General features: G+C 52.8%; 1 protein-coding gene across 4 annotated transcripts; it reads left to right on the top strand.

Annotated features, from left to right (window-relative positions):
* The first annotated feature begins 17720 nt into the window (after positions 1-17720).
* On the top strand, positions 17721-99843 carry BANP (BTG3 associated nuclear protein). Of its 4 annotated transcripts, none has more exons than XM_079907812.1 (13): positions 17721-17878; positions 24590-24728; positions 28132-28223; positions 31812-31987; positions 49556-49672; positions 51064-51239; positions 60137-60376; positions 66851-67018; positions 71431-71561; positions 73081-73143; positions 74880-74918; positions 95718-95861; positions 98640-99843. In XM_079907812.1, the coding sequence occupies exons 2-13, from the start codon at positions 24659-24661 to the stop codon at positions 98709-98711; spliced, it is 1488 nt and encodes a 495-aa protein (XP_079763938.1). In that variant the 5' UTR covers positions 17721-17878; positions 24590-24658; the 3' UTR covers positions 98712-99843. The 4 variants fall into 4 exon arrangements, with proteins under 4 accessions (XP_079763938.1, XP_079763935.1, XP_079763937.1 ...); XM_079907809.1 differs by having other exon boundaries at positions 31788-31987; XM_079907811.1 differs by having other exon boundaries at positions 31788-31987; positions 95718-95942.
* The last annotated feature ends 17279 nt before the right edge of the window (positions 99844-117122 follow it).

The raw sequence follows: 117122 nt of genomic DNA, 5'->3' as shown, positions 1-117122 counted from the left end.
ATGGCCTTTCTTTTTCTTTGCACTTTCTGTTCCCATTGATTCTTTATCTCGTTTTAAATTCTCAAGGATGGTGTTGGATCTCTCCAACCTTTTTCTCGTGTGGACTGATTACTCTTTAGACCAGCCCAGGTATCATCCCGATGTTTTCTTTTACTATACATCTGCGTTTGTTCAGGTCTCACGTTTTAATCTTGGCTTGCTTTATTTCAATGAAAACTTTCTGCCAAGGAGCCTTATTCCTTTTAGGTAACTCGTGAGGATCCTCATTGGTGTTCAGCCATTTCTAGAAGGCCCCGAAAGTGTCGAGTCCCACCATGAGTGCTCTTTGACTTTGGGGACGTGTCCTTCGGCTCTGGAATTGGAAATGCTCTTGTATCATTTGAGAATTTCGTCTGGTCTGCTTTTACTCTTCTGTGTTAGGAGTTGCTGTTAGTTTGATGATGGACATCTTGGATTAACTCTCTGAATCTCCCGTCTTTATCCTCTTCCTGTGTCGTTTTATTCTTGTTTCTGGGATAGGGCTTCCATTTATCTTCCAGTCCTATTTAAAATTTTTTTATTTCTACAGAGTTTTAATTTCTGAGGACTGACTTGTTCTTTTTTCGTAATAATGTATTGTCCGGTGAATGCATTATGTCCTTGGCTTTGAGGATATACTATTAAGGATTTGTTCAGTTCTCTTGTTCTCTGATTTCTTGTTTCGTCTAGTGTCACTTGTTGTTTTCTTCTTTTTAAAAAGATTGGCTTCTTACTTTGTTTGGCAAGTACTCTTCAAGTATTGGTAATTATTCTTGTCTAAGGCAGGAGGAAGCAGGCAAAGAAATCTGAGTCTGTGGGGCTGAATTTTTTTCTTTTTTTTTTGGCCGCATTTGCGTGGCCTGAGGGATCTTAGCTCCCCAACCAGGAACTGAACCCCGGGCCCACTGTAGTAAAAGCGTGGGGTCCTAAGCACTGGAACGCCAGGGAAGTCCCCTGTGGGGCTGATTTTGAAAATGTGCGGGTTTCCCTTCAGGTGTTTGGGAACTTTTTATTGTGCTGGGACCTCAAATGCCAGAAGACAGGTGTTCTATGGGCCTTTCAGCGTAAGGAAGACCCCTTTGATTTGGGGCTGCTCCATGTGGTGTAGGGAGGGCCGTGGTGCAGCTCTTCTGTATAGGGATCTGACTTCTGTGGGCAGCCACAGCCCTCGCCCTCGACCGAGGATCCTGGGTATGGGGTCCTCGCCATCCACAGGCTTAGAGCCCTCCTTTGGTTGTATCCACTCCTGTGTGCTCCAGATTGCTATTTCCTTTTCCCCCCATTAAATCCTCTTGGTCTGCCAGAAATTTGCCAAATCTCTTGCCTGTTGTCTTATATTCGTTCTTGTGGGCTTATTATACGATATTAAAAGTCATTTTAATGGGATGAGCAGAGCTCACCTGTGGGGCCAGTCGCTTTCTGTGAGTAGGTAGTCCAGGGTCTGTTCTCATTGCTCTGCTCTCCTGCCTCCCAGTGGCCTTGGTGATGGTTGCCCACCAGCAGTGGGATGGATGGCCGGATCACGGTCCCCATGGCCGCCGCTGCATTGCAGTTGTGGGCGGGTGGTGTGCGTTCCTGCTGGCCGTTCTGGCTCCGCAGCCTTGCAGGGTGCCAGGCTCGTCTGGGGAAGGCCAAGCACAGACAGCGTTAGAGGAAAGATTGTGATTTTAGACTCTGCAGTGAACTTCTCTCTGTGTCACTGGGCCGAAGTTTAAGGATTGCCTCTAGGTAAGCAGTGATTACAGTGCTCAAAGTGTAATCTTGATGCATTTACTTGATTGTCCTCTGAAAGTTGTGAGTAGTGAAATACATCAGTTGTGTTTTCCAGGGCCTTGCTAGTGGAGTGCTCCACAGCAAGGACCACAGCATAACCATCACTGGGCTTTTGAGAGAAAAGCAGACTCTCAGGCCCTGTCCAACATACGGAATCAGAATCTGGAGCTTTGTAAACTTTTCCTTTTTAAAAAAATTTTTTTATTTTTTATTTGTTTATTTTTGGCTGCGTTGGGTCTTCGTTGCTGCGTGGGCTTTCTCTAGTTGCGGTTAGCGGGGGCTGCTCTTCGTTGCAGTGCGCGGGCTTCTTATTGTGGTGGCTTCTCTTGTGGCAGATCACGGGCTCTAAGCGCACGGGCTTCAGTAGTTGTGGTGTGCAGGCTCAGTAGTTGTGGCGCACGGGCTCAGTAGTTGTGGCGCATGGGCTTAGTTGCTCTGTGGCATGTGGGATTTTCCCGTACCAGGGATCGAACCTGTGTCGCCTGCATTGGCAGGTGGATTCTTAACCACTGCTCCACCAGGGAGGTCCCAGTAATCTTTTCCTTTTGAAGGAACTTTAGACTTACAGAAAAAATTGCAAAAATAGTTTAGAGAGCTTCCCTATGCCCGTCACCCACTTCCTTTAATGCTGACATCTTAGATTATCAAATATTCTTATAAAAATCAGAAAATTAACATCGTCACAGTACTGTTAATTGAACTGCAGACTTTGCTGAACTTCATCAGCTTTCCACTAATGTCTTTTTTCTGTTTCAGGAGCTAATCCGGGATCCCTCTCTGCATTTAGTTGTCACGTCTCCTTAAGTCTCTTCCAATCTGTGATATTTACACAGCCCCAAAGTATCTCTCCCAAGATGTTTATAAATTACAAGCGAAAAGTAGTAACTTCACAGTGGAAAAACCTGGCAGATAGCATCTCAGCATCACCAGTAATAAGACATAATGATATCATGTTTCTTGATATGCACTGAGACAGAAATGCATACCCAAAGCCTAACCATGACGAAACCCAAGTTGAGGCACATGTGCCAAAATCTGGACTAGTGCACCGCAGAAGTACCCCAGGTGTTGAAAGATAGGGAAAGGTTCAGAATTTGCACTTTAAAGGACTTCCAGGTGTAGCATATGCACTTTGCTGAAGAAATACTTCCTGTGTTAGATGGTTGTCAAGGGGAAAAGATAAAGAACCACAAGCCTTGTTTGGTGGATTGGTAAATGGGTGTCCCTGGCACAGGGTCTAGTGAGCTTGCCTAAATGGCTTATTGGTAACACCACTTACAGCTTACGAGCCTTAGTTTTTCCTTATGACCTTCATCTACGCTATAAATTCTGAAAACTTTAGCTGTACAGTTAAGTATACATATTACATGACAATGGCGACTGACTTTAAAATGTCCATTTAACTTTACCACTTTAGCTATTTAAATCTGGAAAAAATAAGCATTTTCTCATTTTGAAGAAAAGACTTCTGGGGGAAAATACGTATTAAAGTTCTCAACGAGAATGTCTTAGAAAAAGCTGTAAAAAGTTCTCCCTTTAGGAGAGGGAAATAAAGGTCGTTACTGTGTTCTCTGACTTCACATATATGATGGTCATAAAAACAATTGCATAATGAATTGTTCACTGGAATTGCCCTGAACTATTCTGAAATGTTTATTTTTGGCAAATTTGAGAGCCGCTGGGGGGGTTGGGGGGCGGCATCACATGGTTGAAATTTGCTCTTAAAAAGTTACACTGGTTTTGTTGTTCCAGGATCGTACCTGGAGCTCATCTAAGTCCACAGAAGAGTAGAATCCTAGCATCATCCCTCCCTTTCAGAGTAGTTTTAAAAATACTTAACCCTTAGGTTTCTCACTTTTGTGTAGGTTGTGAAACCAGTTAAAAGCGAGAGCTTTAGCTAATGATCTCATTTTATGCCATCTGCCTTGCCTTTGACTCTGTCTGTCCACTATCCGGGGCTGTGCCCGGCCTGCCTCCTGGGAAGAGAGGGGGCCCTCTTCAGTTCTAGAGGGCAGGGAGCAGGGGGATCGCTCTTGACGCCTTGTCACCCCTCCCCCCCCAGTGCACGCCCTCATCATAATGCTGCAGACTAAGTCTGAGAGGAAGCTGAGCTTGGGATGACCACCCAGAGCCTGCCATTGCTTGAAACCTGTGGGTATTCTTGAATGAAAACACGATGGAAACCTTAACTTCCTAAGCCACTAGCTGAGAGTACACCCGAAGCATTGTGGAAGTCACGTGAAATTGATTCCTATTTTGAATTAAATTCTCTGCATCTTTCACATCGACCCATAGCCAAGAACTGTCTGATTTGATTAAATGTTTTGGATCATCTGCCTCTGTGGGGGGGGGTGGCCAGTAAGATTTGCTTTGTCTTTATAAGGACCCTCGTGCTGGGGAGGGGGGATGGTGGTGGTGATGACTGGTGACCCATAGGGTCGGATTGCTGACAATGCATAAGTGATGGAAGAATAAAATCCACCAGAAAAGGCCAGAGAAGGTGAAGAGATGAGAATGGGTTTTATTACATCACTGAAAAGGTAGATAGGTGGGATGGAGGGTCTGTGGAAGCTGACTACCCTTTCCTTGCCCTCAGTCCTCCTGTGTTAGCATTTAGAGTACATGAGTGCAGGTAACGCTCTGAAGGAGAAAGTGAGTTGGCAGGAAGGGCCCAGGTAGGGATGGGGCGGGCGGAGTGGTGTCAGGAAGCCGGCACTGCGCTGAGCGGCTTTGGGCAGAGCCCTGTACTGACAAACCTTTTGTAATAAAGATTTACGTTCTGTGCTGCAAAGAATGCTGCTTCTGGTCTCTAGTGATTTTTCCTTTTTCTTCAAGGTGGAAAGTCATCAAATGACTTGAAGCAAAGTTAAACCTTTCTAAAGTAGCAATGGGTTTGGATAAAGCTGGCAGTGAAAACTTGGTGCGTGTGCTGCTGGCATTTCCTTCTTGGTGTGAACTGTGTCCCTTGAGTGTGGTGACAGCCCCCGGGCACCTGGATCTTCCTGGGTGGGGTGGGATGACTCAGGCTGCGGTTCCAGCTGTCACCACCAAGAGTGGCCCTGCACTTGCGTTGGCAGGTGGATGGCAGGACGGGACCTGTCCTGTGAACTGGTGGGCTGGAGCCAGGGGTGGGTCTCAGGAGCAGAGTGCTGCGTTAAGCTGCCTTTTATGCTGGGAGCTTCCCTGGAGACGCCAAGTCGTTCACTCCACCCACGATTTTGACTGAATCTGACAAAGAATGCTGGGCATCCTGTTTACCAGTGAAGAATTGCTGCAGCTGTCAGTGGGCAAACAATAGTTTGCAGTCAACTGCCTTTCTAGTTTTGAAATTAAACATTTTGTGGATTTTTCAGATTTGCAGGATTCAACTAATTTCACGTTTTTTGTGAAGCGATGGTTTAATATTTATTACGTTATTTTACATTTGTATAACAAATTTGCATAATTCAGCTTTGTATAAAATGCAGTCCTACTGTGTTGGGAGAAAGAAAGCTGAAGGGGCGCAGTAAGACGAAAGCAAACGTGTACTGCCTGGGGTTCCCTCTGTGCGTAGCTGTTAATAAAACACTCAGGGCTTCCCTGGTCAGAATCTGCCTGCCAATGCAGGGGACACGGGTTCGAGCCCTGGTCTGGGAGGATCCCACATGCCGCGGAGCAGCTAAGCCCGTGCACCACAACTACTGAGCCTGCGTGCCACAACTATTGAAGCCCACGCACCTAGAGCCTGTGCTCCACGACAAGAGAAGCCACCGCAATGAGAAGCCCGCGCACCGCAACGACGAGTAGCCCCCGCTCCCCGCAACTAGAGAAAGCCCGCGCGCAGCAACAAGACCCAACACAGCCGAAACAAACAAAAAACACTCAATTCAACTTGCTTCCCGAGTTCTCCAGGGATCATTCAAGAGCTCAGGAAGCCTGCTCTGCCTCTTTGGGATTTCTGTGGATCCACTACAATCTGAAGCAGAAATCGCTCTTTCCGGCCAACAGGAGGTGGAGCCGGCAGAGCCAGCCCATCCTGGAGCGCCTCTCAGGAGGCCACGATCGCTGCTCTTCAACAAAAGTTCCTGTCTCTTTTTCCCCGTCTTAGTCTCCAGGCAGTTTCTAGAGTCTGGAGATGCCACTGATGTGGTTAAACGCTCGGCTGCAGGGCAGAAGTGAACAAACTTTGTGTCAAGGGCTGTATGAGTAGACATTTTTGGCTTTGGGGGTCTGTCCCAACCACTCAGCTCTGCCCTTGGAGAGGCCGGAATAGACGTGGCTGTTTCCCAATAAAACTTATCTACAAAAACTAACCGCTGGCTGGACCTGCCCCTCAGACCGTAGTGTGTGACTCGAGGCTGCAAGTGCTCATGCAAGCTGGGGAAAGAAGTCAAGCAGGGGAATTGGGCGAGAGTGAGGCGGTGGTGAGGCGCCCCCGCTGGGCCCCTTTCCTGCAGGCCGCTCCACCGCCAGCGGCTGCGCTCCTCTGCTGACTCAGGGAGCCTGGGGTCGTCAGCAGGGTGTATTTTGGGGAAATCTGCACGAAGTATAATTGGCATCAGCGAAGCACCTTCAGATGAGAACGCGTCTGTCCGTCCTCACTGCCGTTCTTTGGAAGAATAGCCTCAGCATCTCTTCATAGGAATTGGATTTGGGTTTTTTCAGTCTTCGAAGTTAGAATAGTACAAAGAATTATGGTGTAGGCTTGTCCTAGAGTCTCAGATGCTAATATTTTATATTTGCTTTATCCTTTCTCTTTGCAACTCTCTGTGTTTGTGTGTGTGTATATTTTTCTATTGTTTTTCCTGAACAGTTTAAACTATGAAGTAAGTCCCTTTAACCTTAAACACTTAAATGGCTGTTTCCTATTAACAAGGACCTTCTCTTATATAACCACAGTACAATTTTCAAAATTAGGAATCTATCATCGATGCAGCTGTGTTATCTAAGCATCAGATCTAGTTCAGATTTTATTAATTATCCCAATAACGTCCATTTTTAGCAAAAGAAAAAGGGACTCCTTTATTAACTTTGGATGTATTTTTCCCTAAGAACATTTGCCCTTACCGACATTATCATAAATTGGCACCATACTCCTTACAAATTACAAGTTTAGTGACATCAAAAGTCTGCGTATTTATTGTTGACAGCAATCACTTTGCATAATCATTTCCTTCTGCTCTTGTGTTTGGGAGAGGGATGGGAGAGACTGACAGTAGAGGTAAGAGGCAGAATGCTGGGCTGCGTTTAAAGTCTGCCCAGATCATTGGTTGCACGTGTGGACGCGGTGGGCTTATGATGTGCTAGCTGTGGATGCGAAATGAGTATGACCTTACATGGTGTCATTTGCTAAGTTTATAAAAGTTCTTTAAGGTCACTCTCCAGTCTACATAGTCCTGTTGGGCTGGGGAAGGGTTATTTTCTAAGGGCTTCTGCTGTTCAGTGCTGGACCCATCTATTTACAAAAGTACAGGTGACCCTTAAACAGTGTGGGGGGCAGGGGCAGCAACCCTGCACGTAGTGGCAGATCTGAATAGAACTTGTAGTCAGCCCTCCGTATCCATGGTTCTGCATCTTCGGTTCAACCAGCTGCAGCTTGTGCAGTACCGAAATGTTTACTGTTGAAAAACATCTGCATATCGGTGGACCTGTGCAACTCAAAGCAGTGTTGTGGCTGCTTGGCTTTGGGGCAGACTTGGCAGTGTCTGCTCTGCGTGCAGGGTAGCCACGCACGGCGTCCCTCCCGCGGTGGTGTGGGGCGCACATCTGAGCATGTGTGAGGCCCTTGGCACACGGCGTTCGTGGTACTTGGGCCTCCTCGCCCATTTGCAGCCTGAAGTTCAGAGTCCTCATCACGTTTCAGACCGGCTTCCTGGGGTTCTGGAGCAGTAAGGGGGAGGCATTCTGGTCTGATTAAGGCATTTGACTACGCATGTGGCTTTGAAAAGATTAAAGTATCTTTATAAATACATGCTTTACATGGACATTTTAATCGCATGAACTTTTCATCAGTCTTAGATCAGGCCCAGTAATTTTGGGGTTCTAAGTGCAGTTTCTAATCTTTAGGATGTTGTTTTTCGTGACTAAGTTTTTTTGTTTTTTTAAAATTAGTTAATTTCTTTATTTTTGGCTGTGTTGGGTCTTCGTTGCTGCGCGCTGGCTTTCTCTAGCTGTGGCAAGCGGCGGCTACTCCTCGTTGTGGTGCGCGGGCCTCTCACTGCGGTGGCTTCTCTTGTTGCAGAGCATGGGCTCTAGGAGCGCAGGCTTCAGTAGTTGTGGCACGCAGGCTAGTAGTTGTGGCTCGTGGGCTCTGGAGCGCAGGCTCAGTAGTTGTGGTGCACGTGCTTAGTTGCTCCGCGGCATGTGGGATCTTCCCGGACCAGGGCTTGAACCTGTGTCCCCTGCATTGGCAGGCGGTTTCTTAACCACTGCACCACACGGAAGTCCCCATGACTAAGTTTTAATTACACATTGAGAATTATGATCTTGAGTAAAATGGAGACTGTGAACTTGGTTCCTCGGCCCCCGAGGTGACAGTGGCGTGGGCTGTGTCTGCCACCACCGAGCTATGCCAGCGCCGTGCATGGGTCAGCCAGCATCTGCGACTCGTCCTTGGCGGGCTCCTTACACTTTTGTCCATTTTCTGTTGTAGATCAGATTACTTTGTTCTCCTTGGTTATGGGCCCTGCCTCTGAGCGGCTGTGTTTGCCTGATGTCAGTTGTGCGTCAGAAACCTCTGGAGTGGTCCCTGCATCTGTCACCTGTCCTCATTACTTGTTTTAATGACTGCTCGAGCTGGGTGTTCATCGTCTTTTTTTATGTTCCTGGCTAGGAGTACAGCTTTCCTTGACATCTTGGCACATGTTGTTAGTATTATTTGGTTTCTGTGAAATTTCCAGGTGGAAAATGATTAGGACACTGGCATCCTTACCCTGGACGGCTGACCACCCTCCTCTCCAAGCTTTGCAGTTCCTGGGAATAAACAGGAAGGGCAGATGAGTGCTAAACGGATTGCAGTTTCTGGAGGGAGCTGAAGGATGGATGGATGCACAGCCCTGCTCTCAGGGGAGGCAAAGGGAACATGTGGTGATGGATGGCAGTGGGGTTAGTTAGTCCAACGCAACGCAAAGTGCGTTACCGAGTGACCAGGCCCTGCCCCCCATGCCTACCCCTACCGCCACCCCACCTGCTCTCCGGTCTCATGTTGCCTTAATAAATATTTATGGTGAGGGGATGGGCCTATCTCTGTAAAACGGGGATGCACCTACATCCAAGGTTGTGAAGACTCAGTGAAATAATGCAAAGATGTGTTTAGGATCCAATGAATGGTAGCGCCTATAATTACTGTTATTATCATCAGCTTCACCCACCAGGCCCTGTATCTTTTTATGCTTACCAGTTTATATGGGGCAGATTTAATTGATAGACATTTGCATGTAGTCAGAGTTTTGTCTGTGATAAACTTACATCACAGAATCTTAGAATTTGAGAACTGGACAGGAGCTTAGAGGTGATTTAAATAGTACAACTTGCTAGTTAAAAGCTTGGGCATGGTTGTAAAGTATACACTTGTTAGAAACGCAAGGACCCTTGATAAATGTGTGTTTCTACTGTGAGGAATCCTCCAGTGTGAACTCCACACAGCTGGCCCAGCAGCCGCCCTTGACAGTCATCAGGCTTAAGATAGCCTCTTGTTCTCTCCAGGGAGGTGACTTTTCTCCTGCACTTCTCAGAAAGTAAATTGTGGTAGATTCTGTTGCTATATAGTGTTGTAAGTTTGGCAGATTATTTGTTATTCAGTGATATTTTATTGACAATTTTAAATTCTATCAGATGGTTTTAGACAGTTTGCAATGTTGAGTTTGAATTCTTATAATTTTAGGGCCAATATTTCTTATATGGGCACATGTAAGTGGGAAAATGACTAAAAATTTTAAATTTCACCCTGAATTCAGCGTGATGTGTTGTGGCTCTTTGCGACGTAACTTTCTTCTGTAGAGGTAAAAAAAATTGACCTGTCATCTAATTTGTCCTCACGTCTCTGAATGTTTTCCACGTTAACTGTAAAAAACACAGCAACAAGTGAAGTGAAGTGTAGGAGAGAGCATTGCCTGTAGTCTCCAAATGTTTCATGTTTTACCTTTTTATTTTTATAACGGGAAGATGATTACAACCAAGATCTCTTCTGTCCCTGTAGCTGAAGGACTGAAGGAGCTGCCAGGCCAGTGACTAGTTCAGGAGAATCTGTGCTTACGGAGCACGTGAACCTCAAGGTCGTTTCTTTATTCACTTGCCCAGGATTTACGGGTCGCTCCCATGTGCCCAGCAGGGTGTTTGTGACGTGATGATCCAGCGAACAGAGCAGAGGTTTTTACATTAGAGTGAGGCTGTCAGTCACTGGACAAGCTGTGACAGCCCCCGAGCAGCCCCAGCCAGTGTGCAGACAGCTGGTTGCGGCTGTGTTCCAATAAAACTTTATTTGTGAACACTGATGTTTGAGTTTAATGTAATTTCATGTCAGGACATACTGTTCTTCTTTTGATTTGGTTCATGGGCTGTACAGGTGGAGGGTTGGAATTGGTCCACGGGGCCAACCCTTGGTCTAGTGAGTGAGTGAATAAAATGAGGTCATATCTAGGTAGGCAGGAGCCGGATTGGGAGAAGCCTGAAATGCGGGTAGAGTTTAGATGTGATGCCAAGCCGGGCGCTGTGACGACAGCCCTTTGGGAGGGATGAGCCTGGAACTCATCTGCAGGATGGCTGGGAGGGGATTGGCTTCCCGCCTCACCGTGTGTGGCTTTGGGAGGGACCAAGGGACAGATCCGTGGATTCCACCTTAGGGTGGGTTACAGAGAGATGACACCTAATCGCCAGGGACCAGAGGCAGGGACAGGGAAGCCGGTTCACGGGTTCAAGGAAGCGGAGCCCAGCGGCGCAGGTGTAGTGGGAGAGGAGTTGGGTGGGAAGGAGCAGGTGGGCAGGGCCCCCGGGCCTGGTGATGGTCAGATGCTGGGGGTGACAGCAGAGAGAGTTAAAAGAGGAGTTGCAGGGTTCTTTCTGGGGGGGTTGGTGGGATCTCCTTGGGCGGTGCTCTCGGGAAAGAGTAGGGATGGGGGCAGAGTTCAGCTTTGGAAGTGCGGGAGCGGATTTTATTGTCAAATGGCCATAGTGTGGTTTGACGTACTGGACCAGGGAAATCACTGGTGAGGGGTCCGGGCGGCAGTGGAGATTTGGGCGCATGGGTGTCACTCCCTGTAAGGGCCTGCCGTGTGCCCCCAGGACACGTGCTTCTGGGCTCTGGTTCCCAGAAGGGGCTCCGGGGGCCGCGGCGTGAGGCTCAGACCTAGTGCCGCTGGAGGGCCCAGCGTAGGTGGGGCCAGGGGTGAACCCCGGGGAGGAGGAGGACCCCAGGGTGCTCTGAGCGAGGAGAAGTGCTGAGCGGGGAGGCCGGTGGGAATTGTTCACAGGGCTCTTGTCCAGTCCGACGGTGAGTTTGGAAACCAGTGTTTTGTTTGGGGGCCTGAAGGGTGTGGGGAGGGATCGTGTTTGCGGACGGGCGTGGGCGAGAGTTCCAGAATGTGCTATAGGAGTTTGGCTCTGGAGGGACGTGATGGCAGCTGGCGGGCGGCAGAGTGGATTGGAGGGTTTTATTATTTTTGTTTTTTCTAAAACAGTTATTTTGCAGTCGCCTGAGATTTGCAGGTACGTAGCAGAGGTGGTACAGGCTGTTTTTCCACCATTACGTCATGCATGGCCGTGGCCGGGACGGTGTCCGCCTCCAGGGCGCTGGTTCCCCGAGCTCACCTGAGCTTGTTGACTGAATCTGTGATCCTGGCTGCCTCCTCGCTGGAATCTAGGGGGCACTTCCTAGAGGGGCCTGGTGGACACACAGGTATACACCCTGCATCTAGGTGCACGACGGGGCGATGTTTTGGCACGTTGCGTTGTTTCTGTTTTTTCCTGCGTTTGATAGTAAGTTGCAGAGGTCACCTCATTTCACCCCTCAGTGCTTGAGCACTCGTGTCCTGGGAGCAAGGACATTGTTTTACATAACTGCACCTACAAACAGGAGCAGTGATTCCGAGTCACTGAAGATACGGTCCATACTCAAGTTTCCCCTGAGATTCTTTGTGGCTGCCTCTCCCTGTCCCGCCCCTGGACCTCCCTACACTGGCAGGTCTCCGCAGCCTCTGCCAGTTTGTTTCATGCCGTGGACTTTTCAAGAGTCTGGCCAGTAGACCGGCATCTCTGACCCCTTCGTTCGTCCTCCGATTGCTCAGCTCTCCGCCGGTTCTGGGCAGCGTGCCCTGATCCTCCCAGCCAGGCAGCTGCTGCAGCCCCCCACCCGTGTCTGCCCTCAGCCCTGGCGGGCAGTCGATCCCCAGGATACCCCCAGTGTCACTGCTCCGACTTACTGCCTTAGTAAGTGTCTTGTGGGCAGGGCTAGCTCTGCTCCCTTCGGCGTGTGTCTAGCACAGAGCCCGGGGGTTGTTTTTTGAAGAATGTATGAATAAATGCAGTAAGGTCGTTGATATTAATTGTATACGTAGTCCATAGACACTCAGTAAGGCTCGTCACAGAACTAAGAAGTAAGGTTAAGGTGTTTAAGCCTACAGTCCCCGTACATTATTACAGTCCTGCATCTTTGGCAGATTTAGTACTTTATGTTATCAGAATAATACTTCACAGTGTAAGCCATTTAGGAGCTACCAGAGAAGAATTAAAATACGGGCATTATCTACGTAGAAACTGAAACTTTTATTGCGAGATCTATGCAGGCCTCTGCACTGTATTTACATTTATCATTGGCAGTTGGTAAATCAAGTAAAAGTTGCTTTTAATTGCTTTTATGGTTTCCATTTTATAGCAGACATTATCTGAAATTCATTTTAATGTGTATGTGGTTCTTATGCTTTCTTTCTAGAGATATAATTCCTGAAGGCAGTGGTTGTCATTGTGGTCCACAGACCCCAGGGATGTCCTTGAGACATTCCCAGTGGGTATTTGAGGTCAAAATAGTTTTCATGACTGTCAAGAGGTCATTTGCCTCTTTTTGCCTGTTAACATTTGGACCGAGTCCCCGAGCTACCATTGTTGCTGGATTCCTTACTGCCGTGCAGTTCAGAAAAGCCATTCTCCTCTAAGAATGTCCTTGGGGCAGCAGTAGAAATCATTCATTTTGTTAAATCTCAGCCCTGAGTGCACCCCTTTTTAACACTCTGTAACAAAACAGGAAGTGTGTGGAAAGCACTTCTGCGTTTTGGAGTTGGGAGGTTGCCTGGAAGATGGGCCTTTCTGCAGTTACTTGGGTTGCTAGCTGAACTGGCCGCTTTTTTTCATGGACCACCATAACGGAAGAATTGACACATTACCAGTATTTCTTACTAAACGGACAGAGTTAGCCTGTCACTGCAAGGAAAGCAGCTAACACTATTGCCAGTGGTAAAATTTGTACTTCCAAGTAGAATTGGAATTTCAGAAAGCTTGTATCTGCCACTGTGAACCTGGCAGCTTCCTAAGACTTCAAGACTTTTCTTTTTCTTTCTTTCTTTTTTTTTTTTTTTTTTTTGCGGTACGCAGGCCTCTCACTGTTGTGGCCTCTTCCGTTGCGGAGCGCAGGCTCCGGACCACGGGCCCAGCCACTCCGGGGCACAAACCCGTGTCCCCCGCATCGGCAGGCAGACCCCCAACCACTGCGCCACCAGGGAAGCCCCTCTTTTTCTTTTTAAAAATTAATTAATTAATTTACTTTTTTGGCTGCACCGCACGGCATGCGGAATCCTAGTTCCCTGAGCGCGGGTCGAACTCGTGCCCCCGCAGTGGAAGCGCTGAGTCTTAACTACTGTACTGCCAGGGAAGTCCCCAGGACTTTTCTGATGAGATCAGTGCTGATGTTAAGGAATGTGTTGCTTTAGATAGTCTGTAATTAACAACATTCGGAAGGTCTGCATAACTCACTGAACCAGTATTTTTCCAAATGACCAAATCAGACCCAGGTAAATGTCCATTTAAAGACAGATTTTAAAGTGATAAAGTAACAAAAAGTTCAGCAGTACAGTTTTAGATTCCACATTGCAGCTCACGTTTGGGGAGAAATGAAGCCTTGTTGAGGTTTGGTGTTGTATTACAGAGGAATATCCGCAGTTATCTTGAACGGGCTGTTCAGACGCACTGCCCTCTTTTTCATGCAGTAATAGATATGAGAACCCAGTTGTTTTCCAGTAAGTCTGACATTAAAGAGACTTGTCAAAATGCAAAACTGTGTCTCTTCTTGCTAAGATTTTACTGCTGTTGTTTTGGAAACTCTAGTAGTTATTTTTAAAAAATTAATTAACTAATTTGTTTTTATTTTTGGCTGTGTTGGGTCTTCGTTGCTGCAGGCGGGCTTTCTCTAGTTGTGGCGAGCTGGGGCTACTCTTCCTTGCAGTGTGCGGACTTCTCATTGTCGTGGCTTCTCTTGTTGTGGAGCACGTGGCACGGGCTTTAGTAGTTGCGGCACGCGGGCTCAGTAGCTGTGGCTAGCGGGCTGTAGAGCAGAGGCTCCATAGTTGTGGCTTGTGGGCTATAGGTGCGCGGGCTTCAGTAGTTGTGGCTCACGGGCTCTAGAGCGCAGGTTCAGTAGTTGTGGTGCATGGGCTTAGTTACTCCACGGCACGTGGGATCTTCCCGGGCCAGGGATCGAACCTGTGTCCCCTCCACTGGCAGGCAGATTCTTAACCACTGTGCCACCAGGGAAGCCCCTCTAGTAGTTATTTTTGGTAAAAAAAAGTTTTGTATGTTAATATGTAATGTATGGATTTTTGTAATTTTTAAATGAATAAAGTATTCACACATTTTCTGTTCTAATATCAGAGATGGTGATATTGATAGATACACGTCCACGAGTACAAGCTCACTAACTTTCAGATGGGGAAGGGGGTCCTGAGACCAGTGTGTCTTGAAGTAGGACAGTGGTGCTGTGGGATCAATTTAAATCCGGCCAGTTCCGTTTCCTGCGTTGGTGGTTTGTATTTGAGGAGGTTTATATATTTTGGAAAAGGTGAATAGAAGTGGCCAGTTTAATCAAACATGTTAACTTTAGAGGGGAAGGACCTGCCATCTGAGGGTAGTTTGACCTTCTTCTCCTAATTTCAAACTTAAACATTTTTAGGGGGGCTGTTTTGAAGAAGAAACAGTGTGGCCTGGATTTTCTTAAGAATCAGTGCTTTCCGATGATCTAGTACCTGGCTGGTCATTTATAGTCATGTTTTCTCTTTCTTCCCTATTTGTCCTTTGAGTATCCCCCTGCCACGCCACACTGACTTGGGGAAAATCAGTAAGCTGAGTCTTGTTCACATGTCTCAGTTTAATAAAAGTTGATTTCTTTGCTTACTTCCTACTGGCTTTTAATTAATTTTATTGCTCCATCTATATCCAGATGGATCTGATTGAATGGAATGATCTTTATTTTCTTGGAGGTGCCCTGTTTCTGGAAGTTGAGCTTTTTAACTGGGCACCACTGGGCCACTTCCTGCTGGGGGTGGAGGTTACTACTCTGGTCTTTATGGTGTGTGGACTCGGCCTTGCTGCTCAGGTGGACGTGAAGCTGGTGCCAGAGGCGGGGCGGTGGCTGGGGCCCCGTCCCATCCCCATCTGGTGGGACGGGGATGCTGTTGGGCCTGGGTGCTGGCGGTTCCCACTGTCTCGTGTGCGATTGCTCTCCGAGACTTGTCTTCAGGGTCTTCTGTCCCTTGTACTCATCGGGGCCGCTCCTGGGCCTCCGAGGACTGTCTTAGTCCGTGTATTTGGCATCTGTAAAGGGAGGTCAGCCTGGCATGGCCTACTCCCGAGGCCCCTCCACGGTGAGCTAGGCGTGCCCCCGCTTCCACCCATGACGTCACGGCACCTGGGCCGCGTCTCTTCACACGGCTCGCCTGCAGGGATCTGACGGCTGGGAAGTAGTTCTGGTAGAGCAGAGTCGGAGGTCACACAGTGGCTGTAGAGTGCGCCTCCCAGGGACAGCCTCCTGCAGACAGGCTCAGTGGGGCGCTTGTTCAAGGGCTGATGGGAGAAAGAGCTCTGTGCAGAGTGTCTGCCCTAAAAGCCCCGTATGTTGTGACATCCCTAATGAGATGACCCGTGTGATGTCGTTCGGTGGTGACTGAGAAGATCCCAGGGTGGGCACACGGGGCTTTGCCTGGTTGCGTCTGCTGAAGTTCAGTCGTGTGCTCGATTACAGTGGCTTTTCTTTTTTTCCTGTTTCAGTGGCCTTGTGGTTTTATTTTACAGGTGTCCGAAATATTTAAAAATGAGCAAAATTAAAACTAACTGTGCAGTTCTGTGTTTTTTATCTCAATGCTTCTTTTTAATAGAGAAAAATAACATATTTACATCGTTCTGTGTTTCTGCTGATGAACAGCTGCTCGTGTCTGTTGCTGACAACCCCTGAGCAGCTTGTATTTTCACTGTTAAACCTAACATGTCATTTGCATGAAGTTCACAGTTGTAAGCTAAACAGATCTGTGACTTAATTGTGGTACAGTCCTTACTGAAATCAAAACACAGATGTAGAGAACTCTGCCGCCCTTCCTGCACGCTTTGTCAGCAGATGTGCGGCCCTTCATAGTTCTGCCCTGGGGGGTGACTCTCCCTTGGGCTCTCCCACTAGACCCACGGCATGGACGTGCATGGTGTGCCAGGCCCCAAGCCGGGCAGCGAGCAAGATGGTGAGAGTTCCGGCCCAGTGGAGCTCGTCTTCCAGCAGGGGAGACAGATGCTAAACAAGATGGGTGTTTAGCCTGTGTCGTAGGTTAGATATAAGGGCTTTGTGATAAAGCAGGAAAGGGCAGCAGGGACGTGGGTGCTGGTGCTGGGTGTGACGGGTGAGGAGTGGCTGGCCGAGGGGCAGGTGGACTTCGGAGGGTGAGGGCTGAGCTGGTGTGTGCCTGCCCAGCTGGGGCGGCCTCCTTAGACGGCGGACTGAGGAGCCACACAGGGAGCCTGAGGGGCGCGGAGAGAGGCTGGCTGGTGCTGGGCGCCAGGCACGCACCTTGAATGATTGGGGAACCTTCAACGGGCTTTGAGCAGACAGTGATGCTGAGATGGGCTTTAACGTGATCCCGTAGCTTTTAAACATTGGCAGTAATTCTGGGGCAAAGACAGAGCAGGGAGACCCAGGTGGGGGCCAGTGCGTGGGTCCAGATGTGCAATGATAAGGCCAGAGTGAGGACAGCGGGAGATTCTGCCTATAGGTCGGATGAGAGAGGAGAACCAAGGCCCAAAGGTTCTGGCCTGAGCACCTGGGGTGGGAAGTCTGGAGGTGTCGGCTGGTTGTGGAGAGGTACGAGTTCAGTTTGGATTCCTTCACGTTGAGACTAGACACTCAGGGGAAGTGGCCTGGAGGCCGGTTGTCACGTAGATCTGGAGTTCCTGGGAGAGGTCGGAGGTGAAGTGGATCGTGAGCCGTCAGCAGATAGATGGTATTTCAGTGTGGATGAGAAGAGGTCCAGCGCTGAGCCGCAGGGAGAGGGGTAGTCTGACCCATGGTCCAGGAGAAGGGGCATTGCAGGGCAGGGCATGGCAGGGCATACCTGCGCGAGTGGTCATGGCTGTGGACGCTCACACGCTGTAGGCTGGGAGGTGGATTGAAGTCAGGATTGAAGAAGGCTCCCTAATTTTTATCCAGATTTGATGTGCTTGGCCTCATCCGTGTACTTATTGCTCTGTTTTAGAAAAACAAAATCAATAATAATAAGCACAATAAGTAATATGTACTTATAGGAAGTTCAACAGTCCAGGGGCTTCCCTGGTGGCACAGTGGTTAAGAATCCACCTGCCAATGCAGGGGACACGGGTTCAAGCCCTGGTCCGGGAAGATCCCACGTGCCGCGGGGCAACTAAGCCCATGCACCACAACTACTGAGCCTGCGCTCTAGAGCCTGCGAGCCCCAACTACTGAAGCCCGTGTGCCTAGAGCCTGTGCTGCACAACAAGAGAAGTCATTGCAGTGAGAAGCCCACACACCCCAATGAAGAGTAGCTCTGCTCGCCGCAACTAGAGGAAGCCTGCACACAGCAACGAAGACCCAGCGCAGCCAAAGCTCAGCAGTCCAGAAGGATAAAGGATGAAGGTCAGGTGGTTTTATCTGTACCTTTTCCCTCCTGTGTCACCTTGGTTCAGTGTGTATCGTTCCAGAGCATCTCGTGTGCATTTGCACACACGGACACGTGACTACACATACATGCAATTTTCCTCTTACACTCCTTTCTGTTAGTATTGTGTTCTGGAGACCTTTCCATTCACATGAGTGACTGCGGTGTCTCAGATCATTTACTTTACCAGTCCCCTGAGGCTGAGCCCTTGGGTGATTGGTCTGGGTCGGTGGGCTCTTTTTCCGCCGGCACCCTGGAAGACGCTCTCTTCACAGGCTTGTAGTCGTTGCTGTTTAGAGACATTATTGAACAGTAATCGCAGTCCAGCTGCTTTACGATATTAAGACTGGACTGTCTCCAGGATTTCTGAGAAATGGCGAATTTCATTTGCCAAACTGGCATCCACATGCATCGTTCTGTTCTAGTTTTCTTGGGCTTGTTGCCCTAATTTTTTCTGTTCAAACGTTCACTGTTAGCAGAATTTTAAATGACTCTTTATCCTGGCAGTAGAGTCATTTCGAGTAAACAGCTTAGATAATTGTGTGGTGTCCTCATTTGGAAGAGGGTAGGATTCAGGATTTTATGGTGAGCTCGGAGTATTTTCTTAAGTCACTCACGGAGCTTCTAGAAATCAGGAAAAGCTTAAGCTGGGCACCTGAGAACGTTCCACCAGCCATTTGTGAGAGACAGGTATTTAACCTGGGACGTGTGGCCCATGGCTCATGGGGTGAGTCACGGAGGTTAAGCCTGGCTGCATGCTGCAGATTCCAAAATGTGTTGTTTTTAGAGCAGGTGGTTGGTGATTTTCCTTTGGTGTAAAGGAAGTCCGAGGCAGGCAGTCCAGGAGGCCAGCAGCAGGAGGGCGAGAAGGAGGAAGGGTCCAGGAGCTGCCCCGCACTGCGTCTGCGCTCACACCCCATTGGCCAGAGTGGGTCACGTGGCCACGGGGTGCTGCAGCAGCGGCTGTGCTGTCTGGTGGCCCCGTGCCCTGTGAATTCGGACTCTTGTAACACTGAGCATCAGGGAGAGCAGGTACTGGGGTAGGCAGCCAGCAGTCTCTGGTAATTATGAGGCGCTGAAACTTGGCAGGACTGTGTCTGTGCTTTTTTCCTGGAAAAGGATCTGTAATTTTTTAAAAAGTAGATCCTGAAAGCAGTGTGTGACCCTAAAACGTTTTAAATCCATCAATTCAAAGGTGGGTAGGGTGGTATTATCTAACTGAGGGCCACTGCCTTCATGAAGGAGTCCACTGTACCCCTTTAATAATCCTTGCTTTGGTTCTTAGTTTGGAAAAAAGACCGAGTTATGGCCCTAGTGGCTTTGGTCTTTGTACCAACCACAGTTAATCTGCTCAGAGGTCACCTTCAGAGGACCCAGGTTTAGAATAACCCTGGTAAGGCCTGCTGGGCCCTCCCAGCTGTAGGTCCTGCCTGCCTCTGAGTCCTGGGGCTGCGGGTGAGGCTGAACGGGTGCCAGGGCTGAGAGTCGTACTGCATATGAGGGAGGTCGGAGGTGAGGATTTCCTCACGGTGGACGCCTCAATATTTAGTTGTCTGACCATTTTTAAAAAGTATTTTTACTTTTGAAAAGCTGATAAATGTACATGATAAAAAAAAGGCAAATAGAATTTCCTTTCATCTTTGTGCCCCAGGGATAGTGTGTGCATGTCTAGCTTTTTTTTTTTTTTTTTTAAAGTGTGTTGTACACATTCTGCCCCATTTTTGTTCACGTAATACTGCATCTCGGGAGTCGTTCCTTAGAGAGCTCTGACTGGTCCTTCTAGACCAGCAGTCCCCAACCTTTTTGGCACCAGGGACCGGTTTCATGGAAGACAAAGTTTTGCACAGATGGTGGGGGGAGTGGCTCAGGCGGTAATGTGCGTGATGGGGGGCCATGGGGAGCGGCAGGTGAAGGTTCACTCGCTCGCCCGCCACTTACCTCCTGCTGTGCAGCCCGGTTCCTGACAGGCCACAGACTGGTATCAGTCCGTGGCCTGGGGGTTGGGGACCCCTGTTCTAGACTGTTGCCTAGTCTCTCATTGTTCAGCTGTGCCAGACTTGTGTTTTTAAAACAGCATTCAGGTTGCATCATCCATTCTTTTGCTGCTAAAAGCAATGCCTTGGTTGTTTTGTTTCTCTGGTGGGTAGATATTTGCACAAACGTGTGACTCTCTGTGCTGGGAGGATTCCTTGGTGGGAAGGTCAGGGCCGGGCAGCAGCACTTTGATGCCTGTTGCCTATTGGTCTTCAGAGCTAAGCTCCCATCAAACACGCACAAGAGCGCCCACGTCCTGACAGGTCTCTAGCACGCCTGTCACACTGAGCTGCTAGTTGAAATTTGCATTGAGAGGTCGTGTCTTCTCGTGCTTAAAAGCTTTGCGACTTTTTTCCCTGTGAATTTACTCTCATTCTTATCCTCCTTTTGATTAGCTTTATTGGTCTTTTTTCTGTTGCTGTGAAAGAAGGAAATTAGCTCTTTGGTGCATGTGTAACAAGTGTTTTCCACTTTGTTTGAATTTTGCCTTAAGAAAAACCTTTTTATTAAATACAATACAAATAGAGAAAATCATAGTTTTGCCTGTTTGTTGTTGTCATTGAAGTCTCCTTTAATTTATAGGGGCCTTTTTGACGCCGCCCCTCACCACCCCCCCCCCCCCCCCCCCGTTTAATGATTTTAAAAATATTTCTCTTTCAGCCCATGGACGTGGTTACCCTTGTTGAGGGTCATTTTTTCCCACCTTTTGCCAGGAGGAGCATCTTTGAGTTGGTTTCTGAGTCCTTTTGGTACAGCCCTGATGTCTTTGATCGCTTCCCTACATCTGGGATGACAAGGTGTTATTTTGCATATTCCTTGCCTCAGATGTGGAATTGGCCATTTCTCCAGGAAGCCCTCATCTCTTGGTGAGAGGCGGTATTTCACAGTGTAGGCTGTAGGGAGGCACGCTGCTACTGGATTCAGCTCCTGGATTCTGCACACACGCCTGACTTCATATGTCCAATTCCAATACATGCCTGGAGTCAGATCCGCAGCCCCGAGACCTCTTCTGCCCGACCTCTGGATCTGCTTGTCAGGACATCGGGAGTGACAGAATTGGAATATCCTGTAGATCCTCATTTGCGCGTGGAAAATTCTCGGAGGGAGTTCCCACACCACCACCCAGTGTGATTGTTAAAATTGTTAAAATTTGTTTTGTGTGTACTCTCCCAATTTTTCTCCCCGTTTCTAAGCAGGTAAATTGTATCTCTGTTGTCAGAGCATAGAGCCGTTGCAGACTGCTTTCTCCTTTAGTCTCGGTTCTCCATGTAAACGTAGGCTGCTCACCACTGACCAGCTCATGTGTTGTCTCTCCAAGTGACCTTGGTTTTCTGAATCTTGTTTTCCAGCAGTTTCTTCAGGAAGGGTTTCTGGGAGCGCTGTTCTCTGAGTGCTGTATGTTGGCACGAGTTGCTGCCTGTGTACCTGAAGCTCACTTTGTCTGGGTGTAAAGGCTCCCGTTACTTTCCTCGAGTGTCTTTTGTGTGTGAGTCTCCCTTCTTCTGCTGTAGTTGGATAACCTGCCCTGCCCCCCACCATTTTAAGGTGTCCAGTATTTTTGTCTAGATGTCTAAAATAACTTTTCTTTTTTTCTTTAAATAATTTTACTAGAATGTGTCTTGGTATTGGTTGTTCTGCCTGCCCTGCCCCAGGTTTATGGTGTGTCTTTTTCATAAGTAGTTTCAAATGTTTTCTCCTCATTTCTGAAGAGTTTTTTCAGATTTGCTTGTAGTATTCCATTTCATCGCTTTCCTTTGGTTTTCTTTGTAGAGTCCCCTATTAAACATATGTTGCATCCTCTTTGCTTGTCAGCTACTTTTTCTTCAACTTTTTCCTTTCATTTCTTTTTTTTAAAATAAATTTATTTATTTTATTTTATTTATTTTTGGCTGCATTGGGTCTTCATTGCTGCACGCGGCCTTTCTCTAGTTGCGGCGAGCAGGGGCTGCTCTTCGTTGCGGTGCGCAGGCTTCTCATTGCGGTGGCTTCTCTTGTTGCGGAGCACGGGCTCTAGGCACGTGGGCTTCAGTAGTTGTGGCTTGCAGGCTCAGTAGTTGTGGCTCACAGGCTCTAGAGCGCAAGCTCAGTAGTTGTGGTGCATGGGCTTAGTTGCTCCGCGGCATGTGGAATCTTCCCGGACCAGAGCTCGAACCTGCGTCCCCTGAATTGGCAGGCGGATTCTTAACCGCTGTGCCACCAGGGAAGCCCCCATTTTGTTTTTCTTACGGTATAATTTATTGTATTTACTTGCTCTTGGATTCCTTCTAGTTTAGCCTTCATTTCCAAAATTATTCTCCTTTTATTTCTAATCTTTTCTGAGTTTTCCCCCCTCATTTCTGAGTTTTTCTAATGCTGGTTTATGGTTAGTGATACCTTATATAATTTCTTTCATGAGTATTAGTTTGTTTTGAAATATTAAGATAGAGTTTTCATCTCTTAGGGACATGTCTTTCTAGCATACTTTAACTGTCTGTAGTGATGCTACTTTGCTCCTATTCACTTTTAAAATATATCACCTTGGCATGAGATTTGACCTCAATATTTTCTTTTGTTAATTTTCTGTGGAATTGATTTTCCTGGATATATGGAAGGAAGGCTAGATTTAGAATAGTTTTTCTAATTTCCGTGTCCTAGAGCTCTATTTTCTGTTGTTTTTAGAAAGTTGTAAAACATGTGGTAGCTGTTTTCTTGCGCTCTCCTGGCTGTTCTCCTCTCCCCCCCGTAATTAGACTCTCATTCTCCCTGTCCTGTATGCTTCGTATTCTATTCTAGTCATTTCTTTCCAGTGTATTTAGCGCAGGAGGGAGCTTTGGATGAGTAGTCTTTGAGCGTCCGTGGCCCAGAATGTTGGCCTGTGGCCGTTCCGCAGCTGCCCTGGCGTTTGTCTGCCCCCAGTGGTGCTCACCTCCTGGGTTCAGCCACTGTTCCCAAGCAGACCCGTTTTTTCCTTCTCGCTGACCCCTGCTTCCTCCTTGCTGCACCCTTGAGGACCTCGTGCTGTCAGTGGTTTGTCCACTGGCTCATGCTCTGGGGCTCTTCCGGAAACACCCGATCTCTCAGCTTGTTACAGACCCTGACCTGGGTTCGCTCTCCTCATTTGAGAGATTAAAAATCTCTGTCACTGCCATCCCTCCCCAGCTGGACTTCTAAAGGGCTCACGGCAGTGCCTCTGCGGCCCCCCCGCCAGTTGTTTGTCTGTCACTGCCACCCCTCCCCAGCTGGACTTCTGAAGGGCTCGGCAGTGTCTCTGCGGCCCCCCCGCCAGTTGTTTGTCTGTCACTGCCACCCCTCCCCAGCTGGACTTCTGAAGGGCTCACCCAGTTGTTTGTCATGGGCGTCTGCTCTGGAAGGGACGTTTGGTGCTTTCGTGCTTTCCTCAGTCTCGCGTGAGGTGCCTAAATGGTGGTGACACACCTTGGCCATTTGATGGGCTGCACCTACATGAAGGTGTTGCGTTCGTTTTGTGAAGGGAAATTGAAGGGAGGAGCTCGGCTCCTTCTGCAAATGGCTGTCCCTAAGAAATCCTGGCGCTGCTACCGTGTAAGCTGTAGAATTTAAGTCTGGCTTTATAGGATTTACGAACACGTGTGGAACCTGCGAATTTGATTTTATGCCTTTGGAACTTAGCCATTTAAAGGAGCTGTCAGTAGACTCCTGATTGAGGCTAGGTGATCTGAAACTCTTAATTCAGCTGCCCTGCGTGGGCATGGTGGGGGTGGGCACGTGCGGGGCAGGCGCTGTGCTGTAGAGTTGGGTGCCCGCTGTCCGCCCTCAGGGAACGTGCAGTCCAGTTGGGGAAGATACATTACTTCTTTCATAAATACTTGTTTATAGGTAATTAAAATATAAAGTGTAGAATGATAAAAGTGTTATGGTGGCATTGATTCCTGATCTCCAGGCATCCTGTCTGCAAGTACTGCATTTAGACTGCTGTGTTGATGGGTCCTATTTGGAGTGACGTGGCCTCATTTCTGTCTTGGAGAAGGTGTGTCTAGGCCTAATCAGAGCGTTTGAGGATCAGGAAGAAAGGAACGCACTGTGTTGCAGATGTGGTACCATCTCGGCGGTGGCAGGGTGGTGGCGGACAGGCCCCGGGCTGGGGCAGGGGGCCGGTGCTGGGCTCAGTCCTCCCAGGAGCTGCCGCTCTCTGCCTGCCTGAGGGGAGGGCGCCGCGAGGAGTGGAAATGGGGCGAGGGGACAGCCTTGGCGGAAGGGTCCTTTTGGGTAAAATTCGGGAGGTATGTTTTCAGTGCTCTCCGGGGTGTGGTGTGTCTAGTGGATCTGAGAGCCGGCAGGGGCAGGCGAGGGACAGGACGTGTTCCGTGGGCAAGAAGGGGACCCGGGGACGTCTGGCTTGGGGTGACGCGTTCTAGCTGTCTTAGGAAGGTGACTTAGGAGGCGGTGTGGGAATGGACTGGCGAGGTGGGGACTAGTCTGGTGCTGAAGGACAGAGGCAGCGAGAAATGTTTGGGGGCCATTTCTCAGTTCTCAAAGGACACTAACCTTTTGGTGGTTTGGGGCAAGAAGAACCCTATATTTAAAAAACCCACAGGCTTCTGGTGTCCTCTTGGATACAGAACGTGGCTAGCAGTTTCCAGCATTTCAAGGTCAGGATCGTTCATCTCCCTCTCCGCTATCCTGGCTTTTGTTTTTAGGTGACAGAAACCCCGTGCCTGGTGAGTCTGATTCCTGCCCATTGACTGGCCACTCTCCTCTCGTCCTGGATGATGTCAGAACAGGACCTGGCGGATGTGGTGCAGATCGCCGTGGAGGAGCTGAGTCCCGACCACCCAGGTACACAGCGCGGGCAGTAGGGAGCCGGCGCTCCCCCGAGTCTGTAAAAGCCCAAAGCGCTTCCACAAGTTTCCTCTCCCTTCAGTAAAGCAAGAGAAAAAGCGGTGCGCGCCCCGTATGAAAAACCCGGACCAGAGCGCGTGAGCTCTCTCAGCCCCATGCCCACCCTGGTGGTCCCTCCGCCTCCCCTCGGCCCACCTGTGCACCACACGTGGCTGTCCAGCCTCGGCCCCTCTTCCTGCCCTGCCCCCAGCTCCCCTGACTCCCCTTTAAAGCCCCCTGTGGTCACATCTGGGCCTCTTCCGCTGCTGTGGACAGTCTGCCCTGCACGTGGACACCTGCGAGGTGTTCCATGCACGCTGCTCCCTCCTTCATCCACCTCTTCCCTGGGGACGCTGTTAACATCGTTAACACTGTTTTTCTTTTAAGTACACCCTGCTACAAAGGTCCTTGCTGCGTACTGCAGCAAATACTTTCGTAGGGTAAGTTCCCAGAAGCTGAACTGCTGTGTATGTTCAGAGTTTTGGTAAGACACACTTTATCCGATTATTCTGTGAGGTGACTTTCCTGCCCTTTTGCCAGGGCTGGTGATTTTCCTTAGTCACGTTAAAGGCACCCATCTACTTTGGAACCTTAACTAGATATTAGACACGTTATAAGGGAAACCCTAAATTTCAAGAACTTCATCTTGAACTACTTCACCTATGAAATACTTTGTTAGCACTTTATTTTATAAAAAGATTTCTTAGTAAGGGTTCTCCTTTTTTTTTTTTCGTAAAGTTTTATATTTCTGTTAAGTTTGAAATAACAAGCATATACAATTAAATCACATAGTGTTTTGGTTGTCTGGTTATTCTTTCTGGAATAGTAGAGTTGAAATGCTAACTTTTTTCCCCACAGAAAAGAGAATTTTCAGAAATCTCATAAGAAAGTATGACGATGTCTATCTTGTGTGATCTCTTTGCTGTGTTAGTTGAGAAAGCTTCACTGGGAAATTAGTTATATATGGAAGGGTGGGTAGCATGTGATTTGGGGATTGAACAAGCAGCCACAAAGAGATTGGGGCACCCTTTCACGAACGCTATTCTTTAGTCAGTTTTTGTCATTTTGCCTCTGAGTTGTTTATGAGAAGCACTGTCACCTGGTAACTGGCAAGATCAAGACCTGCCAGATCCTTGAGCCAAGTCAGGGTGTCTGAATGTAGCTGTTTAACTCCAGTTTTCTCTGTGAAAGTGAACCAGTTTGTTTAGAGCGAGAATGTGAAGACTTGACCTCATTTAGCACCACACCTCAGAAACCAGTGAACTAGAAAACACGCAGCGCTGTCACTGTACATCACAATTTTAAAAACAGCTGTTCATATTTTGGTGGGTGGATGACGGTTTCTTTAGAAAACACTCACACTGCAATGCTGTAGAAGAAAAATATTCCAGTTATATAGATTTTAAGCATTTTTAGAACTATTAACATTCTGACAGTTTACTTCCCAATTAAATTCTCTCTCTGTAGATTACAGTCCAAGGAAGGGTTAGAGAAGTCACTTCTGATCCTGGTGGTGTTCCATGTGGGTTCCTTAACTAACTGGGAAGTATAGCTGTGGCTGTGTAGTGAACACCTACTGTGTGCAGGGCTCCCTGAGGCCTCCGTAGACAGGAGGCCTGCCATCTCTGGCCCCAGAGGGCTCCCCCAACACCGGCAAGCACTGTGCTGCATCCCACACGATTGTCCTGAGTGGATTTAAGATTGAGATGATTTTTTTCCTCATTTCTGAAATGTGAACTTTGTAAAACTTAAACCGTATAGTCAAGCAAGTAGAAGAAATAAAAGTTTCCCATAATCCTAGTGATAGAACTGCTTTTAAATTATTGGCATGTACGTCCTTCCGTTTTTTTCTGATTTCCATTTAAAATCAAAATGCTTAGGTTCTTGTGACTTTGCACTCTCTCACCACATGGCTGCAGTCTCTTTGCCCATCTGCACACACGTACGATTGTAAATTTCATCGGGCCTGTCATTGCAGGTGATCGTGATGGCTTTAAAATGAACACTGAGTTCTTTTGTCTAATTTTAAAAGTAATGCATGCAGAATGATAAAAAACAAAGTAAGAAAGGACCAAGAAGAAAGTAAACTAGCAGCCCCGCGGCCCGTAGAAAGTGAGCGCCGGAACCCAGGTGTGTGCCCCTGTCCCCGCCACGGGCTGTGTCTCCTTTCCCTCATCTGCTCTGCTGCCCTTTGCTTACAGCCTGAGGTGCTTCGCTCTGCCAAGGGCTCGGAGTCTCCTTCCTGTAGTTACAGGAAACCAGCTGTGTGACCCTGGTCAAGTCGCTTAACCTCTCTGGACTGGATTTCAGCAAGTTAAAAGGATCAGACTAGCGGTTGCCGGAGTCTCCCCGTCCTCCCAGTCCTTTCTTAATTACCAGCGTCCAGTGGGAGTAGGTAGGCTTCGATGAAGGTTCTGAGAACCTGTGTTTTGCACTTGTAGCCACGGATTTTTCCTTTTTTACCTTAATGACAATTCATTCCCACACATTGCCTGGAGGTGTTTGAGGTGTGGAGACACAGTGTACTATGCAGGGCCCTCTGGTAAGCAGGATGCTTCTGGCATCTTTGGCCCGTGGCTGGTTTCTGTGAGGTAGAGCTTTGGGTGACAACTTAGCTCTGGAAACCAGCTTACTGGTCTCGCCTGGGACCCCTGAACGGTTCACGTTAGAGTCGCAGGTCTGTTCAGCGTCTTTACATTTTAGAGTTTTGCGACGAATCACCTGGCACATACAGGTGTAAAGGCACCGGGTTTGGGACCATGTGGTGCTGGCCTTGAACTTGGGCCAAGTTGCTCATCCGTGGAGAAGCCCTGAAGACCCCTTGGAAGGTGCTGGTGGGAGGCCTTGATTTCAGCCACACTGGCCGGGGAAGCAGCTTTCCCTGTAACTTAGCGTGTTACGTTGGAGACAAGTTTGATGATTAGCACCTCAGAAAATGTAGTATTCAGAGAGTGGCTTTGATTTTGGAATGAGGTGGCCGGCTGACAAGACTTTATTTTAAAGTCGGGAAGAAATCGTTATTAGCGATTGGATTCTATCAGAAAAGGGAAGCCGGATAGAGCGTTGAGTGAAAAGCCTGCTGTCTCGGTGTGGGGGTCAACTCAGTGGCGCATTAGTGAACAAATTTATCCGGTATCTCAGTTTTTCTTGAGATTAGGGAGAGATCCTGTTTTCTGCCTGACTGAGAATTTTAAGTTAAACCTGTAAAAAGTGAAATATGAAGCAGGCTGTGCCATTTCTCATGTCGCCTCAAGGTGACCCTCTACACCTGAGGTGTCAGAACTGTTTCCTGCCTTAATATTAAACAGCTCTGTAAAACTTTTTGAATTAAAGTGTTTTTGTCTCTGCCTTTAATTTTCAGTTGTACTGGAGAATCATGTAGTGACAGACGAAGATGAACCAGCTTTGAAACGTCAGCGACTAGAGATCAATTGCCAGGATCCTTCTATAAAGGTAAAAATATTAACGTATGTTTTTGTTTGTATCTTATGTGGGGCTGCCATAACGAATTATCGCAATGCGGGGCAGAGCGGGGAGCACCTAAAACAATAGAAATTTACTCTCTCACAGTCCTGGAGGCCAGAAGTTTGAAATCAGTTTGTCACCAGGGCTGAGTTCCCTGTAGAGGCTCTGGGGGAGTGTCCCTCTTGCCTCTTTCAGCTCCTGGGGGCCCCAGGCGTCCCTTGCCTCGTGGCCGCTTCCCTCTAGTATCTGCCTCCGTCTTCACGTGGCCTCTCCTCCCTGTCTGTGTCTCTCCTTTTCTGTCTCTTATAAGGGCGGTCTCATTGGATTTAGGGCCACCCTAACCTAGGATGACCTCATCTTAATTTGATTACGTTTGGAAAGATACTGTTTCCAAGAAAGGCCACGTTTGTAGGTTCTGGGGGTGAGGATGTAGACGTATCATTTCTGGGAGTCACTGTTCAACCCCCCACGAATGCATAAAGGCATGACGTTTTCCCTTGAAGAATCACATGGTTTAACTGGGATCGCTGCCACATGAGGCCTCGTCCTCCGTAGACCCGTGGACCTATCGTGCACGGAGGGAAAGTGCACAATTCCTGTGGCGAATATTTTCTACTAGTGATGAAGCACTTTTGTGCCTATCGTTCAAGTCACCTGAATTTTAAAGTTTGCTGGATGGGGTCTGGGAAACCACAGAGTCAGTCGTGGGTGATGGCTGGTTCTTGGGTTTGCTTGTTTGGTCTGCAGTTTGCAGAGCCACGGAGATAAACACCAGCACCTGTGAGAAGTTAGGACAGCAGTGCAGAGAACCAAAGCGACTTCTCCTGTGCCCTCTGCTTCTGTAGGGCTGTGTTTAGAAACATCTGGCTCATCTTTTTAACAAGGAGAAGCAGCGTGAGCTTAAAGATACGTGGCGTGGTTTAAAGACACATTCAGTTAAATTTCTATTTCATACTAATGGATAGAGGGCCGCTGCTTCAGTAACCCCACATTATGTCTTAAAATAAAGTGCAGTTATAATTTTATCACAAAAGAGGCGTGTGTGGTAAACAGCACAGCAGTCAGATGTGGATAAGGTGCAGTGAAAGTGCCCCCGCCTCAGCCCCGTCCCCTGGCCGGCGAGCAGGGCCTCGGGCCCCGGCTTGAACCCGGCACCCGTGTGCTAGGAAAAGTGTGCTCACCAGATTGCCAGAGCTCTTTATTTTTTTTTTCACTTTAAATTGGTTAATTTAATTTTTTAATATATCTTTATTGGAGTATAATTGCTGCACAATGCTGTGTTAGTTTCTGCTGTACAACAAAGTGAGTCAGCTGTACATATACATATGTCCCCATATCCCCTCCCTCTTGAGCCTCCCTCCCACCCTCCCTATCCCACCCCTCCAGGCGGTCACAAAGCACCGAGCTGATCTCCCTGTGCTATGCGGCTGCTTCCCACTAGCTATCTGTTTTACGTTTGGTCATGTATATATGTCCATGCCACTCCCGGACTTTGCCCCAGCTTCCCCCTCCCTGTGTCCTCAAGTCCATTCTCTATGTCTGTGTCTTTATTCCCGTCCTGCCCCTAGGTTCTTCATGACCTTTTTTTTTTTAGATTCCATATATATGTGTTAGCATACGGTATTTGTTTTTCTCTTTCTGACTGACTTCACTCTGTATGACAGACTCTAGGTCCATTCACCTCACTACAGATAACTCAGTTTCGTTTCCTTTTATGGCTGAGTAATATTCCATTGTATATATGTGCCACATCTTCTTTATCCATTCATCTGTCGCTGGACACTTAGGTTGCTCAGAGCTCTTTAAAAGGAATAGATTTGGATGATTTTTGGTTAATATCCCTTGTATATAGAAGACTTGCTTAAAAGTACTATTCTCTGCCTTTCTTTGTTTTATTAATTTGTGAAGTTGTGTTATTAGTGTATTAACAGTGATGTTTGTCCAAACTCCAGGCAGAATCACTTCTAATTCAGAATTAAGACGATGAGGTTTCACTGTGTTTAGGGAATTTGGGAGCCGCATGGTTGATGTCTTCAAATTATAAAAAATAGTGGGGTCATCGGTGATTTGATCTCAAGACTTCAGCCAGCGGCTAGTGGTTGTCGCGACGTCTTAGGTCAGGGTGGGCCTCGGGCGCTGCCTCGATGTCACTCTCGGGATGGGCCGCCCGCGCTGTGTCTCCACATGACCCTGGCGCAGCCTGCCGTGCCTCCACGGCCCGTGCTCCTGCGGGGGAGTCAGCGGAGGGTGTGGGATTTAGCCCTCTCCCGTATGTGTCAGCTCTCCCGCGATGGGACTTGTCAGGGGGGTGATTGCTTGAGACACAGCAGGTTGTTGGGACAGTGTGTGGGTTTTATTTACCCCACTGCTGCCCTTACTGCCGTACAGACCGGGCAGTTAGACAGATGTGTTTAATTTCTTCAGAAGATCAGCTCAGTCTGTTCAAAGCACTGAATAAGGGTATCCATTTTCCCCGCCTCCTGGGCCTTGACTCCAGCCGCACGGTGTGATGGACCACGTGGCTCTAGCTGTGGGGTCACCTCCCGTGAGGAAGGGGAGCGGCCGCCGGAGTGGGTCAGCCGCGGCCAGTGGGCAGAGGGGCCGGCCTCCGTGCCGCCCCCTCCGTGCGCTGGGGTCCCGGTCTGCTCCGAATGGCCCCTGTGCCCGTCTGCTCTCCGCGGTCTGTCCCCTTCCTGCTGATGTGACTGGCACTCTGGGCATTTTTCCCTTTGAAGTCAAGGGCAGAAAAGGAGAGAGACAAGGTAAAATACGAGCTCTTCACTATTTCAGCTGCTGCCCCCCCTGCCCCCCTCACTGCTGAGCTGGGCGGTTGGATGCCCCAGGGGCTTGCTCCGGGCTGACGCCCGTTTCCCAGTATCAGCTGGTGAGGCCAGCGGGGGCAGCAGCCTGCTTCCCTCTGTGCCCCTGCCGACTCAGGGCAGGAGCAGCCGCCGTGGGAGGGGGCGAGCTTCCTGTCCGGTGTTTGTCTGAGCCATTCCTTGCCTTTGGAGCCACACACGTCCCTGTGGTCGGCGGGACTTGGGTGGCAGCAGTGGAAGGCGAGGCTGCTCTTTCTGTGGCCACTAGGTGGCAGGCGTGCTGCTCCCACGCGCGGGAGAGTCATTGCCACATTTCACCTTGGGGGTGGGGCTCGGGCGAGTGTAACGCGAGCAGGCGGTTTCCGGGCCGTTTTGATGTTGGATGTCATCTGTTTTCATTGTAGAATTTGACCAGTTTTATGTGTAAGTTTACTGATTAATAGAAACTTGCGTTGTAACGTCCACTTACATCTTGTGTTATACGGACTTAAGTGTAACTAAGAATCGCAACTACACAGAGAAGAGCCCGATTAAGTAGTCACATTGTGAGTGCACAAGGTCGAGCTTGTTTAGTGAAATGCTTCTGGCTTATAACTAAAGAGCTGAAGTGCGAGGATCGTTCTGTGGGAATAGATACAGCTGAGTCTGGGAAATAACTGTTTGATGTTCCTTGGAATTATCTCCTTGGAGTTCAGGATGCCCTTCCTGAAGCTTTCCTTTTTTTCACTTGCAGTCATTCCTGTATTCCATTAACCAGACAATCTGCTTGCGATTGGATAGCATTGAAGCCAAGCTGCAGGCTCTGGAGGCCACATGTAAATCACTGGAAGAGAAACTGGATCTGGTCACCAACAAGCAGCACAGCCCCATCCAGGTGCCCATGGTGGCGGGCTCTCCTCTCGGCGCCACCCAGACCTGCAACAAAGTGCGATGGTAAGAACCTCCTCCCCGGGCCCATGCCCCCCGGTGCTCTCAGGGCAGGATCCTAGTCAGACTGGAAGGAAACACGGGGCCTCTGCGGGGCGGCTGGGGTCGTCCTCACAGTTTTATTTTGACATAAGCCAGGCTGGTGCATCTCTCCTTTGGAACTGGCCCACCGGAGCTTTGAAGCTGTACGTTCGTTTCTTCTCTTTTTTTTCTGTTCCATTTGGCTAGTCTTGAGAGAATTTTTTCTTCATAGGTAGCTTTTTTTTTTTTTGCGGTACGCGGGCCTCTCACTGTTGTGGCCTGTCCCGTTGCGGAGCACAGGCTCCGGACGCACAGGCTCAGCGGCCATGGCTCACGGGCCCAGCCGCTCCGCGGCATGTGGGATCCTCCCGGACCGGGGCACAAACCCATGTCCCCTGCATCGGCAGGCGGACTCTCAACCACTGCGCCACCAGGGAAGCCCCATAGGTAGCTTTTTATACATTTCACTTGAGTATATCAAACTTTCCATTCGTGTCTATAGTTTTTATTGTGCCTGTATTTTGTTTTTCTATCTAGAGCCTAACGGTAGTGACGTGTAGTAGTTCAGGTGCCGTTTGAATCAAAGCTTCTGGAGAGTGTGGGCCGATGGGAAGGGTGTCTCTGTCTCTGACCTGTTTGCCTGTCCTTGGTCCAGGGCACCGTTATGGGCTCTGCTGAGATGAGCGGAAGCTCAGGTCGTGGGCGGCTCCTTCCATCAGTTCCACTGGTGTTTTTTTTTTTTTTTTGCGGTACGTGGGCCTCTCACTGTTGTGGCCTCTCCCGTTGCGGAGCACAGGCTCCGGACGCGCAGGCTCAGCAGCCATGGCTCACGGGCCCAGCCGCTCTGCGGCATGTGGGATCTTCCCGGACCGGGGCACGAACCCGTGTCCCCTGCATCGGCAGGCAGACTCTCAACCACTGTGCCACCAGGGAAGCCCTCCACTGGTGTTTTTATCCTTGCCCACGGTGGGCTACGAGGAAATCTCAGTGTGACGATGGCAACACTTGTCTTTGCGCTTGACCAGAGCTCGGGGCTTTTACTGAGGGTCTTGTCGTGGCTCTCTGGGCCAACTGCTGCCTCTCTCCCGTGTGTCTGCGGAGGAGGGTGGTGGGGCTCAGAGGAGGGGGAGCCACGGCCAGGCTGCTGCCGCATCTGCAGGTCCACGCACGTGTGCCCTGGGGCACGTGGGATTGAGGAGGGTGCTCAAGTATGTGCCTCGTGTCAAGGTGGCTGCCTGTCCTGGTCTGCCTGGGACAGCCGTGGATGACGCCTGCAGTGTGGGCCTCCTTTAACTCTCAGAAGTGTCCTGGGGTGTTGGAGACCCTGTGTGGCCCCGAAAGCTGCTCTCCAGCCGGGGTGGGGGACCCCAGGGGTCTCTGTCCCCAAAGGGAAGGCCTGTTGGTCCGTGGTGATTCACCCTGTGTTTATACCTTGTCCTGATGGGTCAGCCGTATCTTTTCTCCCAGTGAACATTTGTGGAGTGTGTCCTCTCTGCAGGCAGTGAGGCTCAGACCTACCAGGACCAGTACCTTTTTTTTTTTTTGAAGAAGCTGGTTGTCCATTTACTTATTTATTTATTTATTTGGTTGTGCTGGATCTTAGTTGCAGCAGGCGGGCTCCTTAGTTGTGGCATGCGAGCTCTTAGTTGTGGCATGCATGTGGGATCTAGTTCCCTGACCAGGGATCGAACCCGGGCCCCCTGCATTGGGAGCGCGGAGTATTAACCACTGCGCCACCAGGGAAGTCCCAGCCAGTGCCTTTTTTAAAGAATAATTTTTTTGTAATGCCCTCATATCCTAAAATGCAATGTTTAGAAAATGTAATTTAAAAACTAATGTAATGTCTTAATAATAATGTAAGGAGAAATAAAAGGATGGTCATGTATAATAAAATAACATATATTTTGATATGGAAAAGGCTGGGGGAACTACATAAGGAGTTAGTGAATAGGACCAAACCTCCCATGTCAGAGCTGGCAGCTGGGAGGGCTGTCACCCTGGGACTCAGATACCAGTTGGTGGTGGAATATTTCAAAATGAGCAGTTCTTGATGAAGTTTCACATAAAGCAAAGTGTAGTTTTTTCTAGACTCAAACAATAGTGAAATTCCGGGAAAATTCACCTTACGTTGAAACTATCCAAAAATACTTTGTGTATGAGTGTAGAATGGAGTAAGATTCTGGGCTCAGAGAGTTAGAAGCGTGTTGTTCACGCCCATGAATGGGACCTGTGGGATCTGTGTGGGAAAGGTTTCTGTCGGGGAGGCTGTCTCATGCCGTGAAGGCTGGCAGCCTCCTTGGCTCTGCCTGCCAAACCCGTGGGGTCTCAGGTATAACCAAGTGCGCCCCCGGGCCCCGCCCTCGAGGACTGTTGCTCTGAGAGGTGAGGCGAGAGTGAGACAGGCTTCCTGCCCTGAGTAAGGATGGCTCTCGTGGTGGCGTGTCACTTTGTCACCTGTGTCGGGAAGAGGTCGTCTTCAGGACCCAGGGATGTGCCGCTTATACTGCACCGTCGGTGGTTTGTGGCCGTTCCATGAGGTTGGGCGGACGAGGACGGGTCCTCGGGGCTGCAGGTGGCGCTGCAGCTGTGCTTGGACCCTGAGGCCGCTCGTTTGGGGCTTCCCTGGGTGTCAGGTCCAGGGGGGAGGACGGACCTCGGCGGGCAGGTTGTCCTCGTTTGACACCATGGGGTGACCGGGCTGAGTCACAGAGTTGTGCTGTTTCCAGTCTGCCCGTTTTCAGAAGGAGGATGGGGGAGAAGGGCAGGTCTGCAGGGACCACCAGCCCTGTCCTCTCCTGCAGGCCAGTGATGGACCCGCCATGGCCACGCCCGGCCTGCTGCTGAGTGCGGCCTGACTCGTGGGCCACGTCCCGTCTGACGATGGCGCTGATGGCTGTTTGGGGGAAGCCACTTCCAGACTGCAGGGAGGCCCCTTCTCTCTCCAGCATTCCAGTGATGGCGGGGCTCGTGGGGCGTGTTAGCGACTCTCCCGTTCAGGAAACCCAGAGCGCTTCCCTCCGCTGGGGAGAAGCTGTCATCGTGGAGAGACCTCCGTGTGCATTGACAAGTGGTGAAATCAGAGTAAAGTTTTCTAATACAGACTCAGGTGTGTAATCTAGTTAATCCAGCTCAGTTAGCTCTTCTGGTTTTAAAGGATCGTATCGTGACATAAAGTCAACCCATTATAGAATACACTTATTGTATGTTGGCAGAAGATTTATTACTATCGTTAATAAAACCATTACTTATACAAGTTAATGTTAGATTAATAGAAGGAAAGGTCACTCCTTTGTTTTCTTAGACATAGTTTAGAATAGGTTGTTTATGAATGATTTTCAAAGAAGATACTAAGTCTGGCATTTCCCTCCATGAATGTTCTAAAAATGAGAAATAAAAATTACCAGTAATCGAAAGCTGTTAACAAGAAAATTTGGGCAGAAGTAAAGGTCAAGAATTCAACCCTAGTATATCAATGAAAAAAGTGTATATTTAAGTTAGAAAATGACTAATTTATAAGCACATAAGTAAATGAGAAACGTGTGTCTTAAGTGTGGGTAGTAGAACACAGAAAAGGAAGTCTCCAAAAAACAATGAGAAATCGGTTAACGTTCCGAGTAATAAAGTACTTCTACAAGTACTTTGTACCTCAGATACTTAAAATAACAGTTAGAAGCATATAAATCCCACATTATTTTATATCCGGATCATGTGCTTTAAAAAATAACTTAAGATTCCTTAGGCCACTTGGCACTGGCGTGAGTGTTGTTGGGAAGTCTGTCATCTCCCAGGACAAACGAGGACGACCCTGAGGGGCTTGTCGGCTGTGACGAGGCCTCTGGATGGTGGGTGACGAGTTGTCCACTGCAGCGTCACTGGCCCCTCCACTCGGAGAGGCCGCACCTGGCCCAGAGCAGTCCAGCAGCTGTGGGACGCACCGAAATCCACTCGCCTGTGGGGTATTTCTAATTAAAACTGGCCTGGACTAGACTTTGCTCTCAGCTCTGAGAATTATTTATTTATTCTCTTGAATTCCCAGAGCACAGAGGGCAGTGGACTGCTGCCAACCCTATTTGGCATTTTGGATCCAGATTTTTCAGATTCTACGCCTGAATGAGATCCTTTAAATAAATTCAAGAAAAAAGAAGAGAAAGAAAGAGAGAAAACCTTTTTCTTTGATGCTAAAGCTTAATCATTGTAATAAACATGTTTGTAAGTTTACTTGGATGGGCTTTCATTCAGCAGTGGTGTTCTACTTGGGAAAAAGAAAAATGGACTTGGCTTCTTTGGGGTGACTGCTTCCTTTCCTCCTTGTACGTGTGCCGTAAATTGGGATTTTGCCTCATTGTGATCCTAGGTGTAGCCATGTGAGGTTTCAACCCTAAAGCTGTGTCGTGCTGGCATTGGAAGGGGCAGGCGCCGAAGCTTTCTGTGACGAGCTGCACAACTCAGTACGTGGCAGCTCACCCTTCACGTGCCCCCGTGAGCATTTCAGGAGCAGCCTCCATTGAATTGCGTGGCGTGATAGGATCAAGTGTGTGGATGGGGACGTTTATCTGGATTAATGTAAAACCCCATTTTCTGAGCTTTGAGGCCAGGCACAGCCACTTGAAGGACAGGCAGTAGGTAGGACCGAGCTGAGCCTGGGGTGCAGGCCCACCTGGGTTGCTGTCCTGGTAGATGCCCTCTGGGAGGCCAGTGCAGGTGCCCATGTGCAGTGTGGGGACCCAGGGACCTGTCCCTGCTGCCCAGCGGGGTCCTGTGGAGCCAGACTTACCGAGAGTGACTCCAAGCCAGCTGGTTCACGTTTGTTTGTTTTCATGAACTGAACATACTGATTAACTAGAAAAATGCTTGTGTTTCTTTTAAAACAATTGATTTTTATTCTTTTTTTGTTTTATATATACATACATATATATATATAAATATTTATTTTTCTGGTCTTAGTTGTGGCGTGCGGGCTCTTCATTGTGGCGTGCGGGCGTCTCTCTAGTTTTGGCACACGGGCTCCAGAGCGCGTGGGCTCAGTAGTTGTGGTGCATGGGCTCCAGAGCATGCCGGCTTAGCAGTTGCCCTGCAGCATGTGGGATCTTAGTTCCCCAACCAGGGATCAAACCCACGTCCCCTACCTTGGAAGGCAGATTCTTAACCACTGCACCACCAGGGAGGTCCCTCTTTTCTTTATTTTTTAATGTACAAATGGTTTATTTATTGAGATATTATTGACATATAACAAATTTTTAGCTTTAAAAGCTTAAACATTTCTTTTAAAGCTTTAGTGTGTTCCTATAATTTTAAAACAATTGTAATGAATCAGAGGCTTCTTTTCCCCCCCCTTAATATTTATTTATTTATTTCAGCTGCGCCGGGTCTTAGTTGCAGCACACGGGTCCTCGTTGAGGCATGTGGGATCTTTTAGTTGCGGCACGAGGGCTCTTAGTTGCAGCCTGTGGGCTTCTTAGTTGTGGCATGCGGGCTTCTTCGTTGCGGCATGTGGATTCTTAGTTGCGGCATGCGGACTCTTAGTTGTGGCATGCATGTGGGATCTAGTTCCCTGACCAGGGATCGAACCCAGGCCCCCTCCATTGGGAGCGCGGGGTCTTACCCAATGGACCACCAGGGCAGTCCCGAGAGTCTTCTTTTAATACTCAAAACTGAAAAAAAGAAAAAAAAGTGATTTCTTTTAAAGTTTTTCTTTCAGAGAAATGTGTCATGTAAGATGAAAGTTTACGTGTAAGGGGAAAGTTTTCTTCTTTCTTTTCCTCTAAGCTGGTTATTCACCCACAGAGAATTGAACTATTTGATCAAAAAGTTATTTAAATTATTAAATTATTTAAATTCCCTCTAATATGCTGGTTGCTGATTCTTTGTTTTATTTCCCAGAGGGTCTTTTTAAAGAAGTAAAAATGTTGATGGATGTTTATGGAAAGGCTGTTCTGGTTTTTTGAGCCCTCATGGCTCCTGGGTAGAGAGGGGCCTCCTTCTGGGCGTCTCGGTTCCGGCAGTGCCGCCCCAGCGTCTCTGGGTAGTCATATTGTTCAGAGTTTAAGGTCGAAAGTACAGCATTTCATAGGCTTTGGACTGTGACAAGATAGGGTTGTTTGAATTGTGAAGAGATGGTTTGGTTTTAGCCATGAGGGATTTGCTTCATCCTTTCCTTATCGAATTTTGCATTTTGCGATTTCCATTTAATTTTGTGTACGTATGACTTCTTTTCCTGACTGGTGTGGGTTACCTTTCACAGCTGCGTACTTCTGGTGGCCTAATCCTGATACCCTGTACATGTCAGGGCTACTGATCAAAGAAAACATACAGTTTACATACATACAATTTAGGGGATTGTTAACCTCATGACTACAGATTAGAGATACAGTCTAATAACCAAAGCAGGTATAGTCAGAAGTTTTAATAGATGATGTACATTCTCATAGTTTGGAGCACTTCTCTAGTTTTAGGATAGCTCATGCCTCATGACTGGGGTTGTGTTGAATCTGAAGACCATTTGGAGAGAACTGCCGTCCTTACACCATTGAGTCTTCTGATCCACGCACAAGGTACACCTTTCCATGTTCGCAGGTCTTTAATCCCTCTCAGCAGTGTCGTATAGTTTTCATTGTAAAGCTCTTACATGCATTTGTTAAATTTATCTCTAAGTACTTCATACTTTTAGATGCTCTAATACATGGTATTGTGTTTTAAATTTTAACTTCTGTGTGTTCATTGGCAGTATATAGAAATACAGTAGACTTTTCTCTGCTGACCTTTATCCTGAATTATTTCTAAATTCACTTGTTTTAGTAGCTTTTCAGTAGGATTTTTAAAAAGTTTTACTTCCTATCAAAGTTCTGTACCTTTTCTTACTTTGCCGCACTGACTGTGATCTCCATTTCAGTGTATACTTTTTAAAAAATATTTTTACCTTATTTCTGGTCCTTGAGTGAAAGCAACCAGCCTTCACCATTAAGTGTGATGTTAGCTGCACATTTTTCATAGCTGCTCTTTGTCCGGCTGAAGAAGTTCCCTTAGATCCCTTATTTTGTGAGTTTTTGTCCTGAGCAGGCGTTGAATGTTTACCTGCTTTTTATGTACCTACTTGAGATGACATTTGCTTTTCCTCCTTGATTCTGTTGCTACGGTGAATTACACTGCTTGATTTTGGATACTAAAGCAGCCTTGCATTTCTGTCGTAATACGCCTGACTTGATCGTAGGGTAGAACCCTTTTTATGTGTTTGGAGTGACGGCTAATATCTGGTTATGGATTTTTGCATCTCTGTTTGTGGATTGTATTAGTCTGTAGTTTTCTTTCTTGACGTGTCTTTATCTGTCTTGTTATCAGGATAATGCTTGCCTCAGAAGGTGAGCTCATTGTCCGTTTTTTTAAAAGAAGTAATTAATTAATTTATTTATTTATTTTTGGTTGCGTTGGGTCTTTGTTACTGCACGCAGGCTTTCTCTAGTTGCGGCGAGCGGGGGCTACTCTTCATTGTGGTGCACGGGCTTCTCATTGCGGTGGCTTCTCTTGTTGCGGAGCACGGGCTCTAGGCGCACGGGCTTCAGTAGTTGTGGCACATGGGCTCAGTAGTTGTGGCACACAGGCTTAGTTGCTCTGAGGCATGTGGGATCTTCCCGGACCAGGGCTCGAACCCGTGTCCCCTGCATTGGCAGGCGGATTCTCAACCACTGCACCACCAGGGAAGCCCCATCGTCTGTTTTCTGAAAGTGTTTCTATAGGATTAGTTTCATTTCCTCCTTAACTATCTGGTAGAGTTTGCCAGTGAAGACATCTGGCCTAGGTTTTAATTTTGAATTCAATCTCTTTAATAAATGCAGAACTTTAATAAACGTGGAACTTCTTGAGACCGTATTGTTTGATTTGTGTCCCTCAGGAGGTTTCCTGTTTTTTGAAACTCTGGAGTTTATTTGTATAATATTCTCTCTTCACTGTAGGTCCACGTGACATTCAGTTGCTGAGTCTCCTCGGGCTCCTGGCCTGCGGCACTTACTCAGCCCCTTGTCTGTATGGCTTTTGGGGGTGCTGGTCAGGTGTCTCGTGGGGTGCCCCTGGTGGCTTGGGGAGGACGGTCGCAGAGGTGAAGGCCTCCCACCGCCTCTGCTGGGGTGCAGCACGGCGTGGCCTGTCTGTGTGGCCTGGAGGCGGGTCACGGGGCTGAGCGGCGGCAGGCCTGGCCTCTGCGCAGGCGCTGTCCTCCCCGGCCCCTGTGCCAGCCCCGCTCAGGGAGCAGAAGTCGCGCGCTATGTCCCAGGGAGCGTCTGCCCCTTCAGGCACTGGCCTCACGCTGTCCCAGCTTTGGCCGTCGGGAGTGCTCGTAGGTGGCTCTGGTGACCTTTGACACCCCCCTCCCCCTTGTGGGTCTTTTGTTTGGTTTGAGCGCTTCCTTCCGGGCTGTGCAAGACGTCCCTTGCCTAGTCCTAGAGGTGTCCTGTCTCCTTTCGTTGGGGATGGAGCTGTGGGTGCCAGGGTCTGGCTGCCTGGGGTGTCCCCCACTCCCAGGCCTGCCTTTCTGTGAGCAGGCGTCTCTGCAGCTCCTCTGGAAGGAGAAGAAGGGACGCACAGCTCTTCTGCTGCCTCGGGGCTGTGACTTTGCACTTGCAGCGTCCTGTCCTGGGCGCTGTGGCTTCTGTGGGGTGGGGGCGGGGTGGATCCCACGCCTTCTGGGTCCTGTTGGCTCCAGGCAGCTGGGGGTTGACGTTCGTGGCAGCAGGTTGCCCCATTTCTCTGGTGCAGTTGGTTATTTTGGGGGAGTTGGTTTTACACTGTATTTTGCTCATCCCCTTCGGTATTGGAAACAAAGTTTCAGTGCTAATTTATTCTTATCCCTAAGAGTGTTTTTGTGGAACCTGGTTTTTATGACCTTTTCATCTTTAACCTGCAAGCTAGAGAAATAAACCCTTTAAGACACATGTTAGTGACTGTTCAGATGCCTGGCTGTTGGCTGGTTTACGGGAACTGCCACAGCCCAGGACCCCTGGGACTTGTGCCTCCTGCTCATGTTCTTGGCGCCAAGTGGCATTTCTGGTCCCCCCACTGCTCTCCCCGCAGGGACCTGAGACCCCATGCCCTCCATCCTACTCCCTAAGGCGTCTGGGATGCGTGAGCACTTGTCCCGGGGCTACGTTTGCATGGAAGGCACCTGGAAATGGAGCCTGGCTGTGCGGCATCTCCCAGAACAGGTGCACCTATGAAAGGGGGCAGGGGGTCATGGTGGACCCCAGCCTACCTGCCTCTCAGGTGTGAGGACCTCGGGGCATCTGGTTTTATTGTTTAACTGAGTGTTAAACAGTAACAAAATTGTTTTAATTTAATTTATTTATTGTTTTAATTTATTTTATTAATTTAATAAAAAATCTGGTTTTATTGTTTAACTGAGTGTCCCCCCGACCCCTCTTTTTTTGCTCTTACTGAAACTGTAGGACCCCGGTAAAAAAAGTAAACAATTTTCTTTTTGTAAGTACAATACGTGGGACACAATTTCGTATTTTATCAGGACCCCGGTTCTTGTATGTGAGACAGGACTATAACTGGAAAGCCAAGGATATGTGCCTTCCCCTCCTGCTGGCATATTCTCATAGCAGAAAAGAGGATTACTCGAGATTCTTGTGAGCTCGCTTCTGTCAATAGAGGGCTACACAAAACTCAGCATTTCCAAAACTGAGCTGGATGGGTGACAATTTTGAATTGCAGAAAGATCAGTGTCAGCAGATACACTGTAGTGAGGCTCAATGGTAGGAGAGAGGGAGGCAAACAATTTTTTGCACACTTTTTATTCTCATTTTTGTATTTATTGTTTAAGATTTATTTTATTTATTTATTTTTGGCTGCGTCATGTCTTCATTGCTGCACACGGACTTTCTCTAGTTGTGGCGAGCGGGGTCTCCTCTTCATTGCTGTGCACAGGCTTCTCATTGTGGTGGCTTTTTTCGTTGCGGAACACGGGCTCTAGGCGTGCGGGCTTCAGTAGTTGTGGCACGTGGGCTCAGTAGTTGTGGCTCGCAGGCTCAGTAGTTCGGGCACGTGGGCTCAGTAGTTGTGGTGTGCGGGCTTCAGTAGTTGTGGCACATGGGCTTAGTTGCTCCGCGGCATGTGGGATCTTCCCGGACCAGGGCTCGAACCCATGTCCCCTGCATTGGCAGGTGGATTCTTAACCACTGCGCCACCAGGGAAGCCCCACACACTTTTTAATATTCGGCTGGAACTCCTCCCCCACCACAGAAAACAAAATTGGGCATCATTGTGTGAGCAGAAATAATGCCCAACTTGACTGCCTCACTCATGTGCTGACGAAAATAATCAATAAACAATCTATAATATGAACAGAGAAGAGTTTTACGTGAGTGAAACTAAGGACTGTAGCACAGAAGACTGCTCCAGAGAAGCAGGGTTTTCAGCACAGTTTTACATCTCGTCAGAACAGGGAACATCAGGCAGGTCAGGGACACACACACTCCTTCAGGGTTCCCACGGGACAGACCGGCATGCGCACAGAGTCGGCGTGGCCTTGGCACCTGGGAAGGGAGGCTTATCGTGGAAGGAGGAGCAGCCCTGGCCTCCCGGGGAGGGAGGCATTTCATGTTATTTTCGCGTGGACACTCTCTGCTTCTGATCACTGTGGCCTTTTCTTTAACGGTTAAAGCAGATGTACAGTGAGTGTCCGCTAGGCCACAAAGTCAAGCTGACTCAGGTGTGAGCCAGGGTGGCGCCCACACCTCAGTGTGCGAGCGTCCCTTTCACCACAGGCTGCAGGCGGCAGCCCCGTGTGAGCCGCGCTGCTGTGCGCCGTTGCGGTCGCAGGTCACTCTGGAGGCCGGCTTTGCCGGCTGGGAGTTGGTGCAGGCACCGTGACCCGGCCCCCCCGCCGCGCAGCCTCGCCTCTGGGCATTTTAAGTCGCCTAGCCTTGTCTTGGGAAGGTTAGAAGCTTCTCCTAGGACGGCAGTGCCCCCAGCCTGTGTGGACGCCCACTTGTGGATGCTCGGGGTGCGCCAGCCCGGCCCCAGCCCTAGAGCATCTGGTGTCCACGGCGCGCTGCTGCGGGTGGCGGCTGCTCTCCGCTCCCGGATGAGCTTTTGCTCAGAGAACTCACAGTCAGCGCTTGTGGACGTTCTTCTTGCTCCTTGGAAACTGGAAATAAGGGGTGACCATGCTGCTTGGACAGACCTGATTTTTCCCGAGGGACCCCGTTCCTCCAGGGAGCCTAAGGAGTGCTGGTGGGGTTTAACCCCATGCCCAACCTGCCCCCGCCTGCCCTGAGCCACGTCCGTGGCCGCTTGTTCACTGATGGCAGCCTCGGTGTCCATTCAAACCATGGTCACGTGGTGGGACTGACGAGCAAGGGGCAGAGGAGCCGGTGCTTTAGGGCAGCAGCACAGGGCGTTCTGACCTGCTCACCAAGCAGTGTTCTGAAACTCAGGGGAGGCTGAAGGCCGCTTTGTAAGAGAACTTGGAAATGTTTCCCAGGACAGCTCTGAAAGCTGAAGATATTTGGTTTTAAATCCATCAAAATAAAACCATTAAAATCCCCAACACTGAAAGGGTAAGTGGTAGCAGTAGTTGAAATAGGATTATTCCTGTTGTTCACCAACAAGTGGCAAAGGGCACGAGAGATTCTTGGCTTTGAATCCAGGCTCCGTCACCTGAACGTGATGAGACCTTGGGCAGATTCTACCCTTTCTAAGCATCAGTTTCTTCATCAGTAGAAGGCGAGTAAAAGTCGTGAGCGAGGGTTGCTGTGAGGGGATGACGCGTGTGAGCGCTTAGTGCTCCTTGATCCCCGGGAGGCCGAGAAATCATTCACCGAGTGTCCGACGCCGTCAGCCAGCCTCGTGCCTGCTGGGCGCACACGGTCAGCCCTCAGGACGCAGGTTGCCCTGAGTGAGGACGGCATCCTGGGCTGTGCTCTGGGCCTCGCGTCTGTGGGCGCCTGCTCTGTTCTTTTTTTTCGCAGTATGGACCAGCCGAGCGAGCCCGAGGTTGCCCCTCAGATCTGAGGCTGCTCCTTGAACACACAGGCTTGCCGGTGTCCTGGGCGTTCATCTAGGCAGCCGGGATGCGTCACTGAACAAAGCAGACGGAAGGTCACATGCACAGTGGGCTGGACCGGGTGGGCTCTGGGGGAGGCTGGTGCTACTGGGAGCAGTGGGCGGGGATTTTGTGCTTGGTGTTGTTTTAAACCAGGGGCACCCATCAGAATCACCTGGGGGAATTGTTAAAAAAAGAGAAGTCCAGGCTCTCCAGGGCGGGCCCTCGCTTCCCCAGGAGATTCTGATGCTCAGGGAGTCGTGGGGTGCAGGTCCGGCTTCACTGACTTTGGTAAAGGACGTTGGCTCTGCTGCTTGAGGACTTTGGGCTCAAACCTGCCATTGCCACTGAGTGGCTGTGTGATCTTGGACGGGCTGTTGGCTATCTGCGGGGAAGGTACCACAGTGCCCGCTCCAGGTTTGAGGCTTTGTTTCACGCGGGGCCCTGGGGCAGTCCTGCCTGAGGGGGGCGGCCCCTGCGTGACTGCCCCGCGGAGGTGGTGGGGGCCCTGCGCTCACAGTCACTGTCTGCCAGGGCGGGCAGCCCTCGGCACGTGGTCACAGGTCACAAGCTGTAGGGCGTGCTTTACTTCTGGATGGTAATGTCCTTAGGCCAGAGTATTCAGCTTGTGTGTAACTAGCATAATCTTAGAATTAGGCAAGAGTGTTCAGCTTGCGCGTTAGCCTCATCTTAGAATTAAAACAATCAGGATGGTCTGTGGGTCTAGGCATTTCCCTTTTCCCTTTTGGCTAAGTTTTTATTTAACAGGAACTTTGAAAACTGACATACAGTTCTAAGTAAAGGTATAAATAATGGTTTAAGACTGTGAAAGAATGAACCGAGCACATAAAGTTTTAAAAACCAGAATGACCGAGGAATAGATAAATTGATCAGTGGAACTGAATAGAGAGCCCAGAAATAGACCCACACAAATATGCCGGCTAGATTTTGACAAAGGTGCAAAAGCAATTTGATGGAGGAAGGACAGCTTTTTGAACACATGGTGCGGGAGTAGTTTCCGCAGGCAAAATGAAAGAAATGAACCTCGGTGGAAACCTCACACCTTGAGCAGCAATTGATTTAAAATGGATCACAGATTGCAACATAAAATGTAAGACTGTAAAACTTTGGGATGAAAACACAGGAGAAAACCTGTGGGACCTGGGGCTAGGCAGAGGCTTCTGAGACGTCACACCAACAGCATTATCCATGAAAAATAAAAGAGAGAGTGGACTCAATCGAGATTAAAAACTTACGCTCCTTGAAAGACCTGTTAGGAGCTGAAAAGAAGCGACCGACCAGGAGAAACTGCAAACCACATATCTGATAAAGGACTAGTGGAATGTCTAGAAGAAAGACCTCTCAAAACTCAACAGTGGAAAGTCAAACAATCCAAGTGGAAAGTCGGCAGAAAGCAGAAACAGCTCTTTTACCGGAGAGGAGAGGCGGCTGGTGAGTGAGCGCGTGAAAAGGAGCTCAGCAGCGCTAGCCAGCAGGGAGACGAGGACAGGAGACAGCTGGACACAGCAGGGACCCTCCAGATGCCGGCGGGACACGGAGACCCCGGGCCTCGCGCCGCTGCTGGTAGGCGTGTAAGACGGGGCAGCGGCTCTGGAAACAGATCGGAAGCATTTCTCGCCGTTAAAATGTCCTCACCGTGTGGCCCAGCAAGCACGTTCTTGGGCACTTATCCCAGAGAAATGGAAACTCATGTTCACACAGAACCTCCACATGAATGGCCATGGCCGCTTTGTTTGTAATAACCAAACCTGCAAACACCCCGAAGGCCCCTGTCTGGGTGAAAGGTTAAACATGCGGGTGTGCCCCTAGGCACATGCTTGGGCCTGGCCGCCTGGGAGGTGTCAGCAGAGGTGGCTCAGAGGTCCCACGCCCCATGCTCCCACCTCTGTGACATCCTCCGCGTCCGTCGGGGAGGGAGGGTGGGCGTGTCCGGGAGGCAGCACGACAGGCGCACGTGGAGACTGGTGCGATCTGAACGAGGCCCGGGGTTGGTGCCAGCGGGGTCCCAGTGTCGCTTTCCCGCCCTCGGTGTCACGCTGCCGCTTACACAGGATTCCCAGAGAAGCAGAAGCAGTGGGAGGGGTGTGTGTGGGGACAGCCAGCACCCAGTCTAAGGGGCTTCCCACTCGGAATTGGCTCACACGGCTGTGGAGGCAGCCAAGCATGTGCACAGTCTGTGTGGCAGGTGGACAGGCAGGGGGCATCGTCACCAGGTGGCACCCCATGGGCAGGAGCTGTTTGGAGTCTCCAAGATGGGGGACAGCCTAAACTGCCTTTTCTTATTATTTTTTTAAATATTTAATTTATTTATTTAGTTTGTCCATGTCACGCAACCTTTTCTTATTATTTTTTTAAATATTTAATTTATTTATTTAGTTTGTCCATGTCATGCAACCTTTTATTATTATTTTTTAAATATTTAATTTATTTATTTAGTTTGTCCATGTCATGCAACCTTTTATTATTATTTTTTTAAATATTTATTTATTTAGTTTGTCCATGTCATGCAACCTTTTATTATTATTTTTTTAAATATTTATTTATTTAGTTTGTCCATGTCACGCAGCATGTGAGATCTTAGTTCCCCAACCGGGGTCGATCCTGTACCCCCTGCAGTGGAAGCGCAGAGTCCTAACCACTGGACCGCCAGGGAAGCCCTTAAACTGCCTTTTAAAGCTCTCACCCGATCAGGCCAGGCCCACCCAGGGTGATCTGTCTCTCGAGTAATTTACCATCAACCAACTGGGACTTTCTATCACATCTGCAAAGCCCCTCCCCAGCAGCACCCAGAATCGTGTCTGACTGGGTACCTGGGGCTGTGATTCGGCCTTGGCAGGACACTGACGTGCTGTGACAGTTGCCCCATACGGACCCTCAGGATAACTACTGCTGTCTTCTTTTTTTTTTTTTTTTTTTGCGGTATGCGGGCCTCTCACTGTTGTGGCCTCTCCCGTTGTGGAGCACAGGCTCCGGACGCGCAGGCTCAGCGGCCATGGCTCACGGGCCCAGCCGCTCCGCGGCATGTGGGATCTTCCCGGACCAGGACACGAACCCGTGTCTCCTGCATCGGCAGGCGGACTCTCAACCACTGCGCCACCAGGGAAGCCCTGCTGTCTTCATGTGATGTGGATGTTCCATAATTTTTGAAACACAAAATATTAAGTTGTACAACTTGAGGTTGACGTAATTGCATTAGTGGAAAGGTGTATTTTCTGGAATATTAATATTGGTATTTAAAAACAGATTCATTGCTCACTTAAATGTTTCTGTTATAATCTAAATACCATCATCCATTAAAAACAAGTCCCCTGATGAATCAGCTTTGGACCGTCAAATTTTACATCGTCCCTTTTGCTTTTGAACTTTCTTTCCCACTTCATTTCCTTCACAAGATTTTATCCTGTCAGCCAGGCTGGTGCATTCCTGTGCAACAGAAATACGGATAGAAATTGAAGCTGAAAAATGTATCTACTGTAACCGTGAGGCCTGGAGGGTTAAAAAAAAAAGCTCTTCTGGATTGAGGTCTCATTACAGTTCTTAGTACACAGTTGAACAAAACAGGGTAAATTATTACCAGTTTATAGTTAACAATGCAGTGTTGTGAATTTACCCTTGAGATGGATGGGGTTTAGTGTTAGTTAATTCCTGAATCTCTGCATGGTTATGAGTAATCTATCACTTAAAATGACGCAGGGTTCAATGTTGGTTCCATTTCTGTTTTCAGTTTTTATAGTTTGAAGTTCTGAGAAGCTGTGTTTACATAAATAAATCTGTGGAAGATGGAGGAGGTCCTCATTTCTTGCAGGTGTGTGCCAGCAGTCCTAGTGGTCTGTCATCACAGATTACTTTGATTATCTGTGAGCTGAAACCCTAAGTAGGTCCTGCGTGCGCTTTGTCAGAGGCGAGTGGTAAGGAGTGACCCCCGCAGAGCGCCTGCTGTCTTCCGTCTGGATGGACGGGGTGCCTGAATGTGATTGCGGGGAGGCTTTGTGAAAGGGAACAACCACACTGGCCAGAGGTGCTCTCCTGGGGCATCATCTTTAGGACATAGAACGTTCTGGAAGGAGGGCGTCTGGGAATTGAGGCCCTGCGGGATCTGCACACCGAGGGGCCCCCGACGGTCAGGTGCCCCGGGGCTCCCTGTGCTCCAGCTTGAAGCTGGTTGTCTCAGACCAGCATTTCCTTGGTCTTAAGGTCCTTTAGGAAACAGAGGTGTGTTCAGTCTAACGACTTTGCCGGATGTTGGCGTGAATCCATTTTAACCTGTTTATTTCCGGCAGACATCTCAGACCTTGAATGTGCTCGTGTCCATCGTGATGTCCTATCGGGGTGAGAGGGAACACCTTTGTGTGGGTACCCTGTGTGTGACCTCGGTACCTGGCCACTTGTGGTGCCTGACCTGTGGGTAGGTGGTCAGGATCTGGTGGGTTAGTTCAGGTGTCACTGATGATTAAGTAGCACGGCTGAGAAAATGCTGACGCCTTTGAGTGGAATGCAGGCGATTATGCTTCTTTTTTAGGAAAATATCCTGTGGTCCTGCCATTCACTTCCGCATGACACGGTGCCATTTGTGCCTCTGCTTTTGGGGACATTTAACAGGGTGTGGCTGGGACAGGGGCTGGCTTCTCATGGGTGCCTTTGGGTTCATGGGCTTTCCTCCTGTAAAAGCAGGGTTTCCCCGACTTGGAGTTTGGAGAGAGAGATCCAGGCATGACATTGCTCTCAGGTAACACTGCTGTACATCTCGAGTGCCTGTTCCTTCTGCACAAAGCACGGCGGGAAGCTCTGAGGGCTGGAAGGTTAATGAGCAAAAAATCTTGACGACTGTGCTTAGAGACGAGCCACTGGCTCCCGCGTGTTTAAACACGTGTCTCAAAAAATAAAAAAATAAATAAACACATGCCTCCCTCCGGAAAGAGCCCCCGGGGGGGCACAATTCTTTTGTAGCATCGTTTCCTTCGAAGCAAAGTCCCCGGACCCTTGGCTGTAGTTCCTGCACTGGCCCAGCAGAACCCAGAGGTCAGTGCCCGGCGGTTCCCCCGCAGCCCCTCCGCAGGTGTTCGCCCCTTTCTGTCATGACACTCACATCCTGGGATGGAACTGATAAGCACAGTGGTCACGAAAGCCCAGATTGCACGTGGGAATTCGCTGGATGCAGTGAGTAAGTCTCAAGCTGCTTTTCATGCAGACCTGCTCCTTCAGAAACCTTCCTGCACAGTGACAGCTGTGACACCTCTGTCTCTTCTCTGTAAACATGTAAATATTTGTAACCCGACTCTCCCGACAGTGCCAACAAGGAGCAGAGCTAGACTCTCCATTCAGAAGCCCAGCCCCGGCTCGCACTTTGCCCGGTGTCAGCCGTGCACGTAGCGCAGCCCTGCCGGGGCCTCCCCTCTGGAGCTCGGGGCGTGGGCGCTGACTTTTGATGACTCTGTGCTCTGACAATGAACGCTGTCGTGTTAAGGTCTTCTTTTCTCTGTGATTCTTTTGTTCCCTAGCGTCGTCCCCCAGACTACAGTAATTCTCAACAGTGATCGGCAGAACGCCGTTGTAGCCAAGATGGAAGACCCCCTGAGCGGCAGGGCACCGGATCCCCTGGAAAATATCATTAGCAAGTCAGTAGCACGACACCCCACCTCTCACCGCCACCGCTGGGGCCCCGGGGACAGGGCGGCGTCCTGGGGCGCCCGTGTCGTTGGGCCCAGGGTTCTCCGCGGCCAGGGTCTGGGGAGGACGGCCTGGCCTGTGTCCACCGCCGCGCGTGCCGGCGGGAGGTACCCTGTGTGCTCACCACGATGCGCGGATCCCGCCCTCTCACCTCACTCCCATCTGTCTTGTCTGTCCGAGCATGTCGGGTCGGCGACGTCCCCTCTGGTTGGTGAAGTGGCGGAGGCGTTTCGAGGTGGTGCCTTTTCCACCCCTTTTTCTTTGGAGACGCTTTGGCTGTACCCTGGGTCAGAGGCGGGAGTGCGTGGAGGGCACCATCGCCCCTCGTGTGCTGGCGCCCCGCCGGCGTCGGCCCCACCGCGCTGCTTCCCGGCGAGTCTCGCAGGCCCTCCTGCAGCCGGTCCCGCTTCTACCTGGCTGTAGCCCAGGTCCCCAGGGCCCCAGACCCCAAGCAGACCGGCCGCGGGAGGTGGGTGCGGACGCTCCGGGCCGAGGCCGTGGGCCGGCAGAGCAGCAGAGGGTCCGTGTGCCTCGTGCCCGCGAGGGCGGAGTCGTGGCCAGGTCCGGAGCGTTTAGCGAGGTCCAGCCCCCAGGATGGAGCCCCCCGGGGTTTGCCTCGGCAAGCAGGGACCTCGCGCTGCTTCCCCTTCCCCGTGCGCGGCAGCATCTCGAAGGAAGTCGAAAAGGTCATTCAGAAGGCAGTAGCGTGCCTCCGGGTAATGGAGCCCGTTTCGGAGCTGGCTGGTGTCTGGTTTCCTGGCCGTGCCTTACTGCGCTGTATCGGGGTCCCTTGTGGTGCTAAGGATGCCCCCCAGGAGATCCTCGACTGGCTTTTTTAGCCCCCTCGAGCGGTTTCTGGCAGTGGGCTAGTTGGGAGTGAGAGCTGCGTCTTCACAGGCCGGGTCATTTCTAGGACATCTCTCGGGACGGAGTGGATCGGTGCAGTCAGTCTGGGTCTGCAGACATACTTTCTCTCACTCAGCCTTTCCTTTGACACGGCCTCAATCTCACCCTGATTCAAACGTCAGCGTTTTGTAGGGTTACCTCCATGATCGGAAGGGAGCGTTCTAGGCCTTGAGTCACAGTGGGTTGTGATTTCACTTCTTTTGTGATGTAAACATGTTTTTAAACGTTCCAAGTTTCATACAGTTTCTTGGAGCCACAGGCTGTCTCCTGCTTTAATCTGAGTAGAAAGAGCTGAGGGAAGGCTGGTGGCCCAGTGCGTGTGCAGAGGTAGCTTCTGTGAGACGTGAAGGGGAGAACGTCGGGGTACAGAACCGTCTCTGCGTGTTGCTGTGCTGCTCTCACCACACTGCTGGTGTCTCTGTTTCCCGCGCAGCGCGGTGCCCGGGCGTCGGCAGAACACCATCGTGGTGAAGGTGCCAGGTCAGGAGGACAGCCACAATGAGGACGGGGAGAGCGGGTCCGAGGCCAGCGACTCCGTTTCCAACTGTGGACAGTCAGGAAGTCAGAACATCGGCAACAACGTCACCCTCATCACCCTGAACTCGGAAGGTGCGTCCTCGAAGCTGCTCCTCTTCTCCGCGTGGACGGTAATGGGCGTGCCGCGGCTCTTGAACAACTCGGGCTGAAACTGCGCGGGTCCATGACACGTGGACTGTTCACTAGTAGTTGTTACAGCGTTGTACGATCTGCACACGGGGAGTCGTGAATATGGGGCGCTGCGTTCACGGGGGGCCCACTAGCAGTTACGTGTGGATCCCTGACCACATGGAGGGTCGAAACCCCCCACATTGTTCCGGTGTCAGCTGTAATTTTTTCCCCTGCTTTTTAGAAAAGTAATATATGTTTATTGTTTTTGAAAGATGCTAAGATATGAAAATGACAAAGAAAGTACAAATAACCGGAGCCATTCCTCATCCAGAGATCTCCAGAAACCCTCTGGGCTTTTTCTGCGTTAACATACACGCTAGATTCACGAGTTTGTAACTCGCTTTGCCCCATTGCGTAGTAGAAATCTCTCCACGTTGATGCAGATTTACATAATCGTTTTCAGTCAGGTTTGCTTATTGAATCTAGCTCTGGAGGCTTTCCGATGATGGACAGCTGTAACTTGAGAGCTATCGGTTGGCTCACTTGTCTGACCACAGCTCTGTCCTGTGTCTCTGATGAGGGCCTCACGCAGACTCAGAGGGGCCACACGTCCACGTTGAGTCCACGCTGCCCCTGCCCACTGTGATATAGGGGGAGCATCCTTTCTCCTGCTGGGTCTGGGGTCCACTCTCACCTGGCTCTGGGTCCAGGTGGTGGCCTGGCATGCCCTCCAGAGGGTTCCTGCCACCTGGCAGCTTTGCCCTTCTCTTGAGGGCTGAGTCAGTGTTTCCCAAAATAGCGCAGAGAGAGAGGAGGGAACTGGGCAGATGTAGCATCGTGTCACTGGGTCCTCAAGCCTATAATTTGTTAACTAGGAAGGGCTGGTGAGGTGTTTCTGCTTCTCCATCTGAGTCGTTGATGTTTCCTAAGAGCACAGTATAGATTTTTCTACAAAGATTTTCCTGTTAGACTTGTTACCACATCTGAAGCATTGAAGATGTTTTCCTTAAAACGTCATTCACCTCTAACATAAGTTGCTAGGGTTGAGATGGCAGAGCAGGGAACAGAGAAAAAGCAAACTGGGCCACTTAGAAAAAAAATTGAGGTCTAATTTCCATTCCATAAAACTGACCATTTTAAAGCAGACGTGCCGGTAAAGGGTGCACATCACCCCTGTCTAATTGCAGGGTATTTTTACCACCCCAAAGAGACCCCACAGCAGTACCCCCGTGCTCCAGCCTCCAGCCCTGCCACCTCTGATCTGCTTCCTGTCTGTGGGGTTGCCTGTTGTGGATGTTTCATACGAGTGGAAGCACGTGGTGCCCTCCCGTTGTACACGCACCAGTCCTTCATTCCTCTTTATGGCCGGATGATGGCCCATCTAAGTGTGTAGATAGGCCACACTTTGCTGATCTGTCACCCGTTGATGGACGCTGGCGTTCCCACTTTCTGACTGTCACAAACAGTGCTGCTCTGAACGTTTGTGTGTAGGTTTTTGTGCGTGTCTTCATTTTTCTTGGGCTGATACCTGGGAGTGGAATTGCTGGGTCAGGGCAGCTAGTCTCTCTACTCATTAGACTTGAGGAAAAGAGGGTTGCTCCTGATTTCATCTTAGTGGATATCGAATGAAAATTACATCTGTAACAATTGCAGAGAAAGCTAATTGTTCTTATTCTTTTTCCATGTGGATTTTGGGTAAATACTCCCGTAGGTCTAGCTGTGTACTTTAGGCCTAACTTGTTTGGTTTAAACGGCCTCAGCTCTGAAACATGACATTGGATAATTTGGGGGGAGTCTGGGGTTATCATAAAAGCCAAAAATGTCATCTTTTAAGTTTGTATGCCCTAATGTGATCTGATTAACGTGAAATATATTTCAGGGGGGACTGCAGACTGACTCTAACGTGAGCTTACAAAAAGGGATCCGAATTTGAGCTTATTAGCATTAAAATCTGTAGGGAAAAAAGTACAGGTTTTCTGTGTGTCTGAGTGCAAGCTTGCTGCCACTGTCCTCGGGAATGTGTCCCCCCCCACCCCCCTGCAGTTCTACGTCCTGAGAATGTCAGGTTGAGCCACCTCGGTTGGCACGGGGTTTGGGAAGATGGAACAGAGACCGCCGGTGTGTGCACGTAAATGTGGGCAAAAGAGCTAATCTGCGAACGTCTCACACGGGCCTGCAGTGGCGTCCTGTGGCCAACATCTGGTGACATTTATGATGCACTGAGAGTCGGATTCGCTGCTTCCCTCCCGTGTCCTCCCGGGACCAGAATAGCTTGCTCGACTGGGGAGCGTCCAGTCAGCGACTTCCTATCAGAGAAATGGGGATAAGATGTAGGCGCTGAAGGGCTGGAGGCTCGGCCTTAGGTGGAGTCGTCTTACTTCCTGATAAGAGCCCAGGGCTGCACGTAGACAGACGTTCTTCTCTTCTTATAAAAGTATTTCTGTGCCTGATTGCAGAGAACCGCAGAGTTTCAGAATGGCTATTTCTTAAGAATTCCGCATTGTCTGCACGAATTGGCATGCCGTCCCCTAGCAGATCTTTATTATACTGGAGCGGCGCCAGGGGATTTACCCGTGCGTTAATCGGCAGTGCTGGCTGTCACGGCACCAGCTCTGTTTGGATCAGAGAAACGCTGACGGTGGGGAGCGGTGAGCTGCAGGCTTAGCTCTTAGCTCTTGCCCTTCTCTTCCCCGGCACAAGGCCTTCGTTTACCCCGATCTTTGGGAAGTACTGCAAGTGTGTGGGGTTCATCGTTCCAAGATTAAGCTGGTGAACTGAGTCAGAGAAACAGATTAGCCAAAATGGACCAAAAGTGGGATCTGTGCATTAATGAAGGGATTTAGTTAGATTCTTAATAAAGAGTTTAATTCCTGCCGTTTATGCATTTGATAATTCTTACAGAACTTGACTAATCCTGCATGTAAAACGTTTGGTACTTGCCTTTAATAGGGAAGTACTTCTGTTATAATTGAATTATTGTCAGAAATCAGCCTTGTATATGTTGCAAAGCCCCGAGTCAATGAAGTGATTTATACTCACGTATCTGTGAGTATAAATAGATACAGATACTCGCATATCTGTGCTGGGGTGGGGGGCAGGGCAGGGAGATGAAGTCTGGGAGGAGCGGGTGGTTCGGCAGGGCTGTCAGGCACAGCACGGGGACCCTGGGGCACCTTCTCCGGGGTGTTGCTGGGCTGTGGGCTACGAAACAAGATCAGTACAAATTGCTGTGTTCACGAAACTGCAGCTGTACGTGTGCTGAGGAGGAAGTTTAGCCAGCAACATTTCTTGAGAATTTGTTCACATAATTTATTTTACGTGAACTTTTCTTAACACAAATTCTTTTTATTTTAAAGATTTGTTTTGATGTGGACCATTTCTAAAGTCTTTAGTGAGTTTGTTGCAATATTGGTTTTGTTTTATGTTTTGGTGTTTTGGCCGCGAGGCGTGTGGGATCTTAGCTCCCCGACTGGAGGTCGTACCTGCGCCCCATGCATTGGAAGGCAAAGTCTTAACGACTGGACCGCCTGGGAAGTCCCTGCATAAATTCTTTGTGTATTTGGTAACGTTAAAACGCATTTTAGCAGCCGTCATAAGTAGGCTGCTGACAAGAGCAGGATTAAGAAAGAGGAGTAGTGTAACAACGTCAGTGGGTCTTTGTGCAGGACCCCGTAGTGAATGGTCACTGATCCCAGATCAGAGGAGAGTGGCCGGAGGGTGGCGTCCCAGCATCCCTCGCCGAGTCTCGGGTCGGCATGTGGGACCCAGCATGTGGACACCCCGTCTCTGCCCAGCGCTCTTGCTCTTTCTGCCAAGTGTCCTTGGACACTCGCTCTTGTCACGGTTGAGCTCTTGACGACTGTGCTCAGCGGGCGGGATTCCCCGGAAGAGGCTGGGCTCCGTCCAAGGTGTGGCCACGTGGTTCTGTGGGATGGGCCCAGCCTCGGGGGTTGGAATTGGCCGCAGTGCCAGAGACGTTTGTGTTTTCCCTTTCCCTCCAGCATTATCCTGTATGTAACCTAACGCTTTCGAATTCCCAGTTTAAAAACCCCAAATTGTCGATCTGTCCATAGCTTGAAGATGTCACGTCAGTCCCAAAGGAGCAGAGGCGCTTGGGCTGCAGGCCCATAGTTTACTGTGTCTAAAGCCAGGAGGGCAAGCTGTCAGGTTCTGTGGTTGGTTGGAGTGTTACCGATTCACTGCAGGCGTCACCCTTGAATGAGGCTCACAGTCAGGGTGTAAACACCTTAATTCACAAGGGCTCAGAAACAGGCGACAGCTTCCGAGGACGGAGTGTGGTCCATGCTGAGAGGCGGCCCACAGGGCCTGTTCTGGAAAGCCTCCTTGAGCCCCTTCCCGGGGCCACTTGGTCCCCCCCACCCCCAGCCCGCACCTCACATGTAGAGAACTTCGTAACCAGCTTGGGCAGCCTTTATAAAAGCCCAATGGAAACACAGCCTGATCCCTGCTCGTGGGCACGAGGTGTCCTCTGAGGCTGGCCCAGAGGTGCTGGAGCCGGCCTCGAGGACCTGACCTCATGTGACCCCCTGGGCCGTGTGTGGACACCCCGTTCACCTCAGAGCCTGCGTCGTCACCATCCCTTGGGTGGAGACTGAAACGCCTCCCTGGTGGTCCCCTCTCGTGGCTGCAGAGACCAAGCCTGTTGTGAGTGATCGCCGAGGGGGACTGGCGGCCAGGGCGTCTGGGAGCCAAGGCAGCAAGTGTCCGAGTGGCCCATCCTGGGGGCCCTTCCCTCCATCACAGCTGCCCGCACAGGACTTAGAGGCTTCTGGGGCCCCCTGGACGGAACACCGGCGTCTTTGGAGAGAGCCCGGGCGCTGGGCTGGGCTTGGTTCCGGGGTGGCATTTGGAGTGCTGGTGACCTCCCAGCCTGCGTGACGTGTGTGCAGGGCATGCAGGCTGCTGTCGGAGGACTCGCAGTTTGCCCTTTGCTTTGGAGGAGTGGTGACGCCTTGTGTCGCGTTTTCTCAGAGTCCCTGAGTTGCAGTAAGACATGTGAAGTCCTGGCACGCAGGAGGCGCGGAGTAGATACTGTCTTGTCTTTGCCCCACGCGATTAGCTCCCACGCCTAGGCCCGGGCCCAGCCGAGTGGCTCGGAACCAAGGCTCCCTGGTGTCAGTGGACGTGCTGGTGTGTGCATCAACTGCCTCGGGACGTGTGCCGGTGCGTGTGTGTGCGTGCCTGTATGGACGTGTGTGTTCTGTGTATACACATGTATGTATGCATGTGTGTCAGCGGGTGGGGAGCAGGGGAGGCATGGCACAGGTAGCTGCTTTATCTCTCTGTCAAGTCGGCGACCCTGAGACTGTGGCCATCTTTTTCGTCTTGGGGCTTTCTCCCGTTCGTTTCATTTTCCTAGAACTAAAATAGACCCTCACAAGAAGTATTTGTATTCTGAACTGTTTGGTAAGAAAGTTGAAGCTACTGCTGAAGGTTTTTCTTTGAATAGCGTTTTTAGAAATGTCAGTTAATTTAATTAAAGATTTAAATGATTGGAATAGAAAGCAAGTTTATTTTTCTTATAACCCAACTGGTAGTTTTTAAATAAAGCCACTAGAATCTATTGTTTCAGATGCCGAAACTGGACCAAGCTATTTTAGTAAAATAAATATATCCTTTCTGAATTGTCAAAAGGCAGATTTCTCAAATATTTATGTGGGCTGGTGCTCCGTCTTGTTTTACATTTAAAAGACGAGATTCATTGTCACTGGTGGGAAGCTGGGCCCAGGCTGGGCTCCGGCTCTCGGGTCGGGTCAGAGGTGACTTGGGGCGGAGTCAGCAGGTGTGGTCCTCGCACCTGGGTGAGGACTGTGCGCCCTAGCGTCTGGGCCAGGGAGTGTGGAGGCGCTGCCGTCTCCCGGGAGTGCCTCGGCAGTGACCGTGCAGCCCTGGTCCTCCCTGCCCCGGAGGGGTCCTCTGTTCCCACGACAATGGCTGTGTTAGTCAGACTTGCTGCAGGCTGTGTTTCTTGTCCGCCTGGCTCGGGCTTCTTGCTGGTCAGATGACCACACACCTGAGACTCACAGCATGAAGGAAGTTAGGTTGTAGACAGGTTATAAAATGCCTTGCAAAATTTTGAGGTGTTTGAAAGACACTTTCTGGACAATTTCCTACATGACCAGAGATGTTTAAGCCATTATTTTCCGGAGTGATAGGGAGGGAAAATAGTTAATTTTTAGACTAATTTATTTTTTGGGGGGAGCAGTATTCCCTGAAATAATAACTTCTGTAGGAATTTAAAATGCCATGTTTCCTCCTCCAGAATGTCCTGGTAATACTCCTGGAGGCCCCTCTGCCAGCTCTGGGGCTGGGCGTTCATCCGTGGCCACGTGTCAGCAGGGGACTGGGCGAGGAAACAGCCCTCGCGGGCCCGCAGAGCCCGTTGCAGTGGCCACGCGCGCCCTCCCGCTCACGGTGGCCAGCCGGTCGCTTCCTCACTGAGCCCGTCCGGCCCTTTCCATGTTCTCCTCTGCAGCACAGCTCGCAGAGATCATCCGTGAAGCCTGGGGAGTTTCTGATCGGTCTGAGGATGGTCATTCTTTACGTAAAAATGAGGCTTGGCTTTCCTTTGTGAACGCTTTCATTCATTTAACTTGGTGTTTTGCCTTCCTAAGAATTAAGTTTAATAGGTGAGGTCGCTTTTTCGTTCCTTCCTCCTGGATCAGTTTGACAGTGTCTGCCTTTACCCACGTGTGACCCCGCTGTGTGCGTGGGATGGCGTGGCGTGGCCCCGCCTTTCTCGGTTGTCGCTGGAGCTGGGAGGCTGAGGCTGTCCGGGGTGGCGTCTGCAAGGAAGGTGGCCCTTGCTCTGGCGCATCGCTGTTGGAGCAGTAGGGCCAGGTCTGGGGCTTGGACAGGTGGGGCGCTCCTTGCCCCGGCCAGAGAGCCGAGGCCCCCTTGCTGGGGGCTGGCAGGACTCTGTCCCTGACCCCCAACCCCCAGCCCCGCGGCCTCTGGTTCTGTCATGGTGCATGTGCGAGGGCTCTGGCAAAGAGGATGCTTCCGGGGCTGGGGAGCCGAGGAGGGGGCGCGTGTGCGGGCAGCCCCCGGGGAAGCCGGCTCTCAGTCGGAGTCAGTGATGGAGAAGCCGAGCCGGCCTCGCTCTTGGACGGAACGGCCATCCCGCCACCTCCACGCACGCTCAGCGTCACTTTGATGAGATGTTGACTCGCGGTTTGGAAAATGATGCTGAGCTCCTGCCCAGCGTTTACTTTGCTTTAAAGATATTATCTAAATGCGGGAGCCGGCCTTGTAGAATTCATGGTACTTGTTTCTGAGAAAAGCGCAAGGCTCTCTGGCCCCGTGGCAGTGGGGTAGAGCCTGCAGCCCACTGTCCTTGAGTCCAACGCGGCGCCCCTCCTGCAGCGGCCTGCCCCTCCCCCCCCACTCCCCTCCCTGTCCCTCCCTCTATTTGCTTGTGGCTTGATGGCCGCAGGTGGAGGGAGGGTGGTCCTTCCACTCTGGTGTAATTAAGCCTGTGATCCTACATTCACTGAGGGTTTAGATCCTGAGCACTAGACCCAGTGCCAGGCGTAGAGTTGCCCAGTGTCTGTAGGTAAACTAATAAACTCTCCAGGAGTTGGAGCCTTCTTGGCATTCCAGGGATGACTGAGAGACAGCGCCTCTAAAAGTCGCTTTCCATCCACGTTTAGATCACGTGTCCACTAGCTTTCCTGTAGGCAGGTGAACGTAACAGGTGGCTGCTGGCGAGAAAACTGCACGTATCCGAGCCTGTGCTCGTAGCTCTACCTCTTCACTTCTAAACCATCTGTGTTCCTGAGAAATGATTCTTCTGACTTACCTCTGATTCCGAGTTCCAAAAATCAGATCTGTGATTTGTTCTTTGTCCTTAGCTGAAGTCAGGAGCTCAGCCTCCCTGGCCCTTCCAGCGGCCGCCCCGGCCCTTCCAGCGGCCGCCCCAGCCCATCGGTGACGTGGTCGTCCTGACGGGGTTGCAGAGCCTCGCCTGGTGTCGGAGGATGTCCTGTGATTCAGGAGCCCGGCCAGGAGCGGCTGCCTGTGGCGTGGCAGGGCAGGGGGTGCGAGTCACAGACCGGCTGGCCTCTGGGCCTCGTGCTCTGTTCCAGGCCTGCGGCAAAGCCAGGCGGGGCTGGCTGCCCTTGTGGGGCCTTCTTTGCGCGTAGAGGCCAGAATGTAAATATCAGGACATTTCAAAACAAATCGCGTGAGAAATCTTGAAACAGTGATGACCCTGTTGGCTGGGACACGGCTTAAAGGCCCGCCGGCCTCGGCAGGAAGCTGCGTCCCTCTTAGAGGCTCTAACTCTCCCCCTTATCGCCGCCCGGCGCTGGTGCTTTCAGGGGCCGCCGCTCACACCTGAACTTGCCTCCACGTTAGGATCAGAAGGGAGCGTTTGGAGAGCGGCCAGATGTCCAAGCGAGTCAAGAGTCCTCTTGATTTGTGATCATACGTGGAGTTTCCTTTTGCCAAACGATAAGGCTTTTTAAAGTTGATGTTTGTTTGACAGCCGTCAAGCCCTTTCACACACGTGGTCGATCCTGCAACTCCTGGGAGGCTGTGACAGAGAGGGAGGCTGGGTGGGGGACGCTGGCCCACTTGGTCAGGGTGTAGCCGGGAGGCCCAGTGCCCACTGTGTGCCTCCCAAATCGTCTCTCATCCCAGACGGAGCTGGCGGGGCGCCGGTGGGCTCGCAGACAGGGGTCTCCCGCCTCTCCTTCTGGGCGGGAGGAGCGCCAGCTGCCCTGTTCCTCTCTGTGGGCCCCCTGCCTGTCCTGGGGACGGCCCGGGCCGCCTTGCTGGAGGTAGAGAGAGCGGGGGCAGTGGCCGGAGCTCACCGAGACCCCTCTCTCTCGCAGAGGACTACCCCAATGGCACGTGGCTGGGGGACGAGAACAACCCCGAGATGCGGGTGCGCTGCGCCATCATCCCCTCCGACATGCTGCACATCAGCACCAACTGCCGCACGGCCGAGAAGATGGCGCTCACGCTGCTGGACTACCTCTTCCACCGCGAGGTGCAGGCCGTCTCCAACCTCTCGGGCCAGGGCAAGCACGGCAAGAAGCAGCTCGACCCCCTCACCATCTACGGCATCCGCTGTGAGTGTCTGCCGCCACCCCCGTGCCGGCCGCGGGAGGGCTCCGCTGGGGGTGGGACCATGCTGTCGGGGGGAGGGGGCTCTGGGTCAGACCTGGGCACGGGCCAAGAGAGCCCTTTGTGGATTGAACGTTTCCTTTAGGAAGGGCTGCCCAGGGCACAGGCAGGCCACCCGCCTCGTCCCTGTCCTAGAGGGCTGGGGTTCTGGGCTGCCGTCGCTGGTGGGGCCGGGGACCTCGTCATAGGGATCTGGATCCCCCGCGTGGCTGCGAGGGTGGCGCAGGCTGGAGTCTGTCGTGACGGCATCGTCCGGGTGACATCTGGAAGGGGTGCGGCGTGCCCGCTTCCTGCTCGTCAGCACCCGCTGGCCTGGTTTCACCCGAGAGCCCGCCCGACCCAGAAGGCGTTCGACACGGCTTACGATAAAGACGCGCGGGAAGCACGTAGGCTTCCGGCAGGAGGGTTAGGTGGTCACGTCTGACGATAAAGACGCGTGGGAAGCACGTAGGCTTCCGGCAGGAGGGTTAGGTGGTCACGTCTGACGATAAAGACGCGCGAGAAGCACGTAGGCTTCCGGCAGGAGGGTTGGGTGGTCACGTCTGAAAAACCTGGTGCTGGAGAGTCTGAGTTAGCGAAGCGGAATGGAAAACAATTACCCAGAGTTCACTGTCTCACAATAGAGAAGGGGTGCCACCCTGCCCGGGGGACCTCGTTGCTCACACAGAGCTCTGACGGCGATCCCCGGGCCTTTGGGTGCAGACGGTGAGAAGCAGGGAGAGGAGCTCTCCGGGAGCCTTCATGCACAGGCGGAGTTGTCTTTCCTGTGTCTGCACACTGACCTTGGTGGAAGTTGGGGGGTGGCCTGGCTGCGGGTTTTCCTGACAGGTACTCAGCTGGGCGTCCAGTCCCTGCCTCACCCCAGGGGGCTCGTCCTCCTGGTCCCCAGCTCATGGCCCCGGCCATTCCGAGTCCCCGTGTGTGTCTCAGAGGCTGGGAATCATGTGGGGTGGCTCCTGAGAACCCACCCGTGGGACGCGCTGAGGTCAGCCCTCGGGGGGGAAGAAAGCTGGGCACGGCGGGCAGAGCCCAGGCCAACTGACAGGTGCGTAAGGGCTTTGCCGTCTGTGTTCTAGGCTTTGTGAGGCCTGGGTCGTACCTGCCGGGCTCTGAAAGCAGCCGCTCTCACAATGCGGACGGATCGGCGTGACCGTGTTCCAAAAGAATGTTGCTTTCATGACAGGCAGCGCCCCCGCTCTAGAGCACGGTGCCTGCCGGGACCCTCACAGCATGCCGGCTGATGCCAGGGGTTCTGGAATCATGAGCCGGAATGTCAGGCTTGGACTGAGGGTCACCTGGGGGCCGCCATGGCTGCTGCGTGTTGCAGGGGTCACCGGTTCTCTAGGCAGCGGGGTGGTCGTGCTTACAGTGGAGCCAGCGGTGGGCCGGAGGGTGTTTTGGTGCGAGGCCGGCCTGCCTGCGTTCTCTCGGAGGCCCCTGTGCCTGGGAGAAGGGGGGGCGTGTCTGGGGGCTGGCCGGGAGCCGTGCGGACAGCGCTGGGTGTAAGCAGCCCAAATTGCCCTGTACATCTAGCTTACAGTTTTTTCTTTTTTTCTTTTTTTTCTAATGTTTTGGTCTCGCCGTGCAGCATGTGGGATCTCAGGTCCCCAGCCAGTGATCGAACCCATGCCTTCTGCATTGCAAGCGCAGAGTCTTAACCACTGGACCACCAGGGGAGTCCCTACAGTTTCTTTTTCAGGCAGGGGAAGCCTGTGGGTGTCCTTAAAATAGAGGAATTCCTGACCCAGAGAATACATTTGCCACCGCCAGCCACGCCCACCTCGCTGTGGACAAGACTGGACTTACATTTTTCTTTTCTGAGTGTCAGAAGTATTTTCCTCCCTTTCTTTTTTAAGGGAAAAAGCCCAGCATTTTGAAACACATAGGCGCTTCTTCTAGAGAGGGAACAAGGTTACTGAGGGAGAGCGAAGTCGTGTGGGATGCCACCTTCTTCAGGGTTCCCAAGGGTTGACGGGCCTCCCAGAAATTTGGATAACCAGCCATGTAGTTCGTGTGCTCTGTGCAAAAGTAGATCATTATTGTAACTGAAAAAAATTGGCCACGCTTTCATGAGGCATGTGACCTAAGAATGGAGCAGTTGCCTTTTCCCCCCTCGAATTGAGAATGTTATAGCCTTAGTTCTTAGGGTTTTTACTGGTGGGTCACATAGGCGTCTGCTTAGGCTGCGGGACACGCCTGGCTGATCTGATGAGAACAGAGATGAGGTGGACGCGCTCCCCAGCGTCGACAGGTCCTTGAAGACGTCTGTGAGGGGGGCGCCGACGTGGTGAGATCCCATGAGCCCCGCAGCAGCTTGGGCACAGGTGGAGGAGTCACATGTCCACGGAGGACTGTCGTCGGGTCAGCCCCCCGGGGCAGAGATGGTGTTGCTGCCGGGGCTTCGCTCACGTGCGACGGGCTGCCCGAGTGGCCCGGGGCTGCCGTACCGAGCTCCGCCGACAACACGGTGCCCTGTCCGGGTCTGGGGCCACGGGGCTGAGACCATGGCGCCGGCAGGGCCATGCTGCCTCACAGGGCTACGGATGAGTCTGTCTTGCCTCTGGCAGAGGCCCACAGCTTGTGGCCTTTGTGGGCTGTAGCAGCGTAACTCCAGTCTCCGTGTCCGTCGTCACGCGGCCATCTGCTCCTGTGTGTGTGTCTCCTCTCCTGAGGGCAGCAGCCATCCTGCACTTAGAGCGCACTGTACTCCAGTGTGACTGCATCTGCAGTTAATTAATCACGTCTGCAGAGACCCTGTGTCCAAGGGAGGTCACGTTCCCAGGTCCTGGAACGGACATGAATTTTGGGGGACACTTCAGCACAGTACGCAGGGCCTGGGTTCTTTGGAACCTGGGTGATCAGGCTACTCTGGGCCCAGCATGTGTCTCTGGGAGCTGGGAGGAAGTCGTGGTTCATGTGGGCTGGTGGTGGGACGGAGCCTGTGAGAATGGACGCAAGTGGGCGCCCTGGCTCACAGCAACCTTGGAGCTGCCGACCACGGCCACCGGGCTCTCCTCATCACCGAAGAGCGGCTTCACTCATAGTGCTGTGCCCAGTGCCTGCGGCTCCTGTGTGTGGGGAGAGGGAGCCAGCCTGGCTCTGTGGCCGGGACGCTGGACTCTGCGGTGCCCACGCGGGAGCTGAGACCGTCACGTGAAGAAGTCAGTTGCCAGCACTCAGGTTTCTGCTTCCCTCTCCCTGGAACTCGAGGCTATGTTAGCAGTGCCCTGGTTTTCATTCCGTTGTGACAGATAAGCCCCACGCCACCCCACACCCCTCCCTGAGTGCACAGGGTTCCAAGCCCCGCGCCTTTTTCTTGTCTGTCCTTCCTGCGGTGCATCTCAGCCCCTCGTGGGGCTCACATGAGAGCCGGGAACCACCAGTGTCAGCGATGGGCGTCCTGGAAAGGGGGAGGTGGTCAGCAGGGACGGGGACCCGCTCAGATCTTCGGGGGGCGCCCGGGCAGCACTTGGGAGCAGCGCATTAGTCTCCCCGGGCTGCTGGGGGGCTACGTGGCTCGTCTGCGGACGGGCGCCTGCTGCTGTCTGGGCAGAGGGAGGCGCTGCTGGGCTTTCTGTGGCCGTTTCTTCTCCACTTGGGTGGGCGCCGGAGGCCCGAATTTTAAGGCTGGTTCTCACTCCTCACTGATAACTCGGTTTGGAGCTGAAGTGAGGAGATTGACGTTCTTATTTCATGAGGTTTTCTTAGGAGCATCAAATGACTTGAGATAAAATGCTTCAACAAGTGTGAAATACCAGTTAATTCAAAGTAATCTTTTGATCACTCATTGTAAGAGGTTCCTCCTCCTTTCACTCAGCTGAGGTTGCTCAGGGCTGGCAGAAAAGTTGAAGAACGCTTTTAGCAAAGTCAGAGGAAGCCCACCCATGAGGCTCCGGGGGCGGAGCCGAGCCCCCTGTGCCCTCCTGCAGCATGGCTCTCGGTGGGGGAGGATCGGTGTTGCTGGCTCCTTCCTTAGTGTTTCCTGGCAGCTTCCCCGGGGGCATTTGCCATCGAGCTGGAGTCTTGAGTCACTGTTGGAAGGAACTATGTAATAAGATGTCTTAGAAGAATTTGAAAATGGCTAACGCACAACTCTACGAATGTACGTTTTTTCTTTGAAGGATGTAAGCCAGGTTTTGAACTGGCAGATTGGTTTTTACAAAGTTGAATTTAAGTAGGAATGTTTTCACTCATTTCTTATGCTTGTGTGCCCACGTGTGTGTTGTATATATTCTCTTCTATTACTAGCAAGCTTTGGAATCTTGCATGATCTCATTAATCCCTAGAGGCATTCGGAAGGTGTTTTCCTTGTGGGAAGGCATGAGGGGATCTGCGGGTGGCCTGCAGGGTGTCCTCTGTATTGGAGCAGGTGCCTAATGAGGTGGTTGGACACGTGTGGTCGCCACTTCTTCGCCTGTATTCGGGCTCCTCTGTAGCTGTGGTGGGGAGTTGGCTCCGCCTGTGACTGTAGAGCTGTAGTTAGTGGTCGGGTCCCCTTGTGACTCTACGGTTCTTGTTCTCATAGTTGGGCTCAGTCAGTATTTGCGTTCTGTGGTAACTACAGTGGGTAGTTGGGTCCTCTTGTCACTCATGTGGGTAACTGGCCGGAACTTTGTGAGCCCCGCCCTGCATCTAGAGCCGTCTCAGTAAATATTGCGATGACTCAGTTAGCTTAGAGATGACCTGGACACCAGCGAAGAGGCGCCGCCTCCTTTTCTGCAGGAGGACAAAGTGGGGCCGAGACTACCTTGCAGTTGATCTTCTCTGATCCTGTAAACCCTGCCCCTCCTTAACCCAATTTCTTTTTATCAAGGTGACAGACGTGTTGGTTGTGTTTCTGTTTGGAGTCAAAAATGCCTTAGGCTATGTTCACAAAGTTAAGTGTCTTTCCAAGACAAAAGAAACTTAATACAGTAGTTAAGAAAACAGAGACTTCCTTTGTTTTGATTATTCCTAGGGTCTGTGCTCTCCACAGAGCAGAGTTTCGGGACTGGGCATCAAATGATCTCTCAGCAGCCGCTCCAAGCTGGGTGCTCTTAGTAGCCAAAACAGCAAGTTTTCCAGCTGAATCTTTTTTTTTTTTTTTTTTTTTTTTTTTTGCGGTACGCGGGCCTCTCACTGTTGTGGCCTCTCCCGTTGCGGAGCACAGGCTCCGGACGCGCAGGCTCAGCGGCCATGGCTCATGGGCCCAGCTGCTCCGCGGCATGTAGGATCTTCCCGGACCGGGGCACGAACCCGTGTCCCCTGCACTGGCAGGCGGACTCTCGACTACTGCGCCACCAGGGAAGCCCCGAGCTGAATCTTTTTATTATTAAATTTTTGAATTTCATGCATTTATTTTCCCGTTAATCAGCAAAGCTTCATGACCAGCTAGAAAGGAGGTCACCCTGTTGAAAAGCATTTTTTGTGGTTCCCGTGTTCCTGACCGTTACTCCCTGTTGATTCAGCACAAGGAAGAAGTGAAGTGGTCCAGTGAGAGCTGGGCGGGCTGGCAGGGAGGGGCCTCCATCTGCCACCCGGTTTCCTCCTTGCTGGTAAGTGGTCTCAGATGCCCACATCCCGCACTGAGAGCTCGCCGTGGCGCAGAGGCGGACAGCGAGGGTGCCAGAGGGCTGCCCTGCCCTCTGCGGCCAGCGGTCCAGTGGAGGTGATGCCCACTCGGCTGGGCCGGGCTGGGCATGCGGTGGGGCCCCAGGGAGTGGATTATGTCCGCCCTTAGGGAGTCTCATTCTGATGGAGGGAGGCAGACGGGGAGGCAAGGGAAGTTCCGTAGGCCTCAGACTCCAGTAGCAGTGGAAGAAAGTCTTCAGCTGAGTTGTAACCAGCATTTGGGCAACAAATGTGTGAGCATCTGTCGTGTGCCTGGACGTTCTGGGTTCTCGGCAGGCATGGACGAGGAGAGCAAAGAGCCCCGTGTTTGTGGGGGAAGCGGTGTAAACGCCATCAGCATCTAAGTTCTCTAAAGTGTTAGAGCGCCGGGACGGGGCTGGCGGTGGGAGGATTCTGGGGCGAAGTGGGCTGGTTGAGGGGAGGGTTACTGAGCTCTCGTTGGAGCCCAGACTTGAGAGGAGGGAAGGAGGCAGCCAGGCAGGCATGAGCAAGGAGGAACGAGCTGGCGTTCCATCTCGGCCTCAGAACCCTAGAGGCCGTGCGTGAAATCAGGGTGGACAGTTGGAACGCGGGGCATCCAGGACGCTTGTGCGAACCCTCACCTCCAGCTTGTTGCCCGACTCCATCTGGTGGGGGTGGATCACGTCAGATAGGTTAAAGCTGAATAAATGAGAAGCGATCATTGCACATGACAGGCAGGCCTGAGGCGGCTCTCGCCCGTCACTCTTCCTGTTGGCGCTGCGCCCTGACCGCCAGCCGCGCAGAAGGCCCGTGCCTCACAGAGCCTCCCCTCGGGTGTGTTCTTGCAGGTCACCTCTTCTATAAATTTGGAATCACGGAATCCGACTGGTATCGAATCAAACAGAGCATCGACTCCAAATGTCGGACGGCCTGGCGGCGAAAACAGCGAGGCCAGAGCCTGGCCGTCAAGAGCTTCTCCAGGAGAACCCCGTCCTCGTCCTCGTACGGCGCCTCAGGTACGATGCAGGGTGGCCCAGGCAGGTGGCCCCGGGGACGGTCAGAGTGAGAACGGTGGTTCTGTGCCTGCACGTGCCTTGTGAGAGGCTCCCGGGGCAGCTGTCTAGGTGGAGGGCATCCTGGGCTCAGCAGCACCAGGAGCTGGGCCAGGACCACCTCGGACGCCACCCTGAGCGCTGCTCCCTCTGCCTGGTGGGCCAGCACGTCGCTGGCTCGCTGTCACTGTCACCACCTGCCTGGCGTCTGCAGGCGAAGGCTGGGGTGCAGCCCAAGTCGTGCTCGTTACTGCCATGGTGAGGACGCAGCCTCGGGTATACCCACCCTCGAGAACGGGAAGCTCTTAGGCTTTCTTTTCAGGCATTGAAAGGACAGCTGGGAAAGTTCACCAGGAGTGACCAGGAGACCAGCATCGCTTGTCACCGAAGATGTCTCAAAATGTTGTCACAGAAATGGTCTTTTAACTCCCGCGGACGGTCCCTGGGCAGTGGCTCTCAGACCTGAGCCCTGACCGGGGTCGGGACCGGGATTCAGGGGCAGCAGCGGGCAGGGTGGGCGGAGCTCTCGTTCTGAAAGCGCTGCGGTGACAAACCAGGTCACCTGGAGTCCTTACGGGGTTGTGAACCTTGCTGAGCCCGACCTCAGGAAGCGGTTTTCCTCGGTGGTTTGGTGGTTATCACATACTTGGCCTTAGCTTGCCGTGTGAACCATGCAAGCTGGGGGTAGCCGACTCTCGTGGGCCAGACAGGTCATGCGCTGAGCAGAGCTTCTGTGCGGGGCCTGCATTGAAGAGTCTCTCGGTGAGGAGCCCGGCCTTTCTGTCACCACCAGGATTCTGTCCTGGGAACTTAGGTAGCAGTTGGGGCCCCGCTGGGGGTGGCTCCTTGCCGAACCGGGCTGGCTCTGTGGTCCTAAGAGGGTAGGCGTGGGGACTGTGGCTCCAGGGACGTAGGTTTCAGTGTGGCCGGGGATCTGCCGTCTTACCCCGGGGCCACCTGGTCAGCACGGCCGTGCTCAGTGCCTGTCCCCATCAGATGAGGTGGGCTGTGGAACCCGCGTCCCCGCCTCTGGAGGTGCCCGGGACACGTGACGAGCTGACTTGCAGGCGGGCCCCTCAGGATTGTGTTCAGTTCAGATCCTGCCTCTGGGTGGTGGTCTGAGGCTCGGCGTTGCCAGCCAGCAGCTGCGTGAGGCCCCAAGCCTGTCCGGCCCACGTTGGAGCAGGAGGGTGCTGGGTCCTGAAGCTGTGCTTGGACTGCCGGGCTGGCCACCTTGCATCCGCTTCTGACCTTGTGGTTGGGGACTCAGGTGGCCTTTGCCCCTGAGGTCTGATCTCCATCACAGGCTGGTGATGTCATGCTTTGTCTTTACCCTCGCTCACTTGTTGTTTTGTTTTTCTTCCAGTTATTAGTGTTTCTTTCAGTTGAATGACAGTAATTCATTTTAATGGTAGTTGCATGTCTTTAGTTCCTCTGTTTTTCTGTCCATAAACGTGTCAGCGTTCCTCCCAAGAGGCTGTGGGTTTTGTTTTGTTTTTCTTTTTCTTTTTGGCTGCGTTGGGTCTTCGTTGCTGCGTGTGGGCTTTCTCTAGTTGCGGCGAGCGGGAGGTACTCTTCGTTGCGGTGCGCGGGCTTCTCTTGCTGTGGAGCATGGGCTCTAGGCACGTGGCCTTCAGTAGTTGTGGCGCACGGGCTCAGTAGTTGTGGTGCACGGGCTTAGTTGGCAGGCAGATTCTTAACCACTGCACCACCAGGGAGGTCCCCAGGCTGTGGGTCTGGCAACTCTCAGTGCTGCTGTTGGTCCCGTGGCCTCTTGCAGGTGGTGAATGGCCACCATGAGGGGCTCTTCAGTGCCGTGGCCGGGCAGGCGCTGAGCCTCAGGACGTGTGGCTCGGAATGGACTCTGGCCGGCCTCAGTGGCTGGGAAGGTCTGCTGGCTGCAGCAGCACCGTCCATGGCCAGAGTGACGGGCGCTTTCTCAGGAGCAGGGGGCCCTCTGTGTCGTCCTGATGGGCCTCGGAGGACGGACACCGTGGTGCCACCCGGCACCTTGCTGCCTCCGCCCACCTGGGTCTCTGTGCCTGGGCTGTGCAGCAGGGGGCACTGCGTCGGGGCGGGGGTCAAGGTGTGCCTTTTAAGGAGCATTTGAGGGAGGCCGGCACCATCGCACTCCCTCTGCCTCAGGTGCTGTGTGTCTGGGAAGCACGGGGGGCGAGTTCCGGGCTCTGGGACGGGTCTGGACTGCTCTCGGGCGGTCCGCTGGAAGCCAGAGGGCGGCCCCTCCTCGGGCGCTGGAGCCCTGGGAGTTTTGAGAGGAGCACGGACCACGTTCTTCTTTCATCAAACTCTTGGAAGTACGTTGTTCTGTAACTTTCTGTTGAGGATCTTTTTCTACTTTAACGTACTGCCTACTTGGCCCAAACTCGATACAGCACAGGGTGGTTGGTTAAAGGGCCTCTGGGATTTTGTCCTTGTCCTTCCTGCGGACTCGCGGCCTGACCCAGTGAATCTGCTCCTTAAGGCTGTTCTGGTGACACACGTAATCCAGGAACGTGTAATTTAGCCAGGATTCCGTTCATTTGGAATTGGTCGTAATTCCAGCTGGAGTTGCCGTGTTCTCTTTTGAAGTATCAGCAGACAGATGCTACAAGTGAGATTCTGAGCCGAGGCTGGTCTATTTAAAGCTGAATTAGTGCTGCCAGTTTGAACACAGACCACAACATCACTGGTTTTCAAGGGATTTTAAAAATATCAGTTTATTAAAACGTTTGTATCTCACCTTGCTGTCTGGCCACACCACGTGAACTTCCGTATGTGCTTGAGTTTAAGGTGGCTGCGTTTTACAGTGTAAACCTCCGCCCCCAGCGCTTCTCCCCACAGCTCTCATTGGGGAGCATCCGTGTAGGGCCCAGAACCTTAGGGTCACAGAGAACCAGCTCCTGACTGTGTGTCTCTCTGGACATGGGGCAGCGTGGCCAGTGGGGGCGAGGCCTTTGAGGGGCTGCCCTTGCCGTGTCACTGCCGGGGGCTGTGGTCCTCCCTCAGCGTGAGTCGTTGCCTGGGGTCACTTGCCGTATCTCTTGGATTATTCTTGACCACAAGCAAGTAACAGATGCAGTTTTTTGCACTGCACTTTGATATCAGTATTGATTGTAAAACATAGATTTAAATTAGTCTTCACGTTGCATAATTAGAGGGAGCTATTGATGACCTGGTAAATTCAATAACTTGAATTTCGTAAGTATTAACATCTTAATATTGTTATACTGTAACTTTTTAAAAGGCAGCCAGTGGAATCTATGCCATGTCAATTTGATACCCACCGTTAAGCTATTAAAAAATGCAGGAAAATTCTTTTTTTCAAGAATCAGACATTTAATCTTTTTCCTCTTTCCATTCATATCAGCATTCTACTTCTCACAGAATTTCATTTTAATGTAATATGGTTTTATCTTTAGAAGTCTTTCTGAGTAATCCATTCTTTAGAACAAAAATATGTATATACATTGAAAATTAAAATCTTTTTGTTTCTGAGTCCTAATGTTCTAAGTGTATGAGAAAATTCTTCTGATTGAGATAGTATTACAGTTAAAAGTAATACACAACACGTGAAAACAAACGCATCGCATTCTGGGTTAAACATGGAGAGTAAACTTTTACTGGAAGAGTTCCTTCAATTGAGTGGATGGAACTTTTCTCCCAAGTTAGTTTTTTGTTTGTTTATTTACTTTTGGCCGCTTTGGGTCTTCGTTGCTGCGCGAGCAGGCTTTCTCTAGTTGTGGCGAACAGGGGCTGTTCTTCGTTGTGGTGCGCGGGCTTCTCATTGCGGTGGCTTCTCTTTGTTGCGGAACACGGGCTCTAGGCACGTGGGCTTCAGTAGTGGTGGCACATGGGCTCAGTAGCTGTGGCTCCTGGGCTCTAGAGCACAGGCTCAGTAGTTGTGGCGCAAGGGCTTAGTTGCTCCACGGCCTGTGGGATCTTCCTGGGCCAGGGCTCGAACCCGTGTCCCCTTCATTGGCAGGCGGATTCTTAACCGCTGCACCCCTGGGGAAGTCCCTCCCTCCCCCAAGTTGCGTTAATTATCCATGGTCCCTGCCTTGCGCCGGTCTGACACAGAGTTTAGTGTGCACTTTTTCCTGTTTTCCGTTTTCCGTTTTTGTCACTATATCTGAGGAGCTTCACTTACGTAGTAGGTGGGAACCATCTGTGTCTGTGGGTCACTGGATCTTTAGATGCTGACTACAGGTGAGAAAACCCCGCTGTCTAACAGCTGTTGCTCACGACACTGCACATTGGAAGTCCAGGAACGAAGGCTCTCCCTTCATCTCTGTGGGCAGTGTGGTTGCGGAGAGAGGGAGGCAGAGGTGGGCTCAGCCCCAGGACGGCAGCTCAGGCTCGTGTGCATCTCCCCGCAGAGACCATGATGAGCACGCCGCCGCCCGCCAGTGAGCTGCAGCAGCCCCCGCCTCAGGCCCTGCACTACGCCCTGGCCAACGCCCAGCAGGTCCAGATCCACCAGATCGGGGAGGACGGACAGGTCCAAGTAGTATGTACTTCTCGCCAGTTTGCCTTTGCGAGTGGAAGGGGAGGGCACGGCTGGGAAGCGGGGGGAGGGGCGCCACGACCAGCTCTCCCTGCACTTCTGGATCCCGCTGACAGCCTGGGGTGGGGTCCAAGTAGAAATAGTTAAGGTAGGCCTCCTACATCTCGTAGACCTCTCTGCCGGCCCCTCGCGGCTCCCCTGCCTGTGCGCTTCTGCCTGTCCTCCTGGGAGACATCAAGATGTATCACAGATATTTTCTCAGTTCAGAAGCATGGGCACCCTTTACTGAGAGGAGAAGAATGACTTCGTTCTGCGGCCAGCCGAGAGAGCTGGTGGCCTTAGTCCTTGTGCAGTTTCTTTCGATTGTGTGACGAGTCACCCTTGTGTGCTGCCGGCCCAGGTGGACGTTCCTCCCGACGCTTCGTGGGAGAGCGGGGCAGGAACTTCCCAGGGATGCTGGGGATGCTGTAGGCACCCAGCCTCCTCGCCGTGGGCCTCGTTGCAGGGCTGCCTCCTGGAGCCCTGGTTCTGACCCAGGCAGCCTTGGTTTGATGCTGCACTCAGCACGCTGTCTGGAAAGGGAGGGCTTCCCGAGAGCACTGAGGAGGATTGTGAAGAGTTCTTCTTCTTCCAAGGGAGATGGAACAGTTATAAACAGTGGATTCTTTGTTTAGCTGACAGTCACAAAAGCAGTTACTCTAATCTCGTTAGTAAGGAAGTTCTTTGAAAGAATCCCAGAAGAGATAACTGTGATATAGGGTTTACATAGATGTAGTAAAATGAAAGCAATAGAAAATTCAACAGTAGTTTATTTTCAGGTCCATTTTGATTAAGGTAGAATTTTAAATAAGATAATGGATATTCATTGCATTGAGCTGAGTTAAGGTTTACAGGAATTGTTTGTCTGCCTGTATCTACAAACATAAATGCGTTTGACTTGGGGTCTGAGACTTTGGAAGCACGTTTATCGTTTACTTCAGCTGTTTAAGTAGTCACGTGTTTCTTTGATTTAAAAAGAGTTGGCTGACGTGTTTTCTGTGTAGACACGTGTATAACTGCCACCCACCCCCCTAGTCACGCGGCTGTGTAGCCTCCAGCGCCCCCAGGTCACTAGGGACCCTGTCTGAAAGTCCATGAGGTTTCTGGTCCCTCTGAGTTGATAGTACAATTTAAAAAAAAGCTTGTCAGTTTAGCTTTCTGGAGAATTGTGGTTTCTCCCTTTTCCTGTATGTCCTTCACATTCTTAAATTTGCCTGTTTAGTAACATTTAAAGATTTAACAGATTTTTCCTAGGCCTCATTGCCCCTTTAAGAATTACTGCAAAGTATTCTGTGTTATGTCCTTAAAGTAGACTTCAAGAGGGTGTTTAGTAAGCTCACACCATGCGTGTGTGATGCTGGCCACTCAGGCCTTAGCTGTCTTTTCTTGAACTGCGAGTGGAGAATCAGGAACAAACGTTTCGGAGAGCGTTTCTTGTTTCTTCTGATGCTTCTTGGTGTCTTCTCTTCTGCGGATCCCACAGGGCCACCTCCACATCGCCCAGGTGCCTCAAGGGGAGCAGGTGCAGATCACACAGGACAGCGAGGTGAGTCTGGCTGCCAGCCCAGGGCCCGCTCTGTGCCCACGGGCCCTCTGCACTCTGACCTTTGTCCTTTGTGGGGCGCAGGGCTGCAGCCCGCAGATTGGGGCGTGGCTTCCTGCACCTTGTCCCTGCCTGGGAGCAGTGCTCGCCCTGGATATCCCCCCCAACGTGTGCCATGTGGGCGGAGCTGAGGGCCGGGCTTGCTTCCAGCCTCCGGCATTGGCGCCAGGGGCTGTCGGGCCCCGGTCTCAGGAGAGTCCCGGGGAAGCCTGGGACTCGTTTAGCGGTGCCTGCTGGCTCCTCGTGTTCCGGCTGCACCGGGCTGCTTTCCTTAAGTGGGTGACGTTAGTGCCCCCGACCTCTCAGTCCCAGCCCCCAGCCCCACAGTCAGAGAGGGAAGAGGTGGGCGGGTTCTGAGGGGACGGCTCCGAGCTGGACAAATCCCTGTGAGTCCTCAGATGACGGGACAGGTGTGTCCATGGGAAGGTGGGGCGCACGGCCAGGTGGGTGCCCGGGGGGTGGGGAGGCTAGCGGGGCCGGGGGTGGGGCGGTGAAGGGGAGCAGCGCACAGAGGCTGGGGGATGGGAGGGGCAGGTCCCGGGAGGCCTGACCGCAGGTAAGGAGTGGGCTTCCCCCTGCCTCCTGCGGGGCCAGCGGACTGGGGGTGGGTGTCTGTGAACTCACACAGAGCAACATGTTGAGGGGGGGAGTGGGCAGCAAGCTAAGCGCAGGCGCCCCCTTGGGGGCAGGGGAGCTTCCCTTCTCCAGGCACAGGTGAGGGGGAGGCCACGGCCACAGAGGGCCGGCCGTCTACCAGCACGCCTACCTTGCTGGCGGCCCTTGAAAGGAAGGAAAATGGTTAGGGTTGGAAAAGGAGAAATCAATGTACATCCGCTTTTATATTGTTTCTGCTGAAAATTCATTAGAATACTTACTGAATTCCAATTTTTAGTATCAGTTTTGCCCTTTTTTTTTTTTTTTTAGTTTTCTTAACTGAATTCCTCCTCTATATAATCCAGCGGTTTTTTTTTTTTTTGCTTCCATTAGGAATTGAATGCACTGAATTAGAAAAAATTGCTGATAGTGTAATGATTACTTTGTAATAAGTTACAATATGCAATTAGTCTTCTTATCACAATGAAACCTTACTTTGTTCACTTAAAAATTAGGTAGTTATTTTGTCAAAATGAAGATATCTGTAAAGAGACATTTAGCGGCGCCTACAAGACTTAAAACAACTATTATTTTTTTTAAACAAATGAAAATGAATTTCCAGCTGGTGAGATCTCAGTAGGCCTGTAGTCTGGTTAATTGCATCACGTCCCATTGATTTCCTGGTTGCCGTAATGCTCCATGATGTGTCAGATGTCCCAAAGGGGAAGCTGGGTGATGGGACGCAGGACCTCTCTGTACTACTTTTGGTTCTTCTTGTGAGTCTGAGATTGTTTCAAAGTGAAGAGTTAGAAAAAAGACATTTCCATTTGGGGGTCAGGGTTGGGGGATGGCTACAATGTTTTTTAACTGGTTTGTTTTATTTGTTTTTGTAAGAAAAAATAGCACCTGTAAACTCAGCTTAAGTATTGATATTTTGGGATTTTTATGGCTACAAGGGACCGATGTTGGAATTGATGTTAATGGTTTTGCTGGTTTTCACTAATGGCCTGGGGACGTTCCTGCCTCTGTCTCGTGCATCTTGAAGCTGTTGTCTTTGATCACACCCTTATTCATCCATTTTGCAGGGCAATCTACAGATACACCACGTGGGACAAGATGGGCAGGTAAGTGCTCACCTGCGGTGGATCCCAGCGTGGCAGGAGCGGGAGCGTTGGCCCCGGGGACACACGGAGACACACGGGGCTGGGGCATGTGGACGGCGGGGCCCTGGGCTGTTGTGCAGCAGCTGTCTGTTAGAATAAGGCAGGTTTCGTTCCCGCTCATTGCTGTCAAACTCCAACCACTGCCTTTTTTTCTGGTCCTGAGAAAAAGTCCCTGAAACCCTCATAGAGCTCACCTGATATGAACTGTCTACAGAGTGAAGCGCCCGGCTGAGGCGTTCTAGGGGTGATTTGCTTTCTAAGGTGGAGTGAAATTGCTGGTGAATTCGAGGATTGACGTTTTCACGTCCTCATGAAGAGTTTCTGTTAAAGAGATGTTTATAACCTGAATAATTATGAGAGAGTCTGGACGATCTTCCTTTTTTATAGAACGTAACTTAGGAATCATGACCATGGAGCTCAGTCACTATCAAGATAACCATAGACACTATTCTCAGAGCCGAGTGCACGCTCCCTTCTGGCACACTGTGTGCGCTTCCCACGTCCTCGGCGAGGGCCTCGTGTCTGCCACAAACGGTCATGCAGGGTGTGCGTTGCTGGACTCGAAACCAAAGGACGTCACGCCCCGAGGGTTTCCCGTTGAGCCCTCGGAGCGCCTTGGGACGAGTGCGATGTTCAAGTTGGACTTTCTTCGTTGAAAGTGTCATCTTGAGCATACTCATGAGGTTCTAATCAAAGTCCTAAAGCAGCATTAATATATTACAATGGCTGCCTTGGCAAAAGGCCAAAGAGTTGCAGCATTTTAAAAGCTGTGCTGAGTTTTAACCTTAGTTACACCTCTTCTTTAGCATCCTTCTCAGGGCTCTTACTCCAGGTCGGGAAAGCTGGGGGCTCTTTGTCACTTGAGCCTTGCAGCAAAACCTCTGCTTTCCCAGAGTTGTGCTCTGGCTTTCTCTGCTGCTGCTGGTGAGGTGGCCCGAGGTGACCCGGCAGCCTGGGGAGGGGTGTCGCTTCCGGGCAGCTGTGTTTGCTTGCCTTTCCGTGTGCTTTCGGGGAAGGTGTAGGGAGAGGAGCCCTGTCCTGGAGGGTTGGTTACAGCGGGGCGCAGTGCAGGGGCGTCGAGCCAGCCTCTGCCAGCGGGAGGGCGGCCTTCTCCATACCGCAGCGTGGGCCCCGCCGCCCACGTTGGGCCTCACATACCGCGATCTGCCGCTTGCGTCTGTTGGAGCAGATTAAGGGTTGAGGGGCCCCCCAACCCCCAGGTAGGCCCTGTGAGGCTAGGCACTCAAACCCAGGGTGGAGGGGTGAGGGTGGCGGAGAGGAGAGCATGGGGGTTAGAGGTGAAGCTCCAGTTGGGCTGAGAGCACGGGTTCCGGTTACTGGAAAAATGTCCCAGTCACACTTCTCACCCAGTCCCTGTCGAGTGGAGCGACAGTCATGATCGGATGCTGAGATGCCTCAGCATCTCAGTGAGGCTCGTTCCTCTCCCTGACCCGGACGTCGAGTTGGCCGAGTGTAGACAGAACAGTCCCCAGAGGGTTCCGTCGGTCAACAAGGCCGCACGCGAGGTTCATGTCGGGTTCACTCTGGCAACACGTGCTTTCTTGGCTTTGCCACTGTATATGTTAGAGATGTTTGTGAGGTTATGTGGACATTTTTAACCTTAGCAAGATATTTAAAATTGTTAAATGAATTGTACAGGGTTAGAATTTGACCTGGTTTGGTGCATTAATTAAGAATGATGTGATTAAAAACATGTTTAGGGAGCAGTAAGTTGTGCCTTGTGTCCCTTTAGCACAGCGTCTGTCCTTCCGCTGAGACCTTTCCGCGCATTGTCCATAAATCCTCGCCTTCAGTCACGCAACAGTTTGCCTTTCACGCCTGGAGTCTGGTTGCCTCCAGGGCTGTGCTGGCCTGATGTTCTGCCCCTCGAAATGCAGGCTGTTTTGGGGGGGAAGTGAGGGTCTGTGTTCAAGCAAAAAGATGCTGCTCTTTGAAAGGAGCGGACACGTCCGCCCGCTGTCATGAGTATGTGGGCAGCAGGGGCCTGGCTGCGGGAACAGTGCCGTTAGCCTCCTGCGCTGTTGGCTGGCAGGCAGGCCCCAGAGCTTGTGGACGGAGCAGTCACTTCAGTTGGGCTCGTCGCTGGGGAATCGGGTCATGGGGCCCCTTTCAACCGTTAAGGTTTGAATTTGAGCCTCCAAAGTGGGGCCTCTCTGAGTCCAGCCAACAAACACTGGGCCTTGGACCCCAGTGGGTGCTTGGTGAGCTGCTCTCCCTACCCTGTGGTTGCCGGAGGAGCTTTTCCAGGTGAGGAGGGGTTCCCCTCTGGGGGAGAGAAGGGACACCCCAAGCTGGGGCCACTGCTCCCCGGTCGGCTTTCCCTCGTCCCAGCTCACCGGTGGCCAGGTAAACCCGGCTCTGGCTCCAGGTCTGTCCGCCCTCCTTAGAGCTCAGAGGTGCACTGCGGATGTGAGTCTGCCTTCGGGCCTCGCGAGGCGGCCTCACCGTTTCCATCCCGACTCCTCCTGGCCGTGCGTGGGGCAGCAGGGTGGGGTGTGGGACAGCCCCACCACGTGCAGGGGGCGTTCCCATCTGATGATGTGCATAGGCACGTGTCAGGGCCTCCCTGCCTCCCAGGCACCCACCTTTCCCCACCACTGTGCTGTCTTGTCCACAGAGGGGTTCCGCTCGCTTCCAGGCCCTTAAAGCACCACGATGGGTTCGGTCCTGCTTCAGCTGCTCACGGCCGGGGCCGGGTGACTTTGCAGTAATGCATGACAATTTCGGGGTGCTTTCTCTTCACACCGCAGGACTGTGTACTGTCGATAACTGTCCGAATTTGACCCCAGTCAGCGGGGTCCCCGGTGCTGGCAGCAGCAGGTGCTGGGCTTCAGGGATCTGACCCTTAGGAAGGGCAGGGAAGGCTGAGGGTCATGCTCTCAGACCGGGGACTGGTTCCCATGGAACCACAGCGCCTCCTGGCTTCTTGGAAATCACCTGCGACCCACACGGTGGGCTCTTCGAATTTGCATGGTGAATTTTGGGTAAAAACGTGGCCATGTCTTTAAAGGGAATATCTGGATATTCAGTTTAGACAGCAAGAGGTACAGGCTTTGGTTCTGATGAATTGGATGTGGTTGAAGATTTAGCCAGCTCAAAATAATCTTTCTGATTTCTCTAATCAGTTGGAGGAAAGGCAAAATAATCTTACTCAGTTTAGGAGGTGGCAGTGCAGTTGCAGAACTAAATCTGGAAGTACAGACGTTACACGGGAGGTGAACTCTGAGAATTGGAGGAAAGAAGTGGCCGAAAGAGGACGTTTGTTCTGGAAATGCTTCCAGGAGGCAGATGGTGGTGGGGAAGCGGAGGGCATCCTCCTGGCGGGAGGAGGGTGTGGGTCCGGGCAGGGCCTGCTCTGTGGTGGGGCTCTGTGGGGTCACAGGCGCTTCATGTCAAAGCCACACGTCTCCTGGGACGTGTGCATGTGCTTTATTCTTTCCCTCTCACTTCTCTAAAGGTCAGTGTTTTCTTGGGGTCGGGTTGTCTGAGGCGTCGAAGTGTGTTGTTTCACTTAGAGCTTCACGTCTGGCCCTCAAGTGAAGACCACTGCTGAGGAGGGAGTGGGTGTGAGGCCGAGCGTGTCTGTCACGTCCACGAGTGTGGTCCCCGCGTTGGGTTCATCTGGGTAATTCAGGAAGATTCCGAGGGGACACATGCAGTGACACAGACGAAGCGCTGCCTCTGCTCCATCTCCTGGCTGTTCTGCTTTGAGCGTTCTGAGCTGCTCAGTGTGCGTCAGTTCAAGGGAAGCGGGGTGAGCGCCTCATCTCGGCTCGGTCGTGCTCGGGGGACAGCGGCTGGCAGTGAGACCGTAGGATTGGGAACCCGCGTTGGCGCTGGCCTTGTGGCACAGAGACATCTGGCTCTGAATCTGCCCCAGTTAGAGCCAGTCCCGAGCCAGTCACCCTTCAGCTGTGTAGACGAACGCATGCCGGGAACCACGAGCTTTGTTGTGAGACTGTGAGCACTGGGGCGCGTCCCTGTGCTGCTGGTCTAATCGTCACCTGGTTGCAGCCATCCCTTGCTGTACGACCCCCGCCCCCACCGCCAAATTTGGGGCCAGAGAAGGCAATCAGTTATTATGCTTGGGGCTTCCCTGGTGGCGCAGTGGTTGAGAATCCACCTGCCAATGCAACGGACACGGGTTTGAGCCCTGGTCCAGGAAGATCCCACATGCCACGGAGCAACTAAGCCCGTGTGCCACAACTACTGAGCCTGCGCTCTAGAGCCCTCGAGCCACAACTACTGAGCCCGTGTGCCACAACTACTGAAGCCCGTGCGCCTAGAGCCCGTGCTCCACAACAAGACAAGACACTGCAATGAGAAGCCTGTGCACCGCAACGAAGAGTAGCCCCTGCTCGCCACAACTAGAGAAAATCTGTGCACAGCAATGAAGACCCAACACAGCCAAAAACAAATAAATTTAAAAAAAGTAAAAATTATTACCCTTCACCATTCGGGGTTCACCGGGCCCAGCGGGAGGAGGTGGTTCTGCCACGTCATGTCACCGGGTCGTCTGGAGGCTCGGGGCTGCCCTGTCCAAGGGATCCCTCCCAGGCCTGGAGCTGGGCTGTCCCCCCAGCCCCTCGGTTCTCCATGAGGGCTCCCCCAGTGGCCCAGGGCCTCACAGCACGGTGGCAGGGTCTGCGGGGCGGATGTCACCAGCTTTTGAGAGCTGGGGTGCAGACGTGCAGGCCCCATGGTGACCACGCTCCTGAGGGCGGTGTGGGATGTCCACGCCGTGGTCTGAATGCACAGGATGTTGCTGGCAAAGAGGGATGTGACATCTCCCGGCATCCATTCTGGGCCCGGCGTGGCTTGACCGTGAGCTCCTGAAGGGCAGGGCCTGTGTCCTTCACGGGGAGGCAGGGGCCTGCCGGAGTGCCCAGAGAGGCCCGGTGGATTTTCATGGAGACGGTTACTGGGTGGATCACGCACCATGAGCCCCGGAAATGAGCCTCCCCGCTCAGGCTGGTGGGCTGGGAGTTAGTGTGTCAGTGTTGGCATCGAGACCTCAGCCCGCCCACCCGAGTGGCATAGAATCTGCATCGAGAGCTTGACACTTATTAACTGTGTGCTTTGTTGGGGCAGCTTGGCCGATGGTGAAAGTTGGGTGCGTTTTTTATGATTATTGTGTATTGTTAAATCTTTGTTGAACTGTTAGAACAGTCTTAAAATGTCCTTTTCTGCATTTAAAGAATTGAGATTTTTAAAATCTAGATTTTTACGATTTCTAAGTTTTGCATTCTGTTCCTCTTGGTTTTGGGGGAGTTTAAGAAAACAAAGCAAAGACCGCAACGTTTATTCGTGTGACGAAGAAGCGGTGCTCCCGAGCAGGCTGCTGCTGGCCGACCGCGAGGCCCCCTGGCCACTGTGTCTGCGGCACCTCTGTTTCCTGGGCTCGTCAGCACCCGAGGGCAGGCCCGCCCCTGGGAGGGCGCTGGCACCTTTGTTTTAGTTAATACCGAGTTGTCACTAAAGGTCAGAGCACAACCCAGGAGGAGGAGGCTGGGGCCCCCTGTACCTCCAGTGTCATGCTCCGTCCTCCCCGGCTGCCACAGCCATGGGAGGAGCCAGCCCGCTGCCCACGGGGCCGGTGTCCCTTTCTGGAGCTGGACGTACGCTCCCTCTGACATCCCAGTCTTGTGTTGCTGTTGATGATGTGAACTAGGGGATGTTATTCTCCTTTACACGTGGGGACAGTAGCCGGTGCCTCTTCCAGGGTTGTGCAGGGAGGTCAAGTCCAGGATGGCTGCAGCCCCCAACTCTCATATGAGTCCTCAAGCCCCCGCCTTGGCTCCAGGTCTCTAGAACACAGTCATCACTGCTGTTGTCACCGCCACCACCAGGACTACACAGCCACTGTCACCTCCCCCTCCGCTGTCATCACTGCTGTTGTCGCCTCCACCACCAGGACTGCGCAGCCACTGTCACCTCCCCCTCCATTGTCAGCACTGCTGTTGTCACCTCCACCACCAGGACTGCACAGCCACTGTCACCTCCCCCTCTGCTGTCATCACTGCTGTTGTCGCCTCCACCACCAGGACTGTGCAGCCACTGTCACCTCCCCCTCCGCTGTCATCACTGCTGTTGTCACCTCCACCACCAGGACTGCATAGCCACTGTCACCTCCACCAGCGTCACCTCCCCCTACACCACCATCAAGGGATGTTTCAAGCGAGTTTCGATGCTTGTGAGCTGTGATATGTCTTCTCTGCCTCGTTCTGTGGAGACTAAAGTGACAGAGCTCCCTCTGCCTGGCCCTTAGGAGTGTTACTGGGGCGAGGTAACAAACTAGGAGTGTGTGAGAAAGGTAAGGGCAGATCCACGCTCTGTTTCTTGCCTGTCGCATTGAGCATTCAGTAGGCGCTCAGGGGTGGAGCAGAGCCGTGAAGATTCACAGAGCTGCTTCCAGAGGGCGTGTGGATCCAGACGATGCAGATCCAGTGAGATGTGAGCTCTCACTTGGTCCCAGCTCCATTGCCAGGCAATATCGTATCTGTTGGAACATCTGAATCTGGGTCCGTTTTTTCTCCATAGTTGGGAGATTTTCAGCCACATGGGGCATCTTTAAAGACTGGAGCTTTAGTCATGGTGCTTACATTGTGAATCACGAAATGGTTTAGTACTGTTTCAACTAGATGCGTATTTTGGTACATTTTTATTTTCTTACAGTTGTGGTTAACGTCATCTAAGATGCGTATGAAGAAAGTTGTCTATCTGTCTGTAGGCTGAACGACGTCAGGACACTTGGAAACCTGGGAGTTGTGTGTGTTCTGGCAAAGGCCGTCTCTGCACTAATGAGTATGCCACACACACACACACACACACACACACACACACACACACACGCACAGAAACACACACATGCATGGGTCACCTGTGTTTAAGAAAGGCAACACGGTGATGTGTCCAGGTTACTCTCCTCCTGCATCTGTGAGATAACGTCACCAGTATGTAACTAAATAGCCCTGGTGTTCTCGAGACTCTTAAACCTCTCTCGAGTTCTTTGGCATTTGTGTCCATCCTTATACTTTGCTTAAAAGTAAATTTCAGTAGCGCTCGGAACTTTTTCCATAAGATGAGGCATTATAAACCCAGCTGGGAAAAAGATTAGAAGAGGTGGGAAGTATCCAACATTTTATGTGTAGGACTTTTTTGGAGTGTAGGCCTTTTTTGGGGTGGATGAGAAGAAGGGCTGTGTGTGTGTGTGTGTGTGTGTGTGTGTGTGTGTGGTGTGGTGTGTGTGTGGTGTGTGTGTAGGGTGCCTTTATCTATAGCAGTGAAACAGTGTCTGCCATTCCCAGGGACTCTAGTCCACTTTTAGTGGTCTGCCACGCCAGGAGAGCAGTCTCAGCCTTGCAGATGGTACACACTGTCACTTCACTTCTTTTTTTAAAAATATTTATTTATTTATTTATATTTTTATTTTTGGCTGCATTGGGTCTTGTTGCTGTGCACGGGCTTTCCCTAGTTGCGGCGAGCGGGGGCTACTCTTCGTTGCAGTGCGCGGGCTTCTCATTGTGGTGGCTTCTCTTGTTGCGGAGCACGGGCTCTAAGTACGTGGGCTTCAGTAGTTGTGGCACGTGGGCTCAGTAGTTGTGGCACATGGAGCTTAGTTGCTCCGCGGCACGTGGGATCTTCCCAGACGAGGGCTCGAACCCGTGTCCCCTGCATTGGCAGATGGATTCTTAACCACTGCACCACCAGGGAAGCCCTCACACTGTCACTTCACTTCTAATAAAAATGTTCCCTTCAAGAAAATATGTTCCTTCCAAAACACAGACACACATCTTGGAGAACCTAGGTAGCTCAGGGAATAAACCCCTCATGGAAAAGCCTTCTCTACCAGAAATGGTGGAAAATATCATTTAAATGAGAAAAGGCCAGATGTGGAGGGAGTTTGGTGTTGAGTGGTTCCCAAAAATACCCTAGAAGAGTCACAGAAACAACGGCGCGTCTCCTGCTGCCCGGCCGTGGAAGCCGAGCGTGGCGCTGCAGGCTGTCGCCCTACCCGGGGCAGCTGGCCCCGTCGGGACCCGGCGGCATCTCCTGCTGCCAGCTCCGTTCCTCGGGAATCCTGGTCCCCAGCGGAGGCTCGGGGCTGCCGGAGAGCTCCCCGTTCGCCACCTCCTGGGCCCGTGGGCAGTGGGGAAGGCAGTTTTAGGCATGGCTGAGGATGGCCAGTTAGTGACGCTGGCGGGGCAATCCACGCCTGTCATTTGTCCCTGGAGCTGTGACGAACAAGACGGTTTCTGGTCAGACAAGGCCCGGAGGAGGTTGACAGAGGTTTGGGCCGGGAAGGATATTGTAATGATGTTTTTAGAAGAAGTTGCACCATGTGGTTACTTATGTGTACGGTTCCAGTATTGTAGGTCATTAGAGTCACGATGTCTTTGGAGACTCATGTCAGTTGAGGCTGAGTAGCTTTACAAGAAAACCCCAAAAGCCCTTCCGATTGTTTGGACGCATCGCCCACGGCCCTGAGCCCCTTTGGTCAAGCCCCACCTCAAAGGCTTTGACTCCAGACAGGCAAGGGAGGAGTGGCAGGCCTTAAAATTCGAGAATCGTTTTTGATGAGTTTCATCATTTTCAAATATACGTTTAAAATGTTAAGTTAAATAGCTTTAATGCTATTAGATCCAAATTTTGTTCATTTCTGTTCTTCACAGTACCCAGTATAGTATCAGTTGTCAGTACTCAGTGATTCCTCGTTGGTGAATGAATACAATAGTAATTATTTCAAATTAGCATTAGTTAACTGTAAGATACGCATGTGAGTTGAAAGCATTTTGATACACTTTTATTTTTAAGCCGTTTTAAAATGTGGCATATGTTCACTGATGATTTTAGTCATGAGTAATAACTTGGAAACGTCTGGAGCAGTACTTACCTAAACCTTACAGCTCAGTAGGCTGAAAAATTGTGAGTTCTGACTAATTCCAAATTTCTTTTTAGTGAGGCCTAAGTTGTAGAACTTTTTCTGCATAAGGAAGGTTTGGTGATTTCTCTGGGCTCTCCTGAAGCTTTTCTGTCACTGCCTGTGTTTTCCGTGAGGGGCGTGCATGCAGCGGGCAGTGGAGCGCATGCCTGGTGCAGGACCAGTGTCCCTGGCGTTTGGTGATGGTGCAGAGCAGCTAAGGATTCTTTACCCCAGCAGCTGTACTGCAGACGCCGTCAGGGCAGCTGCTGTCTGTTGGAAGGAACCGAGTTACCACTCCTGCACCAGGAATTTGCTTTCTGGATTTCTAGCTGTGGAGGAGGGTGGGTGGAAGGCCAGCCCTATAATGGGGCTGCCCCGTGAAGTGCTGGCCATTTTTCCAGATGGTTCACTTCCTTACAGTAAGAGAAACGGGATGGAAAGTACCCATGGGGACGTTTCCCTCCTGTTCTGCGCAGGCCCTGGCTTTTCCCCGAGCGAGCCCCAGGAGCTCTGGCCGTCCGTGTTGTAGAGACTGGAGGCTCGCTCTGCGTGCTCTGGGTGGAGTCACGTGTGGACTCTGGTGGTTGCAGCCCAGAGGGGAGTCGCTGGACCGTGTGCGGCGTCTGAGTTTAGACAGTGGATCTGGGCGGGTGGGGTGCCGGAGTTGGCGCTGGGCTCTCCTGGCACCACAGGTCTCCAGGGCTTGGAGGTCTCAGGAGGACGTGGTGGAAGTTGCAGGAAGCTGAGCCGGGGGGCCGGGGCCACCAGACGGGCCTGCGGCGTGAGAGCTCGCACGGGGCTGGGACACGAGTGAGGCCTTGAGCCACTCAGCAGTTACTGCAGAAGACAAACCTTTCAAGCACAATGTCATGTCCCACTTTTCCCCGTGTGAGTGCACTTCAGGGTGACCGTTGGCTTCATTGTGTGTTCGTGAGGAATCTTTCGTCTAGAAATCACAGGCCCAGTCTGATCAGGGCGCCCGGGTGCGGGCCAAGGCCGCTGCTCCGGCGGGGCTGGAACGCCTGGCAGAGTTGGAGGACGCGGACGGGCCCCCAGCCTGGGCCCCGTGGGCGTTGTGTTCAGAAATTTGACGCCACCCGAGGCAGAACCGGCGCGGGTGCTCATGTTCGGGCTCCATGCAGCTCCAGAGCAGAGGCCGATTTCTGGCCAAGGAGGTCCTGAGGAATCGGGACGCTTCCCCTCGTTCTGAGTTCCCTCTCACACAGCGACTAAGGGGGAACATTTGCAGACGTACTGGCAGACTCCGCTACCATCTTTCTTTACATCTCGTCTGAGGACTTGCGGCCCCCTAATGAAATGCAGTCCGTGTGATGTGCCACTGGGCTTGGACTGGAGAGAGAAGGTAGCACCTGGCACCCCTGTCAGGTGTGTGAGAGAGGAAGAGGGAGGGAGGGGCTGAAGGACCCTTGAACCAACAGGCACGCTGCGGATGACAGGCATTCAGGGTAGAAAACTCATCTAGAACTATTTTCGTGTGTAGGCAAACACAGTCACTGATTTCAAAAATCCAGGCGATGTTTCTTGCTGACGCCAAAGTAAAACGAGCAGACAGCTCCTCGGGTGGCCCCATACCCGGCTTCAGAGCTGCCCGCTGAGCTGTTGCTTTCAGCCCCGTGCCCACATAACGTTCCCACGCTGTCCCCTTGCTCTACAGACAGGACCCTCGTGCTGACCGGTGAAGGTCGGCTCAGACTCTGACCGTGGCCTTGCTGCGGCGAAAGATGCACGTTGGTGTGGACATCCAGCTTCAGAGCGGAGCCCTTTAGAAGGGGGGCAGCGTGGGCCAGCAGCCCGGTGACAGCCGCCCCGCCTGCCGGCAGATGCGTTACCTAGCGAGGGCGGGTGCGGAGGGGGAGATGGGGAGACAGGTGCCTCCCAGGCCACACGCGTGGCCGCGGCCGTCAGCCGTCTAGACCAGGCTCTGAGGGGACGGGGGGCACTCAGGTAAACCGGGCACGGCGAACAGGAGGGAAAGCGGGGCTCCTTGGAAGTAGGTCTTTGTGATGTAACCGCCAGGTGGGTCTTTTTGAGAGAATTCTCTTCCATTTAGGGCGGTGCTCCGCCGGCACCTGAGTTGAGCTCCCCGGAGCCGCCGGGAGCCGGAAGATAGATACCCCCAGGCGGATGATGCCAGATGGGCAGGTGTCTGGCAAGGAGACAAGTCGGCCAAGGAGATGGAACAAAGGGCTCAAAGCCTTTTCATCACAGAGGCCGGTGGAGAGAGGTTGAGAGTGCGTGCTCTTCCTTCTGTTTTAAAGGGAAATGATTTCTAAAGTCAGATGAGGCTTTCGAGGTTTCTTCTTGTCTGATTTGCTGTGTAACCTTCTTTGACTCTTTCTGATGCGTTCCCGTCCCATGTGACTGGACCTGGCCTCGTACTGTACTGGGGCAGCCTGGAGGGAGTCGGAACAGCCGCCCTCAGAGCCTCTTCTGTTTGGTTGCGTTCTTTCTGCCTTGCGGTCCTGGGCACATAAGTTAGCCTCTGAGTCTCAGCTTCCTCCCTGGTCACTCGTGGTAACAAACAAGAGGCCATCTGTGCCCAGTGCCCAGCACTGCAGCTCTTGGGCTGAGGCCCCAGGACCCCGGCCTGTCCTGCTCCCATGCAAACCCACTGGCCCTGGAGGTCACGTGACCCTGATGCCGGCAGCCCTCAATGCCCTCTTTCCCCCGTGTGTGGCGGGGCAGGTGCAGACACATATCCCTGGTTGTTGGCTGGTCTCTTGTGGGAGCTGGGCTCTCCTGGCTCCATCCTCCCCAGGCGCCCTCGTCCACTGGCTTCCAGGCGTTTACCCAGTGAGGGAGTGTGGGGGAAGGGGCCTCAGTGCTGGATGCTCCCTCTCTGGGGGTGCAGCTGGAGCCCGCAGCTGTGGGATGTGATTCGTGAGATTCCCCGCCGTCCAGCCCCCTCTCGTTAGCGGTCACGCTGCGGAGCGCACTGTAGGGTGAGGTGTGGACGTGCCCTCCCCTCGGGGCCCAGGCCTCCCCCGAGGCAGGCTATTGGCTGAGCGCGGAGGGTTGCTTTCAGGTGTCTTTTCACTTAGAGGAAGTTGGAAGGCATTCTTTACACCCGAAGTTAAACGTTTGCACCATTTGTGACTCCTGGTGTCCGTCAGTTGGCCCTTGAGCACGGCGTGCGGTGTAGACAAGCACTTGTTACACACGAACCGAGCTTCTCTTTGTGAGCCTGGGCGTGTTTGCGGATGGTACACCTGCCTCTGAGCGCAGCCCCAAGCTCCCCTCTGCAGGGCGCAGGGAGGGGCCGGGATGTTTGTCTCTTGTCTCCCCGATCTGGGTTGGGTGGCTGTCATCGGGTACCATGGACGGGGCAGAAACGGCAGATGTGTGCCCCACGGTCCTGGAGGCCGGAAGCCCGACACCACAGTGCCGTGCGGTCGGGTTTTGGCGAGGACCCTCTTGCTGTTATGTCCCCACGTGGTTTCCTTGGTGTGTCTGTGGGTGGGGTCCTGTGTCTCTCTCCCTCCTAGAAGGGCACTGACCTCTCGTAGGGGCCTCACACTCGTGGCCTCGTCCAACCCTAATACCTCCTGAAGGCCCCACCTCCACACCCGCACCCCATCACGCAGGGAATCAGGGCTTCGACACTCAGTCCAGAGCACCCTGTCTGTTCCCAGGAAGGATTCTGGACCTGTGGCAGCTCTGCTGTGGATGCAGAACGGGGATTTGGGCTGTTTGGTCCCCATATACCTTCTTGAGCACACAGTAACCTCATGAGCCTCACGTCAGTATGGACTGTTCTGAGACGCGGCCTCGGGCGGGCAGGCTCCTGGGGAGGACGTGGCCCCGGGGGTGGAGTTGGGGCCCAGTGGCCTTTTGCGTGGTGGGTCCTTTGGTAATGCTCCCTGCTGACTGGAACTCAGTAGGAAGATTGCGTCACCTCTTTTTGGAAGTTCTTTCTTTCGTCCCATCACAGTGAACACGACGATAATTTTTGTGGTTCTGTGGGGTGAGTTTTCCAAATTAAATAAAGAAACAGTGGGAGTCCAGCACACAGTCGAGGGGTGGGGAGCAGGGAGGGAGGCTGGCCTGAGCCCGACCCCGGCCTGCGCTCTGCTTCCTGGCCGCGACGGCAGCTGCAGCGTCTGTGTCCGTGTTTTGGCGTTTCAGCTCCTTGCCGATGGCTGGGCACCCTCTTCCTTCCCCGGGACTGGACAGGTCAGGTCACTTACATGCATAATTAACACGTTTTTGTTCTTGCAGCACTGTCTTACCCGCTCCCTACCCACCCCCACCTGGCCCTTCTAGAAGCCAGAGGCCTGGAGCCCACGGGCAAGTGGAGGCCCTGGATTTGACTGTGGCCGAGTTACTCCACCCCCCGTCACCCCCACCTCCCTCGACTGGAAGGTCTTTAGACACATGGCTAAGACCTGTTCCCAGGAGCGCCGCCCTCTCTGGAACGATGGGCTGAATACCACGCGTCTCCAGACTCCCGCTTTTGCTTTATCACAGTTTTAGGCTTTGTTTTCCTTTCTTCCGGATTGCGATTGAGGCTCACGCCCGATGCTGGAAGGAGGAACGGAGCAGAGGGCAGAAGCTGCTTGTGTTGACGGGAGCCACCGCCCCGAGCTGCAAATCTGGCTCCTGACTGCTGGCCTGTCAGCTCTGGAAGCGCCAGCTTGCTGGCCTGGCCGTAGCGTATGCTTTTCTGAAACGTTGCATCCATTGGCTGGAGCCCTGAGGCCTGTGAGGAGTCTCCAGGCCAGGCCTCGCGCCGAGGGCTCCAGGAACACCCAGGGAGCGCTGTTCGGTCTGGTTCTGTTGTGTTCTGGGGTTCCTTGCCAGTTGTGCTTGTGTCTGGCCGTGCCCCTCGTGGGCAGGAACTCCAAGCGGGATCCCAGGAAGCAGATTAGCGTTCCTGTCCTTGGGTTTAGAGGCTTAAGAATGGTTGTTTGTTTCTGACATTTGCGGTACAATTGTACAAAGTAGATTTTGTGCCGCGGGGTCTCCTGGCCGGTTGGAGGCTTGGGGCGTCTTCCTCTCACCTCCTCATCTTTCTGTCATGGGGGAAGCTGCTCTTTGAATTAACATCCAGGTTTGGAAAAGGCCACTGGTTGAGTGCTAATATTACCATAACCAGCTGGGCTCAAGCGGAAACGCAGACACAGGTCAGTGACCGTGGCTTCTCCCGGCGGCCTTAGGCGTGAGGGTCTCGCCCTTCTCCTGGCCACGCACTTAATTAAACTGTGCTCAGTGCCTGTCTTGTGAGTGCATGAGGGTTTTTTGCTTTGTGTTTTGTGTGCGTGAGCGTGCGTGTGTGTGTGTGTGTGCGTGTCTGGGTGTATTCTTGGTTGTATTGTGAGTTTTGTTTCTAAGTATTACTGGAAAGTCCTTGGGCTCCTTGCATTTATTTTAGGCTTTGCACCAGTTTTGCATTATCTCTGTTGGGTATCAAACAGCATTTCAGAACTGACAGAATATAGAGGAAAACCAGATGTGTGCACTCCAGAAAAACAGCGCTTGTAGATCCAGGATTCCCTGAGTCGGCGGCTTCAGATTCGGACACTGTGCCATTTTTCTTTGGTCTGAAAATAATGGGCTCTGCTTCAGAGACACACCAGGGAAGCCTGTGACCGAGGCTGGCCAGGTGGCGCGAGCTGCACCTGCGTCGGCGCACGCGTGTCTCTCCGAGGGAGCGCGGCCCCGCCGGCTCCCTCACCCGGTCCGGCCGCGGGCAGCTGCCCTGGAAGTCTGGAGGCGCTGCTTCTGGCTGCTGTCCTGGGAGCTCGCTGCTTTCCAGTTAGCTGTTTCTGCCCCCCGCCGCCTGCTGGGAAAGGCTGCAAACAGAAATGAGCAGGATGCAGGAAGGTGCCGCGGCTCGTTGTCGGGAGAGGTGGGAGCCAGGCGAGCCAGGCCCTCGCTGTCCGGCAGGACCTCTGCCGCGGGCTGACTCTGTGCTCGTTCTGGGGCCGCCCCCGTCCCCCTGCCAAAGCGAGGACCCCCGGCAGGTGTCCAGCGGCCTCAGGTGCCGCAGGGATCCTGCTACTCTGTGCAGCGGGAGTCCTTGTCACCAGCTGAGATCCAGGTAAGCCTGACTGTGTGTGTCAGGAGCTGCGCGGTGGCCCCGCCGCCGAGGGTGCCCGTGTGGTTGGCCCGCGGAGCGCTTTTTATTTGTCCTGGCTTCGCTCGCTCCTTTTACCTTCAGGAGAAGCGCCCTGCCTCCAGGGCGTCTGCTCCTGCCCCTCCTTCGGGAGAGGCCCTTCGGGTTGTCCTTTGTGGGGTTGTCCCTGCCAGGTGTGCTGCTGGCTGCACTGCGACGTCCCAGCTCCAGGTGGTGGTGGGGTGGCTCCTGCCCTGAGCAGCGGTGGGGGGCGGGGCGGGGCGCTGCAGAGCCGACCTTCTGACTCCTTCTCGCGGCCGCTCTCTCATCCAAGCTTCGTCTGCTTTTGAGAAGATGTATTCTTAAGCCGGAGTTGGAGGCGGCTGGGGTCCCCGTACACCAAAGCCCAAGAGGGCTTTGCTCTGGGTCCGTGTCCAGGACGGCTTCGCCGAGCAAGCTGTTTGTCCCATTCGGGTACCCGCCGGTCACTCGGGACAGGTGCCTGGCGCAGGGGCCCACAGCGGGGGCCCGTGTGACCCTCCCGCCCAAGTGCGGGGGCCCCTGGGGCCCGTGTGCCACTGTGGAGGGAAGCCAGGCGAGGCCCCGGTGGTGCCTTCCCAAGGCTGCAGGAAGGCGCCGCAGTCGTGCCTCCTTGTCTGCGGGGGATGTGTTCCAGGACCCCCAGAGGATGCCTGAAACCACGGGTAACACCAGACCCGTACTAGGGTTTTCCTGTACGTACACATCTGTGCTGAAGTTTATTCTACAAATGAGGCACAGTAAGAGAACATCCAGATGCCAGAGTCACTGTGCTTGTGCTTCGGGGCCACTGCGGAGTAGAAGAAGGGTGTCCTGAGCGCAAGCCCTGTGATCCCCAGACAGCGGAGCCGATGACCCAGATGCTCCTAAGTGGCTAACGGGTGGGACGCGCAGGACAAAGGTCAGGACAAGGGTGGGACATGCAGGGCAAAGGTCAGGACAGGGGTGGGACGTGCAGGGCAAAGGTCAGGACGGGGGTGGGACGTGCAGGACAAAGGTCAGGGCGGGATTTCATCACAGTGCTCAGAACCGCGCCAGAGCAAACCTTAGCACTTGTTTATTTCTGGATTTTCCCATTTATTATTTTCGGACACGGTTGACGGCGGGTAACTGAAACCGCGGATGAGCGAGGTGGCTTTGGTGGGTGGAGCAGCCCTGGAGGCCGTGTCACCGCCGGCCTCTCCCAGCCTGGTGGCGCCCTCGCTCGAGTGCCACGTGAGAAGCGGGCCCCTTCCTGCCCACTGGAGTCGGAGCCCGTTTTCCATGGAGACGCTTGTCTCCCTTGACTGTCCTTGCCGCCCCACCTGAAGAACAGACCCCCTCCCTGCACTTTTCTGGGGGGAGCGGGGGAGGGCAGAGCCTGGAGGGCGGGGGCGATAACGAAAGGCCCGGGAGGTCTTTCCCTTCTGTCCAGGCGCATGCTCGCTTAGCGCTAAGTGTTCAACTCATTCCTGAGTCGCTTATCGAGACCAAACCAGTGTGGAAACGTTGAAAGGCCATGGCATTTTGAAAGAATTCCCAGTCGAGAATACTTTACTGCGTTTTATTTACCCGCCAGCCTGGTAGTGATCACTCGTAGGGCACCGCGGTACACCTGCACTTGTAGGGAGTGGTGGCTCATCTCCAAAACCAGAGGGCAGACCGAACTCTGAAATAAGTTCCATGACTTCGTAAGTTTCATTAAAAGATAGTCTTAGATTTGACTTTAAATTCACCGTGTACAACAGTGACAAAACTGTGACGACGTGGTAATAGTTAACATTTGTAGTCGAGTCCAGGACCTGCAGGTGGGGGTGAGGTTGTGACAGGGGAGCATGGGCTACAGCCTCGCAGCTTGTGTCCCCCGGCCTCGGCCCTCAGTGACGCTCTCCTCTGCGGCACCTCCCCCAGCTCTCTCTCTAGCCGTCCCCGGGCCTTCCGGGCCCAGGTCCCCCCAGCTGCGTATCTGGACGCCAGCCAGTTCTCATCTGCTCCTCCTGAGAAGCAGTCATTTCTCTTCACAGCCCGGGGACTGTTCCAGAATGTAGGCTCCTTGGGGTCGCGTCCTGCCCACAGTGTCTCGCACGCAGTGGGTCCTTAACTGAGGGAGCAGCGTGGGGGCTCCGCGCGGGTGGGCAGCGGCTGCTGGGGAGTGTCCGGTGAAGGCCAGCTGCTCGCTGGGATTTGGTCGTTAGAGGCATTTTAGTTACCTCGAGATGGTTTACACGGCTAGATTCAGACTCAGAGAAAAAGCCAGCGTCCGTTCCGTACGTTCAGACTCGTCGGTGAGTTCTGTCTGCCTCCGTCAGCTGCTCTCAGCTGCTCGCTGTAATCTCACAGTGTGATGTGTCTGTGCTCCCGCACCACCACCCCCGCCACGCCCACCATGAGCGATGACTGCGCTGAGCCCTCTGTGCTGCGCCGGCCTTCGGTTGGTGCTTTGAGGTTTGCAGAGCACGTGTGCGTACCCGCTCCTTGGGTTCTCGGTGTCCGGCTTTGATGCAGGACCAGCCTGGAGATCCAGATGCCCTAGCCTGCCCTTGCCTTTCCAGGGCCCAGCTTGGGGATATGCATGCGTCTCTTCACAGGATGCCAGGGCCTTGGCCTTACGTCTGGCCCCTAGGCCCCGGGTGGGTGGATGGAGCAGGCGGGCAGTGAGCCTGGCTTGTGTGTTTCTTCCTGCCTCTTCCCTGCTCACAGCTCCAGAGCTGTCACTCTTGGCGAGAAAGGCATCCTAACCAGCCCGTATCCTCCAGGTGACAAGGTCTCTCCTTAACACCTAACCCCTCCTTCCTCCTGTTTTCTTCTGAAAGCTTTTTGTTTGAGTCTCTTAGGTTCCCCCAGAACTGCCAGGCTCGGGGCAGAGTGGACCACAAGAGAGCCAGGGCGAAGGGCGTGCGGACACACTTCTGAATGTTGGGCTTCGGGACCAGCTCTGCTCCACTCCCCTCCTGTTCCTCGTTCTCTTTCCTCGTCAACATCAGCATGATCTTCACTTAGTTCAGAAATAGTTACTGAGCGTCAGGTACACCGCTGGCCGATGGGGATCCAGCAGTGAACAGAAGAGACCCTCCCACCCGTGTTGTCACGGAGCTCATGTTCCTGTTGCGTGGGGTGAGCTGAGTCTGGAGTCAGGTGCACGGTGGCCGAGGAAGCCAGGGCCCAGAGGGGACCTTCCTCAGGGACGTGGGAGTCCCTGGTCCCTGCTGCCGGCCCCTTCCTCAGGGACGTGGGAGTCCCTGGTCCCTGCTGCCGGCCCCGTCCTCAGGGACACGGGAGTCCCTGGTCCCCGCTCCTGGCCCCTTCCTCAGGGACACGCGAGTCCCTGGTCCCCGCTGCGGCTGGCAGAGCCGCCCCCATGGAGGTCGCCCCCGGGGGCCCTCGTCCTGATGCGTAGTTTGTGAGGGCAGGAACAGGCCCGTCTGTTCGGTTTGCTCAGAGTAAGGAAACGTGTCGTGGCTCTGATTTTGCATGGGCTCTTGACTTTTTGCTCTTCTCGGGAAAATGACTAAACTCAGCTTCCTGTCCCCCTGTCTTCAGGTCCTGCTGGCTTCCCAGCTTGGATCCTTTGACTTTCTGTCCCTGCTGGGAGTGTGTAGGCGGGAGGCCCTCCTGGGACGTGCTGTGCTTTCGTAAAAAGCCACAAGGGTGACTGAACCCCAGCGGAGGCGCTCCTGGCCTCCTGGGGAGGGGCGCTGGGCTTTGAGCGTGGGTGGCCCCTGAGCTCCGCTGCCCTCTGCCCTGCTGGGGCCACACCGGCTGCTGCCCGAGGCTGCTCGTCCCCACGGGGTCCAGGGGGTGGCTGCTCCCTGGCGACCGGGTGGCAGAGCTGCAGAAGTGGGCAGACCCATGCCTGTCTTTCTGACCATGAATGATCTGGTGGTGGGGAAGTTCTGGGGAAGAGAAAATGAATAATAGAGGGGATGTCAGTTTTCTCCAATTTTTTAAAACCTCTCGTGAACTCATTAGTACAAACAGTTAATACAGGACAGAGTGGTGTTTTACAGAGAGCCATTGTTGTCAGGTCAGCTCTTTGGGGACCTAGAAGCTGGTTCCTGCCCGGAAGGAGGAAGCCAAGGAGATGAGCGTGGCCACCTACGTGGGCTGTGTCTGCGGGGACACATGACCACACCTGGTGGAGTATGCGCAAGTGTGTCCTCTCACAGTCTGGAGGTCATGAGTCCAGCACGGGCCTTGCTGGCTGAAGTTTAGGGGTCACGGGGCTGGTTCCCTCTGGAGAATCCCGGGGAGACAGAGGTGCTGCGTTCCTTGGCTGGTGGCCCCTGCTCCATCTTCCAAAGCTGCGTGGTGTCCGCGCTGTGTTATGTGGGAAGGTTCTCTGCTTTCTGAGGGGCCACCGGATGCTTCAGGACGCCGTTCCCACCTTGATCACCGGCTCAGCCCCATCTGTAAAGTGCCCTTGTTGTCAGGGCACACGGCCCAGGTCCCGGGGCCCGGGATTGGGACATACCTGTCTCTGGGCCGTCACTCTGCCCAGCAGAGCTGGCCGCTACGAGATGTGAGACTGTGTTTGCAGATGGCTTCCGAAGACACAAAAGGAAAACCAGTTAGGACTTTCTTCTGTCTTTTATTCTGAAAATCGAATTTTCCTGCTTTTTTCCACTGATGGATTCGTTATTAAAGAAATAGAACTTTAGCTCATCAAAAACTAGAATCGCGTTTGAAACTGCAGCGTGAAACTGCAGCATCCTCAGCTCTGACCCCGTGTGGGAGGCCGTGGGCTGGGCAGGAAGCGTGACTCCGGCCGCCCCGCCTGGGCAGCTGGTGAGCGCCCCCAGGGGGTGGTCCAGGGGGCGTGTCATTTGAGGGGGTGGGAGTGCAGCCCCAAGTCAAAAGCCCCACAGCTCATGGCAGCTCACTCCCGTGAACGCAGAGCGTCGGAGGCCCCCGCCCACTCGCCATCCTCCCTGTGGGGCGTCGAGGCACCAGTCCGCACGCCTGCCTATTGCAGGGCGCCGTGGGCCTGGTGTGGGTGCTCGTGAGTGATGGCGTCACCCAGAGCCCGTCATGGGGGCCTCATGTGTCCCTCCCTGCAGGCACAGTCCAAGTGGGGTTCCTGGTGCATGGGACGGGGGTCCGTGATCCGTGACTTGTCTCCTTGGAGGCTAGTCGGATCCTCCCCCGGGATCTGGGCCTCACCCTCCAGCTTGTGTCTCCTCTCCACACACACAGCCCTCCTCGACTCCCTCTGGAGCCTGGAGCCTTGTGACTCACGTGCACATTTCTGCTTGTTTCTCAGCCTCGATTAGTGGCCCACTGTCTGGGGGCCGCTTCTCCCCGGAGTGGATGTGTCTTGCTTGCCCCAGGGTCGAGGCCCTGCGGCCGTCTGCCTGTCCTCCTGGCTGCCCTCAGACTCCCCTTTCCATGAACCTGAGAAAGCGGTGACTCTGGGAAGGTCTCCAGGTGCTTTAGCTCCTGTTCCATCTCAGACTCGCCCTTGGCCACATCCCTGCGTTCAGTTCGCTCTTTGGGTATTTTTTCCTGTAAGGCCTAAAAGCCCCTCTCAGCATCCAGCACTTGGATGTTTGAGGGAGGTGACTTGCAGTTGCAGTGGAGCAGCCTGGTCCTGCCGTGCATGTCCACACGGCGCACCCGCACGCCACACCCTTGTCAGCAGGTGCCCCGCCCCGCGGTCCAGGTAGCACGGGGCAGACTCCCCCGGCGCTATCTGTGCTGACGCGGTTCTGCTCTGTGTCTGCAGGTGCTGCAGGGGGCCCAGCTGATAGCCGTGGCTTCTTCGGACCCTGCTGCCACGGGGGTGGACGGCTCGCCGCTCCAAGGCAGCGACATCCAGGTCCAGTACGTGCAGCTGGCGCCGGTGACCGACCACACCGCTGCAGCCCAGGTGGGTCCTCCCTTTGGGAAGTGGACAGGGCTGGGCCTCCTGCAGGTGGTGAACGCACTTGGGCCTTCTCCCGCGAGGAAGGTGAGTGATCCACGAGAGGTGATGGTGTGGACGTGGGCGCTCGCTTGGGACTCCGTGTCTTGTAAGTGCCTGAAAGTGTAAAGGTGAGAGGTTGCTTCTTGGCCCAGATACCAGCCTTAAACAATTTCTTGAGATAACTCTTGTCTCATGCAAATGTTTACCTATAAATTTAGAGGCCAAATTAAGTGTACCTGAGACCTCCTTGTTCCTCGGGCTGGGGCAGGGCCGGCCCAGGGTCTGCGCGCCTGCCGGCCACGGGCAGTCCCTTTGCAGCCCTTGCCTGTGGCCTCTGCCCTTTTCCCCCATGGCATCCTCTGGTGGGCCGAGCTCTGCTGCGCTGGGCTGCGGTCCTCTTCCCGCGCTGCTCGCGGTTGCGCTCTCCCGGGAGCCCCAGAAAAGCAGCGCTCGGGCTCCATCTGGACAGTTTCTGAGCCGTGAGTTCGGCAGGGGGGCTGCTGCTCGAGATGTTCGAAGCGTTCGCACCTCTCGCCCCAGTGGGTGTGCTTGGTTGGGCGAGCATTGTGGCCTCCCCTGGGTATGGGGGAGCCAGGCGTGGGCCCCCGTGCTCGTGCCTGAGCCTGTTTGGGGGCAGTGTGATCAAGGTCTGTCAGAGCGTGGTCCGGAGAGGGTGCCCTTGGAGCAGCTCAGGCTGCTGGTGCCAGGGTGACACGGGTGCCGTCAATCCTCGGGCTGTGGGCTTGACTCACTGACTCACTGCTGAGTGCCTCTGGGCAGGGGCACTCTCATCGCTGTGACCTCAGCCTGTTGGCCCCTCCCTGCCTCCTTCCTGGACCGCGTCCTCTGCCCAGCACTGATGAGCTGCGCGTATCCTGCCTTCGGCCTTGACGCTTAGAATTAAAGCCCTGAGTTTCCACGCAGTCCCCTCCCCTCCTGGCCTCCGCTGGTCGCCGTCCTAGGTGTCGTGTCCTGTTCCCACTGGTAGTTGCTGAGGAACACGGCTCAGCAGGGCCAGGCAGGTGGCCCAAGGTGGCCCTGGTGACCAGGTGGCTGGCTGGGTGATCAGCGGTCCTGTGGGGACTTAACCCTGGTTCACAACAAGTCCCCACCTGGCCCAGAGATCTGGAACGTGTGTCCTGGAGAAGGTGCAGCCCCCTCCTCTCTCCAGACCTGTCCACTGTGCCACATGGGCAGCAGCCACGGCCTGGACACTGTGCCGCTCTGGAGGTTGACCGAGCGGGCACGAGGCTTACAGAACTTGGAGTTGGGGGTGGACGAGCTTATTCATGTGGTGCGAGGGACATCTGTCCTAAAGAAGGACCCTGGGGCTCCGTCCGAGCTGGGCGGGTCTGACACCCACATCATTGCTGCTTCACACGCACGGGGGTACTCGAGTGTGTGCCTTGAATCTGGGGTGCGTGTCATGTGGCAGGTCTTCCTGGGCCAGGTCTCTGGTCTTTGTGCGGATGTCACTGTTGAGGGGAGCCATGTCCACTGAGCTCCCGGCGCCTGACTTCCCGCCAGTGGGACCACGTAGCACACAGAGCAGTAGATCAGAGGGGGACATGTGCACTTTCTGGAGTGTCTTCCCCGCAGAAGGGCTCGGTCCCTGGGGCCCAGGCCCCTCCCTGGGCCCCCGCCTGCCTCACGCACAGGGAGGGGTCTCCCAATGGTCTCTTCATTAGCAGGAGGGCTCCCGCCCTCCTGTGGGTTTCCTTCCAGAGTTTGCTGCTCGGAACGGGGTCATGCTCCTCATCTGGTGCTTGGGGAAGGACGGGTCTGGCTCCCGAGGTCCCCGAGCCCCCCGAGCCCCAGAGGCTGCGTGAGGGGTGGGCCCATTCCCCGGAGCAGCCATGGGCAGACGAGGGGGCGCCCCATCTGTGCTGGCGCTGCTCCGCTGCGCTGTGCTTCGCTGCTGCCTGGGGCCCCAGTCTCCTGCCGCGTTTTGAGGACGAGGGGGGAGGGCAGGGCTCCCCACCAGAGTGTGGGCCTCCCGAGTGCCCAGCCCAGCTCGTCTTGTGGCCTCGGACGGCGCGGAGGAGGCCTGTGCTGAGTCCTCAGATGGGTGGGGAACCGCCCCCACTCCCCACCCCCGCTGCGACAATGCCGTGTTGCCTTTCCCTTGAGCTGCAGTCGTAGGCGGAGCGCTGGCCCCGCAGGACTCTGCCTCCGCCGTGCACCGCCACACCCCACCCCAGCCCCGGGCCCCTCCAGCCACAGGTCCTCAGCGGAGCCGCGGAGCCCGCCTCTGAGAGTCTGGTGTTGCCTTTGACCAGCGGCTTGGGGGAGTCTGAAAACCCCCCGAGTGATCTCCATCTGGGAGCCCGTTCTTAGTGGCTGAGATGGATGTCAGTGACTTAGTCCAGGACTGTGTTTTCTTCCTTTAAACTACCTTAAAACTGTGAATATGCTGATCACTTGGGGTGCACGGCCAGTGGGAATGGGAACGCAGCGCTGGTGGCTGGAGCTGAGGGGCACATGTGGGAGGCGGTGGGTAGGTGTGGGGGGAGCAGGGGCCAAGACAGGGCCCCACAGAGACGGACCGTGGCCCTGGATCTGTCACAGCTGCCGGGAGCATCCTCTCCCAGAGCAGGGGCGACACTCAGGCCCCCAGCCTCACCCTCCAGCTCGGGTGTGTGTTTACTCTGTGCCTGAAAACCGCTGGTGTCCGTGACCAGGGAGTGGCCCGGATGCGCACACTGGGCCCTTTGATAGAAAGCGCCCTCTCCCCTCTTGCAGGCGGCCGACGCCCTGCAGCCCACCCTGCAGTCCGAGATGCAGCTGGAGCATGGGGCCATCCAGATCCAGTGAGGGGACGGCCGCCGACCAGACAGGGCCCGAGCCAGAGCCACCGCTCAGCGCTGGTTCCCGTCACCCGCACCGTTCACACGCACCCGTCCCTCGGCTTCGCACGGGAGGGGGCCCGCACACGTTCTGCTCAAGTGCATCCGAGTGCCTCATCCTCGGGGAGAGTGCCCCGGTAAATAAAGACGACGGTAGCCCCTGCCGCCCCCGCCTGAAGACCCTGTTTCTTTTGATCACCCCGCCGTGTCCGGGGAAGGAGCGGGAAGCACAGCGTGGTCGCGTTAAGTACACGTGGGAAATCAAGAACTACGATATTTTTCTCTGTTCAAACAGCTTTTTTAATTTGCTATGGTGTTTATAACAAAAAACAAAATTGAAAAAAAAGTGGAGTAGCAGAAGCCTTTTGCTGTGTGCTCTGTTCAGTGTAATGAGAATAGGTATTTGCAAAAGAAGACTAACGATTTTGATGGAAACGTTGCTTACCTACTTTTCTAGGGGGATGCTGTCAGCACTGTGATTGTGCATTTCTAATGGAATAAAATGTATTTATGACCACGGCGGCTGTCACGTTGTTTCCTCTTAGGAGATGGCCCCTGGGCCTGTGGCGGCCCTGATGTAGCTGTGTGGGCCCTTCCAGAGGAAGGGGCGTGGCTGTCCTGGCAGTCCTGTGATGGAGCCTGGGGTGCAGGGGGCTGCACGATGGAGTGTCTCCAGGCACGGTGTCCCTCGAGGCAGCGTGAGCCTTCAGAATTGGGGTGCTCCCACGAGTAAGCTGCGCTGTTGAATGGCATGGCCTGTTCCAGCCCCAGAAAGTCCCAGCTCTGGGGGGTCTTTAGAGAAAGTCGTGTCTGAAGGAGCATGCCATATTGATGGTCTAATTAACGTGTGTCTGGAATCCCAGAAGGAGAGAATAGAAGGAAGATGACACGTAAAGGATTGGGGAAGCAGAACAGATCTCACGTAGAAATACAGAGGAAGCCGTGCCTGGACACACGCAGAACGTCGAAGACAAGCATAACCCAGAAGCAGCCAGAGAGGAAGGACGGACCACCCTCATGAGGTGGCGTTAGAAGCAGAGGCGTTATGGGAAAAATGCTCTGCACGGAGTCGGGTCTTTAGTAGAACAGCTGTTCAAGAACGCCGGTGACAGTTGGCATCTGGCCCAGAGCTCTGCTCTGAGGTGTACACCCAGGAGAATTGAAACCGTATGTCCACACGTAAATGTGCACACGAACATTCATAGCGCACTTTTCACGCTAGCCGGAGACTGGGAACAGCCTACAAAATGGGGTCCACCGACACAGCAGCCTTGTAGCTCAGCCGTAAAAGGAAGGAAGCACTGACACAGGTTTCATGGTGGATGAACCTTGAACACGTGCTGAGTGAGAGAAGCCAGACCCAATAGCCCGCATATTATGTGGTTCTATTTGTATGAAACGTCCGGAATGGGCAAATCCGTGGAGACAGAGAGCAGATGAGCAGTGGCCTGGGCTGGGGGAGGGGAGGTAGGGAGTGACTAATACTGCAAATGCGGATTCTTCCGGAGAGGACGAAGATGTTCTGGAATTAGTGGTGCTGTTGGCCCAACTCTGTAGATCCACTAGAAGTCACACTAGAAGGGGTGAAGTTTTGGGGATATAAATTATATCTCAAGGTTATTAAAAATAAAGAATTGGGCAGCATTTAAAAAAACAGGAACAAAAATGAGGGTGTCACCTGCAGACGATTCCATCCTATAAAGGAAGTTGAAAGACATTTTCTTCAAGAGCAGGAATATGGACCCAGGAGGAGGTTCTGAGAGCAGAAGGTTGGGGGGCGGGGGGGCAAATACAACAACGAGGAGGTGTATCTAGTACTCCGTGTAAACTGCCTCACAGTAAAATGTTGGAAAACATTGCTCTGCAGGTTGGGGCAGGCAGGAAAGGAGCTAAGTCGTTGTAAAGCCCCCTTTCCTTGCCCTGGAGAGAAAGGATCAAGATGCTGTACAATTATAAGGCATCAAAGTCAATATTTATGGGCTTCCCTGGTGGCGCAGTGGTTGAGAGTCTGCCTGCCGATGCAGGGGGCATGGGTTCATGCCCCGGTCTGGCAAGATCCCACATGCCGCGGAGCGGCTGGGCCCATGAGCCACGGCCGCTGAGCCTGCGTGTCCAGAGCCTGTGCTCCGCAACGGGAGAGGCCACAACAGTGAGAGAGGCCCGTGTACCACAAAAAAAAAAAAGAAAAGAAACACAGCACAGAAAAAAAGTCAGTAAGGTGTGGGATGTCCAAACGGCGTGATTAGTGCACTTGACCTAATCGACGTGTAGAACACGGCATACGGCGGTCACGGGGCACGCTTTCTGTTCTTCCCACCTGCTCTTCTGAACTTTATTCAAGTCACCCACACACCAGACCAGGAAGAAGGTCAAATAAGAGATCAGAGTGGAAAAGTATTTCTAATTGACAATTAAATACGACAGGTCAACATATCAGAACTCATGGAATACATCGAAAGGTGTGCTTAGAGAAAAATTTATATTTCCTTCAGATACATTCCCAGAAGTGGAATTGCTGGATCATATGGTAGCTCTATTTTTAATTTTTTTGAGGACCCTCCATACTGTTTCCCATCACGGCTGTGCCCATTTACATTCCCACCAACAGTGCACAAAGATTTCCTTTTCTCCACATCCTTGCCAGCACTTATTATTTTCTGTCTTTTTCATAATAGCTGTTCTGATAGGTGTGAAGGGATAGCTCATTTGTGGTTTTGATTTGCATTTCCCTAATAATTAGTGATGTTGAGCCTCTTTTTATGTGCCTGTTGGCCATATGTGCGTCTTCTTCGGAAAAGTATCTATTCCAGTCCTTTGCCCATTTTCCAATTGATTTATTTGTTTTTTTGCTGTTATGTGAATTCATTATATATTTTGTATATTAGCCCCTTATCAGATGGATGGTCTGCAGATATTTTCTCCCTTCTGTAGGTTGCATTTTTACTTTGTTGATTATTTCTTTTGCTGTGCAGAAGTGTTTTAGTTAGATGTAGCCTCACTTGTTTATTTTTGCTTTTGTTGCTTGTGCTTTAGGTGTCATATCCAAAAAACTGTTGCCAAGACCAATGTCAAGGAGCTTTTTCTCTGTTTTCGTTTATGAGTTTTATGGTTTCAGGTCTCACATTTAAGTGTTAAATCCCTTTTGAGTTAATTTTTGTGAGTTGTGTAAGACAGGGGTCCAATTTCATTCTTTTGCATGTTATTATCCAGTTTTCCCAACACCATGTATTGAGGACACTGTTCTTTCCCCATTGAATATTCTTGGTTCCCTTGTTAAATACAAGTTGACCGTATATGTGTGGGTTGATTTCTGGGATGTTGATTTTCTTTCATTGGTCTGTGTCTGTTTTTATGGCAGTACCATACTGTTTTGATTACTATAGCTTTGTGATATAGTTTGAAATCAGGAAGCATGATACCTCCAGCTTTGTTCTTCTTCCTCAAGTATGCTTTGGCTATTCGGGTCTTTCGTGGTTCCATAAGAATTTCAGGATTGTTTTTTCTATTTCTGTGAAAAATGCCATTGGAATTTTGATAGGGATTGCATTGAATCTGTAGATGGCTTTGTGTAGTATAGACATTTTAACCATATTGCTTTTTCCAATCCATGTACACAGGATATTTTTCCAATTGTTTGTGTCTTGAGTTTCCTTCATCAATGTCTTATAATTTTTCAATGTACAGATCTTTCACTTACTTAGTTAAATTTATTCCTAAATAAGTTATTGTTTTTGATGCTATTGTAATTGAGATTGCTTTATTTGTTTCTCTTTCATATAGTTCATTGTTAGTGTACAGAAACAGAAACAACTGATTTTTGTATGTTAATATTGTATCCTGTAACTGTACTGAATTTATTAGTTTTAACAGTTTTTTGGTGGTGCCTTTAGGATTTTCTATATATAAGATCATATTATCTGCAGGCAGAGACTAACTTATTCCTTTCTGACTTGGATGTCTTTTTTTTTTTTCCCCCCCTAGCCTAATTGTTCTGACTGGAACCTCCAATACTAGATCGAGGAGAAATGGTGAGAGTGGGCACCCTTGTCTTGTCCTGTTCCTGATCTTAGAGGAAACACTTTCAACTTTACACCATTGAGTATGATGTTAGCTGTGGGTTTGTCATATGTGGCTTTTATTATTTTGAAGTATGTTCCTTTTATAACTATTTGTTGAGAGTTTTTATTGTGAAAGGATATTCTAGTTTTCAGATGCTTTTTCTGCATCTATTGAGACGGTATGATTTTTCTCTGTATTCTCTTAATGTGGTGTGTTACATGTATAGGTTTGTGTATGTTGAACCATCCTTGCATCCCAGGGATCACTGTCATGGTGTGTGGCCCTTTTCATGTGCTAGTGAATTTGGTTTGCTAGAATTTTGCTGAGAATTTTGCATCCATATTCATCAGGGATGTTGGTCTGTAGTTCTCTCTCCTTGGGGTATCTTTGCTTTGGTATCAGGGTAATGCTGGCCTTGCAAACGAGTTTGGGAATATCCCTTCTTCAGTTTTTTGGAAGCGTTTGAGAAGGATTGACATTAATTTTTCTTTACAGGTTTGGTAGAGTTCACCAGTGAAGCCATCTGGTCCTGGGCTTTTCTGTGTTGGGAGGTTTCGATTACTGACTCAATCTCTTTACTTGTATTGGTCTGTTCAGGTTTTCTATTTCTTCATGATTCAGCCTTGGTAGGTTGTATGTTTCTAGGAATTTATCCATTTCTTCTAGGTTATCCAGTTTGTTGGTGTGTAATTGTTCATAGTAGTCTTTTACAATCCCTTGTATTTCTGTGGTGTCAGTTGGATGTCTCCTCATATTTCTGATTTTATTTATTTGAATCTTCTTTTTTTTTCTTAGCTGGTCTAGCTAAGTGTTTGTTAATTTTATCTTTTTAAAATATCAGCACCGGGCTTCCCTGGTAGTGCAGCGGTTAAGAACCCGCCTGCTAATGCAGGGGACACGGGTTCAAGCCCTGGTCCAGGAAGGTCCCACATGCCGCGGAGCAGCTAAGCCCGTGCGCCACAACTACTGAGCCTGCGCTCTACAGCCCGCGAGCCACAACTACTGAGGCCTGCACGCCTAGAGCCCGTGCTCCGCAACAAGAGAAGACAGTGCAATGAGAAGCCTGCGCACCGCCAACGAAGAGTAGCCCCCGCTCGCTGCAACTAGAGAAAGCCTGTGTGCAGCAACAAAGACCCAATGCAGCCACAAACAAACAAACAAACAAATAAATAAATTTATTAAAAAAAAATATCAGCACCATGAGCACTGTATACATTTACAATTGTTATATCCTTTTGATAAATGGATGAATTGACCCTTTTATCGTTATTTAATGACCTTATTTGTCTCTTGTTACAGTTTTGACTCAAAGTCAAAACTTTTTAAAAATGTAAGTATAGTTACCCCTGCTGTCTTTTGTTCCCTGTTTGTGTGTAATATCGTTTCCATCCCTTCACTTTGAGCCTGTGTGTGTCCTCAAAGCTGAAGTGAGTCTCTTTTTAGACAACATACATTTGAGTCTTGTTTTTTTATTGTTCAGCCACTCTGTGACTTTTGATTGGAGAATTAATCCATTTGCATTTAGAGTTATTATTGATAAATGAAGAATTACTAATGCCATCTTATTGTTTTCTTAATGTTTTGTAGTTCCCTTGTTCCTTTCTTGCTGTCTTCCTTTGTGAATTGATGATTTCTATACTGTGTGCTTTGATTCCGTTTTCTTCATCTTTTGTGTATCCCCTGTAGGTTTAACAACAGTCCTTTTAAAGCTGACACCAACTTTGACCATATACAAAAACTCTACCTTTTAACTCTCCCATTTTATCTTTTTTTTCTTTTTTTTTAAATATCTTTATTGGGGTATAATTGCTTTACAATGGTGTGTTAGTTTCTGCTTTATAACAAAGTGACCATTTTATCTTTTTGAAGTCACAATTTACACCTTTTTACCTTGTGTATCCATTGACAAATTAATTGCAGCTATAGGTCATTTTTAATACTTTGGTCCTTTAACTTTTATACTAGAGTGAAGTGATTAACACACCACCATATTACAGTGTTAGAGTATTCTAAGTTTGACTATATACTTACCTTTGCTGGCGTGTTTTATATTTTCATGTGCTTTTATGTTACTGATTAGCATCCTTTCATTTCAGCATGAAGAACTCTTTACAGCATTTCTTGTAAGGCAGGTCCAGTGGTGAGGAGCTCCCTCAGCTTTTATTTCTTCAGAAGAGACTTTTCTCTCCCCTTCATTTCGGAAGGACGGCTGTGCTGGGTGTTCTTTGTTGGCAGCATTTCTAATATATCATCCCACTGGCCTGCATAGCTTCTGCCGAGAAACCCACTAATAGCCTCACGGGGCTTCCCTTGTATGTGAGGAATTTTTTTTTCTCTTGCTGCTTGTAAAACTCTCCCCTTGGCTTTCATTTTACACAGTTCTCTTGTGCTGTGTTCTGGAGAAGATAGTTTGGGGTTGAAATTTTAGGGCGATCTCTGAGCTTTAGGAACTTGGAGGTCTAACTCTCCCTCCAGCTTGGGAAGTTCCCCCATTATTTCTCCCCTTCCGGGATCCCAGTATTGTGCCCACTCTTTCTTTTAACCGTGTCCTATAGTTCACCCCTGTTTTCTTCACTCTTTTTCATTCTTTTTTTCTTTCTGCGCCTCTGGCTGGATGGTTTCAAGTGGGCCGCCTTCTGGTTCACAGATCCTTTGTGCTGTTGGACCGCTCTATCAGATTCTTCGTTTCAGTCACTGTATTCTTAAACTTTAGGGTTTCTGGGGGTGGAGGGCTGGTGTGTGTTTGTTTTCTGTTTCTTTGTTGAACTTCTCATTTTGTTCACGCATTGTTTTACTAATTCCATTTAGCTGTCTATCTGTGTTTCCTTGTAGCTCACTAAATTTCTTTAAGAGGATTTTTCTGAATTCTCTGTCAGACATTTCATAGATCTCCATTTTTTGGTGTCATTCGTTGTAGTTTCATTAGTTCCCTTTCTTTTTTATAAAGATTTTTTTTTTGGATGTATTAGTTCCCTTTTGTGTGTCTTGTTTCCTTGATTACTCGTGATCTCGTGGCCTTGTGTTGGTGGTGTCTGAACAGTAGAAGAAGTAGGCACCTGTTCCAACTATACAGACTGGGTTTGGCAGGGAAGTCCTTCATCAGTCGGCCCATCCAGGAACCCGGGTGGGTTATGGGATGGTGTCCGCAGATGGGCTCGCTGCTGGAGTCCTCGGGCAGCTTCCTGCTGGTGCCTGGTCAGCCGGTGGGCAGGCCTGGTGCCTGGGTTCCCTGGGGCGAGCCGGACACCTGCAGCCACCTGCGGGTGCTAGAGTCCGGGGTAAAGTTGGGTGCTTATGTTACTCGCCCTCCCCAGTGCGGAGGGTGTCTCTCTGCTGGACAGCCTATGCCTGGGGGAGGGGAGGCAGGGATGGGTAGTGTGAACCTGTCTCTTCTACCCTCCTCATTGTGTCTTGTCTTATTTCTCTGCTCCACCCACGTGCTGTAATCCCTCACCCGGAGTCCTGAGCTCTTGGGAAGCATTTTCACGTGTGGATGGTTGGTTGTTCAAAGGGACACTCCTGGGAGGGGATGAGCCCTGGGAACCCCTCTACTGCCCCTCCCTGATGGCGCTCTTAATAGCGCCTATCCTTACGGAATCTTACCTATAAGTTAAAAACTTGTCACAAGGAAAATTCCAGGCTCAGATGACTTCACTGTTAAGTGCTCGGAAATGTTTGCGGAAGAACAGCAGTCTTTATAAACTCTTGCACGGAACAAAAGAAGAGGCTCACGTTCCATCTTGTTGTATGAGCAGCCTTGACCCCAGCAGCCACGAGTGGGGTGGGTGTTTGCCACCCTTCTAGCCCGTAAGGGACATAATCTGGACCTGTAAGGTAATCAGCTTTCTTATTACCAGGAAGGGAAGAGAGACAAGTCCATGTTGAAATGGACAAAGCGCGGGTGCCGCTAGGGAGACGGGGGAAGAGGGATGGGGTGGAGGAGGGAAACCATCTGATCCTTTTCAGAAGCGGGGTTTATAACGGTATTCATTCATCGCGGCCGAATTATTAATGATGAGTGAGTTTTGCCCCATGCTACTCGCCCGAGGAAAGGCAAAAGACATGCGCGCGTGAACAGACCACAGCAAGAGGCCCTCCAGATGGCCAACGAACGTCTGAAAGTGTTCCAGTGGTCAAGTCAAAACCACCATGAGATGGCTCCAGAATCACCAGGATCCGAAAGACTAGCGACCTTGAGGGGTGTGCGGGTGGGGCCTCCCGCGCGGCGGGGGCGGGGCTGGGCGGAAGCGCGCAGACTCCCTACTGGGGAGAGCGCCCCGGGGCGGGTGGTCCAGCAGCCCCTCCAGGCGCCGCACCCTTCACAGCGGCGCGGGGTGCCTCCCGTGGCCTGCCCTTCCCACGGGACGCCAACAGTCGTGGGAGTGGATGGAGTCCTGCCGTCACACCGATGGGTGGGGCCGGAAGCAGGACTGTGACCCCGTTTATGCCCATTTCAAGAGGGGGCAGGACGAGCCTCCTTCCTCCCTGGCGTTAGAATCATCCAGGGAGGAAGGGGCAGTGGTGAGGCAGGCGGGCGGCCGGGGGGGCTGGCATCTCCGCGTGTCTTAAGCTGGGTGCGCTGGCGCTGTGCGAAGGTGTGCCGTGATTTGTATGTTTCCTTGTCACTCTTCACCCTAAAAGCTTTTGTTTTTTTTCTTCTTCTTTCTAAATAAGACACACAAAGGGCCAGAGTTTGCTGCCGGTAGGCCCGCACTAAAACATCTTAAAACCTACGCTTCTGGCGGAAGGCGGGTGGTACCAGACGGAGGATCTGAGACTCGGGGAGGAAGGAAGCACAGAGAAAGGGGTAAATGTGAGTTGTCCGGAAACCCGGCTGCGTAGGAGAAGGTAGTGTCTGTGGGGCTTACAGAGAAAAAGAAGTAGCGTGTGATGAAGGGCGTACTCGGGAAGATGGTAGAGAACTAGTAGTCTGGGCTTCAGCCGTTAAGTTGTCCTTCCTTATCCGTTAAAAGACTAGGAACAGTATCTGTAGCTTCCAGGCTAACAGGGGGGAAGTTGCCGTGAGGAAAAATACCCAATGGCTCCGAAAGAAGGCAGGAAAGAAGGGGGCACAGGACGGGGGCGCCTCTGGGGGTACAGACGCTGGGCTGCCGAGGCCTTGCACTGCTGTGTCCCCACTGCCGGGTGAAGCACACACGATCCTTGTGAAAGGAAGATGGCATGGAATTCAGTGCGCAAGCGGTTGTGCACGCTCACCGCCCAGCACACAATCAGGATAAGCCAGCAGACGAGAGAGAAGGCAGCACAGGCGAGACCAACATAAACAGCGGGCCACGGGCGCTGGGCTTCTCCCAGGCTTTCACACAATCTGCTTACGATGTTCAGAGAGAGGAGCACTGAGAATTGGAACCGTGACCCGAAAACTTTCTCGAAGTACAAAAGCGTCATTGTACAACTTTCACAGAATAATCAAAATTGCGAATTCAGGATGTAGGTATCGTGGCAGATTAGGCAGAGCTGAGATCATTGGTGAACTGGAAAATAGGGTAGAAGAAAATAGCCAGGATGAAGAATGGTGTCCCAAACGCTCAGAGAAGGACGTAGCCCACCCTTTCTCAGACTCCTTCAGAAAACAGAGGCGGAACATTTCCCAGCTCAGTTATGAGGCTCAGATATCTCTGGCATCAAAACCTAAGAAGATGAGTAGGGACAGAAAATGACAGACCAGTCTTACTCAGAGAAAAGAAATTCTATGCAAAATATTAGCAGATCAAATCTGGCAATAATACAAAGTGCAGACGGGAGATCATCCGCTGCCTGACTTGCGGGTCGCGAGAAACACGTCGGGCTTGAGGGTTTATTTTATTTCTAGGAACCGGGCTGAGCTCCCTAAACTAAATACGTGAATTCACAAGCGTGGACACAATAAATCCTTCAGGTTTTCTTGGTGCCCGTGTGTTTTTAGCTCAGGACTGCAGCCTGGTTTGTGACACGGCACATTTAGAGATTAAGGGGGAAAGTCACACGATTAGCTCCGCAGAAGCAGAGCCAGCCTTTAAAAAAATTCAGCCTCTATTCAAAATGCTAAAAAAAAAACGAGACAGCATTCTAGAAATAAGAGGGAACTTCCTCACCTCACTCAAGGCTTTCCACAAAGCCCGGCCGGCCGGCAGCAGGCTCACCGTTGACCCCAGGAACTTGGTTCAGCGTTGAGCTGAAGGCCTTCCAAGCCGTGGGGGAGAAGGAAACAAGACTTCAGGAGTGGAAAGGGAGAGACAAAGCTGTCATTATTTGAGGTGATGGCGTTGTGTTCTAGAAAATTCCAAACAATTTCCAAAGACAGGTTATCGCAACTGTTAGCTTAGCAAGGTTTGGGGTCAAAACCAAGTCCCTACATACGAACGAGTTCCCTTCTGAGAGCACGTTCATTAAGTACAACAAATTAGCCTAGGTACCCAACTCTCACAATCGGCTACATAGTACTGTACTGTAATAGGTTTATAATACTTTTCACACAAATAATACATAAAAAACAGGCACAAAAAATAAAAGATCTTTAATTTTACAGTACAGTACCTTGAAAAGTACAGTAGCACGGTACAACAGCTGGCATACAGGGGCATGTTTGCATCTCTGAAAATTCACAACTGGAAGCTTTGTGTGTAGGGGACTTCCTGTACAAAGTGTTGCTGCATTTCTGCATTCCATCAGTAGTCACATGAAAATGAAACTTTAAGAAGACTTCATTAAAGTAGCCGTAAAATATCAAGAAATAAATCCAATTAAAGATTCATACGATGTTTATGGGGGAAAATCACAAACCTCCCGAGGGAGACCTGTCCCCATTGGTGGGTGACAAGGCGCCCTGTTGCCCTGGCCCTGGAGTCTCCTGGGCTTTGGCCCCCTCCCCTGGCCTCCTGAGCCCAGGAATCCTTCACCCAGTCGGGAGCCATAACCCGCTGACCGCCTCGCCCCTCACGCCCTCTCTTCCCTCCTCAACCCGCTTGAACTCCTACTCATCTAGCAAAAGCCCACACAGAAAATCCCAGTGTTCGCCTACCTGCACAGATCAGCGGGGGAGCACCCTGCGCTTCCCAGGGGCCGCGTGATTCTGCCTGGCGAGCCCACTCTCCCCTCCCCGGCCTGTTCCAGCTCCTCCCGCCCTCACTGCTGGCAAAGCCTCACTGTTTCATCAAGGGAAGCGAGCACAGGGGTCACCGCCAAGCAAGTGTCGGAGCACAGCTAGAAACCCACACTCTCAGTGTCTGCGTGGGGCTCCGCACTGGAGGTGACCATGGGGTCAGGTCGGCCACCGGGACTCAGCCTCAGAGCCTCAGATGTGCTGAGCGCTCTGTGCTGCATCCCACGGAATCCTGACTGTGCATTAAAATCACCCCCCGTCTCAGCCAGGCGAGGAGGAAGCAGGCCCGGAGAGCACCCGGCCCCCGACCTGACCCCCGCCTCTCGCCGCCCCACATTCTGGCCCCCCTCCCCACGCCCCATACCCCAACCTGCTTTCCCAGGGCCTCCCGGAGGGTTAGTCCTCTGGCCAGCTCTCCTGGTCTCCTGAGGTGGGCTGTACGTGGTCTGGCTGTGGCTCGGGGAGCACGTACCTTCCTTGAAAGTGTCCCCCCTACCCAACCTCGGCCGCTCCCGTTCCCTCCCACACACATCCTCTGGTTGCAGCACAAATGAACATGTCAGGAAGTTCGGGGGCTGCCGCTCTGGCCTGGCCTGGGTGGGCTTAGAGCTCGGACCCCTCCTCGCCTGGATGGGCCTCCTCTCATCCCCCCAGTGAGTCTCGTTTTCAGAAGGGTCTGTCCCCCGCCATCCCACGCGGCCCAGCCATTTGAAGTCACCGGGCAGTAACCCTGTCCTGGGTTCCGCTTTCCGGACTGTGCCAGGCGGAGGGTAATGAAGGGCCCAGCCCCACACACACAGGAGCTGGGGGGGAGCTTCTCCTGCCGCGTCCAGAGGTGGCCAACTCGGGAAGCCTGTTCCTGTCCTTGACCGTGGGCGCCGGGAGGAGGGGTCAGAGCAGAGCCCCCAGCGGCCCCTGCTCGGGCGCAGGGCTGGTCGGTCAGCCTTGAGGTTTCTCGGTGACCCCCCCGCCCACACACACCCAGAGCAGGGGACACGTGCCAGGCGCCCAGGGGCTTTTGAGAAGGCTGGCGACCCTCCAGAGCGGAGTTGGGGGCAGCGGCCAGCAGCTGGTTTAGGGGAAGGAGTCGGCGGCCGCCCTACCAGTCGGATGGAATAACAGACTGAGCAGGGCCTGTGCGAGCCGTGCCTCTTCTCTGTCCATTTCCTCTGCCAGAAAACGCGGAAGTGGGTCAGGCTCTGGTTCCCCCTCCAACGGCATCAAAGACCACTCACCCACGCAGCCCGCTTCCTAGGACGGTGCCAGCGCACACAGCCTGCCGTCCACCTGCCCTCGCTGCTCCCTCCCTGGAAACCCACACGCCACGGCCCCAGGGAGCGAGCGGCCACTGGCTGGCTCTACAAGGAGTGAGATTCGCCCAGAGAAACCCGGATCTGAGCGTTGCCGGCAGATGCCAGGAGTGAGGGTCACTGCTGTGGGCACGGCTGCCAGGCGGCGGTTGTGACTGTCCTGGTCGTGTTGCTTTACCACTGGCTTCGTTCCATGAGGCCGTAGGACCCAGAGGCCCAGGCTGCATTTCTAGGTCAGCTGCCCTCTCAGGAGGACGGGCAGAGGGCCGAGGGGCCGTGATGCCCAGAGGAAGCCAGGAGTGGGGGGACGGTGGGCGGCCTGGCCCGCCTGCACAGCTGGATGGCGGCCTGAGGTTCCCATAGGACCCGGCTGCTAAGCGCCACCCTGGAGCCAGGCTGCAAGCCCAAGTGGGCAGAGCCGGGAGGGCTGGCTGCAGCCGCCCCTGCTGCCCGGCTGGACCTGAGCCCCTGCTGACCCTGGGAGGTGCCCACTGGGGCCCCCTACCCCCACCCCAGTTCCAGCCTCCTGAGGCCCGGGGAGGGGCCCTCGCCATGCACTCCCATGGCCGTGACCTTCCGTAAAGTTTGCACGGTGACGTCGTAGCTGCATTTGGTTATGACCACTGGCGCGACCCCCCATCACCCCTCCCCTCCTGGCACGGGCGCTGCGGTGGCTCTGGCTTGTCTGGGGCCTGTCCTGGGGCAGCAGGCGGGGGATACGGAGCGACTGGGTTTAGTGGGGTGTGTTGACGGGTTTGCTGTCTCTTCTAGTAGAACTGAGCACTGCTAGCCGTCCTGGGTGTAGATAGGGGCGGCGCCCAGGGGGAGTCTGAGCGCCCCCGGGCCCGACGCACCCAGTGGTGACGTGGGGATGCCGCCACCACTGCGGCACCGGCAGAGCAGGAACCATGTGTTCACCACTGTGCCGGTCTGGTGTCCGTGACTTTGCACTGCTTTTCCTGAGAAGGACTCCACAAGGTTGCGTGAGCTCTTGGCCTCACAAAACCGGGATTTATTCTCCGTCTAGCCACCAGCTCCCCGAATCGAGGGAGGGATGAGGGGTCTGGCCTGGGATGTGGGTGGCAAGGCTGGTCTTCAGCTCATTCCCTGTGCGCTGTCCCCTGGGGGACTGTGCTGGCCCTGCTCCCTGAGAGGACCTCCGGGTGTGACCACACAGGGGCCCTGGCTCCCGGCCAGGCTGGTGGGTGTGGGTCAAGGCCGCTCCTTGGAGTCCCAGGCTCTCTCCGCCCACCCGCGGGCGGCCTGCCTAGTGAGGACCTCGTGCCGGCCGGGCCGCGAGGCCTGGGGCAGCTCCAGGCCCCCTGAGCCCGCACCCGGCTTACCGCGGCCCCGCTCCCCCCAGCCTTGCTGTTTTCAAGGATGATCTCAGTGCCGTGGGTGTAGCTGACTGCAGGCCTGTGTCTGGTCTTTGCTGGAGTTTATCACGAGCCCTGCAGGTGGATCTCTCGTGCACCCAGTACCGTTTGCTTTATTCCCGTGCTGCCTTCTCCAGCTGGGACCAGGCCCCAGAGGACCCGGACCGCTTGCGTGCCTGCGGGAGTCCCCATCCCGGCCTCCCTGACTCACGTGGGGCTGGTGGAGTCGTTTTACCCACAAGCCACGGGTGCCAGAGCCTTGCCAGCGAACAGAGGGGACAAGGGTGGGTTATAGGAGGAAACCGAGTTTCTCAACAGGGTGATCCTGACCCCGCAGGACATGCTGGTCAATGTCTGAAAACACTGCGGGGTTGCAGCTTGGGGGCGGGTGTGCCACTGGCATCTAGTGGGTGGAGGCGGGACCCGTGATGTCAGGTGCGGGAGTTATTGTGAGCAAAAGGGGGCGGGGTGGGAGACCAGAAAGCCCTGGAGGCCCCCATTTCCCCCCCACAAGGCCGGGAGCCCCTCTGGGCACAGCTGGCTTCCCACCGCGGGGCAGCCCTTCCTTTCCTCGGCGGGGACGACGGGGTGACAGTGGAGCACGGGCAACAGGGCAGAGACACCGTGGAGGGACGCCCTCTCACCCTGGTGCCTGCACTCAGCGTCTGTGGAGGAGTGGGTGGTGGACAGACCAGGCCCGGGGCCCCCTGTGGGTGCTCTGAGCGCTGGGACACGGCTGTCCTTTGGGGCCTTGCTCAGACCCATGGTCCTGGGGGCCCTCCTTGCTGACCACCCCCCTACCCCACCCCCACGGACTGGAGGCCCTGCAGTCCCTCCAGCCTGGGCCCTCGTCCGGTGTGAGCGCTCGGGCAGCAGAGCAGGAGGTGGACATCGGAAGGGCTCCGTTCGGGTCAGGAGAGGCCGGTGGAGGGACGAGCAGAGCTGGGCCTGTGGACGGGTCAGCCCCACCCCTGGGGAGGGTGGATGCGCTCCATGCACAGGCGGAGGGGGGCGGTTCGATCCATCCCTCTACTGGCCATGCAAACGACATCAGCCTCCCCTGCAGAGCTACCCCTTCCCTCTTTATTATAAGTAACTATTTTGTAGGAAAGCACTTTAAAACTACACAAACATCCCACGCTTCCTCAGACTTCCACTTGTCTATTCATCTGAGTATAAGCGCATGAATTACAATTCTTTTCAGCAGGCGGTAGTCTGTTCCTGTCGGGGCACCCTGTCAGGCTGGCTCCAAGCACGCTGGGGGCCCCCGGGGGCCCTGGACGGCTTCCTGGCCGTCTGGTGTTTCAAGATGTTCCAGGAGCATCTGGTGTTTTCCTGCCCAGGTTGGAATCGGCCATCTCTCCAAGGAGTCCCGGCCACTGTCAGTGGGAGCTGGTGTTTAGAAACCATGATCTGGGTGCTGGGGTGCCCTGGGTCCTTGCTGTGGGGTGTCACAGCTGCCAGCCCTCTCAGTGGACAGAACTAGGACTTGTACAGACGCAGGTCCACACTCACAGTCACCCTCGCACAAATGCACTCACTCACACATTTATATCCGTGTTTATCTCATGATCAGTTTCCCCATTGCCGGCTCACTTCCCCTGCCAGGCGGGCCGTGTGTTCAGGTTACTGATGCACAGAGTTCCTCACTCGGTCCATGGCAGGGTTCTGTGGGCCTTAGGAAGCTGTCCCTCGAGGCTGTGATTTGATGGACGGAGCAGCCTGGGCTCAGCGGGAAGCCTGGACCCGGGTGGAACTCAGAACAGAGTCCGTCCTCGAGGCCCTCCTAGCACACTTCTGCAGCAGCTCCTGACCTTGGCAGAGGGTCGAGCAGGCCTCCGTGTCCAGTGGTGGGGAGTGATTCTGTGAACTATGGCTTGGGCGTCTGTCACGGAATTCTTGGCTCCGGACCGAGGGCCGGGGGCAGAGGGCGAGGCGGGTATTCTCAGGCTGCAGCTGGCGAGGGGAGGAGGGAGCGTTTTGGCAACACAGCTTGCACTAGGCCAGGGCAGGCCAGCGCTCAGAGCGGTAACCCCGTGACCTGCGTCCGGGCTGGCTGGGACTTGCTGTTTCCTGGGGTCATGACGGAGCCCCCACCTCTCCACTCCGGAGGACACCCTGTGACCCGGCTCGGGGGCCCACGGGGCCTTCTGCTCGTTGGCCTTGTCAGGGATCACGGCAAGGGGCCGGGAGAAGTGAGTCCGAGTCCACACGTACCGTGAGCCCGTGCTCGCGTCCCTTTGCCCTGGGCCGCCAGAGCCGCACCCCGACTCCCACCGAATGTCGTCGATCGGTAGGAAAGTCACGCGGCCAGTGCCCGTCTCCTCTGCGCAGGCGCCTGGCCAGCCCGCCGGGCCGCGCCACCGTCCCCCGCCGGTGCTCTGGCCTGTGGGGCCCACCCGCCCCTTCTCCCGGGTTTGGCTGCAGGACGGCCTGGCTGGAGCCGGAAGCACAAAGGAAAGGAGGGTCGGATCGGGGGGCGACATTACACCCCAAGCTCCCCACCCTGCGGGGCTGGACGGGTCCCAGGGTGAGCTGCAGGGGCTGGGAAAGCTCTGCAGGAGGGGAGGGCGGAATTATGCCCCCGGCCGCAGGGACCCTCTCCCCACAGAGCCAGAGAACGTGGGTAGGCCCGTGAACTCGGCGCTGGATTCAGGAAGCAGGTTCTCACTGTGGTGCTGAGGCCCCTCGGGACAGGCCGCCAGGCTTCACGCCAGCATCACGGGAGCGAAGCGGATTCTCTGGTGATATCCACTCACGGGCGGTTCGGCCCTGACACCTCCAGACCTGTCTTCCCACCGAGGTCCTTTTCAGCCCGAACTTCATGGTTCCTAGTACCTCTGGGGCAAGGAGTTCCCTGCTGAACTAGCCACATCGACCGGCATTTCTCTTCAGTGCCCGAAAATACCCTCTCAAGTGTCAAAAGGCCTCGCGAGTCTGTCTTGGTGACGGCAGACCCAAACCACTGAATCACGGGCTTCCTACTGGTGAAACGCACAGCATGTGACTTGCAGCGCAGTAAAGCTGTTAATGACAACGGCATCACCCTTCGGCCCTTCATTATTCTTTCTGTTACTCCTTCGAACTCCTAACAGGTAGGTGTAGAAGGGGGTCAGGCACCACCACCGTCCCCATTTTGCTGCTGAGGGAGCTACGTGATGGTCACAGCCCCGGACGGGAAGTGGGAGGTCTAAGACTTCGGGCCGGAGATGGTGAGTTTGGCTCCTTCTGTAAGCTCACCGTCAGCCCGCCTTCCACGGTCTAACGCTGATCCCCCTCCTATCTAATTTGGTTATTTTCAGGTGATTAATCTGACTCCCTGGACCCTCCCATTGCTTTTCTCTGAACCCTCTTTCTAACACAGCGCTGTGGCGGTCAGCCTCCACGATGACCCCACTCATCCCGGCCTCTTGGTCAGCGTCACCTTCCCGCATCAAATCAGGGCTGGTCCATGTGGCCAATGGCGTAGGGCGGAGCTGATGGGGTTGACTTCTGAGGCTACAAAAGGCACTGCAGCCTCCGCCTTGGCCTCTTGGATGGCGGCAGCCGCCGTGTCGTGACACTCAGGCAGCCCCACGGAGAGGGCCACTTGCAGAAACACAGGTCTCTGGCTAAGAGCACCAACGTGCCCGCCGCGTGACAGGGCCGCCTTGGAAGTGCCCCTCCCGCCCTAGGCCAGCCTTCAGACGATGCCACAGCCCCGGCTGACACAGGACCACACCTGCACGTCACGGCCCAAGTGGAGACTGCTCAGCCAGGCCCTCCCCAGAGGCCTGGCCGACCGACGGTGTGAGAGAAGCCACTGAGTTTGGGGGGTGTGACTGGAACCAGCACCCAGACCTGCACAGAACCTAGACGTGGGGCTACACCCGAGACAGACAAAACCTTCTCATTTTCCTGCCCAGGTCCCTTCTTAGTCATCCTGGGGTAACTGGACTCCCGTCAGCATCAGTGACCTGCTCGGAGGGTCCACTCCAACCCGCAGGGCCACAAGCAGGGCACACCCTCACGTGACAACCAGACTAGCAGTTTCACCACTCGGGAGGCCAGGTTTGGGTCTCAGCTCCTCCCCAAAGCTGGGCAGGCTGTTAGCAGGGCGCGAGGCTGTGTCTGCCCCACGAAGGAAAAGCCTTCCTCTGAAGTGCCTCAATCAGAGTTCTTGTGGGTAGACCAGAGGCGCTCAGCCTCGGCCATGCACTGAGAGCAGCGGTGGGAGCTCGAAGCCCCCCGTGCCGGCCCCAGCCCGACACCGGCTCAGCGTCTGGGACACATCGGGTGCCAGGAAGCTCAGACCTACCCGGGCGTTCTGAATGCAGCCGCGGCCGAAACAGCTGGTTCACGTCAGCCACGTTGATGCTTAAAAGTGTTTTCAGGCCTTGTTTACAACATAGAGCAAGCACTTGTTTAAAAAGGAGACTCCAACACATCAGGCAGGCCACATCTCAGGAGATGGTTTTTCTGGACACAGTGGTCTAACCTGAGATGGTTTACGTTTAATCGCATTTTGCCCCAGGAAAAAGTGCCCCAGGAAA

This window comes from Stenella coeruleoalba (genome assembly GCF_951394435.1).
Source record: "Stenella coeruleoalba genome assembly, chromosome: 20".
NCBI lineage: Eukaryota > Metazoa > Chordata > Mammalia > Artiodactyla > Delphinidae > Stenella > Stenella coeruleoalba.
Note: the sequence above shows the minus strand (reverse complement) of the source record. Positions and strands in the feature narration are given on the sequence as shown.

What these genes read in the sequence shown, in the direction of transcription:
- BANP (XM_079907811.1), top strand. Translation starts at nt 24,659, where the DNA reads ATGATGTCAGAACAGGACCTGGCGGATGTGGTGCAGATCGCCGTGGAG. An exon ending in ACCTGCAACAAAGTGCGATG is followed by an intron (nt 31,988 to 49,555) that starts GTAAGAACCTCC and finishes TTTGTTCCCTAG; the next exon opens with CGTCGTCCCCCAGACTACAG. An exon ending in ACGTGGGACAAGATGGGCAG is followed by an intron (nt 74,919 to 95,717) that starts GTAAGTGCTCAC and finishes CTGTGTCTGCAG; the next exon opens with GTGCTGCAGGGGGCCCAGCT.